General features: G+C 33.3%; 6 protein-coding genes across 12 annotated transcripts; 2 read left to right on the plus strand and 4 right to left on the minus strand.

Moving 5' to 3' along the window:
* Window positions 1–8,504: 8,504 nt before the first annotated feature.
* Window positions 8,505–25,062, minus strand: LOC128193998 (uncharacterized). 2 transcript variants are annotated; one of them, XM_052868326.1, is made up of 7 exons: window positions 24,665–25,062; window positions 23,717–23,863; window positions 23,426–23,524; window positions 16,251–16,442; window positions 16,015–16,134; window positions 14,841–14,912; window positions 8,505–8,922 (listed from the first exon to the last, which is right to left on the minus strand). In XM_052868326.1, the coding sequence occupies exons 1-7, from the start codon at window positions 24,905–24,907 to the stop codon at window positions 8,698–8,700; spliced, it is 1,098 nt and encodes a 365-aa protein (XP_052724286.1). In that variant the 5' UTR covers window positions 24,908–25,062; the 3' UTR covers window positions 8,505–8,697. The 2 variants fall into 2 exon arrangements, with proteins under 2 accessions (XP_052724286.1, XP_052724287.1); XM_052868327.1 differs by lacking the exon at window positions 8,505–8,922 and adding an exon at window positions 10,731–14,239 and having other exon boundaries at window positions 24,665–25,026.
* A 3,724-nt stretch (window positions 25,063–28,786) lies between these two features.
* LOC128193999 (uncharacterized) lies at window positions 28,787–45,341 on the minus strand. 2 transcript variants are annotated; one of them, XM_052868328.1, is made up of 7 exons: window positions 44,947–45,341; window positions 43,999–44,145; window positions 43,708–43,806; window positions 36,533–36,724; window positions 36,297–36,416; window positions 35,123–35,194; window positions 28,787–29,204 (listed from the first exon to the last, which is right to left on the minus strand). In XM_052868328.1, the coding sequence occupies exons 1-7, from the start codon at window positions 45,187–45,189 to the stop codon at window positions 28,980–28,982; spliced, it is 1,098 nt and encodes a 365-aa protein (XP_052724288.1). In that variant the 5' UTR covers window positions 45,190–45,341; the 3' UTR covers window positions 28,787–28,979. The 2 variants fall into 2 exon arrangements, with proteins under 2 accessions (XP_052724288.1, XP_052724289.1); XM_052868329.1 differs by lacking the exon at window positions 28,787–29,204 and adding an exon at window positions 34,369–34,521 and having other exon boundaries at window positions 44,947–45,308.
* Window positions 45,342–49,074: 3,733 nt separating this feature from the next.
* On the minus strand, window positions 49,075–69,433 carry LOC108346683 (uncharacterized). 3 transcript variants are annotated; one of them, XM_052868330.1, is made up of 8 exons: window positions 69,100–69,433; window positions 68,145–68,291; window positions 67,880–67,978; window positions 66,459–66,650; window positions 66,222–66,341; window positions 62,147–62,218; window positions 61,485–61,514; window positions 49,075–49,486 (listed from the first exon to the last, which is right to left on the minus strand). In XM_052868330.1, the coding sequence occupies exons 1-8, from the start codon at window positions 69,340–69,342 to the stop codon at window positions 49,262–49,264; spliced, it is 1,128 nt and encodes a 375-aa protein (XP_052724290.1). In that variant the 5' UTR covers window positions 69,343–69,433; the 3' UTR covers window positions 49,075–49,261. The 3 variants fall into 3 exon arrangements, with proteins under 3 accessions (XP_052724290.1, XP_052724291.1, XP_052724292.1); XM_052868331.1 differs by lacking the exon at window positions 61,485–61,514 and having other exon boundaries at window positions 69,100–69,432; XM_052868332.1 differs by lacking the exon at window positions 61,485–61,514 and having other exon boundaries at window positions 49,075–49,482; window positions 62,146–62,218; window positions 69,100–69,432.
* Window positions 69,434–73,021: 3,588 nt separating this feature from the next.
* LOC108346985 (uncharacterized) lies at window positions 73,022–76,793 on the plus strand. 2 transcript variants are annotated; one of them, XM_052868333.1, is made up of 8 exons: window positions 73,022–73,178; window positions 73,368–73,423; window positions 74,086–74,229; window positions 75,507–75,580; window positions 75,727–75,781; window positions 75,855–75,917; window positions 76,102–76,143; window positions 76,298–76,391. In XM_052868333.1, the coding sequence occupies exons 1-7, from the start codon at window positions 73,133–73,135 to the stop codon at window positions 76,102–76,104; spliced, it is 441 nt and encodes a 146-aa protein (XP_052724293.1). In that variant the 5' UTR covers window positions 73,022–73,132; the 3' UTR covers window positions 76,105–76,143; window positions 76,298–76,391. The 2 variants fall into 2 exon arrangements, with proteins under 2 accessions (XP_052724293.1, XP_017441552.1); XM_017586063.2 differs by having other exon boundaries at window positions 73,023–73,178; window positions 76,016–76,143; window positions 76,298–76,793.
* Window positions 76,794–78,040: 1,247 nt separating this feature from the next.
* On the plus strand, window positions 78,041–81,763 carry LOC128194000 (putative cyclin-D7-1). 2 transcript variants are annotated; one of them, XM_052868336.1, is made up of 6 exons: window positions 78,041–79,417; window positions 79,780–79,866; window positions 79,973–80,071; window positions 80,292–80,490; window positions 81,142–81,275; window positions 81,525–81,763. In XM_052868336.1, the coding sequence occupies exons 1-6, from the start codon at window positions 79,169–79,171 to the stop codon at window positions 81,651–81,653; spliced, it is 897 nt and encodes a 298-aa protein (XP_052724296.1). In that variant the 5' UTR covers window positions 78,041–79,168; the 3' UTR covers window positions 81,654–81,763. The 2 variants fall into 2 exon arrangements, with proteins under 2 accessions (XP_052724296.1, XP_052724294.1); XM_052868334.1 differs by having other exon boundaries at window positions 78,045–79,417; window positions 81,522–81,763.
* A 12,833-nt stretch (window positions 81,764–94,596) lies between these two features.
* On the minus strand, window positions 94,597–105,314 carry LOC108347704 (delta-1-pyrroline-5-carboxylate synthase). Its single transcript, XM_017587114.2, has 20 exons — window positions 105,094–105,314; window positions 100,971–101,042; window positions 100,772–100,875; window positions 100,383–100,485; window positions 100,098–100,259; window positions 99,564–99,841; window positions 98,847–98,997; window positions 98,346–98,510; window positions 98,134–98,211; window positions 97,772–97,861; window positions 97,457–97,543; window positions 97,235–97,321; window positions 97,063–97,159; window positions 96,886–96,989; window positions 96,657–96,732; window positions 96,051–96,201; window positions 95,886–95,954; window positions 95,470–95,536; window positions 95,320–95,390; window positions 94,597–95,031 (listed from the first exon to the last, which is right to left on the minus strand). Exons 1-20 carry the CDS (start codon window positions 105,253–105,255, stop codon window positions 94,950–94,952), a joined length of 2,256 nt encoding a protein of 751 aa, XP_017442603.1. The 5' UTR covers window positions 105,256–105,314; the 3' UTR covers window positions 94,597–94,949.
* Window positions 105,315–134,881: the final 29,567 nt, after the last annotated feature.

Raw genomic sequence — 134,881 nt, forward strand, 5'->3', positions numbered from 1 at the left:
CAAGTCTTGCTCCTCAACAAATCTCAGAATCCTTGATCACCACGGGCAATCTTGATTCTTGAGGTTTTTCCCTTGTTTGTAAGATCTCATAGCTTTCTGTAAAGAATATGAAAGTGTTAGAATCACAAAAGTTCTTACAGAATTCAAATCAGCGTCAATTTATAGTTAATAACACATATCAGACACATTTTAATTGACTTTGCTACTAATGTAATCAAATACACCATTCAGTTATAATAGTTTAGCAACAATCCCAACAATTAATTGAATGTACAATTAATGCAATCGACTATCATTTAATACTTGGTCAACACAATTAAAAATATGACCGTTATGTTAGTTGTGATAAGCATTTAACAGTTTTTCAAAACATCAACCAACTTAGTCGAATACAAATTACAAGCAATCGATTAAGCAACAATACTTAGCATAGTTTTGAAAACTTTTCTTCTTGAAAAATCTCACAACACACTTGAAAAGATTATGTGCAAACACATGAGTTTTAATCGATTCACCCCATAATGTAATCAACTTAAAACTGTTGTTTTGCCACATATTTAAAGTTCAACTAAAGTGCATGTGATTTTCCTTTTCCAAAAACGTATGTCATGCATACACATATAAAATCACATATAAAATCACATATTTAACACAGTGATATGTAATGAACAACACAATCATGTTCTCGTGTATGCTCATACAGATTTAACATAGTAAAGAGCAACATATAATATGTAATCACAGAACATGTAACACAGAATATACATGTGTTATTAATTATGTGTTGTCATCATAAAAAACATAGATATTTTTGAGATTGGGGTTAACAACAACTGTGATCTCCCTATCAACAATCTCAACAAGTATTATGCAAGCGTAAACTATGTTTAGACATTGTGCATGTAAGATTAGAAAATATAAACTCTTTCAGACGATGACATAAAAGACTTGACAATAGTTTAAAAAGAAGAAAGCATTAAGGCATAGTATTAATATTGTTTCATTCAAACTTGAGCTACATCCAGTTTTCTCTTAAGAACTCTTAAGAGGTTCCATTAATCTTTTCAAGATTACAATGAGTTTAACCCACTCCTGATTGAGTACTCTTAAACCACTCTTAGGCCCAAGTATAACTCACTCCTAGTTGAGTATTCTAACAAGTTCTGGAATTGAGTATAACACACTCCTGGTTGATTATTCTAGCCATTCCTGGCACTACCCACTCCTAGTGGAGTATTCTAGCCACTCTTGACACAAAGTATAACCCACTCCTAGTTGAGTATTCTAGCCATTCTTGGCACCGATTATAACCCACTTCTGGTTGGGTATTCTAGCCACTCATGGCACCGAGTATAACTCCCTCCTGGTTGAGTATTCTAGTCACTCCTAACATTGAGTATATAACTCACTCCTGATTGAGTATTCACTAGTACAAAAATCGCGTACAACGTTGAATATTTTGGGCTTTTAATGACGAAATCGTGAACGACGTCATATCAGGAGACGTTAAATTGACATCAAATTTATAAAATTTGACGTTAAATTAACGTCGAATTTTCTCAATATACGACGTTAACATTAACGTCGAATTTTGTCAATATTCGACATTAATAATTTTTTTTTATTAATTGTGATCCTTTTTTACAATTCTATGAAACCTGAAAAGTAGAAAAACAACAAATTTATGTTTTTTGTTTTTTATAAAGCATGAACTATGAACGTGTAGTATAGTATCAACAAAAAACAATAATAACCAACAACAAACAAGTTCAATCAAACAACAACAAACAAGTTTAACCAAACAACAACAACAACAAACAAGTTCAAAAAAAAACAACAAACAAGTTCAACACATAAGTTCTTCAAAACGAAAACGAAAACTAACCTTCAAAAGGTGGGTTCATCGAAATAAAGTTTCATCACTAGTGGAGAGAAAGCAGAATGCGCCTATGAAGGACAAGAGTACAAAAATAATCGGTTAAAACAAATAAAAATCATACATAAAGTAGTTAATTAACATGCGTTTGTATCAAATGAAACAAATATTATATGTGATGTTCGTCAAATTTCGTTCGAGAAAAGTTTGAGAAGAGAATAGGGTAACACGCGCTAAGATAAAGGAATGGAATTTTCAATCTCCCGCTCAAATTTTTATTGAATTCACTAACTTTTTGATGTCGAATTTAAAGGGCATTCAACGTTTTATATCATTTTACATCGAATTACAATTCTAAACTATGTTTAATAATTGCATTTATTTACAAAAATGTAACCGCTCATTTTTAACGTTGGCTATTCAGTGATTGGACGTTGAACGCGTGACGTTATACGCTGTTTTTGTACTAGTGATTCTAGCCACTCCTGACACTAAATATAACTCACTCCTGGTTGAGTATTCTAGCCACATGGAACCAAGTATAACCCAATCTTGGCACCCCTAGACAACATGTCTAGTTCGTGTTTAGCCTCTCTAGGATCTATCCCTAGACAACTATCTAGATCGAGTTTACCCACTCATGGTTTAGAAGTGCTTGTTTACAAAATGGAAATAACTCTTTAAAAGTGGATGTTTAGACAATACAAAGTATTCCTAACTTCTTGTAGTTGCTCTCTCTTTTTCTCTTAATTTGGAGTCATCAGATGCTATGAGCTTAGAGCAAAACACTTGATTTGTTGTGGCTCTCTTGTCTTCTCTCTTCTCTTCTTTGAGTATTTGCATTGAACGTTATGTGTTAAGATTTGAACTTCATAGCAGATTTTCAACAAGGTTTTCTTTTCTTTTCTTCTCTATTATTTCTTTTTAAAAAAGTTATCTCTTCATGTCTTATCTTGTTTGAGCTTGCTTTCATCACATTTATTGGATTAAAGAGTATCAAACGATATAAGCCTAGAGATTAGGTAGAGTTGATGATTGATGATCTTTCTTGACCATACTCATTCTCTCTCTCTTTTTATTCTCTTCTTTCCTTTTCCTACTTTCCATTGGTTCTATATTTCTGCTTCAATCATCCTTCTGCAGTTTTCTCAAGAGCAACAACTTCTCTTCAATTGATTTTCTTTATATATAAGCCCTTTTGGAAGATGATTGTTGGATGCTGAGTTGATTTTTAGGAGAACAAGCAGCCTTTAAGTGAGAGGTCAGACTTTAGTCTTTTCATTAGAGGTACAATGCATTATCAAAGTTTTCATTGATAAGTAGCTTGTATGGCTCTATCATAGTAGAAGTCTTAAAGAGATTTGCTCCAAAATGATCTTTTCTCCTCTTAACGTCTTTATCCAACGTGTTCAAATGTTCTGATTAATCCATTGAGTATTCTTGTTCTGCACAGATAACAGACAAGGTATACACGCAAGATAGCACTTTAGAGTACATGTATTAAATGTTTTAATCGTTTATAGTCGTTAACTTGTATTGCTTGATCAAAACATCTGGTCATACATCTTATTAGTAATTAATGCATTATTTAAGTATATCTTTCAAGAGCGGTTGGACGATGTGTAGCTCATTTGATAGTAGACGTCATAAGATATTAAACTTTTTTCAAAAGTTGCTTTAGATGTATATTTTAGCACGTTTTTCATTAGACAATGTTCTTTATAAGATACTTTCACTTGCAACACTATTGTAAGATGTTTAAGCTTTAGTGTTATTACGATTCTCAATAAAAGATATTTCAACTTGAGAGCTTGATAGCATATCCAACTATCTTGCACATATTTCTAGATTAGTTATGACATATTCTTTTCTTCGTCTCTACATGAGAATGAGTCCTTAAGTATGTTCTATATAAAGCTTTCATGTAAATTTTCCTTAATGATCAGATGCTTCCTGTAAACAATTAACTAGACGAATAGACTTCAGAGGATTGTTGTGTATGTTCTTTCTTTGGAAAGACACTGTATTAGCATTTGGACGATTTGCGTAGCTTCTTGTATAAAGCCCTAGGTTTTCATTTGACTCAAGTAAGTGCTTAGACATTATAGTTCAAGTAGGCACTTTTCTTTCTGAAAGAATATTTCGTTCAGTACTTATTGTTAAATTTCAAAACGTGGGTTGTTAAACAATCTAGTCTTCTCTAGACAATATTGACTAAACATTATGCTCTATCCAAAGTCATACACAGTATCACTACTAAAGCAATGATGCTTTCCTCAAAACGTAAAATAGTACATATCTTTATACCTAAGGTCACATACTCTCAAGGAGGTCAACTCTCTAGGTAACGGATATTTCTTGAAGATGACTATATAAAGAGGACTCGTTAAAGAGAAGAAAAAGAACAATTCTTTGAATCCTTACATTATTACTCTTCTTTTAAGCTCGCATCGTCTAAGTCTTTCATTAAAAAAGAAAAAGAACAATTATTTGAATATTTACTTAGTTAATCTTCTTTTAAGCTCACATTGTCTAAGCCTTTCATTAAAAAAGAAAAATAACAATTCTTTGATTATGTTTTTATATTCAGGAGTGAATTAAAATACTAGCTTGTTTAGCTTAAGTGAGTTAAACGGTCTAGTCAGGTTGACTAGTGTTGTAACCAAAAGTAGTTGATAATATTTGATGAATCAGAAGTGGTTGATAATACTTGTAAACCAAGAGTGATTGAATACTAGTTGTAATACTTATTAAAGATTAATGAAACCTCTTAAGGTTTTAAAGGAAAACAGAACGTAACTCAAGTTGCTATAAATCAAATCTTTGTTCTATTACCTTATTGTTTTTAAACGTTTTCTTAAATGTTATTTAAACATAGAAACTTCTAACAACTTTTGCACACTGTTTAATTCCTACCATAATCATTAAACCCTATTTTATGAAAAAGGTTTTAAGAATTATATTCAACTCCTTTTAGAGTTTTTTTCTTTTTTTCATAAACTTCAACGTTGAATGTAGAAATTAATACATATTTTTCGTTTTTTTTCTAAAAGTTTTTAGAAAAATGTTTCTCTAAATAAACCTTCAATCCTTAATTATATTGACAGATTGGTGTTACAAAACTTTAATACCATGACAATATTATTTCTTTTTTAGAAATACGTAGAACATAACTATTTGGAAAAATGTAAATATTAAGAAAAACAATTCGTTTTTCTAGAGAATAAATTCCCTTAGGTGAAGAAAAATGGCATTTATTTATTTTCTCTGCAGTCAAAGTCCAGCAATTTGTAAAAGCATAAAACAGGACTCATACACACTTGCTTTTCCAATTTGGCAATTTAACATAAATGGTAATTGCTCTATTATTCCTAAATGTATTTTCAGAAAAATTATATTTATAAATAAAAATAATATCTTAATATGAATTACACACAAACATACTTACAATTGAAAAGAATTACTTTATAAATTAAAAAAGTAAGTAACTTTTTAAATTATGAAAAAAGAATATTTTTATTTATAAATAATTGCTTTTAAGACTCAAAAACTTCAAAACTGGTAGACACCAATTATAGAAGACTTCAACTAAAGACCATTGATTTCCATCAAACCGTTTTCAAGTCAAATAAACGAAGACTTTTTTTTAAGTCCAAATTGTCGGAAAATATTCAACTTATCTTCCACTTTCAAAGGAAACAAGACTTAACAATAGAGATATTTTGGCTCATTTTTTTCTTTTATTTCTTTCCCCTTTGATCAGGTCAAGATTGCTATATTTTTATATTTTCCAAATTAAATCTCAAACTTTTTTTTAAAAAAAATATTAATTTACTTTTTATTTAAGAGATATTTTTAATTCATAAACAGATTATAATTTAGTTTTTTTTTTAATAAATTTTAATTTATTCCCTAAATATGTAAAAAAATGTGACAATTGTATTCTCTTATTAAGATTATTTTTTTATTAGTAAGTTTTAAGGTAGGTCCCAAAACAAATACAATTATAATCCTTTACTAAAAACACATTTAAATTTTAACATTAGTTTTTCAACTCGTATTAATTCAGTTACAATTTTATAAGATTAGAAATTTGGAAATGTACTTTCTTCTAGTAAGTTTTTGTTTGTTTGAAATAAATAAACTTTTTATAAAAAATTTATTTTAACAATTTATTATTATCCTTCCAAGATATTATTTTGTGAACTTTTCTCTTATTGATATCATTAACTTTATGTTTACAGTGTTTGATTTTGTAATTGTTATCATTAAGTTTTCTTATTAACTTCTCAAAATTTCTTACTTTTTAATTTACATTAAAATTAAGGTTATCTTATAAAAACAATATTTTATTTATTTATCTCTTCAAATTATTTATACCATTAATAAAAGGAATTTACCTTTCCATATTTTTTTCTAATTATATCTCTAAATAATTACCTTTTAAAATTTAAATAAATATTTTTTAATTTTACCTTTTTAATAATTAAATTTCTAAATTTAAATAATTATTCATATTTTTTATTATAGTAAAACATAAGTTGACACACATGAACCTGTTTCCACTAGTTTAGAGAAAAAGTATAATCCAAAAATCTGTACACATTATTTGCAGGCTTTTTCTTCCAGCTTTCCATTGTTTTCTTCTTACAACCCCAACATTTATTGCAATTGCCATTTTAACCCTACAAAATATATATTAAATAAATAAATTATTATTATATCTATGATATAGGGTATATAAAATCTGGGATACACACTCTCAAATCTAGTTTAGGACTTCATCACATTATGAAATCTGTTTAACAAAGACGAAAATTCATATAACTAGATTTCGAATCTAATAAAATAAATTGACATTTAATCAAATTTGGAAATCTAAGAAAGAAAAAACCTAATATTTAATCAGATTTCAAAATTTAATAAAAAAAATTATTTAATACTTAATCAAATTTTGTAATTTAATAAAAAAAATTGAAACTTAACCAAATTTTAAAATTTAGTATAAAAGAAATTCACACATAACTATATTTTGAAATTTGGTAAAAAAAATTGACACTTAACTAAATTTCAAATTTGGTAAAGAAATAAAATTAATACTTAACAGAAATTCAAAATCTAATATATATATATATATATATATATATATATATATATATATATATCATATTTTGAAATTATTATACATATTTTGAAAATCTAGATTAAGAATATATTTGATGTATGAAAGAGTTGTTCTAAAGATTATGTTCCAGAAATTGAGAAAAAAATTATTTTGAAAAACTTTAGGAAGTGCAAATGTCGAAGTCACTAATAAAAAATATGAAAATATTTCTTTTAAAAATTATGGAGTTGCAATTAGAAAGCACATGTTGCAACAGCAAAAAGCCAAAATTGCATCGATGATAAAAAGTCAAAGTTGAAAGTTCAGTTTTTCCTAATTTTTCTTTTATGATTGCACCATTGATAGCACACAACAAAGTTGTCTGACACCTTTTAATTTGATTGGTTGAAGAATTAGTAATGGCACACTTTATTGAGGAACACTTTACATAAATTATTATTGTAATTTATGTTTCTTTCAAAGATTTCAGATTTCAGTTCGGAAACCTACCAATGAGGGGAACAATTCCTTTAATCCAAATACTCTTTAATTATTTGAGTACGCAAATGGTAAAATATTCCGAGTTCTCCAATTCGTTAGAATTAAAAAAGACAAATCAATTTGTTAGAATATAGAAATCAATAAAATAACTATTCTTCCAATTTTGATTTAATGTTTCAATGTTTAAAATGTGCAATTGTTGTATTGTTTTGTGCTATACTCTCATTAAATTAACTTTGAAAAACTAATTTTCTACTAAAATGTATTTTTTAAACTAATTTAATATAAAGTAGTAAAAAAGTTTAAAAACTAATTATTCAAGACTAAATCCTACTTTTCTATTTTTCAAAACTAAATAGTTCATTTATTTACAAATTTATTCAAAACTCTTTTACATGCATGAACTCAATCTAATTTGAGGAATTGTTCTCCTTTAAAACATAAACTGCATGTAAAATTATACTATGAAACAACTTTTACCTTTTTAATCTCTATTTAAATATAGTTCTTTTAGTATTTTTACAAGCTACTTTTGTTTATTTTTCCTTTTACTATTTGACTTACAGACGACAAACTAAAAAAATTGAAATAGAATGTACAAGAAGTGAATGCTATTTGTGGAGACTAGAGTGAATTCAAAACATGCCACAGGAGTTCACTGTTTCCTCACTTACTATAATACAGAATTATGCACCACAATATTTTCCTGAAGATCTAATCACAATTAAAGCTTTGTTACAGCTTTGCAATGGTGCCACTGGAGATCATATGTGGCAAATACGAATTCAAATTCTCTGTTGATTTCTTTGAGTCTTCAAAATACATTAATATTAATGTAAGTATAATTAAAAAATTTAATATATTTTAAAGACATAACAGAAAAATAGCACAAAAAAACTCAGCAGAGCATTCAAAAATCCCTGAAAATAGTGTTTCTTTTTGCAATAGTAAGTGGACACACATTCAAAGAGAACAAAATATTTTTTATCGCTATTGCCAAGGAAAGTAGCTACACTACCAAAATACGAATAGAAGTAATATGGATTCTTAGAATTGGTTTATCGATTTCTGATGTTTCTTATGCTGTCTAAAGAGAACAAACAAGAAAATTCATAATCCTTAATAGATGATAATAACGTTAAGACCAATAACAGTAATCCATAAATTAAACATCATAAATTAATGACAATAGCCTTTGGTTCACATGATCCTTTGTCTACATCTTCAAAGCAGCCCTTGCCATGGCCAAGGCACCATCAAAGTTTTGGTTTCCACCAATAAATCCACTCATATGCACAAAAACACAGCCAGGAATGCCAGCCTCCTTTGACAGTTCTTCATCCCTTAACCCTCGCCACTGAGAGGGTAGAGCCTTTCGGCTATCAAAACTGTCAGGAGACACTGCAACTGACTGCACTCTCCATTGTTTGCTTCTTTCATCCTGTAAATGACATTAGGTGATGTACAGAAATCTATAAATGTGTAACAGAACCTACCATAATAAGGCAGATAAGAGATGATATTAAGCTCATGGTGATATAGGGACTCAAGCATTTTATCATTACTTCAATGACAGCAGTCTCAACAAACATCGCTACAAAGGATTTTAATACCATCTTTATAAGTGGTTTACACTTAACTCAATCTTACAAAATCAGTTTGTAAAGCGAAGTTTGTGCCTTAGTATAATTTCATCATATCTCTAGTTGATATGCAATCTCCAAAAAAAAGTTATTGTGTATTGCTAAACCTCAAACCTAAAATATAATGAAACATTTTATTTCTATGTACTTTTTTTTAAACTCATGCTACACATCACTATGATTTTTATTTTTGTGTACTTTGAATGTTTAAATTTTATAAAATGCATTACTTTTAATTTTTGGTATTACTAAATTATGAAATTATATTTCTAATGTTATTTTTCATATATTTTAACCACTACTATTCTTTTTTAATCAAGTGAACCTTGAACTGGTCCCTTTGACTCATTTTATGACCTGTCTGGTTTACAAAACATAGATATGAAGAACCTTTCCACACAAAAATTATAGACTCAACTTTGAAGAAAAATTCTCACGGGAATTCAAGCAATGGAAGATATAACTTATCAAGTACTAAGATTTCACCAATGATTCCATTCATTTTGAAAAAGGAAAATTGTGGAAGAACTCACATTGACTAGAAATAAAACGAAGTTATAATATAAGTTGTTACAAACTTAACTTTAGAAACTGGTTTTGTAAAGTTAAATTAGGCTTAAAAGTACACTTCTTTATATGATATAAGAGTCATTCAAAACCTATCCTAATAAGGTGTTAGGCCTCATGTCACCCATTAATAGATTCTCCCCTAGTCCCACACTTGAGATGACTAGTTCTCAACATGAATGGGTGTTGATGAGTCCATAATGCCAAATTACCTTAGAAATATTACATTTCTGTTAATTTTGACTTTTGATAACATACCAGTATTTTCCAAGGCGGGGTCCACAATAAATTTGTTACTTGCTGATTTTCACCCTATTGATGACATCCCAATAAATTTTTTACTTACTGATTTTTTGTGAAGGAAATTGTTAGCATAAAGAATCTAAACTATGCCTTTCAAGTGAATTATTTTCATCCTTACTACTTGAGCTAAACCACATCCGCAAGCAGTCATCAGAATTGTCAAGAGAAGTGTGATTTACCAAAAAAAAAATAGATGCAGACAAGTGTGTGTCAATAATGATATACACCATAGTTTTCCTATCTCCTTTTTTAACCTTTGTCTAATTTGGTGGAAATGGGGTGGAAGGAACATAAGAAGGACTAACACCTTGCTTGCTCTAGGGAATGGAAATAGAGAAACAGTATGGTAAGAAGAGAGAAAGAGGTAGGAATAAAATTGAATGTATAACTGTTTGGTAGAGTAAAAATAGATAAAATAGAGTAGAACGATATTTTAAAAGTTATGTGATTTGATATAATTGTTTGTATAAGTAAATACCCATTATATCCTCATAAGTGGCAAACCAAATGTAGAAACTTCTCAAGCATAATAGATTAAAGTTATTGATTAGTCAATTATTCAAATAAAATAATCAATCATAAAATTTTGATAATAGGCTATCATTGAACAATATTGTTTTATGAAGGTTTATTTTAAACAATTTTGCTAATAGGGAAAGATGGGTAAAACAGGTTTTTACACCCTTGGTAAACAGTAGTCATGGTCAATATAAAACACACAAATACACATATATAATGAAATCACAATGCCAAATAGCTAACAAAGTGTCATAAAATTACAAAACAATACTGTGTACATCACAAGGCCAAGAAAAGTGGCTAGCAACTCCACAAATTCAGCAAACAACTATTTTTAGATGCTGCACAATTGAGCAACATATACTCCCAAAAAACAGTGATGCTGAATAATAAGGGCTGTTTGCTGCTATATAAACTCAGCAATATACCCTACAAAAACTCCTATAAAACATCCTCCTCATTGATCAAAAGTTCTTCCCTTTCCTCAACAACGTCTTTATCCTCATCTATTGTGGATTTTCCCTACATGTTGAACTTGGCATTCAAGTTTCTTGGACCGCATTTCCTTCTAGCTCCCTCATCAACATCAAAACACGTATGTACATTCATCCATGAAGCATGCATAACTAAGCAAGGACTTTCCCTTTTTGATTATCCACTCGTCATTTAATTCAATACTGGACACGTACATGGGATAATATGTGTATGCCTTCTCTATCCTTTATCTCATCTCAAGTTTAGTATTATATTTAACATACACAACTTTTAACCTTTGTTGCTCTATTGACATTTTCTTAGTATGCACATAGTCAAATATACTCCAATTCATTTCGCATCCCGCTCACTACATGAGCCTAAAGATTCTTATGGCTACTTGTTGATTCAAAAGAAAATATAGTTAATAAGGTACAGGAGGATATTAAGTGTGTTGTTAGAAGTTGCAAGAAGATTCTAGAGACCTCTTCCTAATCTTTGCTTTAGAGCTAGGGTTCTCTATATTTAAAGGCTAATGTACTATTTTAAATCAATGAATTGAATAAAATCTACTCATTCAGATTAATCCATTCCTAAGTTGGTACCAAAGCTCACAATCTTAGAGACTCTACTTCCATATTTCTTCTTTACAATCTTAGCTACGATTCCATTTTGTGGTTGCCTAGCATGCACCCATTTCCTTCAATGATTGCACCCAGCTTGTGTTTCCTAGGAACCAACTTTATCACTACAGTTTCCACCATTGTCATCGCCACTGCCATCATCGCCAATTAGACTAACAATCTCACCAGGAAAGTAAATATGTTGTCCTCTGATATGTCCATCCCTCGAGTCTTGCCATATAATTGGAGCTATCACATGCCTCTTGTTCCACAAGTAGTGAGTTTTGCAGGCCTAAAACTTTCAGTCATCACAGCCCATCCAATCACTATTCCCACTACTGCTTGCGTTGCCAGAAACACCTAGAGGTGGTTGTTCCCAATTTATCATTGTTTTGTCCTTTTGCCTCACATGAATCCCTCATTTGAAAAGATCATTGTTCATGGCAGCATTGCTCACAAATTTTTCTTTTTCTCTTTTTTCTACTATTATCTATTTTTTTATTTAGGAGGGGGCTAAGAAATCCTTTATTCTTTGGCACGACAACTCCATTAAGCAATGCTAATCTCCCACACTTACCTCATGATAGTTGCCTTAATGAATAAAACTATCTCCAATGAGTTCAATTCATTAGACACGCGTTAAAGGGTACAGATAGCCTCAACCATATTGAAAGAGAGGTTGTATCATCAGTTAATCCTAATTTCCAAATTTGGAACAATGATGACTCATGAGTTATTGATTACATGGCTAAGGATCCATGACTATAGAAACTAATAGAAATTATGTTTTACTCCAATGCCTGTGAAATTTGGGAAGACCTCACAAATACTGGTTACATACAACACGATATCTCTACATGCTACACCTTCTTTATTCTACAATGTTCATTAAGCTTGAAATTTGCAGGGATGTTCACTCTTGCTCAGTTTGTTGAACAATCCCAAATATGTCAACTTTTACCAAGATTGAATCTTACACATGACCCTATTAGAGCACAAATTATTGGGAAGGAAAGACTTTCTACATTGTCCGAGGTGAGGAGTTGCCATGTTTGGAAAGGCTGCCACAACCTTGGACTTCAAATCTCGAAAACATAAAACTCAACTTCAAAGATAACGATGACCATTGGTGCACTCATTGTAAGAAATTTTACCACACTAATGAGACTTTCTACATTGTCCGAGGTGAGGAGTTGCCATGTTTGGAAAGGCTGCCACAACCTTGGACTTCAAATCTCGAAAACATAAAACTCAACTTCAAAGATAACGATGACCATTGGTGCACTCATTGTAAGAAATTTTACCACACTAATGAGACTTTCTTCAAGGTATAAAACCAAGAACAACTACAATTGTCTAAGCCAAGGATAATTGTTCATTTTCCTCTACAAACGAATGTGTTTATTTTCTAAGGAACACAAATGATGTGGAAATCAAATCAAAGTTTATTAGCATATCTTGTGGCAAGTTATACAAGCCCAATGTCATAAAAAAACATATTGTGGTTAGAAAGCAAGTACCAAAAGATGGCTTATTGATAGAATCCATAAGAGTATATGGACATTAAATTTCAACGCATAATGTAGTCCTTCAATTGACGAGGACAAAGGAATCATGGAAGAATTTCTAGAATCTAAAGTTGTAATAAACCTCCTTTAAGACTGACCTTTTAGTTCGGCTAGACAAATGAGAGCTTTCTCTTTTCCATGTAACTTGAACCAAGTCTCCTTGGTGTGGCCAAATATCTTACATTGAGGGCACCTACAATCCTCCTTGCCTTTTAAGTTGAATTTCATGTTCCTAGGATTTGAGATCCCAAGTTCGGAAGCCTTTCCAAAGAACATGCCAACTCTTCATTGGAAGGTTCATTTATTATGACCATTCGACGACTCTCCTCACCCTCGCCATAGAAGACTTTAGAAATAGAAGAAATTCTTTCCTTCCCAAGAATGTGTCCTAATAGGTAATATTGAGGGATCAATCTTGATAAGAACTTCAATATTTTGGGATTGTTCAACAAACAAAGCAAGAGTGACAACATCCCTACTATTATCTAGCTTCAAATTTCGATATTGGTCCAGCTAAATCCATAGACCCTTCAACATTAAATGATGTCACACAACAAAGAAAGCACCCAGCTTGGTACCAAATGACACATAGAAAAAGTATTTCCAAGTCCTTCCCCAATTTCAAGAGCACTAGAATAAAACCTATAATCTCTATTGATTCCTATAGTCATGGACCCCCGTAGCCATGTCATAATTTGCGAGTCATCATTGTCCCAAATTTGGAAATTTGGGTCATCCTTAGGAATGGCCTCTCCTGCAATATGGTTGAGCCTACTTGTACCCTTCAATGTGCTTCTAATAAATTGAGCACATTTGAGATCACTTTGATCATTAAAACTATCATTAAGCAAATATGGAAGAACAACATGGCTTAGTGCAATTGTCATGCCAAAAACACAAGATTCCTTAGACTTTAAAAAACATCAGAGAAGAAAAAACAAGAACAATGTCATGAACAATACTTCTTTCAAAGGAGAGAAGAGCAACCAGAGGCGAAAGGGTGAAACAAGGGCAAGTCTAAATCCACCCACCTTAGGGTAACTTCGACAAAGCAAGCTGCGCTGAGAAAAACACATCGAATGCACAATCACAAGTCAGAAACTTGTGTCACATGAAGCCCAATCATAGAGAAAAAAGAGGAGCATGCAGGCACATGGATACTCCGATAGCAGTGCAAGTTCAATGGTTGACAAATTAAAGGATGACAAATTTCCTAGAGTGATTGTTGATCTAATTCAAGCTATGGCAACAACAGTGATAAAGATGGTGTGGCAGTGGCACAAAGTTGGATGCACCTTGGGCAACCCTGATAATTAAAGGAAACGGGTGCGCTTCAGGCAACCCCAAAAAAGGAACATCAGCTAAGACAACAATGAAGACATGTGGAAACAGAGTCCTCAAGATGAGGAGCTCCGGTACCAACTTGGAAAAGATTAAACTATATGAGGAAAAAAAATATTGAATTAATTCCGTGAAACATATAGAGAACTCTAACCCTAATATAATATAAAAATTCCTATTGTAGCTTATAAAAGATATTTTCACCTGGAACAACATTAACCGATCAGCTTAAAAGGTAAAAAACCACCAGACGTTATTTCGAGACTTAATGGGGACTAGAAACATAGAATAGAACCTGAGAAAACGAAAATAAACAAATACCTGAAATAGAACATATTTGATTGGAGGGTCAATTTTCAACTCCCCTTCAAGCTCAAATAAGTGAAGCTTCCACTGCAGAAAACAAAACACAAGTTCACAATTTCTGATAATACAATGCTAATAGTACCATGTAGGTAATACACAGGGAGAATAAAGAATTTGAGGAATTGAGGTATTTTCAGAATACACATATAACTGTACATTAGCCAAAGATGACCATTCTAGATTATAAGCAGCAGCCTGTTGATGGTTTTTATATAATTGGATAATAAATAATTGGAGTTGCAGAAGCTGAATGTCTCCTGATACCATATCAAACCACAGAATGCAGAAAAAAAAAAAGTATTCTTATTCAAAACTGAATGAATAGAAGATTAAAGACTGGAACATTACTGACTGGAAAACAATGATACAATGCTCTGGACTATATATACACATATAGAATAATGCTTTAACAGATTTAGCTGACACAGTAATACAGCTTTATGAAATTATAATAATGAACAGAAATATAATAGGAAAGTAAGCCAAAATAGTCAGTTCCATTTACTAACACAGATGTGCCACATCAGCTATGATCGCACCGCCAGGGATTTGTTTTGCTCCAAAACTATTGTGTTGTTAGGGCACAAATCACACAATGATGCTGTATAAAACTCACACAAAACTGCTAAGGAGTAGAAAACAAGTAATGAACAGAAACTGAGAATCACATAAGTATACTATTCAATAAAAAGTTAATCATATCCTGCTTCCACTGATTATATTTACTTGCATGATAAGAAAATTAGATCATTTTTTCATCAAGAAATTACGCTGCTTCCACTGACTATATTTGCTTGCATTATAAGAAAATTAGATCCTTTTTTGCATCAAGAAATGTTGAGGTCTCAAAGATGTCCAAATAAATACACATTCAAGGGTCAAACCGTCATTTTAGGCATTAACATATTCCATAAATTAGAAATTTGTTCATGAAATGCATAATAGTTAATTTTAGCATGAAAATTACAAGATCCTCTGCGTATTTGTCAACATGTTCAAAACTGTTGAACATGCTCAAGCTTCAGATCGTTATTTCTTAATATAGCACAGCCGAATAGAAATAAGTTGAATGAATCATATTCAAATATTAAACAAAACGTTACAAGAGGGGGGAGAATTTTCAACTCACAGGACAAGATTTAGTCAAAACTAGAATTTCTCCACTAGGATCAACAGTCTGTCTAGCTGCTATGGTCTCCATTACAATTGACCTTGCTGGTAACCATGACTTTACATGAAGACGAACGCTCTACAAGAGAAGAGGGGAGCATCTCAGATAACAAACCAAAATGTAAAAAAGGCAAGAAAATTTTAAAACCACTTATTCCTGTTGAAGTTCAAAAAGAAAGTGCCTGACAGACTCACATCCAGAAATTCACTGCCAGCAAGAGCCATGGCACGTTGAAAGGCCTCATTTTCTTTCTCAGCTGACTGATGAAGATCTGTCCAGTCCAAATTTAATCTTCCTACTCTTGAGGATAAATGAGTATTATTCACATATTTCGGAGGCAGGTCTGTATCAAATTGATTGATTCCATTGTCTGTAGCATCAATTGCCTGATATAATTAAACAATAACACTAATATCATACATCCAGTTTGGATCGACTAACTAACCTCAAATGCACCATTAATCCCATATACCACCCTGCAGGCAATTATCAAACTAATCCAAGAACATAGCTGAATGTCCCAAAAACATAAGTCAGCCAATGTCCTCTTACAATCAATCATTTGGTAATGAATATCAATTACGAAAACTGATCTATAGCAATAATGTACAATTTCCAAACATATACTTATATCAATAAAACAAAATTCGTAACAGAAGCCATAGAAGTTAATAAGACACTAGACCACCCACAGGCCAATTATTTGCAAAGCCTATTCTGGGAAATATATGACCTAGAATTAATTATTACTGCACTTGTACTGGTATATGGAACATAAATGGCTCTGTGTGAGTATTGACATATTTCAACAAAGAAATGTAGAAACATGCATTCCAAAACTACACCAGAATCGTGATGTAATTGAGTTATGGTGCAAAATTGAATCCATCTACTTCTTGATATTATTTCTCATTCCCTTTTTATTGTTGAAGATCACACATCAACTAAACATATGACCAAATTATACTGCATAAGTAAATACAAATCTCATATTTCTAAACCAGTTTTGTGAGATTGAATTAGACTTACATAGTCCACTTTTTATGATACAGCATGCAAAATTCAAAACTATGTACTATACATATGAAATATAGACTATACTTGAAAATACTGACTATTGCAATGCATGAAAAAAATTGTTAGGGATTCTGAAAAGAATTCCTAACCAGCACTATCTCTATCTCAAACACCACAATCCAGAATAGGAAAAGAAAGAATAGTATGAATGGTATTCTCAGCAATGAATCAAGAATACATTGTATCTTAGGAGCTTAACCTCCTTCACCTGGTGCTAAGACCGGTCTACACATACAAACTACTTATTGAATGAACACAGAAATCATAAAAACATATTATTGAATGAGAGGGCTTACTACTCCTCATACATTAGCATTACATTTATAGGGGAAAGAAAGTAACTACCCATTTCCTTTCCAACTCACTTTGGTTGGAACACAACTCACACACAGCTCATACTGACAGCACACACACAGCTCACACTAATCATTCAATAATTCTAACACTTCCCCTCAAGCTGGAGCATACAAATTGTATGTACCAAGCTTGGAACTAATGAATTCAATTCTAGGTCCTCTTAAGGACTTAGTTAACATATCTGCAAGTTGATCCTTTGACCCAACAAACTCAGTACAAATTTCTTTGGACAACAATTTTTCCCTAACAAAATGGCAGTCAATTTCTATATGTTTGGTCCTATCGTGAAACACTGGGTTTGATGCAATGTGGAGAGCAGCTTGATTATCGCAATACATCTTCATGGTTTGAATGCTACAGAAGTTGAGCTCTTGAAGAAATTGCTTCACCCATCTAAGTTCACTTGTTAGTGATGCCATAGCCCTATATTCAGCTTCAGTTGTTGATCGGGCTACTACATTTTGTTTCTTACTCTTCCATGAATGATATTTCTCCCAAGGAGAACACAATATCCAGTAGTAGATCGTCTATCAATAGGCGAGCCTGCCCAATCTGCATCACAGTATCCAGAGACTTGAATGCTTCCTTTATCTTCATATAACAACCCTTGTCCAGGAGCCTTTTTTAGGTATCTTAGAATTCGAATGATAGCATTCCAATGGCCAAGACATGGAGCCTGCATGAATTGACTGACCACTCCAAATGCAAAAGATAGATCCGGTCTTGTAATAGTGAGATAAATCAGTTTTCCAACAAGTCTTCTGTATCTTTCTGGATCGGAGAACAATTCACCTTCGCTTGAAGCTAATTTTTGATTTGGGTCCATAGGACTGTCTATTGGTCTACAATCAATCATTCCTGTCTCTTGTAATATATTGTTGGAAGTCCCACATCGACTAGAGATAAGGCCAAATGATAATATATAATTGAGGTGCAAACCTCACCTTACAAGCCGGTTTTGTGGGGATGAGTTAGGCATAAACTCACTTTCTAATATGGTATCAGAGCCATGGTTAGAGCCTATCCTAGCGAGTTCTAAGTGGACATTCTATTCTTCTCTTCCACCCGTAATCGGGCCGCTATTGGACCACCCAATTTCTACTATCACGCACGAGATGTCTATACCTCGACGTGAAGGGGGTGTGTTGGAAGTCCCACATCGACTAGAGATAAGGCCAAATGATAATATATAATTGAGGTGCAAACCTCACCTTACAAGCCGGTTTTGTGGGGATGAGTTAGGCATAAACTCACTTTCTAATATATATCAAGAGCATATTTCCTTTGAGAGACTACAATTCCATCTTTTGATCGAGCTACTTCAATGCCCAAGAAGTATTTCAGGCTTCCAAGATCTTTGGTTTGGAAATGTTTGCATAAGTGTTTCTTCAGTTGAGATATTCCAACAACATCATTTCCTGTGATGACTATATCATCAACATATACTATTAGATAAACACATTTCCCAAGAGATGTAGTACAATAAAAAACTGAATGATCTGTTTCACTTCGTTTCAAGCCAAATTGTTGAACAATAGAGCTGAATTTTCCAAACCAAGCACGTGGTGACTGCTTGAGACCATATAGAGAGCGATGCAATTTGCATACCATTCCACACTCCCCCTGAGCAACAAACCCTGGAGGTTGCTCCATATAAACTTCGTCCTCAAGATCACCATGAAGGAAGGCATTTTTTATATCTAGTTGATGAAGTGGCCAGTGACGAATAGCTGCCATTGCAAAGAATAGACGAATAGTAGTCATCTTAGCCACAGAAGAGAAAGTCTCACAATAATCAATGCCATAAACTTGAGTGTATCCTTTAGCAACTAAACGAGCTTTGAGACGATCAATGTTGCCGTTAGAATCAACTTTAATTGTATACACCCATCGACAACCAACTGCCTTTTTACCCTGTGGAAGAGGTACCAACTCCCAAGTTTTATTTTGTTCGAGAGAGCTTGGATTTCTGCAATCATGGCCTCTCGCCAACCAGGATGAGCAAGTGCTTCTTCCATATTTTTAGGTATATCAACTGAAGACACTGAAGATATAAATGCACAATAGGATGGAGATAATCTGTGATAACTAAGAAAGTTATAGATTGGATGTGGGTTGCGAGTGGAACGAGTACCTTTCCGAAGAGCAATAGGCCAACCTGAATCATCTTCGGGAGTCGTGGGAGTAAGTGACGGTGAGGAAGAATCTGAAGGAGAGGATTCACCATTTTCTGGATGTTCTACCTGTGTAACATTGGGAGATGATGGTTCAGGGGAACTGGGACGCTGAGTTGTAGACACAGGAGGAATATTTGACTCAATCATGGGAAGAGGAAGGACCTGTTGGATAACCTCAATCTCTTGTTCAGATGAAGTGAAGTAGGGAGTTTGTTCAAAAAAGGTAACATTTGCAGACATAAAGTACTTTTTAGTTTCACGAGAGTAACACCTATAACCTTTTTGAAGCCGTGAATATCCCAAGAAGACACATTTGATTGCACGAGCAGAAAGCTTATCTAGTCCAGGAGACATGTCATGAACAAAACATACGCAACCAAAGATTCGAGGAGAGGTGTGAAAGAGAGGTTGGTTGGGAAAAAGAATGGAAAAAGGAGTTTTATGATTAAGAGAAGAAGAGGGCATCCTATTAATAAGATAACATGCAGTTAAAATGGCATCGCCCCAGTGATGAGTGGGAATATGGGCACTAAGCAAAAGAGTTCGGGCAGTTTCAATCAAGTGTCGGTTTTTTCTTTCTGCTATACCATTTTGTTGTGGTGTATGAGGACAAGTAAACTGATGTAGTATACCATGAGAGCTTACAACTTCAGAGAAATTGTAAGAGAAGTATTCTTTGGCATTGTCACTTCTTAGAATTTTGATAACTTGGCCAAATTGATTTTTGATTTCATTTAAAAAGGAGGTAAAGATGGATAATAATTCAGAACGATCTTTCATAAGATAAACCCAAGTACATCTTGAATATTCATCAATGAAAGTAACAAAATACCGAAAACCAAAGGACGAGACACGACTAGGTCCCCAAATATCAGAATGGATAATGGAAAAACTAGAATCACACGTTGTTTGTGACCTTTTAGGAAAGGAAGACCGAACGTGTTTTCCGAGATGACATGACTCACATTCTAAACTATTGACATTACCAAGTTCAGGGAACATTTTTTTTAATTTTAACAAATGAAGATGACCAAACCGATCGTGTAACAATTTAGGAGTAGGAGCTGCAACACATGATACAAGGGGATGAGATCCAAAATGGTATAATCCTCCCGCTTCATATCCTTCTCCAATCCGTTTCCTTGTCCCACGCTCCTGTATAACAAAGGAGTTGTTATCAAAGGTTATTGAACAATTTAATGAGTTGGTTAACTGACTCAAGGAAATCAAATTGAAAGGACAGTTAGGAACAAATAGAACATATTGGAGATTTAAGGATGGAGACAGAGAGACATGACCAATGCCCTTTGATGAGACTTTTGAACCATTTGCAAGGGTTATTAAATGAGATTTTTCTTGAAAAGAAAGGGTTGAGAACAAAGAGGTATTACCGGGGATATGATCAGAAGCACCCGAATCAATACCCAGGAAGTTTGATCTTTGGTAGATTGAGAAATGCACACTGTACTTGAAGATGTTTGTGCCATGCTATTGGATTTTAACCGTAGGTACTCCTGATATTCATCTTCAGTAAATTTTGAATTGAAGGGTTAGACTGAGAGATATTAGCGGTTTTTGGAGGAAAACCATGCAAGAAGTAGCAATTCTCTTGGGTATGACCCATCCTTTTGCAATGTGTGCACGGACCTCGCCCTCGACCTCCACGTCCTCCTCCTCTAGTACCACGTCCTCTTCCGCGTGCGATAATCATGGCAGATTGCTCTACTGCCCCAAAAGTTTCTTGAGGGTGTGGCATCGGAACCCGAACAAGACGTGTGGTCAAGGATTCCATGGAGGGAACTTCATGACTGGTTAGAAGTTGATCTCGGATATGAGCAAGGTCGGGATGCAGAGCTCGTAGAATCATTACCATATAATACTTGTCTAACCTTGTTTTGATATCTTCAGAAGATCCTGCTTCTAAAAACATCCGCAATTCTTCAGTAGCGGATTGGGCTTCAGCCATAAAAGATACCATATCATGATTCTCCATTTTAAGGGATGCAAGTTTATTTGTCGTGTCATACAGACGTTGAATGTCATTGGCATAAATGCTTTGAGCTTTCTTCCAAAAATAGTGACATGTCTTGAAAGCTCTAAGGGATATGAAGATTTGTGGTTCTACGGATTGCCACAACAAAGCACACAGTTGGAAATCTGCTTGTTTCCATTGATCTACTTTTTCAGCTGGTACGTGTGTTCCATCTTGCTCAAGATGATCATAACATCCGTGGCCAAGAAACCACATTTCAACAGCAGCAGACCAAGATAAATAATTTTTCCCATTCAGTTTTTCAGAAGTGATATTGGGACTTCCTGACAATGAGATAATGCTGCCAGTTGCCATTGCACGGTGTCTATAAATCTGAACTCTAAGAAAAAAAGCGGCAGTTTATTGAGGCAACAGCGACAAAATCCTTACTTAACCTGCTCAAGAGCTCACAAGATGAGACCATTCATAGAGTTGCTACAATGGCTGCTATGGAGGGACAAAACAGAGAGAGGAAGGTCCGGCGAGTCGACCGGAAGTAGCACGAAGTGATTCCGACGTCGGAACGGCGACGCGTGAACAGTACACGCCCAAGCTCAGTTGGAGAAAGGTGGCGCGTGGAGGCGCGTGGAGAGGATTCTTGGACTGATTCCGACGGGGTTATCTGTCGCTCGGAGAGGCGCTCCAGATCTGCTGGTCGCCGGACGAAACTGGGTTGACCGACGACGGCGGACGGCGGCGGACGGCGGAGTAAGGGGGATAGGCAACGACGGAAGGTGGCAATATGTGGTGATGGGTGTGCCAAACAGTGAATAAAGTTTGAAAAAAAAAAGAGGTTATATATGATTATGGTAGATGGTGAGTGATAATGGTGGAGCTATATCTGATAGCTTAACTGAGAAAGGAAAAAAAGAACCAGAGCGGGTGATCCCGCTCTGATACCATATTGAATGAGCACAGAAATCATAAAAACATATTATTGAATGAGAGAGCTTACTACTCCTCATACATTAGCATTACATTTATAGGGGAAAGAAAGTAACTACCCATTTCCTTTCCAACTCACTTTGGTTGGAACACAACTCACACACAGCTCATACTGACAGCACACACACAGCTCACACTAATCATTCAATAATTCTAACACTACTCAACAACTAACTGAAACACTAAGGGTCCTAATATATAGGCCCGTTTCCCGCCCCCTCACTTAACTGAATAGCAGTTAAGTAGTTAAGTGTTTTGTTTCGCCTTCCTCCTCTCATAGACTCTCCATGTCCTAACAAAAATAAAGAATGCTTGATTACTTGACCCGCAATTAGAAATGTTTACACCATGATAAACAAGAATGGACCCAAGGAATCAAGTGGATCAACTTGTCCCCTATCAAAGCCAGTTAACTACTTAGGTTGATAGACATATAGACAGAATGTAAAGGGAGTTAGTTGGCTATTTATTTCGGCTCTCAAATCCCTCAAGCCCTATTTCTCTCCACTGAGTTTCCCTAATCCAGTGGAGTCTGTTCAATAATTGCTCCCCTCCTGTTGGTTCCTATTCTATTAAAAAGAATCTATTAGGATGCTTGACTCCTCTCAGCATCTATTTTCTTGATAAACACTCTCCTCAATCTCCTCAACCCAGATTTTGCTCAATTATAAAAACATAATAATTAAAAATGAATAAGTACATAAAATAATTAAATCAAACAAGTTCATCCAAAGTATGCATGGAGACAGGAAGACAGGAAAAATATTCAAAAATATATTACCTCCATGAAGCTCTTGTAAACCGCCAAATATATATGATGGACGTCTTGGTGTACCTCATCTACCTTCAGTTCTTTTGCTATAATCTCCTTTCCAAAATGCTAGACAGAAAACACAATCTAAATATAATTATCAAGGAATATAGTATTCACATTTAGAATAAAATTTCCCACAAACAATTTAACATTATACAAAACAGAGGAATTCACCACTGTGCAATCGAGGTAAATGACATAAGCAAGAAGTTATAATAAAGCCATAACAAAAATAGGTGGTTTAGATGAGAATTTTACCTTATAAACAAGACCAGCACTGCTCAATTTAGTGGAGAAACCATGCCCAAAAACTTCTTCAAAACCCTTCTGATGATGATCATACCGATCTCGGGCAGGGTCATAGACTCCCCCAACATCAAGAACAGCATCAAGACCCTCCAAAACCTACAGATCCAAAGTTCAATTTATGAAAAAAAACTTAAAACAGATATTACGCCACAAACTTCCACTCCATTCATTCGCTAAAGTCTACCCTAAACACAGGGCAACGTAAAAAAACCAACGGCAGCAACAATATAAAAGCTTAAGACAACTTCCCAACAAAATTTCCACTGCCCCTCCCATTCATGATTCAATGACAATATAAAGAAAACTCCCTCAACAAACCAAAATGCCGGCAACTCAAAAGGAAACACCCTTGTCCACATTTTCTAAGCAACTAAACACGCAAACCGTTAAGGAAATCACAAAACTGAAACAAGTGAAATTACTATATGGTCTCCTGCTTCATTATTAACTTATTTTACATTCCCACATTTTCAACAATCGGTGAAAATTTTCGATTTGGCTTTACTTTTTAGTACGTAAATTTGCTTAAATCCCACAAGGTACCAGGTTCGATAGAGTATGTAAATGTTTGGTTGTTCTCCCATAATAGCTAGCTTTTGAGGGTGCGTTTCCTAATTACTATGTACTTTCCAATGCGGACATCTCAGCAACCAAACAGATAATTTTTTGGTTTTTCATTAATCAGACCCCCATCCAGAAAAACATTTTTTTTCTAATCAACCAAAAGAAAATAAAAAGTCATATTTCCCAATACCAAACCAAAAGAAATATTTTCTACCAGCCAAACCCCAAAAATATCACACTTGACCATCAACCATACAAAAATACATCATATTTCCTCAGCAATCAAGCAAAAAAAAAAACCTAAAAAAGAGAGAGATGAGAGATGAACCAAACCTGAGGGTCTCGGGTGCGAACGATTTCGGCGTTGTTAAATCTGTGAGTGAGGCGAATCATGAAGCAGCCAAGGGCCTCGTCGCAGTGAAAACTTCCATTGTGAGTGCCCACGCGCTTCAGAGGCGCGTGAACGGGTAAGCCGGAAGAGAAGGAGAGTGATGTTTGGTTTGCCATGAGAAGAAGTGGAAGGGTGTGTTTGAGAAGATGGGATTTGATAAATGGTTTTGCCGTCACAGCCCACATGCAGTTTTTATTCACTTTCTTCCAACACACGTTTTTCTTCACTTTCTTCTTCCAACACACGTTTTTCTTCACTTTCTTCCAACACACGTTTTTCTTCACTTTCTTCCAACACACGTTTTTCTTCCATTCTTATACAAAACCCTGTTTTCTGCATTCTGTAGGGTTTAACCAATGTCTTTACAAATTCTTTTTAGACTTCATTTTCTTTACCAAATTATATTAAGTTTTCTTTTTCTTTTTTTTCTTCTATTCCAATTTTGTGGGGGTGCAATTTACTACATTAGATACTAACAACATGCGATTTGTAACTTTTTCTTCTTCTAACTGTACTGCTTCTAGTTTTATTAGTTTTATTTATTAGGCTATACCTCTCTTTTTCTTCTTGCACCCCCACAAAACCATTAATCCCTAAAATACCCTTTAATCCTATCCTCTCAACCTCGTCAGCCTCTTCCTCATCCAAGGCTCCAGCATAATATTCTATCAACAACCTCAGCTCCAACCTTTATTGTCTAATAAGACAAGATTGCTTAACAATTTGTATTTTGAAGTTTAATAAATGTACCGTATGATCGGACGGTCTACATAGATCATAATCGGTGTGCATGGTCGGTCTCATAAGCGCACAACACGAATATTGATTAAAGAGATTAAGACAGATCACAAACTAAGCCTACCATATCATAATTGGGCCGAGATTGAAACATTGTTAATCCTAGACCCACACTAGAAAACTATAAATGTAAGTGAAAGGTAACATGTAGGTGGACGCATTTACTGTGCATTAATTACTGTCACTATTATATTGGATAATTGAATGGTTCAATTACTGACTTTGGCATCGGAGAATCTTTAACAGGTACACACCGACCAGGATAGTGAACCAGGAACGTATAGAGCAAGACCGGACGACGAGGAAGGACAAATTGTGAAGGAGTTTGGTGACTCAGCCCCATAACCAAAACAATAAATATTATTTAATGAAATAATATATAATAAAATGAACCATCTAGGATAAATATGCTAAACGTTATAATTATATGAATTTTATTCTAAATGTTCAACGTTATTCTAAAAATAAAACTGGCTTAAACATTAAGTATATCGTACTTTTCCTAAACAATTAATAACATCTATAGTATTAAATGTATGTACCAATAGTACTTTTTTGTCTATTGTGTTGTGTTTTCTTTATCTGCGTGGATCACAAAAGTACAAAACTTTTTTCAAATGTTTTACACTGGATCATAAGAACGTTAAGAGATAGGAAGACATTTTGAGAATGTTTCTTCAAGTGTTTTATGCTCTACTCATCCGTACAAGTTATTTCTACAAAAACACATAACATCTGACTCCATACCAAAAGGCTACCTACTTAAGGAAAAGTCAATGCATATGAGTAATGGATTTTTCGAAAGAAAGTGAATCACATGAATAGAAGATAACAAGAATAATGCTTTGAATTTTACGATGTCATTCTCTTTTAAGCTTTCATTGTCTAGAAATTTCTTTGGAAAAGAAAAGTTTTATTACAAGTCTTCAGATTTCTTTGTATTGAAAACTTATCCTCTTTACGAGAATTATAATCTATACTTGTTTTGTAAAAACACCTTTGTTGTGTCTGTATATTCAGAAGTGAATTAAAACACTTAGTTGTTTAACTCAATGAAGTTAAATGGTCTAATACTAATTAGTTGGACTAGTGAGATATTAGGACTAGTGAAACTTATATAACTAATGGGTTAGTTATAAAACCAAGAGTGGTTAAATTCCTTGTAATCTTTTGAAATATTAGTGGAATCTCTTAAGAGTGGTTAAGAAAGAACTGGATGTAGCTTAGTTTGTTGCTTAAGGGTGTTTTAAGGGGTCATCAAGTTGTTTGGTTGTCTTTCAAATAAGGGAAACCAATTGTTTTACTGTTTGTGAGTTTTATAAATCTGATGTTGTTGGTATGTTGATTGAATCTGATTAGTGTTTATGCCTGAATTGAATTGAGTTTTATTGTTATTTGGACTATTGTGACTAAGAGAACTAAAGAGTTGAACAATTGAGCAAATTAGTATAATTTTTAATATATAAAAACCGTGTTGAACCAACTCTCTAAAAAACGAATACCAACTTGAGCAATTTATCAGGTCCAAGTTCACTTTAATAAAAAATTTCAGTTTGTTGTAAACTGATATAGCATTGGGCAGTACTAGTTGGGCATTGAGCGCAAGCTTAATTGTGTAAGTTTAGAAGCAATATAGCTTTAGACGGTTGAATGCCTAATTTTACTAATGCTTTGGCGGTGAGCGGTGAGCGGTAGCAGGGCACCGTTGAGTGTCATCTCTCACTTTAGCTCTAGAGAAATTTAATTCGAGGATGCTCAACGACATATGGGTGTTGGTCAGAGTGACTTTTTGCGAGAAAAATAGTATTGACATTAAGATTGACGCTGAATGCCACCTTTTATGAGAAGTCTAGCATTGTGTGCCACCTTTGAGCGTCAATATGTATGATTGATTTATCTTTCTTGGTTTTTTGACATTGATTTATATCGTTTTTAAGTAAGTTTGAAAGCATGATAATTGAGTGTGTGGTAATGAGAATTTTGTCATGAATACATTTGAAAATGTTAAGAGGATTTCAAGGAGAAATCTCTAGGTGGTGATGATGTTTAGTGTATGCATAGTCATATGGGAGTTTAGAAAGAAAGTATTTTGATATTCTACTAACCATTCAACTCATACAAAGAAGAATGATGAGGAAGAGAATGGAAGGAGGTCCTAGTAATGACACACTTTATTGAAGAACACTTTACATAAATTATTGTTGTAATTTATGTTTCTTTCAAAGATTTCAGATTTCAGTTGGGAAACGCACCAATGAGGGGAACAATTCCTTTAATCCAAATACTCTTTAATTATTTGAGTACGCAAATGGTAAAATATTCCGAGTTCTCTAATTCGTTAGAATTAAAAAAGACAAATTAATTTGTTAGAATATAGAAATCAATAAAATAACTATTCTTCCAATTTTGATTTAATGTTTCAATGTTTAAAATGTGCAATTGTTGTATTGTTTTGTGCTATACTCTCATTAAATTAACTTTGAAAAACTAATTTTCTACTAAAATGTATTTTTTAAACTAATTTAATATAAAGTAGTAAAAAAGTTTAAAAACTAATTATTCAAGACTAAATCCTACTTTTCTATTTTTCAAAACTAAATAGTTCATTTATTTACAAATTTATTCAAAACTCTTTTACATGCATGAACTCAATCTAATTTGAGGAATTGTTCTCCTTTAAAACATAAACTGCATGTAAAATTATACTATGAAACAACTTTTACCTTTTTAATCTCTATTTAAATATAGTTCTTTTAGTATTTTTACAAGCTACTTTTGTTTATTTTTCCTTTTACTATTTGACTTACAGACGACAAACTAAAAAAATTGAAATAGAATGTACAAGAAGTGAATGCTATTTGTGGAGACTAGAGTGAATTCAAAACATGCCACAGGAGTTCACTGTTTCCTCACTTACTATAATACAGAATTATGCACCACAATATTTTCCTGAAGATCTAATCACAATTAAAGCTTTGTTACAGCTTTGCAATGGTGCCACTGGAGATCATATGTGGCAAATACGAATTCAAATTCTCTGTTGATTTCTTTGAGTCTTCAAAATACATTAATATTAATGTAAGTATAATTAAAAAATTTAATATATTTTAAAGACATAACAGAAAAATAGCACAAAAAAACTCAGCAGAGCATTCAAAAATCCCTGAAAATAGTGTTTCTTTTTGCAATAGTAAGTGGACACACATTCAAAGAGAACAAAATATTTTTTATCGCTATTGCCAAGGAAAGTAGCTACACTACCAAAATACGAATAGAAGTAATATGGATTCTTAGAATTGGTTTATCGATTTCTGATGTTTCTTATGCTGTCTAAAGAGAACAAACAAGAAAATTCATAATCCTTAATAGATGATAATAACGTTAAGACCAATAACAGTAATCCATAAATTAAACATCATAAATTAATGACAATAGCCTTTGGTTCACATGATCCTTTGTCTACATCTTCAAAGCAGCCCTTGCCATGGCCAAGGCACCATCAAAGTTTTGGTTTCCACCAATAAATCCACTCATATGCACAAAAACACAGCCAGGAATGCCAGCCTCCTTTGACAGTTCTTCATCCCTTAACCCTCGCCACTGAGAGGGTAGAGCCTTTCGGCTATCAAAACTGTCAGGAGACACTGCAACTGACTGCACTCTCCATTGTTTGCTTCTTTCATCCTGTAAATGACATTAGGTGATGTACAGAAATCTATAAATGTGTAACAGAACCTACCATAATAAGGCAGATAAGAGATGATATTAAGCTCATGGTGATATAGGGACTCAAGCATTTTATCATTACTTCAATGACAGCAGTCTCAACAAACATCGCTACAAAGGATTTTAATACCATCTTTATAAGTGGTTTACACTTAACTCAATCTTACAAAATCAGTTTGTAAAGCGAAGTTTGTGCCTTAGTATAATTTCATCATATCTCTAGTTGATATGCAATCTCCAAAAAAAAGTTATTGTGTATTGCTAAACCTCAAACCTAAAATATAATGAAACATTTTATTTCTATGTACTTTTTTTTAAACTCATGCTACACATCACTATGATTTTTATTTTTGTGTACTTTGAATGTTTAAATTTTATAAAATGCATTACTTTTAATTTTTGGTATTACTAAATTATGAAATTATATTTCTAATGTTATTTTTCATATATTTTAACCACTACTATTCTTTTTTAATCAAGTGAACCTTGAACTGGTCCCTTTGACTCATTTTATGACCTGTCTGGTTTACAAAACATAGATATGAAGAACCTTTCCACACAAAAATTATAGACTCAACTTTGAAGAAAAATTCTCACGGGAATTCAAGCAATGGAAGATATAACTTATCAAGTACTAAGATTTCACCAATGATTCCATTCATTTTGAAAAAGGAAAATTGTGGAAGAACTCACATTGACTAGAAATAAAACGAAGTTATAATATAAGTTGTTACAAACTTAACTTTAGAAACTGGTTTTGTAAAGTTAAATTAGGCTTAAAAGTACACTTCTTTATATGATATAAGAGTCATTCAAAACCTATCCTAATAAGGTGTTAGGCCTCATGTCACCCATTAATAGATTCTCCCCTAGTCCCACACTTGAGATGACTAGTTCTCAACATGAATGGGTGTTGATGAGTCCATAATGCCAAATTACCTTAGAAATATTACATTTCTGTTAATTTTGACTTTTGATAACATACCAGTATTTTCCAAGGCGGGGTCCACAATAAATTTGTTACTTGCTGATTTTCACCCTATTGATGACATCCCAATAAATTTTTTACTTACTGATTTTTTGTGAAGGAAATTGTTAGCATAAAGAATCTAAACTATGCCTTTCAAGTGAATTATTTTCATCCTTACTACTTGAGCTAAACCACATCCGCAAGCAGTCATCAGAATTGTCAAGAGAAGTGTGATTTACCAAAAAAAAAATAGATGCAGACAAGTGTGTGTCAATAATGATATACACCATAGTTTTCCTATCTCCTTTTTTAACCTTTGTCTAATTTGGTGGAAATGGGGTGGAAGGAACATAAGAAGGACTAACACCTTGCTTGCTCTAGGGAATGGAAATAGAGAAACAGTATGGTAAGAAGAGAGAAAGAGGTAGGAATAAAATTGAATGTATAACTGTTTGGTAGAGTAAAAATAGATAAAATAGAGTAGAACGATATTTTAAAAGTTATGTGATTTGATATAATTGTTTGTATAAGTAAATACCCATTATATCCTCATAAGTGGCAAACCAAATGTAGAAACTTCTCAAGCATAATAGATTAAAGTTATTGATTAGTCAATTATTCAAATAAAATAATCAATCATAAAATTTCGATAATAGGCTATCATTGAACAATATTGTTTTATGAAGGTTTATTTTAAACAATTTTGCTAATAGGGAAAGATGGGTAAAACAGGTTTTTACACCCTTGGTAAACAGTAGTCATGGTCAATATAAAACACACAAATACACATATATAATGAAATCACAGTGCCAAATAGCTAACAAAGTGTCATAAAATTACAAAACAATACTGTGTACATCACAAGGCCAAGAAAAGTGGCTAGCAACTCCACAAATTCAGCAAACAACTATTTTTAGATGCTGCACAATTGAGCAACATATACTCCCAAAAAACAGTGATGCTGAATAATAAGGGCTGTTTGCTGCTATATAAACTCAGCAATATACCCTACAAAAACTCCTATAAAACATCCTCCTCATTGATCAAAAGTTCTTCCCTTTCCTCAACAACGTCTTTATCCTCATCTATTGTGGATTTTCCCTACATGTTGAACTTGGCATTCAAGTTTCTTGGACCGCATTTCCTTCTAGCTCCCTCATCAACATCAAAACACAAATGTACATTCATCCATGAAGCATGCATAACTAAGCAAGGACTTTCCCTTTTTGATTATCCACTCGTCATTTAATTCAATACTGGACACGTACATGGGATAATATGTGTATGCCTTCTCTATCCTTTATCTCATCTCAAGTTTAGTATTATATTTAACATACACAACTTTTAACCTTTGTTGCTCTATTGACATTTTCTTAGTATGCACATAGTCAAATATACTCCAATTCATTTCGCATCCCGCTCACTACATGAGCCTAAAGATTCTTATGGCTACTTGTTGATTCAAAAGAAAATATAGTTAATAAGGTACAGGAGGATATTAAGTGTGTTGTTAGAAGTTGCAAGAAGATTCTAGAGACCTCTTCCTAATCTTTGCTTTAGAGCTAGGGTTCTCTATATTTAAAGGCTAATGTACTATTTTAAATCAATGAATTGAATAAAATCTACTCATTCAGATTAATCCATTCCTAAGTTGGTACCAAAGCTCACAATCTTAGAGACTCTACTTCCATATTTCTTCTTTACAATCTTAGCTACGATTCCATTTTGTGGTTGCCTAGCATGCACCCATTTCCTTCAATGATTGCACCCAGCTTGTGTTTCCTAGGAACCAACTTTATCACTACAGTTTCCACCATTGTCATCGCCACTGCCATCATCGCCAATTAGACTAACAATCTCACCAGGAAAGTAAATATGTTGTCCTCTGATATGTCCATCCCTCGAGTCTTGCCATATAATTGGAGCTATCACATGCCTCTTGTTCCACAAGTAGTGAGTTTTGCAGGCCTAAAACTTTCAGTCATCACAGCCCATCCAATCACTATTCCCACTACTGCTTGCGTTGCCAGAAACACCTAGAGGTGGTTGTTCCCAATTTATCATTGTTTTGTCCTTTTGCCTCACATGAATCCCTCATTTGAAAAGATCATTGTTCATGGCAGCATTGCTCACAAATTTTTCTTTTTCTCTTTTTTCTACTATTATCTATTTTTTTATTTAGGAGGGGGCTAAGAAATCCTTTATTCTTTGGCACGACAACTCCATTAAGCAATGCTAATCTCCCACACTTACCTCATGATAGTTGCCTTAATGAATAAAACTATCTCCAATGAGTTCAATTCATTAGACACGCGTTAAAGGGTACAGATAGCCTCAACCATATTGAAAGAGAGGTTGTATCATCAGTTAATCCTAATTTCCAAATTTGGAACAATGATGACTCATGAGTTATTGATTACATGGCTAAGGATCCATGACTATAGAAACTAATAGAAATTATGTTTTACTCCAATGCCTGTGAAATTTGGGAAGACCTCACAAATACTGGTTACATACAACACGATATCTCTACATGCTACACCTTCTTTATTCTACAATGTTCATTAAGCTTGAAATTTGCAGGGATGTTCACTCTTGCTCAGTTTGTTGAACAATCCCAAATATGTCAACTTTTACCAAGATTGAATCTTACACATGACCCTATTAGAGCACAAATTATTGGGAAGGAAAGACTTTCTACATTGTCCGAGGTGAGGAGTTGCCATGTTTGGAAAGGCTGCCACAACCTTGGACTTCAAATCTCGAAAACATAAAACTCAACTTCAAAGATAACGATGACCATTGGTGCACTCATTGTAAGAAATTTTACCACACTAATGAGACTTTCTACATTGTCCGAGGTGAGGAGTTGCCATGTTTGGAAAGGCTGCCACAACCTTGGACTTCAAATCTCGAAAACATAAAACTCAACTTCAAAGATAACGATGACCATTGGTGCACTCATTGTAAGAAATTTTACCACACTAATGAGACTTTCTTCAAGGTATAAAACCAAGAACAACTACAATTGTCTAAGCCAAGGATAATTGTTCATTTTCCTCTACAAACGAATGTGTTTATTTTCTAAGGAACACAAATGATGTGGAAATCAAATCAAAGTTTATTAGCATATCTTGTGGCAAGTTATACAAGCCCAATGTCATAAAAAAACATATTGTGGTTAGAAAGCAAGTACCAAAAGATGGCTTATTGATAGAATCCATAAGAGTATATGGACATTAAATTTCAACGCATAATGTAGTCCTTCAATTGACGAGGACAAAGGAATCATGGAAGAATTTCTAGAATCTAAAGTTGTAATAAACCTCCTTTAAGACTGACCTTTTAGTTCGGCTAGACAAATGAGAGCTTTCTCTTTTCCATGTAACTTGAACCAAGTCTCCTTGGTGTGGCCAAATATCTTACATTGAGGGCACCTACAATCCTCCTTGCCTTTTAAGTTGAATTTCATGTTCCTAGGATTTGAGATCCCAAGTTCGGAAGCCTTTCCAAAGAACATGCCAACTCTTCATTGGAAGGTTCATTTATTATGACCATTCGACGACTCTCCTCACCCTCGCCATAGAAGACTTTAGAAATAGAAGAAATTCTTTCCTTCCCAAGAATGTGTCCTAATAGGTAATATTGAGGGATCAATCTTGATAAGAACTTCAATATTTTGGGATTGTTCAACAAACAAAGCAAGAGTGACAACATCCCTACTATTATCTAGCTTCAAATTTCGATATTGGTCCAGCTAAATCCATAGACCCTTCAACATTAAATGATGTCACACAACAAAGAAAGCACCCAGCTTGGTACCAAATGACACATAGAAAAAGTATTTCCAAGTCCTTCCCCAATTTCAAGAGCACTAGAATAAAACCTATAATCTCTATTGATTCCTATAGTCATGGACCCCCGTAGCCATGTCATAATTTGCGAGTCATCATTGTCCCAAATTTGGAAATTTGGGTCATCCTTAGGAATGGCCTCTCCTGCAATATGGTTGAGCCTACTTGTACCCTTCAATGTGCTTCTAATAAATTGAGCACATTTGAGATCACTTTGATCATTAAAACTATCATTAAGCAAATATGGAAGAACAACATGGCTTAGTGCAATTGTCATGCCAAAAACACAAGATTCCTTAGACTTTAAAAAACATCAGAGAAGAAAAAACAAGAACAATGTCATGAACAATACTTCTTTCAAAGGAGAGAAGAGCAACCAGAGGCGAAAGGGTGAAACAAGGGCAAGTCTAAATCCACCCACCTTAGGGTAACTTCGACAAAGCAAGCTGCGCTGAGAAAAACACATCGAATGCACAATCACAAGTCAGAAACTTGTGTCACATGAAGCCCAATCATAGAGAAAAAAGAGGAGCATGCAGGCACATGGATACTCCGATAGCAGTGCAAGTTCAATGGTTGACAAATTAAAGGATGACAAATTTCCTAGAGTGATTGTTGATCTAATTCAAGCTATGGCAACAACAGTGATAAAGATGGTGTGGCAGTGGCACAAAGTTGGATGCACCTTGGGCAACCCTGATAATTAAAGGAAACGGGTGCGCTTCAGGCAACCCCAAAAAAGGAACATCAGCTAAGACAACAATGAAGACATGTGGAAACAGAGTCCTCAAGATGAGGAGCTCCGGTACCAACTTGGAAAAGATTAAACTATATGAGGAAAAAAAATATTGAATTAATTCCGTGAAACATATAGAGAACTCTAACCCTAATATAATATAAAAATTCCTATTGTAGCTTATAAAAGATATTTTCACCTGGAACAACATTAACCGATCAGCTTAAAAGGTAAAAAACCACCAGACGTTATTTCGAGACTTAATGGGGACTAGAAACATAGAATAGAACCTGAGAAAACGAAAATAAACAAATACCTGAAATAGAACATATTTGATTGGAGGGTCAATTTTCAACTCCCCTTCAAGCTCAAATAAGTGAAGCTTCCACTGCAGAAAACAAAACACAAGTTCACAATTTCTGATAATACAATGCTAATAGTACCATGTAGGTAATACACAGGGAGAATAAAGAATTTGAGGAATTGAGGTATTTTCAGAATACACATATAACTGTACATTAGCCAAAGATGACCATTCTAGATTATAAGCAGCAGCCTGTTGATGGTTTTTATATAATTGGATAATAAATAATTGGAGTTGCAGAAGCTGAATGTCTCCTGATACCATATCAAACCACAGAATGCAGAAAAAAAAAAAGTATTCTTATTCAAAACTGAATGAATAGAAGATTAAAGACTGGAACATTACTGACTGGAAAACAATGATACAATGCTCTGGACTATATATACACATATAGAATAATGCTTTAACAGATTTAGCTGACACAGTAATACAGCTTTATGAAATTATAATAATGAACAGAAATATAATAGGAAAGTAAGCCAAAATAGTCAGTTCCATTTACTAACACAGATGTGCCACATCAGCTATGATCGCACCGCCAGGGATTTGTTTTGCTCCAAAACTATTGTGTTGTTAGGGCACAAATCACACAATGATGCTGTATAAAACTCACACAAAACTGCTAAGGAGTAGAAAACAAGTAATGAACAGAAACTGAGAATCACATAAGTATACTATTCAATAAAAAGTTAATCATATCCTGCTTCCACTGATTATATTTACTTGCATGATAAGAAAATTAGATCATTTTTTCATCAAGAAATTACGCTGCTTCCACTGACTATATTTGCTTGCATTATAAGAAAATTAGATCCTTTTTTGCATCAAGAAATGTTGAGGTCTCAAAGATGTCCAAATAAATACACATTCAAGGGTCAAACCGTCATTTTAGGCATTAACATATTCCATAAATTAGAAATTTGTTCATGAAATGCATAATAGTTAATTTTAGCATGAAAATTACAAGATCCTCTGCGTATTTGTCAACATGTTCAAAACTGTTGAACATGCTCAAGCTTCAGATCGTTATTTCTTAATATAGCACAGCCGAATAGAAATAAGTTGAATGAATCATATTCAAATATTAAACAAAACGTTACAAGAGGGGGGAGAATTTTCAACTCACAGGACAAGATTTAGTCAAAACTAGAATTTCTCCACTAGGATCAACAGTCTGTCTAGCTGCTATGGTCTCCATTACAATTGACCTTGCTGGTAACCATGACTTTACATGAAGACGAACGCTCTACAAGAGAAGAGGGGAGCATCTCAGATAACAAACCAAAATGTAAAAAAGGCAAGAAAATTTTAAAACCACTTATTCCTGTTGAAGTTCAAAAAGAAAGTGCCTGACAGACTCACATCCAGAAATTCACTGCCAGCAAGAGCCATGGCACGTTGAAAGGCCTCATTTTCTTTCTCAGCTGACTGATGAAGATCTGTCCAGTCCAAATTTAATCTTCCTACTCTTGAGGATAAATGAGTATTATTCACATATTTCGGAGGCAGGTCTGTATCAAATTGATTGATTCCATTGTCTGTAGCATCAATTGCCTGATATAATTAAACAATAACACTAATATCATACATCCAGTTTGGATCGACTAACTAACCTCAAATGCACCATTAATCCCATATACCACCCTGCAGGCAATTATCAAACTAATCCAAGAACATAGCTGAATGTCCCAAAAACATAAGTCAGCCAATGTCCTCTTACAATCAATCATTTGGTAATGAATATCAATTACGAAAACTGATCTATAGCAATAATGTACAATTTCCAAACATATACTTATATCAATAAAACAAAATTCGTAACAGAAGCCATAGAAGTTAATAAGACACTAGACCACCCACAGGCCAATTATTTGCAAAGCCTATTCTGGGAAATATATGACCTAGAATTAATTATTACTGCACTTGTACTGGTATATGGAACATAAATGGCTCTGTGTGAGTATTGACATATTTCAACAAAGAAATGTAGAAACATGCATTCCAAAACTACACCAGAATCGTGATGTAATTGAGTTATGGTGCAAAATTGAATCCATCTACTTCTTGATATTATTTCTCATTCCCTTTTTATTGTTGAAGATCACACATCAACTAAACATATGACCAAATTATACTGCATAAGTAAATACAAATCTCATATTTCTAAACCAGTTTTGTGAGATTGAATTAGACTTACATAGTCCACTTTTTATGATACAGCATGCAAAATTCAAAACTATGTACTATACATATGAAATATAGACTATACTTGAAAATACTGACTATTGCAATGCATGAAAAAAATTGTTAGGGATTCTGAAAAGAATTCCTAACCAGCACTATCTCTATCTCAAACACCACAATCCAGAATAGGAAAAGAAAGAATAGTATGAATGGTATTCTCAGCAATGAATCAAGAATACATTGTATCTTAGGAGCTTAACCTCCTTCACCTGGTGCTAAGACCGGTCTACACATACAAACTACTTATTGAATGAACACAAAAATCATAAAAACATATTATTGAATGAGAGGGCTTACTACTCCTCATACATTAGCATTACATTTATAGGGGAAAGAAAGTAACTACCCATTTCCTTTCCAACTCACTTTGGTTGGAACACAACTCACACACAGCTCATACTGACAGCACACACACAGCTCACACTAATCATTCAATAATTCTAACACTTCCCCTCAAGCTGGAGCATACAAATTGTATGTACCAAGCTTGGAACTAATGAATTCAATTCTAGGTCCTCTTAAGGACTTAGTTAACATATCTGCAAGTTGATCCTTTGACCCAACAAACTCAGTACAAATTTCTTTGGACAACAATTTTTCCCTAACAAAATGGCAGTCAATTTCTATATGTTTGGTCCTATCGTGAAACACTGGGTTTGATGCAATGTGGAGAGCAGCTTGATTATCGCAATACATCTTCATGGTTTGAATGCTACAGAAGTTGAGCTCTTGAAGAAATTGCTTCACCCATCTAAGTTCACTTGTTAGTGATGCCATAGCCCTATATTCAGCTTCAGTTGTTGATCGGGCTACTACATTTTGTTTCTTACTCTTCCATGAATGATATTTCTCCCAAGGAGAACACAATATCCAGTAGTAGATCGTCTATCAATAGGCGAGCCTGCCCAATCTGCATCACAGTATCCAGAGACTTGAATGCTTCCTTTATCTTCATATAACAACCCTTGTCCAGGAGCCTTTTTTAGGTATCTTAGAATTCGAATGATAGCATTCCAATGGCCAAGACATGGAGCCTGCATGAATTGACTGACCACTCCAAATGCAAAAGATAGATCCGGTCTTGTAATAGTGAGATAAATCAGTTTTCCAACAAGTCTTCTGTATCTTTCTGGATCGGAGAACAATTCACCTTCGCTTGAAGCTAATTTTTGATTTGGGTCCATAGGACTGTCTATTGGTCTACAATCAATCATTCCTGTCTCTTGTAATATATTGTTGGAAGTCCCACATCGACTAGAGATAAGGCCAAATGATAATATATAATTGAGGTGCAAACCTCACCTTACAAGCCGGTTTTGTGGGGATGAGTTAGGCATAAACTCACTTTCTAATATGGTATCAGAGCCATGGTTAGAGCCTATCCTAGCGAGTTCTAAGTGGACATTCTATTCTTCTCTTCCACCCGTAATCGGGCCGCTATTGGACCACCCAATTTCTACTATCACGCACGAGATGTCTATACCTCGACGTGAAGGGGGTGTGTTGGAAGTCCCACATCGACTAGAGATAAGGCCAAATGATAATATATAATTGAGGTGCAAACCTCACCTTACAAGCCGGTTTTGTGGGGATGAGTTAGGCATAAACTCACTTTCTAATATATATCAAGAGCATATTTCCTTTGAGAGACTACAATTCCATCTTTTGATCGAGCTACTTCAATGCCCAAGAAGTATTTCAGGCTTCCAAGATCTTTGGTTTGGAAATGTTTGCATAAGTGTTTCTTCAGTTGAGATATTCCAACAACATCATTTCCTGTGATGACTATATCATCAACATATACTATTAGATAAACACATTTCCCAAGAGATGTAGTACAATAAAAAACTGAATGATCTGTTTCACTTCGTTTCAAGCCAAATTGTTGAACAATAGAGCTGAATTTTCCAAACCAAGCACGTGGTGACTGCTTGAGACCATATAGAGAGCGATGCAATTTGCATACCATTCCACACTCCCCCTGAGCAACAAACCCTGGAGGTTGCTCCATATAAACTTCGTCCTCAAGATCACCATGAAGGAAGGCATTTTTTATATCTAGTTGATGAAGTGGCCAGTGACGAATAGCTGCCATTGCAAAGAATAGACGAATAGTAGTCATCTTAGCCACAGAAGAGAAAGTCTCACAATAATCAATGCCATAAACTTGAGTGTATCCTTTAGCAACTAAACGAGCTTTGAGACGATCAATGTTGCCGTTAGAATCAACTTTAATTGTATACACCCATCGACAACCAACTGCCTTTTTACCCTGTGGAAGAGGTACCAACTCCCAAGTTTTATTTTGTTCGAGAGAGCTTGGATTTCTGCAATCATGGCCTCTCGCCAACCAGGATGAGCAAGTGCTTCTTCCATATTTTTAGGTATATCAACTGAAGACACTGAAGATATAAATGCACAATAGGATGGAGATAATCTGTGATAACTAAGAAAGTTATAGATTGGATGTGGGTTGCGAGTGGAACGAGTACCTTTCCGAAGAGCAATAGGCCAACCTGAATCATCTTCGGGAGTCGTGGGAGTAAGTGACGGTGAGGAAGAATCTGAAGGAGAGGATTCACCATTTTCTGGATGTTCTACCTGTGTAACATTGGGAGATGATGGTTCAGGGGAACTGGGACGCTGAGTTGTAGACACAGGAGGAATATTTGACTCAATCATGGGAAGAGGAAGGACCTGTTGGATAACCTCAATCTCTTGTTCAGATGAAGTGAAGTAGGGAGTTTGTTCAAAAAAGGTAACATTTGCAGACATAAAGTACTTTTTAGTTTCACGAGAGTAACACCTATAACCTTTTTGAAGCCGTGAATATCCCAAGAAGACACATTTGATTGCACGAGCAGAAAGCTTATCTAGTCCAGGAGACATGTCATGAACAAAACATACGCAACCAAAGATTCGAGGAGAGGTGTGAAAGAGAGGTTGGTTGGGAAAAAGAATGGAAAAAGGAGTTTTATGATTAAGAGAAGAAGAGGGCATCCTATTAATAAGATAACATGCAGTTAAAATGGCATCACCCCAGTGATGAGTGGGAATATGGGCACTAAGCAAAAGAGTTCGGGCAGTTTCAATCAAGTGTCGGTTTTTTCTTTCTGCTATACCATTTTGTTGTGGTGTATGAGGACAAGTAGACTGATGTAGTATACCATGAGAGCTTACAACTTCAGAGAAATTGTAAGAGAAGTATTCTTTGGCATTGTCACTTCTTAGAATTTTGATAACTTGGCCAAATTGATTTTTGATTTCATTTAAAAAGGAGGTAAAGATGGATAATAATTCAGAACGATCTTTCATAAGATAAACCCAAGTACATCTTGAATATTCATCAATGAAAGTAACAAAATACCGAAAACCAAAGGACGAGACACGACTAGGTCCCCAAATATCAGAATGGATAATGGAAAAACTAGAATCACACGTTGTTTGTGACCTTTTAGGAAAGGAAGACCGAACGTGTTTTCCGAGATGACATGACTCACATTCTAAACTATTGACATTACCAAGTTCAGGGAACATTTTTTTTAATTTTAACAAATGAAGATGACCAAACCGATCGTGTAACAATTTAGGAGTAGGAGCTGCAACACATGATACAAGGGGATGAGATCCAAAATGGTATAATCCTCCCGCTTCATATCCTTCTCCAATCCGTTTCCTTGTCCCACGCTCCTGTATAACAAAGGAGTTGTTATCAAAGGTTATTGAACAATTTAATGAGTTGGTTAACTGACTCAAGGAAATCAAATTGAAAGGACAGTTAGGAACAAATAGAACATATTGGAGATTTAAGGATGGAGACAGAGAGACATGACCAATGCCCTTTGATGAGACTTTTGAACCATTTGCAAGGGTTATTAAATGAGATTTTTCTTGAAAAGAAAGGGTTGAGAACAAAGAGGTATTACCGGAGATATGATCAGAAGCACCCGAATCAATACCCAGGAAGTTTGATCTTTGGGAGATTGAGAAATGCACACTGTACTTGAAGATGTTTGTGCCATGCTATTGGATTTTAACCGTAGGTACTCCTGATATTCATCTTCAGTAAATTTTGAATTGAAGGGTTAGACTGAGAGATATTAGCGGTTTTTGGAGGAAAACCATGCAAGAAGTAGCAATTCTCTTGGGTATGACCCATCCTTTTGCAATGTGTGCACGGACCTCGCCCTCGACCTCCACGTCCTCCTCCTCTAGTACCACGTCCTCTTCCGCGTGCGATAATCATGGCAGATTGCTCTACTGCCCCAAAAGTTTCTTGAGGGTGTGGCATCGGAACCCGAACAAGACGTGTGGTCAAGGATTCCATGGAGGGAACTTCATGACTGGTTAGAAGTTGATCTCGGATATGAGCAAGGTCGGGATGCAGAGCTCGTAGAATCATTACCATATAATACTTGTCTAACCTTGTTTTGATATCTTCAGAAGATCCTGCTTCTAAAAACATCCGCAATTCTTCAGTAGCGGATTGGGCTTCAGCCATAAAAGATACCATATCATGATTCTCCATTTTAAGGGATGCAAGTTTATTTGTCGTGTCATACAGACGTTGAATGTCATTGGCATAAATGCTTTGAGCTTTCTTCCAAAAATAGTGACATGTCTTGAAAGCTCTAAGGGATATGAAGATTTGTGGTTCTACGGATTGCCACAACAAAGCACACAGTTGGAAATCTGCTTGTTTCCATTGATCTACTTTTTCAGCTGGTACGTGTGTTCCATCTTGCTCAAGATGATCATAACATCCGTGGCCAAGAAACCACATTTCAACAGCAGCAGACCAAGATAAATAATTTTTCCCATTCAGTTTTTCAGAAGTGATATTGGGACTTCCTGACAATGAGATAATGCTGCCAGTTGCCATTGCACGGTGTCTATAAATCTGAACTCTAAGAAAAAAAGCGGCAGTTTATTGAGGCAACAGCGACAAAATCCTTACTTAACCTGCTCAAGAGCTCACAAGATGAGACCATTCATAGAGTTGCTACAATGGCTGCTATGGAGGGACAAAACAGAGAGAGGAAGGTCCGGCGAGTCGACCGGAAGTAGCACGAAGTGATTCCGACGTCGGAACGGCGACGCGTGAACAGTACACGCCCAAGCTCAGTTGGAGAAAGGTGGCGCGTGGAGGCGCGTGGAGAGGATTCTTGGACTGATTCCGACGGGGTTATCTGTCGCTCGGAGAGGCGCTCCAGATCTGCTGGTCGCCGGACGAAACTGGGTTGACCGACGACGGCGGACGGCGGCGGACGGCGGAGTAAGGGGGATAGGCAGCGACGGAAGGTGGCAATATGTGGTGATGGGTGTGCCAAACAGTGAATAAAGTTTGAAAAAAAAAAGAGGTTATATATGATTATGGTAGATGGTGAGTGATAATGGTGGAGCTATATCTGATAGCTTAACTGAGAAAGGAAAAAAAGAACCAGAGCGGGTGATCCCGCTCTGATACCATATTGAATGAGCACAGAAATCATAAAAACATATTATTGAATGAGAGAGCTTACTACTCCTCATACATTAGCATTACATTTATAGGGGAAAGAAAGTAACTACCCATTTCCTTTCCAACTCACTTTGGTTGGAACACAACTCACACACAGCTCATACTGACAGCACACACACAGCTCACACTAATCATTCAATAATTCTAACACTACTCAACAACTAACTGAAACACTAAGGGTCCTAATATATAGGCCCGTTTCCCGCCCCCTCACTTAACTGAATAGCAGTTAAGTAGTTAAGTGTTTTGTTTCGCCTTCCTCCTCTCATAGACTCTCCATGTCCTAACAAAAATAAAGAATGCTTGATTACTTGACCCGCAATTAGAAATGTTTACACCATGATAAACAAGAATGGACCCAAGGAATCAAGTGGATCAACTTGTCCCCTATCAAAGCCAGTTAACTACTTAGGTTGATAGACATATAGACAGAATGTAAAGGGAGTTAGTTGGCTATTTATTTCGGCTCTCAAATCCCTCAAGCCCTATTTCTCTCCACTGAGTTTCCCTAATCCAGTGGAGTCTGTTCAATAATTGCTCCCCTCCTGTTGGTTCCTATTCTATTAAAAAGAATCTATTAGGATGCTTGACTCCTCTCAGCATCTATTTTCTTGATAAACACTCTCCTCAATCTCCTCAACCCAGATTTTGCTCAATTATAAAAACATAATAATTAAAAATGAATAAGTACATAAAATAATTAAATCAAACAAGTTCATCCAAAGTATGCATGGAGACAGGAAGACAGGAAAAATATTCAAAAATATATTACCTCCATGAAGCTCTTGTAAACCGCCAAATATATATGATGGACGTCTTGGTGTACCTCATCTACCTTCAGTTCTTTTGCTATAATCTCCTTTCCAAAATGCTAGACAGAAAACACAATCTAAATATAATTATCAAGGAATATAGTATTCACATTTAGAATAAAATTTCCCACAAACAATTTAACATTATACAAAACAGAGGAATTCACCACTGTGCAATCGAGGTAAATGACATAAGCAAGAAGTTATAATAAAGCCATAACAAAAATAGGTGGTTTAGATGAGAATTTTACCTTATAAACAAGACCAGCACTGCTCAATTTAGTGGAGAAACCATGCCCAAAAACTTCTTCAAAACCCTTCTGATGATGATCATACCGATCTCGGGCAGGGTCATAGACTCCCCCAACATCAAGAACAGCATCAAGACCCTCCAAAACCTACAGATCCAAAGTTCAATTTATGAAAAAAAACTTAAAACAGATATTACGCCACAAACTTCCACTCCATTCATTCGCTAAAGTCTACCCTAAACACAGGGCAACGTAAAAAAACCAACGGCAGCAACAATATAAAAGCTTAAGACAACTTCCCAACAAAATTTCCACTGCCCCTCCCATTCATGATTCAATGACAATATAAAGAAAACTCCCTCAACAAACCAAAATGCCGGCAACTCAAAAGGAAACACCCTTGTCCACATTTTCTAAGCAACTAAACACGCAAACCGTTAAGGAAATCACAAAACTGAAACAAGTGAAATTACTATATGGTCTCCTGCTTCATTATTAACTTATTTTACATTCCCACATTTTCAACAATCGGTGAAAATTTTCGATTTGGCTTTACTTTTTAGTACGTAAATTTGCTTAAATCCCACAAGGTACCAGGTTCGATAGAGTATGTAAATGTTTGGTTGTTCTCCCATAATAGCTAGCTTTTGAGGGTGCGTTTCCTAATTACTATGTACTTTCCAATGCGGACATCTCAGCAACCAAACAGATAATTTTTTGGTTTTTCATTAATCAGACCCCCATCCAGAAAAACATTTTTTTTCTAATCAACCAAAAGAAAATAAAAAGTCATATTTCCCAATACCAAACCAAAAGAAATATTTTCTACCAGCCAAACCCCAAAAATATCACACTTGACCATCAACCATACAAAAATACATCATATTTCCTCAGCAATCAAGCAAAAAAAAAAACCTAAAAAAGAGAGAGATGAGAGATGAACCAAACCTGAGGGTCTCGGGTGCGAACGATTTCGGCGTTGTTAAATCTGTGAGTGAGGCGAATCATGAAGCAGCCAAGGGCCTCGTCGCAGTGAAAACTTCCATTGTGAGTGCCCACGCGCTTCAGAGGCGCGTGAACGGGTAAGCCGGAAGAGAAGGAGAGTGATGTTTGGTTTGCCATGAGAAGAAGTGGAAGGGTGTGTTTGAGAAGATGGGATTTGATAAATGGTTTTGCCGTCACAGCCCACATGCAGTTTTTATTCACTTTCTTCCAACACACGTTTTTCTTCACTTTCTTCTTCCAACACACGTTTTTCTTCACTTTCTTCCAACACACGTTTTTCTTCACTTTCTTCCAACACACGTTTTTCTTCCATTCTTATACAAAACCCTGTTTTCTGCATTCTGTAGGGTTTAACCAATGTCTTTACAAATTCTTTTTAGACTTCATTTTCTTTACCAAATTATATTAAGTTTTCTTTTTCTTTTTTTTCTTCTATTCCAATTTTGTGGGGGTGCAATTTACTACATTAGATACTAACAACATGCGATTTGTAACTTTTTCTTCTTCTAACTGTACTGCTTCTAGTTTTATTAGTTTTATTTATTAGGCTATACCTCTCTTTTTCTTCTTGCACCCCCACAAAACCATTAATCCCTAAAATACCCTTTAATCATATCCTCTCAACCTCGTCAGCCTCTTCCTCATCCAAGGCTCCAGCATAATATTCTATCAACAACCTCAGCTCCAACCTTTATTGTCTAATAAGACAAGATTGCTTAACAATTTGTATTTTGAAGTTTAATAAATGTACCGTATGATCGGACGGTCTACATAGATCATAATCGGTGTGCATGGTCGGTCTCATAAGCGCACAACACGAATATTGATTAAAGAGATTAAGACAGATCACAAACTAAGCCTACCATATCATAATTGGGCCGAGATTGAAACATTGTTAATCCTAGACCCACACTAGAAAACTATAAATGTAAGTGAAAGGTAACATGTAGGTGGACGCATTTACTGTGCATTAATTACTGTCACTATTATATTGGATAATTGAATGGTTCAATTACTGACTTTGGCATCGGAGAATCTTTAACAGGTACACACCGACCAGGATAGTGAACCAGGAACGTATAGAGCAAGACCGGACGACGAGGAAGGACAAATTGTGAAGGAGTTTGGTGACTCAGCCCCATAACCAAAACAATAAATATTATTTAATGAAATAATATATAATAAAATGAACCATCTAGGATAAATATGCTAAACGTTATAATTATATGAATTTTATTCTAAATGTTCAACGTTATTCTAAAAATAAAACTGGCTTAAACATTAAGTATATCGTACTTTTCCTAAACAATTAATAACATCTATAGTATTAAATGTATGTACCAATAGTACTTTTTTGTCTATTGTGTTGTGTTTTCTTTATCTGCGTGGATCACAAAAGTACAAAACTTTTTTCAAATGTTTTACACTGGATCATAAGAACGTTAAGAGATAGGAAGACATTTTGAGAATGTTTCTTCAAGTGTTTTATGCTCTACTCATCCGTACAAGTTATTTCTACAAAAACACATAACATCTGACTCCATACCAAAAGGCTACCTACTTAAGGAAAAGTCAATGCATATGAGTAATGGATTTTTCGAAAGAAAGTGAATCACATGAATAGAAGATAACAAGAATAATGCTTTGAATTTTACGATGTCATTCTCTTTTAAGCTTTCATTGTCTAGAAATTTCTTTGGAAAAGAAAAGTTTTATTACAAGTCTTCAGATTTCTTTGTATTGAAAACTTATCCTCTTTACGAGAATTATAATCTATACTTGTTTTGTAAAAACACCTTTGTTGTGTCTGTATATTCAGAAGTGAATTAAAACACTTAGTTGTTTAACTCAATGAAGTTAAATGGTCTAATACTAATTAGTTGGACTAGTGAGATATTAGGACTAGTGAAACTTATATAACTAATGGGTTAGTTATAAAACCAAGAGTGGTTAAATTCCTTGTAATCTTTTGAAATATTAGTGGAATCTCTTAAGAGTGGTTAAGAAAGAACTGGATGTAGCTTAGTTTGTTGCTTAAGGGTGTTTTAAGGGGTCATCAAGTTGTTTGGTTGTCTTTCAAATAAGGGAAACCAATTGTTTTACTGTTTGTGAGTTTTATAAATCTGATGTTGTTGGTATGTTGATTGAATCTGATTAGTGTTTATGCCTGAATTGAATTGAGTTTTATTGTTATTTGGACTATTGTGACTAAGAGAACTAAAGAGTTGAACAATTGAGCAAATTAGTATAATTTTTAATATATAAAAACCGTGTTGAACCAACTCTCTAAAAAACGAATACCAACTTGAGCAATTTATCAGGTCCAAGTTCACTTTAATAAAAAATTTCAGTTTGTTGTAAACTGATATAGCATTGGGCAGTACTAGTTGGGCATTGAGCGCAAGCTTAATTGTGTAAGTTTAGAAGCAATATAGCTTTAGACGGTTGAATGCCTAATTTTACTAATGCTTTGGCGGTGAGCGGTGAGCGGTAGCAGGGCACCGTTGAGTGTCATCTCTCACTTTAGCTCTAGAGAAATTTAATTCGAGGATGCTCAACGACATATGGGTGTTGGTCAGAGTGACTTTTTGCGAGAAAAATAGTATTGACATTAAGATTGACGCTGAATGCCACCTTTTATGAGAAGTCTAGCATTGTGTGCCACCTTTGAGCGTCAATATGTATGATTGATTTATCTTTCTTGGTTTTTTGACATTGATTTATATCGTTTTTAAGTAAGTTTGAAAGCATGATAATTGAGTGTGTGGTAATGAGAATTTTGTCATGAATACATTTGAAAATGTTAAGAGGATTTCAAGGAGAAATCTCTAGGTGGTGATGATGTTTAGTGTATGCATAGTCATATGGGAGTTTAGAAAGAAAGTATTTTGATATTCTACTAACCATTCAACTCATACAAAGAAGAATGATGAGGAAGAGAATGGAAGGAGGTCCTAGTAATGACACACTTTATTGAAGAACACTTTACATAAATTATTGTTGTAATTTATATTTCTTTCAAAGATTTCAGATTTCAGTTGGGAAACGCACCAATGAGGGGAACAATTCCTTTAATCCAAATACTCTTTAATTATTTGAGTACGCAAATGGTAAAATATTCCGAGTTCTCTAATTCGTTAGAATTAAAAAAGACAAATTAATTTGTTAGAATATAGAAATCAATAAAATAACTATTCTTCCAATTTTGATTTAATGTTTCAATGTTTAAAATGTGCAATTGTTGTATTGTTTTGTGCTATACTCTCATTAAATTAACTTTGAAAAACTAATTTTCTACTAAAATGTATTTTTTAAACTAATTTAATATAAAGTAGTAAAAAAGTTTAAAAACTAATTATTCAAGACTAAATCCTACTTTTCTATTTTTCAAAACTAAATAGTTCATTTATTTACAAATTTATTCAAAACTCTTTTACATGCATGAACTCAATCTAATTTGAGGAATTGTTCTCCTTTAAAACATAAACTGCATGTAAAATTATACTATGAAACAACTTTTACCTTTTTAATCTCTATTTAAATATAGTTCTTTTAGTATTTTTACAAGCTACTTTTGTTTATTTTTCCTTTTACTATTTGACTTACAGACGACAAACTAAAAAAATTGAAATAGAATGTACAAGAAGTGAATGCTATTTGTGGAGACTAGAGTGAATTCAAAACATGCCACAGGAGTTCACTGTTTCCTCACTTACTATAATACAGAATTATGCACCACAATATTTTCCTGAAGATCTAATCACAATTAAAGCTTTGTTACAGCTTTGCAATGGTGCCACTGGAGATCATATGTGGCAAATACGAATTCAAATTCTCTGTTGATTTCTTTGAGTCTTCAAAATACATTAATATTAATGTAAGTATAATTAAAAAATTTAATATATTTTAAAGACATAACAGAAAAATAGCACAAAAAAACTCAGCAGAGCATTCAAAAATCCCTGAAAATAGTGTTTCTTTTTGCAATAGTAAGTGGACACACATTCAAAGAGAACAAAATATTTTTTATCGCTATTGCCAAGGAAAGTAGCTACACTACCAAAATACGAATAGAAGTAATATGGATTCTTAGAATTGGTTTATCGATTTCTGATGTTTCTTATGCTGTCTAAAGAGAACAAACAAGAAAATTCATAATCCTTAATAGATGATAATAACGTTAAGACCAATAACAGTAATCCATAAATTAAACATCATAAATTAATGACAATAGCCTTTGGTTCACATGATCCTTTGTCTACATCTTCAAAGCAGCCCTTGCCATGGCCAAGGCACCATCAAAGTTTTGGTTTCCACCAATAAATCCACTCATATGCACAAAAACACAGCCAGGAATGCCAGCCTCCTTTGACAGTTCTTCATCCCTTAACCCTCGCCACTGAGAGGGTAGAGCCTTTCGGCTATCAAAACTGTCAGGAGACACTGCAACTGACTGCACTCTCCATTGTTTGCTTCTTTCATCCTGTAAATGACATTAGGTGATGTACAGAAATCTATAAATGTGTAACAGAACCTACCATAATAAGGCAGATAAGAGATGATATTAAGCTCATGGTGATATAGGGACTCAAGCATTTTATCATTACTTCAATGACAGCAGTCTCAACAAACATCGCTACAAAGGATTTTAATACCATCTTTATAAGTGGTTTACACTTAACTCAATCTTACAAAATCAGTTTGTAAAGCGAAGTTTGTGCCTTAGTATAATTTCATCATATCTCTAGTTGATATGCAATCTCCAAAAAAAAGTTATTGTGTATTGCTAAACCTCAAACCTAAAATATAATGAAACATTTTATTTCTATGTACTTTTTTTTAAACTCATGCTACACATCACTATGATTTTTATTTTTGTGTACTTTGAATGTTTAAATTTTATAAAATGCATTACTTTTAATTTTTGGTATTACTAAATTATGAAATTATATTTCTAATGTTATTTTTCATATATTTTAACCACTACTATTCTTTTTTAATCAAGTGAACCTTGAACTGGTCCCTTTGACTCATTTTATGACCTGTCTGGTTTACAAAACATAGATATGAAGAACCTTTCCACACAAAAATTATAGACTCAACTTTGAAGAAAAATTCTCACGGGAATTCAAGCAATGGAAGATATAACTTATCAAGTACTAAGATTTCACCAATGATTCCATTCATTTTGAAAAAGGAAAATTGTGGAAGAACTCACATTGACTAGAAATAAAACGAAGTTATAATATAAGTTGTTACAAACTTAACTTTAGAAACTGGTTTTGTAAAGTTAAATTAGGCTTAAAAGTACACTTCTTTATATGATATAAGAGTCATTCAAAACCTATCCTAATAAGGTGTTAGGCCTCATGTCACCCATTAATAGATTCTCCCCTAGTCCCACACTTGAGATGACTAGTTCTCAACATGAATGGGTGTTGATGAGTCCATAATGCCAAATTACCTTAGAAATATTACATTTCTGTTAATTTTGACTTTTGATAACATACCAGTATTTTCCAAGGCGGGGTCCACAATAAATTTGTTACTTGCTGATTTTCACCCTATTGATGACATCCCAATAAATTTTTTACTTACTGATTTTTTGTGAAGGAAATTGTTAGCATAAAGAATCTAAACTATGCCTTTCAAGTGAATTATTTTCATCCTTACTACTTGAGCTAAACCACATCCGCAAGCAGTCATCAGAATTGTCAAGAGAAGTGTGATTTACCAAAAAAAAAATAGATGCAGACAAGTGTGTGTCAATAATGATATACACCATAGTTTTCCTATCTCCTTTTTTAACCTTTGTCTAATTTGGTGGAAATGGGGTGGAAGGAACATAAGAAGGACTAACACCTTGCTTGCTCTAGGGAATGGAAATAGAGAAACAGTATGGTAAGAAGAGAGAAAGAGGTAGGAATAAAATTGAATGTATAACTGTTTGGTAGAGTAAAAATAGATAAAATAGAGTAGAACGATATTTTAAAAGTTATGTGATTTGATATAATTGTTTGTATAAGTAAATACCCATTATATCCTCATAAGTGGCAAACCAAATGTAGAAACTTCTCAAGCATAATAGATTAAAGTTATTGATTAGTCAATTATTCAAATAAAATAATCAATCATAAAATTTCGATAATAGGCTATCATTGAACAATATTGTTTTATGAAGGTTTATTTTAAACAATTTTGCTAATAGGGAAAGATGGGTAAAACAGGTTTTTACACCCTTGGTAAACAGTAGTCATGGTCAATATAAAACACACAAATACACATATATAATGAAATCACAGTGCCAAATAGCTAACAAAGTGTCATAAAATTACAAAACAATACTGTGTACATCACAAGGCCAAGAAAAGTGGCTAGCAACTCCACAAATTCAGCAAACAACTATTTTTAGATGCTGCACAATTGAGCAACATATACTCCCAAAAAACAGTGATGCTGAATAATAAGGGCTGTTTGCTGCTATATAAACTCAGCAATATACCCTACAAAAACTCCTATAAAACATCCTCCTCATTGATCAAAAGTTCTTCCCTTTCCTCAACAACGTCTTTATCCTCATCTATTGTGGATTTTCCCTACATGTTGAACTTGGCATTCAAGTTTCTTGGACCGCATTTCCTTCTAGCTCCCTCATCAACATCAAAACACGTATGTACATTCATCCATGAAGCATGCATAACTAAGCAAGGACTTTCCCTTTTTGATTATCCACTCGTCATTTAATTCAATACTGGACACGTACATGGGATAATATGTGTATGCCTTCTCTATCCTTTATCTCATCTCAAGTTTAGTATTATATTTAAGGCTTAAATGCTTATTTCGTCCCCAAGTTAGGGACTGAATTTCTGTTTTGTACCCGGTTTTAAAAATGAAGCTATTTTGTTCCCATATTACGAATTTTGTAAGAATTCGGTCCCTTCCGTTAAATAGGTAGGAACGGTGTTAAATTCACACTTACCTGACTACACTTTTCTTCTCTCTCCTCTGCTTTTCCTGACATTTTTTCTCTCTCTTCTCTATTTCTCTCACCGTTAACTGCCTCCACATTTTTCTCTCTCTTCCACCATTATCTTCCTGCGACCATTAATTACCATATCAGCTCTCTCCTGCTGCTACTAGAAACAGCTAAATCTACGATATATAGTTACTGTGTTGAGAAATTGTGAAGCACAAACGCAATAACAACCTTGTCCAAGAGAGTCTTTGGGTTCAAGTTTGTTGTCTCACTCACCTGAAGAACCATCGCCAGGGCGGAACTTGACAGCTGAGAAAGACGAACATTGGGATTTGGCGAGAAAATGGGTTTTGGACTCGCCTGAAACGGTGTCGATCAAGCACCGCACAACGTGCTTATTCACACCTAATCTCATTATCTCTGCCCAACGCCACACACTCAAACGCGCTTCTTTCTTTCATTCCCCTCTCACTTATTTCTTTTACGCTTTCATTGTTCTGATATCAAAATTACCATTACATTAATCTGCTGTAGATGATCTCTCTTTTTTTACTTTTTATAAAAAAAAATCTCAGCAATATGTTTTAAAATTAAAAAAAATTATTAATTATTATTATCATATTTTTATATTTACAGATCAGTTCTTCTCCTTTACGAATAATAATAAACTTTAAATTTATGTTTTTTACCATTCATTCTGTTGCACCCATTTATATTTATGTTTTATTTTTATTTATATAGATAGATACACAGTGGGACGACGAAGCTGCATAAAATTTTAAATACTTACATTATATTTGTTTTCTAAATATAAAAGTTTCCCAGAATAATAGAATATTTTTAAAATAAACCGTGGTAGAAAAAAACAGAAGAATATTTTCTAAATAGGAAATAGAAACATTTACCATTTTAAAGGCCACACTGTGCTGTGACGGAAAAGGGACGATTTTTTTTATTTGTAAAAGAATTTGATGACTAGATAAGATGAAGTTTAGTACTTTGATTGTCTTTTTTTTTTAAGTATTGTTTTACAGTTTGGGATTAAAACTTAAATGGATTTTGAAAACTAAGTTATAGGCTATGACGGAGATGATCGAAAAGTTATAAATGTATAAAGGATGAAAAAGAGATAGAGGGTGATTATGAGTAAGTATTTTTTATATTACAAAATTTGAGGAAGTTGAAGAAAATGTACAAGAGGTGGAGGTAAACCAGAATGGCTCTGGTGCATTAGATAGTAATATACTGAAGAACAAAAGAGAGAAAAAAGATGGAGGAAGGAAGTGTTATCTAGGCCCAGAAAGAGAGAAAAAAAAGTGTCAGAAAGAGCAGAGGAGTAAGTATTTTTTATATTACAAAATTTGAGGAAGTTGAAGAAAATGTACAAGAGGTGGAGGTAAACCAGAATGGCTCTGGTGCATTAGATACTAATATACTGAAGAACAAAAGAGAGCAAAAAGATGGAGGAAGGAAGTGTTATCTAGGCCCAGAAAGAGAGAAAATAAAGTGTCAGGAAGAGCAGAGGAGATAGAAGAAAAGTGGAGCCACATCAGCGTGAAATTAACGCCGTTCCTACCTACTTAACGGAAGGGACCGAATTCTTACAAAATTCGTAATATGGGAACAAAATAGCTTCATTTTTAAAACCGGTTACAAAACAAAAATTCAGCCACTAACTTGGGGACGAAATAAGCATTTAAGCCTATATTTAACATACACAACTTTTAACCTTTGTTGCTCTAATTGACATTTTCTTAGAATGCACATAGTCAAATATACTCCAATTCATTTCGCATCTCGCTCACTACATGAGCCTAAAGATTCTTATGGCTACTTGTTGATTCAAAAGAAAATATAGTTAATAAGGTACAGGAGGATATTAAGTGTGTTGTTAGAAGTTGCAAGAAGATTCTAGAGACCTCTTCCTAATCTTTACTTTAGAGCTAGTGTTCTCTATATTTAAAGGCTAATGTACTATTTTAAATCAATGAATTGAATAAAATCTCCTCATTCAGATTAATCCATTCCTTAGTTGGTACCAAAGCTCACAATCTTAGAGACTCTGCTTCCATATTTCTTCTTTACAATCTTAGCTACGATTCCATTTTGGGGTTGCCTAGCATGCACCCATTTCCTTCAATGATTGCACCCAGCTTGTGTTTCCTAGGAACCAACTTTATCACTACAGTTTCCACCATTGTCATCATCGCCAATTAGACTAACAATCTCACCAGGAAAGTAAATATGTTGTCCTCTGATATGTCCATCCCTCGAGTCTTGCCATATAATTGGAGCTATCACATGCCTCTTGTTCTACAACGCCTAAAAATTTCGGTCATCACAGCCCATCCAATCGCTATTCCCACTACTGCTTGCGTTGCCAGAAACACCTGGAGGTGGTTGTTCCCAATTTATCATTGTTTTGTCCTTTTGCCTCACATGAATCCCTCATTTGAAAAGATCATTGTTCATGGCAACATTGCTCACAAATTTTTCTTTTTCTCTTTTTTCTACTATTATCTATTTTTTTATTTAGGAGGGGGCTAAGAAATCCTTTATTCTTGGGCACGACAACTCCATTAAGCAATGCTAATCTTCCACACTTACCTCATGATAGTTGCCTTAATGAATAAAACTATCTCCAATGAGTACAATTCATTAGACACGCGTTAAAGGGTACAAATAGGCTCAACCATATTGAAGGAGAGGTTGTTGTTAGCAAAATGATGAAGATGAAGTTTTGATGATATCTAAATCAAGTCAAGAACAACCAAGACTCATGAAGACTTGTAACTTTTGATAATAATCTGTATTTAAAACACAACTTAAGGAAGAAACAAATGTTAGTGTACTTAGAAATAAGTTTAAGGCTTTAAATATTTCTCCCCCTTTTTGATCATTATTAAAAAGTGATGTATAATTGATCCCCCTAAATTTATTAGAAATTATACTCCCCTTAATAAAAGGATATATGCATAGAAATATTAAGGAAAAACAACATACATTTTACAAAGAAGTTAAATATATAGCACATACACTACAAAAAGCATAGAAGCATAAAGTGCCTAAGACTCATCATCACTATCGGGAACATATAGTTTGGCTAGTTTGTCATCAATTTCCTTGAGGTGAGTATTAATTTCATCATAGCGAAGAGTGTGATAAGCCATCATGTCATCCATCCTAGTTTGTTGCATATAGGTCATTGCTTCAATTTGTCTAGATATACTTTCTAGACTATATTCTTGTGGAGGATGGGATGGTCCAGCAACATCTGTTGGATCTGGCATAGGAATAGCTTCATCTGATTCGTCAGCATCTTGTGCATTATCACCTTCAGCACGGACAAACATATTGCCTTGTCGAATAAAACCCATTTGATGCAGTGCTGATTCCTCAATTTGATGAGTTGGTAAGACGTTGAGAAATTTTTCTCTTGTAACATCAACTCCTTTATAGACACAGATTAAGGAAATAAGGAGAGGATACGGAAGATGAGTTCGGTCATACCTCTTTGCACGTACCATAGTATCGGAGATTAGACTTGCCCAATTGATTTTTAAATTTTGAGTTATAGCAGACATGAGCATCAAATCTGTTTCAAAGCATTGTGCCAAGTTTGAACCTCTTGGACAAAGCAACCACACAATAAGATAATGAACCACTCTTTCCTCCATTCTAAGATGTCCTACTAGAAGATATCTCCTATTAGGTAGAGGTTGTTGAGGATTACGCATGAAAGAGCGATAGGCCAAAATTTTGTTGAAATCATCAAAGTCATTTGGCACATGCAGATTATTTTCTAGGATTGGAAGATGAGCGACATTTGTCCAAATGTCATGATCAAGAACAATATCTACACCCTTAACACGAGTGTAAACAATACCATTGTGGGCCTTCAGATTATAGTAAAAGACTCTTACCAAATCTGGATAGTAACGCCCTTGAAGTTGCAAGAGATGCTGGACGCCTTGCTCAACCAATTGCCGAGAAAACTGAAATTGATTTGCAGTAAACCAATTTAGATCAACAAATTTTTGACGAAGAACCTTCCGTTCTTTCCACATTTGCAGATATTCCTCATGCCTTCCATCATCTGAAATCCACCCATGAATATTTGGACCACGTGCGCGAGGAGTGATTTCCGATGCATAGCTTCTTCTTCTCCTTCTTGAGGGTTCAGCCATGAGAAGTAAAAAAAAAAAAAAAATTTGCACAGATGATTTTATCCTGGTTCGGATCTTACCAATCCTACGTCCAGTCGCTTATCTCAAACAAGATAAACCTTTTTCACTAACACAAAACAATTACAATCACAAAGAAACACAATTTGTAAAAGTTTAGAAACCACCTCTCTTGATACCACAAAAGATGAACCTACACCTCCTTTGAGTCTTCACAAAGGATGAACACCTCCTCCGAATACTTCACGAAGGATGATTCTCTTCCAAACACCTCCTTAGACACACCAAGGATGAACCGACTATTTCCTCTGTCACCGTAGCAGCACTTCACCAGCTCCACAGATAAGAGTTTCACAAGCCGAATAAGAGCACACAAGTCTCAATGATTTCTGAGTACTAGAGTACAAGGGAAGAGTTTCTCTAATTAATCTTGAGAGGAAATGAGAGTCTATTTATAGACTCATCCAAAGGCTCTTCCAATATGTTTATTCATTAAAACCACTATGGAAAACCATTCGTCCTTGGATGAGTCTATAAATAGACTCTCATTTCCTCTCAAGAAGACAAGAGAAACTCTTCCCTTGTGCTCTAGTACTTAGAAATCATTGAGACTTGTGTGCTCTTATTCGGCTTGTGAAACTCTTGTCTGTGGAGCTGGTGAAATGCTGCTACGGTGACAGAGGAAATAGCCGGTTCATCCTTGGTGTGTCTAAGGAGGTGTTCGGAAGAGAATCATCCTTCGTGAAGTATTCGGAGGAGGTGTTCATCCTTTGTGAAGACTCAAAGGAGGTGTAGGTTCATCTCTTGTGGTATCAAGAGAGGTGGTTTCTAAACTTTTACAAATTGTGTTTCTTTGTGATTGTAATTTGTAATTGTTTTGTGTTAGTGAAAAAGGTTTATCTTGTTTGAGATAAGCGACTGGACGTAGGATTGGAAAGATCCGAACCAGGATAAAATCATCTGTGCAAATTTTTTTTTTTTTTTTTACTTCTCATGGCTGAACCCTCAAGAAGGAGAAGAAGAAGAAGCTATGCATCGGAAAGCACTCCTCCCGCACGTGGTCCAAATATTCATGGGTGGATTTCAGATGATGGAAGGCATGAGGAATATCTGCAAATGTGGAAAGAACGGAAGGTTCTTCGTCAAAAATTTGTTGATCTAAATTGGTTTACTGCAAATCAATTTCAGTTTTCTCGGCAATTGGTTGAGCAAGGCGTCCAGCATCTCTTGCAACTTCAAGGGCGTTATTATCCAGATTTGGTAAGAATCTTTTACTATAATCTGAAGGCCCACAATGGTATTGTTTACACTCGTGTTAAGGGTGTAGATATTGTTCTTGATCATGACATTTGGACAAATGTCGCTCATCTTCCAATCCTAGAAAATAATCTGCATGTGCCAAATGACTTTGGTGATTTCAACAATCTTTCATGCGTAATCCTCAACAACCTCTACCTAATAGGAGATATCTTCTAGTAGGACATCTTAGAATGGAGGAAAGAGTGCTTCATTATCTTATTGTGTGGTTGCTTTGTCCAAGAGGTTCAAACTTGGCACAATGCTTTGAAACAGATTTGATGCTCATGTCTGCTATCACTCAAAATTTAAAAATCAATTGGGCAAGTCTAATCTCCGATACTATGGTACGTGCAAAGAGGTATGACCGACCTCATCTTCCGTATCCTCTCCTTATTTCCTTAATCTGTGTCTATAAAGGAGTTGATGTTACAAGAGAAAAATTTCTCAACGTCTTACCAACTCATCAAATTCAGGAATCAGCACTGCATCAAATGGGTTTTATTCGACAAGGCAATATGTTTGTCCGTGCTGAAGGTGATAATGCACAAGATGCTGACGAATCAGATGAAGCTATTCCTATGCCAGATCCAACAAATGTTGTTGGACCATCCCATCCTCCACAAGAATATAGTCTAGAAAGTATATCTAGACAAATTGAAGCAATGGCCTCTATGCAACAAACTAGGATGGATGACATGATGGCTTATCACACTCTTCGCTATGATGAAATTAATACTCACCTCAAGGAAATTGATGACAAACTAGCCAAACTATATGTTCCCGATAGTGATGATGAGTCTTAGGCACTTTATGCTTCTATGCTTTTTGTAGTGTGTGTGCTATATATTTAACTTCTTTGTAAAATGTATGTTGTTTTTCCTTAATATTTCTATGCATATATCCTTTTATTAAGGGGAGTATAATTTCTAATAAATTTAGGGGGAGCAATTATACATCACTTTTTAATAATGATCAAAAAGGGGGAGAAATATTTAAAGCCTTACACTTATTTCTAAGTACACTAACAATTGTTTCTTCCTTAAGTTGTGTTTTAAATACAGATTATTATCAAAAGCTTTAAACATCAAGAAGGTTTTGATCATCATCAAAAAGGGGGAGATTGTTAGCAAAATGATGAAGATGAAGTTTTGATGATATCTAAATCAAGACAAGAACAACCAAGACTCATGAAGAATGATTTTTGAAGACTTGTAACTTTTGTAATAACTGTATGAACATAGGAAATTAGTGGTTTTATGTATGCATTCAAAAGTGATGTAAAAATGAACCAAGAGCAAAAACTGTGCAGTGCTAATCGATTAACCAGGGAAGGTAATCGATTAGCCGTAATCGATTAACAAAGGTCAATAATCGATTGTTCCAGAGACGAATGGAGAAGCACAGCAATGCATGCTAATCGATTAACAAGGGTATCTAATCGATTAGCGTTAATCGATTAACGAAGGCTGTTAATCGATTAACCAAGTGACCGTTTGAAAAACTAGTCGTTTTTTAGCCGTTGGACTATCCGTTGTTTTGTCTTTTAGTGACTAATCAATTACCCACTTAAGTTAATCGATTAACACAGTCAGAAAGGCTGAAAACGAAAAATGGAAGAGCCTTTGGATGAGTCTATAAATAGACTCTCATTTCCTCTCAAGATTATCTAGAGAAACTCTTCCCTTGTGCTCTAGTACTCAGAAATCATTGAGACTTGTGTGCTCTTATTCGGCTTGTGAAACTCTTGTTTGTGGAGCTGGTGAAATGCTGCTACAGTGACAGAGGAAATAGCCGGTTCATCCTTGGTGTGTCTAAGGAGGTGTTCGGAAGAGAATCATCCTTCGTGAAGTATTCAGAGGAGGTGTTCATCCTTTGTGAAGACTCAAAGGAGGTGTAGGTTCATCTCTTGTGGTATCAAGAGAGGTGGTTTCTAAACTTTTACAAATTGTGTTTCTTTGTGATTGTAATTTGTAATTGTTTTGTGTTAGTGAAAAAGGTTTATCTTGTTTGAGATAACCGACTGGACGTAGGATTGGAAAGATCTGAACCAGGATCAAATCATCTGTGCAAATCTCTCTCAACCTTACTCTCTTTATTTGTCTTTATTATTTGCTTGGTAAGTTTAATTGAGTAGAAATTAAAAGGCACACCTTCGTATTAAAAACCCTCTTGGTTTGTTATTCCACGCTAACCATTCCGCTGCAGCCGCTCCTGACAGTTGTATCATCAGTTAATCCTAATTTCCAAATTTGGAACAATGATGACTCATGAATTATTTATTACATGGCTAAGGATCCATGACTATAGAAACTAATAGAAATTATGTTTTACTCCAATGCCTGTGAAATTTGGGAAGACCTCACAAATACTGGTTACATACAACACGATATCTCTACATGCTACACCCTCTCTATTCTACAATGTTCATTAAGCTTGAAATTTGCAGGGATGTTCACTCTTGCTCAGTTTGTTGAACAATCCCAAATATGTCAACTTTTACCAAGATTGAATCTTACACATGACCCTATTAGAGCACAAATTATTGGGAAGGAAAGACTTTCTACATTGTCCGAGGTGAGGAAACTCATTGAATTGAAATGATAGATAAACCCTCCCCTGAAGGAGTTGCCATGTTTGGAAAGGCTGCCACAACCTTGGACTTCAAATCTCGAAAACATAAAACTCAACTTCAAAGATAAGGATGACCATTGGTGCACTCATTGTAAGAAATTTTACCACACTAATGAGACTTTCTTCAAGGTATAAAACCAAGAACAACTACAATTGTCTAAGCCAAGGATAATTGTTCACTTTCCTCTACAAACGAATGTGTTTATTTTCTAAGGAACACAAATGATGTGGAAATCAAATCAAGGTTTATTAGCATATCTTGTGGCAAGTTATACAAGCCCAATGTCATAAAAAACATATTGTGGTTAGAAAGCAAGTACCAAAAGATGGCTTATTGATAGAATCCATAAGAGTATATGGACATTAAATTTCAACGCATAATGTAGAAACTCTTTCAATTGACGAGGACAAAGGAATCCTGGAAGAATTTCTAGAATCTAAAGTTGTAATAAACCTCCTTTAAGACTGACCTTTTAGTTCGGCTAGACAAATGAGAGCTTTCTCTTTTCCATGTAACTTGAACCAAGTCTCCTTGGTGTGGCCAAATATCTTACATTGAGGGCACCTACAATCCTCCTTGCCTTTTAAGTTGAATTTCATGTTCCTAGGATTTGAGATCCCAAGTTTGGAAGCCTTTCCAAAGAACATGCCAACTCTTCATTGGAAGGTTCATTTATTATGACCATTCGACGACTCTCCTCACCCTCGCCATAGAAGACTTTAGAAATAGAAGAAATTCTTTCCTTCCCAAGAATGTGTCCTAATAGGTCATATTGAGGGATCAATCTTGATAAGAACTTCAATATTTTGGGATTGTTCAACAAACAAAGCAAGAGTGACAACATCCCTACTATTATCTAGCTTCAAATTTCGAAATTGGTCCAGCTAAATCCATAGACCCTTCAACATTAAATGATGTCACACAACAAAGAAAGCACCCAGCTTGGTACCAAATGACACATGGAAAAAGTATTTCCAAGACCTTCCCCAATTTCAAGAGCACTAGAATAAAACCTATAATCTCTATTGATTCCTATAGTCATGGATCCCCGTAGCCATGTCATAATTTGCGAGTCATCATTGTCCCAAATTTGGAAATTTGGGTCATCCTAAGGAATGGCCTCTCCTGCAATATGGTTGAGCCTACTTGTACCCTTCAATGTGCTTCTAATAAATTGAGCACATTTGAGATCACTTTGATCATTAAAACTATCATTAAGCAAATATGGAAGAACAACATGGCTTAGTGCAATTGTCATGCCAAAAACACAAGATTCCTTAGACTTTAAAAAATATTAGAGAAGAAAAAACAACAATGTCATGAACAATACTTCTTTCAAAGGAGAGAAGAGCAACCAGAGGCGAAAGGGTAAAACAAGGGTACCCACCTTAGGGTAACTTCGACAAAGCAAGCTGCGCTGAGAAAAACACATCGAATGCACAATCACAAGTCCGAAACTTGTGTCACATGAAGCCCAATCATAGAGAAAAAAGAGGAGCATACAGGCACATGGATACTCCGATAGCAGTGCAAGTTCAATGGTTGACAAATTAAAGGATGACAAATTTCCTAGAGTGATTGTTGATCTAATTCAAGCTATGGCAACAACAACGGTGGCAACAAAAATGACAGCAACAACAGTGATAAAGATGGTGTGGCAGTGGCACAAAGTTGGATGCACCTTGGGCAACCCTGATAATTAAAGGAAACGGGTGCACTTCAGGCAACCCTAAAAAATGGAACATCAGCTAAGACAACAATGAAGACATGTGGAAACAGAGTCCTCAAGATCAGGAGCTCCAGTACCAACTTGGAAAAGATTAAACTATATGAGGAAAAAAAATATTGAATTAATTCCGTGAAACATATAGAGAACTCTAACCCTAATATAATATAAAAATTCCTATTGTAGCTTATAAAAGATATTTTCACCTGGAACAACATTAACCGATCAGCTTAAAAGGTAAAAAACCACCAGACGTTATTTTGAGACTTAATGGGGACTAGAAACATAGAATAGAACCTGAGAAAACGAAAATATACAAATACCTGATATAGAACATATTTGATTGGAGGGTCAATTTTCAACTCCCCTTCAAGCTCAAATAAGTGAAGCTTCCACTGCAGAAAACAAAACACAAGTTCACAATTTCTGATAATACAATGCTAACAGTACCATGTAGGTAATACACAGGGAGAATAAAGAACTCGAGGAATTGAGGTATTTTCAGAATACACATATAACTGTACATTAGCCAAAGATGACCATTCTAGATTATAAGCAGCAGCCTGTTGATGGTTTTTATATAATTGGATAATAAATAATTGGAGTTGCAGAAGCTGAATGTCTCCTGATACCATATCAAACCACAGAATGCAGAAAAAAAAAAGTATGCTTATTCAAAACTGAATGAATAGAAGATTAAAGACTGGAACATTACTGACTGGAAAACAATGATACAATGCTCTGGACTATATATAGACATATAGAATAATGCTTTAACATATTTAGCTGATACAGTAATACAGCTTTATGAAATTATAATAACGAACAGAAATATAATAGGAAAGTAAGCCAAAATAGTCAGTTCCATTTACTAACACAGATGTGCCACATCAGCTATGATCACACCGCCAGGGATTTGTTTTGGTCCAAAACTACTAGTGTTGTTAGGGCACAAATCACACAATGATGCTGTATAAAACTCACAGAAAACTGCTAAGGAGTAGAAAACAAGTATAGCCATGAACAGAAACTGAGAATCACAAGCTCATAAGTAAACTATTCAATAAAAAGTTAATCATATCCTGCTTCCTCTGATTATATTTACTTGCATGGTAAGAAAATTAGATCATTTTTTCATCAAGAAATTACGCTGCTTCCACTGACTATTTTTGCTTGCATTATAAGAAAATTAGATCCTTTTTTGCATCAAGAAATGTTGAGGTCTCGAAGATGTCTAAATAAATACACATTCAAGGGTCAAACCAGCATTTTCAGCATTAACATATTCCATGAATTAGAAATTTGTTCATGAAATGCATTGTTAGGAATCCAATAATAGGATCCTAATCGTATCTCTCGGTCACTGTAACGCACACTCACTCAACCGAAAGAATCAAATAATGGATATTTTATTCTGTGAAATGAATAAGGAGAAACACGTGTAAGATGAGGGCCTAACCCCTCTCACCAGGTGTTGCCACCGGTCTATACAAAGTATATGATTTTTCTCTGTCTAATCACAGTATAAAGTTTTATTCCTTATATACCCATACTACCCGCCCTATTTCTCACCGCTTCACCGCTAAGGCAGTTAGGCCTTCTTTTTCTTCCTTCTTTCATAAACTATCCAACCCCTAACATTACCCCATCCTGAAGAGGAACCTTGTCCCCAAGGTTAAATTCTGGGAATTGCTCTTGGATAGTAATTTTGTCTTCCCATGTCGCTCCATCCACCCCTCCTTCATTCCATTCAATTAGCAATTGCTCTCTGGTCTCTTCTTCTAGCTGCTGTTGTCTTCTATTCAGAAAACGTATTGGCCAAATAGTTGGGCCCTCCATATGCAGATCAGCTGGCAGCTCCCGCTCTACCCTCTTCGCTCCAATTGCCAGTTTCAATTGTGATGCATGGAATACAGGATGTATTCGAGCAGTGTCTGGCAACAATAATCTGAAGGCCACCTTCCCCACCTTTTTTTCTATTTCCCCCTTCCATAACTGTGGATATCTATAAGGGCACACATTAATGGGGCCTGTTCCTTCTTTCAAAATTATCTTGTGCTCACTCTCTCTCTCTGGCGGTAAATCTTGATGCTCATGAAGCACTTGCTGAAACTTTTCTAGCAGTTTTTCCAACTCACTCCCCTGTTTTTCTATCATATCTTGCTTCTCCCCTTCTCCTATAGGTACTTCCATTTGTCTTAATCCCCATATTACTGCTACCGCCTCTGCCTCAGTAATTTTGAGCAGCGCTTCGAGTGCTATTATCTCCCTAGCCAAAGTCGGATCTCCTCGGATCATCACTTCTTGTCCTCCTTGTTGGAACTTCATGGTTAAATTACCCCAATTATTCACTACTTCCCCCAACTTAGCCAACCATTCCACCCCTAGAATCAGGTCTACACCTCCTAAATCGAAAACATAATATTGCTCCGTAACTTCAATATCCCCCATATGTATTACTACCCCTTTGCAACAACCCTGGGTTTGTTTCCTCTGTCCGTCCCCCAAACAGACCGAATGAATCTGGCCTTTATCTACCTCCATTTGCAGCTCCTCAACCAACGTTTGGGATATAAAATTGTGGCTAGCACCACTGTCAACCATGATCATCACCACCCTATCACCCAAACTTCCTTGAAGTTTCATGGTTCTCGGTTGAGTCAATCCTCCTGCAGATAAGAAAGATAATTCTAACCTCTCATTTTCCACCTTCACTTCGGTTTCTCCAGGTTCTTCCTCCTCATCCTCGCCCAAAATCAACACCCTCAAGCCGCGTTCCGGACAACGATGTCCAGGGGTAAATTGCCCCCCACACCGGAAACAACGTCCCTCTTCCCTTCTCTTGAGATATTCGTGATAAGGGAGGTTTCGCACTCCTCTTCCCATTGTGTTGTTCCCCGTAGCACTCGCACCCCTTCCAGTCGTATGACCCGAGTTTCCTTCTCTTCCCCCAGACCCTACGCTCTCCATACTAGCCGTCCGCCCTTCCTGGTTTCGCATTGGTTCCACTCGAGTTATCGTCCCCGTCGTTCGTCCCCCCGACCCTTGTGGTCGATTCGCACCACCACCCCAAGTCTTAGTTCCTCCCGGTAGGACCTCCACATCTCTTGCAATTCGCATCGCCGTCATTAGTTCTTGGGGATCATGCGGTCGCACTCTATTCCTCACGTCCTCCTGTAAGCCTCCGAGGAAATAGCCTAGAAGTTGTGCGTCAGTTACTCCGTTCGTTTGTCCTACCAGAATCTTGAAGTCTCGAATGTACTCCTCGACTGTTCCGGTCTGACGGTTAGTCATGAGCCTCTCAAAAATCGAACCCCTGTTCCTGTCCCCAAATCGTCCGATCATCGCGCATTTCAGCCCTTCCCAGGTGCGGTTCGTCGCTTTCTCCCGCCAGAACCGATACCAATAACCAGCGCTCCCTTCCATGCTGACATATGCGACTCTGACCTTCTCCTCCTCCGTCACTCCCTGTAGCTCAAAGAAACGCTCCGCTCGGTTGATCCAGTTCAGAGGATCCACTCCCTCAAATACGGGAAGCTCCACCTTCTTCCTCCAATAAAATTGTCCCTCAGTTCGTTCCGCATTGCGCGAACCTACATTCTCATCCTCTCGCCTCGTCCTCCGCATGCCGTTCACTGAAGCCTGACTCCCATCCGATCTACCTTCGTGTTCGTGGTTGCGATTTCCCAGCATTTGCATGATTTCTTGAAGATCCTGTCGAATAGCCACCGAGTCTTGTCTTATCGCCACGTTTTCTGCCTTCAATCCATCTACTGCAATCTCTATAGCTTCGAGCTGGCTCTCCACCACGTTTAAGCGTCCTTCGTTTCTTCCCTCCATTACTCCGATCTCTCCTCCTCAGATCCGGCAGGTCGGACCACTCTGTTAGGAATCCGATAATAGGATCCTAATCGTATCTCTCGGTCACTGTAACGCACACTCACTCAACCGAAAGAATCAAATAATGGATATTTTATTCTGTGAAATGAATAAGGAGAAACACGTGTAAGATGAGGGCCTAACCCCTCTCACCAGGTGTTGCCACCGGTCTATACAAAGTATATGATTTTTCTCTGTCTAATCACAGTATAAAGTGTTATTCCTTATATACCCATACTACCCGCCCTATTTCTCACCGCTTCACTGCTAAGGCAGTTAGGCCTTCTTTTTCTTCCTTCTTTCATAAACTATCCAACCCCTAACATGCATAATAGTTAATTTTAGCATGAAAATTACAAGATCCTCTGCGTATTTGTCAACATGTTCAAAACTGTTGAACATCCTCAAGCTTCAGATCGTTATTTCTTAATATAGCACAGCCGAATAGAAATAAGTTGAATGAATCATATTCAAATATTAAACAAAACGTTACAAGAGGGGGGAGAATTTTCAACTCACAGGACAAAATTTAGTCAAAACTAGAATTTCTCCACTAGGATCAACAGTCTGTCTAGCTGCTATGTTCTCCATTACAATTGACCTTGCTGGTAACCATGACTTTACATGAAAACGAACGCTCTACAAGTGAAGAGGGGAGCATCTCAGATAACAAACCAAAATGTAAAAAAGGCAAGAAAATTTTTAAAACCACTTATTCCTGTTGAAGTTCAAAAAGAAAGTGCCTGACAGACTCACATCCAGAAATTCACTGCCAGCAAGAGCCATGGCACGTTGAAAGGCCTCATTTTCTTTCTCAGCTGACTGATCAGGATCTGTCCAGTCCAAATTTAATCTTCCTACTCTTGAGGATAAATGAGTATTATTCAAATATTTCGGAGGCAGGTCTGTATCATATCGATTAATTCCATTGTCTATAGCATCAATTGCCTGATATAATTAAACAATAACACTAATATCATACATCCAGTTTGGATCGACTAACTAACCTCAAATGCACCATTAATCCCATATACCACCCTGCAGGCAATTATCAAACTAATCCAAGATCATAGTTGAATGTCCCAAAAACATAAGTCAGCCAATGTCCTCTTACAATCAATCATTTGGTAATGAATATCAATTACGAAAACTGATCTATAGCAATAATGTACAATTTCCAAACATATACATATATCAATAAAACAAAATTCGTAACAGAAGCCATAGAAGTTAATAAGACACTAGACCACCCACAGGCCAATTATTTGAAAAGCCTATTCTGGGAAATATATGACCTAGAATTAATTATTACTGCACTTGTACTGGTATATGGAACATAAATGGTTCTGTGTGAGTATTGACATATTTCAACAAAGAAATGTAGAAACATGCATTCCAAAACTACACCAGAATCGTGATGTAATTGAGTTATGGTGCAAAATTGAATCCATCTACTTCTTGATATTATTTCTCATTCCCTTTTTATTGTTGAAGATCACACATCAACTAAACATATGACCAAATTATACTACATAAGTAAATACAAATCTCATCTTTCTAAACCAGTTTTGTGAGATTGAATTAGACTTACATAGTCCACTTTTTATGATACAGCATGCAAAATTCAAAACTATGTACCATACATATGAAATATAGACTATACTTGAAAATAGTGACTATTGCAATGCATTAAAAAAATAAAGAATGCTTGATTACTTGACCCGCAATTAGAAATGTTTACACCAGGATAAACAAGAATGGACCCAAGGAATCAAGTGGATCAGCTTGTCCCCTATCAAAGCCAGTTAACTACTTAGGTTGATAGACATATAGACAGAATGTAAAGGGAGTTAGTTGGCTATTTATTTCGGCTCTCAAATCCCTCAAGCCCTATTTCTCTCCACTGAGTTTCCCTAATCCAGTGGAGTCTGTTCAATAATTGTTCCCCTCCTGTTAGTTCCTATTCTATTAAAAAGAATCTATTAGGATGCTTGACTCCTCTCAGCATCTATTTTCTTGATAAACACTCTCCTCAATCTCCTCAACCCAGATTTTGCTCAATTATAAAAACATAATAATTAAATATGAATAAGTACATAAAATAATTAAATCAAACAAGTTCATCCAAAGTATGCATGGAGACAGGAAGACAGGAAAAATATTCAAAAATATATTACCTCCATGAAGCTCTTGTAAACCGCCAAATATATATGATGGACGTCTTGCTGTACGTCATCTACCTTCAGTTCTTTTGCTATAATCTCCTTTCCAAAATGCTATATCAAGGAATATAGTATTCACATTTAGAATAAAATTTCCCACAAACAATTTAACATTATACAGAACAGAGGACTTCACCACTGTGCAATCGAGGTAAATGACATAAGCAAGAAGTTATAATAAAGCCATAACAAAAATAGGTGGTTTAGATGAGAATTTTACCTTATAAACAAGACCAGCACTGCTCAATTTAGTGGAGAAACCATGCCCAAAAACTTCTTCAAAACCCTTCTGATGATGATCATACCGATCTCGGGCAGGGTCATAGACTCCCCCAACATCAAGAACAGCATCAAGACCCTCCAAAACCTATAGATCCAAAGTTCAATTTATGAAAAAAAAACTTAAAACAGATATTACGCCACAAACTTCCACTCCATTCATTCGCTAAAGTCTACCCTAAACACAGGGCAACATAAAAAAACCAACGGCAGCAACAATATAAAAGCTTAAGACAACTTCCCAACAAAATTTCCACTGCCCCTCCCATTCATGATTCAATGACAATATAAAGAAAACTCCCTCAACAAACCAAAATGCCGGCAACTCAAAAGGAAACACCCTCGTCCACATTTTCTAAGCAACTAAACACGCAAACCGTTAAGGAAATCACAAAACTGAAACAAGTGAAATTACTATATGGTCTCCTGCTTCATTATTAACTTATTTTACATTCCCACATTTTCAACAATCGGTGAAAATTTTCGATTTGGCTTTACTTTTTAGTACGTAAATTTGCTTAAATCCCACATGGTACCAGGTTCGATAGAGTATGTAAATGTTTGGTTGTTCTCCCATAATAGCTAGCTTTTGAGGGTGCGTTTCCTAATTACTATGTACTTTCCAATGCGGATATCTCAGCAACCAAACAGATAAATTTTTTGGTTTTTCATTAATCAGACCCCCATCCAGAAAAACAATTTTTTTTCTAATCAACCAAAAGAAAATAAAAAGTCATATTTCCCAATACCAAACCAAAAGAAATATTTTCTACCAGCCAAACCCCAAAAATATCACACTTGACCATCAACCATACAAAAATACATCATATTTCCTCAGCAATCAAGCAAAAAAAAAAATAAAACTAAAAAAGAGAGAGATGAGAGATGAACCAAACCTGAGGGTCTCGGGTGCGAACGATTTCGGCGTTGTTAAATTTGTGAGTGAGGCGAATCATGAAGCAGCCAAGGGCCTCGTCGCAGTGAAAACTTCCATTGTGAGTGCCCACGCGCTTCAGAGGCGCGTGAACGGGAGAGCCAGAAGAGAAGGAGAGTGATGTTTGGTTTGCCATGAGAAGAAGTGGAAGGGTGTGTTTGAGAAAATGGGATTTGATAAATGGTTTTGCCGTCACAGCCCACATGCCAGTTTTTCTTCACTTTCTTCCAACACTCATTTTTCTTCCATTCTTATACAAAACCCTGTTTTCTGCATTCTGTAGGGTTTAACCAATGTCTTTACAAATTCTTTTTAGACTTCATTTTCTTTACCAAATTATATTAAGTTTTCTTTTTCTTTTTTTTATTCTATTCCAATTTTGTGGGGTGCAATTTACTACATTAGATACTAACAACATGCGATTTGTAACTTTTTCTTCTTCTAACTGTACTGCTTCTAGTTTTATTAGTTTTATTTACTAGGCTATACCTCTCTTTTTCTTCTTGCACCCCCACAAAACCCTTAATCCCTAAAATACCCTTTAATCCTATCCTCTCAACCTCGTCAGCCTCTTCCTCATCCAAGGCTCCAGCATAATAGCTTCTTCTATCAACAACCTCAGCTCCAACCTTTATTGTCTAATAAGACAAGATTGCTTAACAATTTGTATTTTGAAGTTTAATAAATGTACCGTATGACCGGACGGTCTACATAGATCACGATCAGTATGGATGGCCAGTCTCATAAGCGCACACGAATATTGATTAAGGAGATTAAGACAGATCACGAATTAAGCCTACCAGATCATAATTGGGCCGAGATTAAAACATTGTTAATCCTAGGCCCACGCTAGAAAATTATAAATGTAAGTGAAAGGTAACAGGTAGGTGGACGCATTTACTGTGCATTAATTACTGTCACTGTTATATTGGATAATCGGACGGTTCAATTACTGACTTTGGCATCGGAGTATCTTTAACAGGTACACACCGACCGGGATAGTGAACCAGGAACGTATAGAGCAAGACCGGACGGCGAGGAAGGACAAATTGTGAAGGAGTTTGGTGACTCAGCTCCATAACCAAAACAATAAATATTATTTAATGAAATAATATATAATAAAATGAACCGTCTAGGATAAATATGGTAAAGGTTATAATTATATGAATTTTATTCTAAATGTTAAACGTTATTCTAAAAATAAAACTGGTTTAAACATTAAGTATACCGTACTTTTCCTAAACGTTTAATAACATCTATAGTATTAAATGTATGTACAAATAGTAGTTTTTTATCTATTGTGTTGTGTTTTCTTTATCTGCCTGGATCACAAAAGTACAAAGCTTTTATCAAATGTTTTACATTGGATCATAAGAACGTTAAGAGATAGGAAGACATTCTGAGAATGTTTCTTCAAGTGTTTTATGCTCTACTCATCCGTACAAGTTATCTCTACAAAAACACATAACATCTGACTTCATACCAAAAGGCTACCTACTTAAGGAAAAGTCAATGCATATGAGTAATGGATCTTTTCGGAAGAAAGTGAATCACATGAATAGAAGACAACTAGAATAATGCTTTGAATTTTACGATGTCATTCTCTTTTAAGCTTTCATTGTCTAGAAATTTCTTTGAAAAAGAAAAGTTTTATTACAAGTCTTGAGATTTCTTTGTATTGAAAACTTATCCTCTCTACGAGAATTATAATCTATACTTGTTTTGTAAAAACACGTTTGTTGTGTCTGTATATTCAGAAGTGAATTAAAACACTTAGTTGTTTAACTCAATGAAGTTAAATGGTCTAATTAGTTGGACTAGTGAGATATTGGGACTAGTGAAACTTATATAACTAATGGGTTAGTTGTAAAACCAAGAGTGGTTAAACTCCTTGTAATCTTTTGAAATATTAGTGGAATCTCTTAAGAGTGTTTAAGGAAGAACTGGAGGTAACTTAGTTTGTTGCTTAAGGGTGTTTTAAGGGGTCATCAAGTTGTTTGGTTGTCTTTCAAATAAGGGAAACCAATTGTTTTAGTGTTTGTGAGTTTTATAAATCTGATGTTGTTGGTATGTTGATTGAATCTGATTAGTGTTTATGCCTTAATTGAATTGAGTTTTATTGTTATTTGGACTATTGTGACTAAGAGAACTAAAGAGCTGAACAATTGAGCAAATTAGTATAATTTTTAATATATAAAAACTGTGTTGAACCAACTCTCTAAAAAAAGAATACCAACTCGAGCAATTTATCAGATCCAAGTTCACTTTAATAAAAATTTTGAGTTTGTTGTAAAATGATATAGCATTGGGCGGTACTAGTTGGGCATTGAGCGCAAGCTTAATTGTGTAAGTTTAGAAGCAATATAGCTTTAGACGGTTGAATGCCTAATTTTACTAATGCTTTGGCGGTGAGCGGTAGCAGGACACCGTTGAGCGTCATCTCTCACTTTAGCTCTAGAGAAATTTAATTCGAGGATGCTCAACGACATATGGGTGTTGTTGAGGGTGACTTTTTGCGAGAAAAATAGTGTTGATCATTAAGATTGGCGCTGAATGCCACCTTTTATGAGAAGTCTAGCATCGTGTGCCACCTTTGAGCGTCAATATATATGATTGATTTATCTTTCTTCTTGGTTTTTTGACATTGATTTATATCGTTTTTAAGTAAGTCTGAAAGCATGATAATTGAGTGTGTGGTAATGAGAATTTTGTCATGAATACATTTGAAAATGTTAAGAGGATTTCAAGGAGAAATCTCTGGGTGGTGATGATGTTTAGTGTATGCATAGTCATATGGAAGTTTAGAAAGAAAGTATCTTGATATTCTACTAACCATTCAACTCATACAAAGAAGAATGACGGGAAAGAGAATGGAAGGAGGTCCTAGCCGTTGGTCTATTTGGTCACAAACGTAAAGGGGACTAACCTTGTGAGTAATAGGTTGATAACTCTAAGTTTATAGCTTTATAGAGCATAAATACTACTTCAAGTGTACGTCTACAGTGAAACTTTATGTTAAAGATATGTATAGGATAGTTGAGTCTAATGTTAACTTTTTACGAGTGTTTATATAATTTATTGTATTTCATAAATATTTAGCTGATATATGATGTGATTTAATTGTCTTAGGTTTTTTTTGCACACTAGCTTACTTTGTTTTCTTTTTTTTTTATGTTTTATTGTTCTTTTGCAATGATCACCTTTTAGTGTGAGTGAATAATGAGTTAGGTATTGATATAACTTTGGTGGAAGGGGAGTTCCTTAACCACTCTTATAGTTTTTAATTGATATATATATATATATATATATATATATATATATATATATTATGTTATTACAGCACAATGTGTCTTATATTATCAAATTTTATAATATTTTATTTAGTGATTTTATTAGGAGTTACATTTTGTAATTAATTTAATTTAATCTTTTTTAAAAACTATATCATCATTAATACTTTTATTTTTTAAATATAATTTATGTATAAAATAATACGTATAACTAATATTTTTTAAAATTAATATTTTATTATGATAACTTTGGTAAGAGAAAGTTATATCCTCTCTTTAAAATAAAACTTGTAAAACCAAATGCACATGTGTTTATTTTTTTTATAACAAAAAATAATAAAATTATAATTATAAAAATAAATATACATAATTTTTATAATTTAATTATAAATATTTTTTATTTATTTTGTAAATAATTTTTCTTTATTTAATAAATAATTTTTATTTATTTAATTAAAAATAATAACTTGAGAAAAAAAACTGTAATCACAGAAGAAGAGAATTTCCTTGTATACAAGTATAAATGTCATATCTATCTCCTTTTAAAATAAAGATACATATTTTTTATGTTTTAAAAACAAATAACCCCATAGACGATTCAATGTTAACATGGGCCTAACATTTTCTTACTTCATTCTAGATGAGAAAAAAAATAAACAAAGTTGATCGCATTCGCACACTCAGCAATCTCTCCATCCAACAAACATGCCTGTCAGAGTACTGGAGAACACCGCGCCTTCTCAGGTTTCAGGTAACACAATAACCACAAATTTTCTTATCTTGCTGTAATCTGTTTTTTGTCATGTGAATTTATAATTTTTTTTTTATTTTTTGGGGCAAAAAAATGTTCTTTGTTGTATTATTAGTGTAGTTTTTGTTGCTGCGGTAATGATGATGTTGACTATATGATCTCAGTTTTGGTTTGATTATGTTGTGTTAGGTGCAAATTCGGGAAGGAGTTCAAGCCAATCTTGTAGTCTCCTAGGCGTAGGACAGGTAGTCATACTTGCCTTTAAAAATTTGGTTGAAAAATAGTTCTTAGGTTTGGGATTTGGAAATTGCGACTCTTTGTCTGAAAGAATATAGAATATTTGGAGACTAAGACAAAAAAAATTTGAATTCTTTTTTATATATAATTTATTTGTTGGAATAATCATTTGGGTATTGGTGCTAATCATAGAGTTAATTTGAATGTAGCAACTACCATACCAGATGGAATTTATCTGTAAATCTGGTTGAAATTGAATTGAATGTCAATGGTAATGGTATATGTTTGTTTGTGCATTTGGTTATTCTACCTATCTGAATCTATTAGGTAAGGACTCAACATTTGCATAAATGAAAAAGATCATATAATTTTTGTTCTCATATCCAAATTCTTATAAACTCAAAATATAAAAGATGAAAATGTTTTATGCGTTATTATACTTCATTAACCTTTTTGCAGTTATATAGATAAATATTTTTTCAATGAATCTCAAACCAACTCTATAAAAAGAACATTTACTGTCCGTGACTGGAACAAAGGAAATCATAGAAAACACAGCTTCAACTTTCAGCTCAATTAGTTTTCGCATCTCTGTCTTTCAGCCAGTATATCTTACTATAAGTTCAGACTTCACAGTTATAGCATATACTCAAGGTGTTTTTATTTACAGGCCTTTTCTGGCACCCAGAATGTTTCGAGTGTACAAAAGGATGAAGCATGGAGAGTAAATGTCCGTATACAAGGATGTGACCTAGAGCATGGGTATTTGTGTGGCACCATGGAAGCCCTTAATGTTCCTATGGCAGATACACCAGTAAGCAATTTCTTTATTGTCTCTCTTAGAAATGAAACAGAAAAGCAACCATTTTTCTCCTTTTCGAAAATATGCATGTTTTAAATTTTGGTACCTTAATTTGAATTATTCATTGTGTTAAACGTTAATCACTGTTTTGGTAACTAATTTTGCTAGCTCAACATTCCATTTTGCTATTTCTGATCTTTGGGCTTTCTGGTTGCCTCTTGGACTATTGTTTCTTCTGGCACAATACTACCTTCTTGATCCCCATCATTTTTGTGAAGTTAACTTAGACTTAAATATGCTATATATTTGACCATATGTCTAGTCAATATAGAAACTCCAAAATATGTGGATCAAGAAATGATTTTCATACCCATTTTAGAACAATGCATGTTTTGGCCATTTGATAAAAGAAACCCTGGATATGATGTTTAAATCTTGTGAAAATGAAACAAAATAATAAGGAATTAAAGAAAGGAAATGTAAAAGATGAAATGAAGAACACACTATTTGAAACAGGTTTCAGGATAAGTGCAATGGAGAATCACCACTTGAATGTAAAAAAACCAAGATAAGATTTGAATGAGATAGATCTGTAACCTCTCCAAAATACTCTAGATTTTCACATAATGTATAAATGAATTGTACAAAGGTGTAAGCCTCCTTTTATAATAGGAGACAACATGAATTAAAGTGTAATATGTGGTCTACACGAGAAATTACTTGTGTTTGATTGCTAAGCTATGCTATGTTTGCAACCAAACACTCTAAAAGAGTTATTCTTATTAATACTCTCTTACCCTAAGATAACTCTCTGCCAATCCTTAAAACCAAACAATGTGCTTATTTTATAAAGATACTAAACATTGAATGTCACATTTTTAGAAGACAAAGTAGAATTTTCCATTCTAGTCATTTAACCAGGTTTCATGAGCTCATACTAAGCGCTCTAGGGGTTCTTTGTATTTGTAGTATCTCTTTTGACCTTTCCATTGCATGTGTCATTTTTTCCTAGAATTTATTTTCTTCTCGGGAACTTTGGCTCTGGCACTTGTGGTGACTCTCCTTTGAATGACTTCTTCCTCATCAATGTTCTCGTCAAGAATACTTTAGCTATATACTTTTTCCTTTTCTAAAATACTCTTGAATGGTATCTATATTATGTTAATCAACCAATTTTTCACTTTTCAGCTTTTTCATTACATATCTATGTTGCCTTTTCTTAGAGGCATTTTTTAGAAAGAAAGAAAAATCATCTGGCATTCACTTTATCTTTTAATGATTTATATCAGGTAGTAACATTTTGGGAAGGGGAGATTGTTGACACAAAGAATTATACTTTCTTCACTGGCAAATGGGAGGCAACGTATGTTATTGTGCAATCAATTCTTAAACCAAGCATGGAGCTTAATTTTGACAGTACTAATGCTGTCCATGCATTAGTGTGGACATATACTCTGTTTTGGTTAACTTGTGTTTGTTCTTTTTTTTATTTTGTTATATTTTTTTCAGACCGGAAGATGATATAAGACACTGGTCTAAATTTCCATCGTTTTCTCCTTTACTGGTAACAATTTAGGTTTTGGAAAACCTATAAGATGCATCACATGCATTGTTTCTTATGCACTTTAACTTTCTAGGGCCAAGTGGAGGCTGATGGTGGCAAGTCTTTGGATCTGAGCAACTACCCTTACATATTCATGGTAGATTGATTTTCACCAACAGAACATGATAATGTTGAGAAAGTTATTTATCTGAAATGAGAACCTTTACATATTGCACACTAAATTATTTGTTGCAGAGATGGAAGGAACAGTACTTTGTGAATGTTGGAACTGATTGTGGATTAACTATAGCCGGATTTTACTACATTTGTTTCTCTTGCAGTGATGGCTCTATCAGTGGATTCTATTATGATCCCAATAGCAGGTGCTTTTCTCTTAGTTTTTCAACCTGAACTTAAACAAACTTGTTAGTCTTATGCATGTGCCTGTCATATATCAATTACAATTTTTTATCACCTCTCATATTTTTATTCTATCCTTAGATAGTTTTTGACATGAAACTCTCGGACCCTTTGCAGTCCTTACCAGAAGCTCGAGTTGAAATCCACGAATGATGGAAGATCAGGTTTCAGTTTTTCATCATACGAGTTACAATAGATTGTGAGTTTATGTTATGTCAAGATTCATCATCTAATTGTTAGTATTGTATGAGTGGCAACCTGTCGATAATTTGAAACCCCATTTTATGTTGTGATCACACCAGTGACTTCAGGGTTGATTACATGACTAACTGGAATTTTGGAGTTTGAAACCATTGTACAATATGTGTGGTATGCTTGTTTTACACAAATTGTGCTTTCTGATGCATGTTGAATGTGAATCTTACATTGAATTCATGTTCAACATGTGTTGAATGGTATTGAACGAGAATGCAAGCACACCTTATAGATAATGCTTTGCAGATGTTGTTATGATGATGAGTTTACTGAAATATGTGTGTACTGAGGTAAATCAGCAACTTGGAACCCTCAACTTGATTATCCAGTGGGCAAGGTTACTCTAGGTTGGAAAATACCATCAAGGCTCTTTTGAATACTTTATCTTCTATTGGAAATTACAAATTTTGGTTGGTTATCTTCTATAGGTTTCTCTTTCGATGTTATAGTTTTGAATAAATTGTAATCAATGATAGAATGTATTAGCAAGAGCATGTTAAGAAAGGGTTTGGCTGAGTTTGATTGTAAAAAGATGGTCCAAAATGAAGGTTCTTCCTTCCTTCACCCATAATATTTCTTCATGCATTTTCACGGAAATGTTGGAAAAGCTAAAGTTGAGAGTGTATAATTTGAGAGCGTATTCTGAATTATAGAATTTAAAATATATTTTTGGATCTGAAAATAATACATTTTATAATAAAAAAATATATAGTTGGATCTGAAAAGGTATTAAATGTATAATTTATAAATTTATTTTAGAGTGTAAAATTTAAAATATATGTTCAGATCTGAAAATTAATTTATGATTATATAATTAATTTTTTTTTGGATTGCACAAATTTAAATATATTTTCTAATTTTTAATAGTACAATTCAAAATATATTTCTAAATTTAGGTGGAAAAAGAAATAATAAGGTGCCGAAAGAAAGCATGAGAAAAGATTTATATTGACTTTTGCACAAATTGGTGAGTCACAAGAGAATTAATGAATTTTAGTGATATGAAAAATCAAAATAAACTGAAAATTATGCAAACAGTTGTAAACATTGAACTTCATTGTGAATAATATATTTGTATTTAATGGACATAGACATCCTAAATCCTTGCTTACTCAAGTATTTTTTAAATTGTAAAGAAAAATACTATTTGATGCAAAACATTGTTCTTAAAAACTCCAACTCTTTCGTATTTCATCAAATATTTTTTTGCATTTATTTTTTTAAAATAAAATTGATGTAAAATAAGGTCATTTCTACACATTTTCAATTAGTGTTATTTTCATAAATAAAAGTTTTTCTAAAACTATAAGAAAACTATGTTTACTCATAAAAATAAACTTTGTCTGATAATGTCTTTTAGTAGTAAATTAAGAAATTGTCGGTAGTGTCTTTTAATTGTAAATTCATAAAGAAACATCAAAGGATCTCATCACTTGTATATTTATGGCATCGTAAATATTTTTTTCAAAAAAACCATATATTTTTTTCAAAAAAACCATATATTTTTTTCAATATACTTACAAATAAATAATACAATATCAAAAAGTATAAAAATCCAAAAAATAATTTAAGGTTTAGTACGTATAAGGCATATATAATAACTAAACACATTTTAAGTATTAAAGTGAAATAAAGACAGTAGCAATACCTATATATATGTACACCCACAAACTAATAACATATTGCTTTTCATTTTTTCATAGGACCCATTGAATGTTGTCCATAGGAATCAATTAGTTACTTGATATAATTATTCATTTAGTCCTTGCCATTTTTATATTTAAAATAATTTATTCTAGTGCTTACTCATACTATTTTAATATGTTTTAATTTTTATACATTATTATTGTTTTATAGTCGAGCCTCAATGAACAAAAAGAGATTAAAAACATTATAAATATAAATTAAAATAAACTATTTTCAAGAATGAGAACCCAAAAAAAAAATCAAGTATGTCTGTTTGTTTATTCAGTGAGATTAAATGAAATCTAATAATTCACAAAACAAACCTCAATCCTGTAAATGAAGATTTTCATAAAAAATATATATTTATAGAAATTAAACAAAAACAAAATCAGAGTACTTAGCAGTAATTCATTTACTGTATATAGAGTATGCAGGAGAGAGAAATGAACATTTATGCTCACATGCACATGCATAAGGACAACATCATCCTCGTGCAATCAATCACGCACGCTATTAGGGTTAGGGTGACAAATTGACAAGAAACTCACTCTTGCATTTACCCCATTTCATAAGGGATGTGTCCTTCTTTTTATTTCCCTCTTTAACTTCTCCTTGCCATTTGGTACCATCCCTAACTACCCCATCATCATCTTCAATCTTCATATATATAAATAGCAATGTATTATACTGTAACTTCAATCCCACCACCATTCATATATAGTAATATTATCTATCACACAACTTCACTTTCACTTTCCAAGTACCATGTTTTACCCTTTGAGAGAACCTTCATGTTGTTACACTCCAATCATAAATCACAACAAAAACAACCCTTCTTGTGTTCTTTTTACTCTTTCATCACAAAACAACATCTAACATCTTTTGTCAAGATCAACTTAGATTTACAACATAGGTGCTTTAAATTTTTCATTGTTTTACTGTGATTTTGGATCCTTCTAGCTCTCATTCAAGCACTAGCTTAGAGTTATCTGTGCTGCCAAAAGGGTGATCACACACACTACTGTCAGTGTTCTTAGCTTTCAGTTCATGGTTTGTGAATGCATGGATAATTTGCTCTGTGATGAGGTGTGGCTTTCAAATTCTGAAAACACCTTTGAAGAAGAAGTTGGTGACTTTGTTTCACTCAAGAGTTATGAAAACAAAGAGTTTGAAGAGGCTTTTGCACTGTATCTAGAGAAGGAGGCTTCTTCTTTGCCAGAACAAGATTATGCAAAGTACTTGCACTCCAACAGTTTGTTTGTTTCTAGGTGTAGAGTTATTCAATGGCTTGTCAAGGTCAGTATTTTTCCTTTTGGGGTGCTTTTGTGGAGTTATTTTATATTCGTGAGATGAAATTTCCCTTATAAAAACAGAAAAAAATAAGAAGAAAAATTGAAAACTTACAGAAAAACTATCTCAGAAACGTGTTTATGCAGAAATAATGAATGTCAGTTTATCTTTGTTTTTTTACAATAAACCTAAAATATGACATTTTTAATCATTTGTGTGTAGGTAGGAAATGGAAATGATTTCTGAGACTATTAAACATCCTTATGCTATACTCTGTACTTTTCTCTTTCCATTTATGTTGGACACAGTGTGAAAGTACATCACTACTTATCAATTGTCTTTAACTTTTTTCCTTCATGTGTATGCAGTGTGGAAGTCACTTTAATCTTTCTTTTGGAACAGTTTTCTTGGCTGTTAATTATCTTGATCGCTTTGTATCCATTTGTCAAAGCAATGTAAGGATTTCTAGCTTATATGATGTGTTTATCACTTTTCTGCAAAATTTTGTCAGAATTTGAATATATCTGAGAAAAGTTAATGAACATTGATTACTTGTAACAGGATTGGAAATACTGGATGCTTGAATTGCTTTCTGTTTCTTGCTTATCAGTTGCCATAAAGTTCAATGAGAAGTCAGAACTTTCCATGAATGAAATTCAGGTGATCGATTGCCATACTGCATCAATCATTTTAGGTTGTTGCTTTCAAAATATATTAATTATAGTTCTTTTACAGTGGAAATGGTGATATTTAATATTAGATATCTAGAATCTAATTTATAAATTAATTATAATTTTTTATTCATAAAATATACTAATTATTGTTATTTTTTAAAATTAATTATTATTTAAATAATTTTCTTTGTGGCTTTATGTTGAAGGTGGAAGGCTTGAATTACTCATTCCAATCAAGTGTAATTTTGAAGATGGAGTTGATCCTATTGAAGGCATTGGGGTGGCACCTTAACTCTGTGACCAGTTATTCTTTTGTGGAAATTGTGGATAACGATTTCTTGGAATCTCATCTTTATCAGAAGCTTATTTCACCTGCCACTCAACTCCTTCTCCAAGCTACTTTAGGTATCTGTGAAAACTATCATATTTTTACTTTTTTTTTTTAATTTTAAGGTTAATTTTATAAAATAGTGAAAATAAGATGAAGTTATTTTCACTGTTTTTTATAAACACTTGAAGATAAATGTAAGGTATTCAATTTTTAAATTATACTTGAAATATATACTCTAAATAAAAAAAGGTCCTTAATTAGTTTCGTTTTTTTTTTTTCACATTAATTTTGTTCACTTATGTATACTTTTTAAGTAAAATGCCATGAGCGGAGAATAGAAAAAAAATAAATTAAAGATGGGTATGGTTTTATGATATAGAGTGTAGTTTATATATGTATATACACGCAACTAATATGAAAATATATTGTAACTGGAACTTAATCAGATAAGATGGGTGCAATGCTGATAATTAATAAGATTGCAATTTTACAATTCATGTAAAATTTTGAGGATTGAAAATAAATGGAACCAATTACAACATAATACAAAACTTTTGATAATTGACTAATTTGATTATTTAGTGTTTTTTATATTTAAATTAACTATAAACCAACCAACCCAACTATAGTTGAAAATTAATTCAAAACTTGAGTCATTGTATTCACCACAAAGTGATGTGAACATTTTACAAACTAGTAATAAAAACTGCATATATGTATTGCAGATCAGAAAATGCTGGAATTCAGGCCAAGCATTATTGGCATATCTGCATTGTGGTGCACTCTTCAACACTTATTTCCACAAACATCAGATACTTACATTGCTTATATTATGAGACTCTTGAACCAAAGTCAGAAGGTAATAATCAACAGGGATTCATATATATATATATATATATATATATATATATATATATATATATATATATATATATATATATATATGCTTCAATTTGTTTTTTTTATAGAATATTGAAGTTATTTAAAACCTATTTTAGTCAATGTAAATCTCATTTTTAAATCTATTTTGGAAGGTTAAGTAACGTTGAAAGACTATCTTTAACATTGCAGATTCTTATTTCATTTAGGTGTTTCTCTTTTTTAGCAGGATGATATCATAAAGTGTCATGAGTTGATGCAAAGACAGACTTCATTCTGGTGTGAAAATCAGCGCCATTGCCCTTTAAGCCCAACAACAGTACTGTTGAACACATCAACTCGCATTTATGATGGCTAAATCAATCAATGACTTCGTCTTTATTTCTCATCTTCAAACGCATCCTTAACCTATTCAATTTTCTGAAAGATTTTAATGGTCATAACCAGTGTAGTGAATTAACCATCACATTTATGACTTGTAAGCCATTTTAAATCAATAAATTTCTTATATGTAACCATTTCCGATTGGATGTTTAAAGTTTATATGTCCATGCACAATTTCTTCTTTTTTTATCTTTTCCATAACATGTTTCTAAGTTCATGTTTGATTCAGAAAAAAAGAGAGCATGTTTCTAGGTTTATGCTTGATTCAGAAAATTCATGTTAGAGTTACGTTCGACAAAAGATCAAACGTGTAATTAATTTGTATACGAAATTAATTAAAATATATATTGAGTTCAAATTTTAATTATATCAACCGAAGAAATAAAATAAAAAATAATTTATGATAGTTTTTAATATAATTTGAAATTAAATTTGTAACATCTTATTTTATTTTATTCTTAGCGGCTTACAACTTATAAAAATAAAATAGAACATTATAAGATTGGTAAAACACAACAAATTTTCTCTAATAGAAGTATCACATCGAATAAAGATAAGGTAAATTTAAAGTATATAAGTGGATACAAACCTCACTATACAAGCATGTTTTGTGTGGTTGAGTTAGACTTAAAGTTCATTTCTTAAAATGGTATTAAAGCTAGGTTAGAGCCTATTCTAGTGAAATTAGTTGGGTATATCATTCTTTTCACTATCGGGCCACTATTGGACCACCAATTAGTGTCTAGTCCCACGCTTGAGTATATATATCTTAGCGTAATGGGAGTGTATTGGAAATCTCACATCTATTAGTGATAAGACCAATTTAAAGTATATAAATAAATGTAAACCTCACCTTACAAGCCTATTTTCTGGGGTTGAATTAGACTTAAAGTTTACTTAACTGTCTCAATATATATATATATATATATATATATATATATAATATTGCTTATACAAAAAAGTGTCTAAAAGGTCAACACGTTACAAAAAGGGTTTTACAAAGTGAAGTGTTTCTCTAAAGCTAAAATTATGTTTTACTTAAACAACGTTTTATCAAACAAACATCTTGCAATTGTATGTTCTAACACTAAAATTATGTTTTACTTAAACAACGTTTTATCAAACAAACATCTTGCAATTGTATGTTCTAACGAAAGACGTTAAACGATATTGAAAAACATATATAAACGTCTAATCAATAGGATGTCTAAAAGGAAAACAAGGATAAAAGATAAACATCTAATCAAGAGAAATATTAATCAAACTAGCACTAAATGATAGAAAACTCCTAACAGAGTATCCAAACATCTTTGCGTCTGAACTAAAATGACATATGCATGATCAAAAGATAAAGCGTTTTAAATAATACATATAGCCTTTGAAGAAGTATCTAATATTTTATATCATCTAATGATTATACATGTTGTATGTTTTACCATTAAACGATGCATTAATTAAATGAAGTTGACATATGCAAGAATGCTTTGAACACATAATGTACTTTACAATCCTTAACGAATAAAACATTTAATATTATATGAAAAAGTGCTTTTGTGCTTGCATGCTTTATTCTCTTTATCTACGAAGGAAATGACAATACCAAGCTTTATCTGAAAGCTCTAAACAAAGAGACACTGAGAAATAAGAATGTCTCTTCAAATCCTTTAGCCTAAAAGGACTACACAAGCTATTTACGTGAAAAAGCACTACTGACGTAGACCCGAGTATGATCAAGCTATCGAAAAAGGCTATGAAGCTTATCTTAAAATTAACTAAATGTCAAACAATCACCTCTCAAGAAAGACTATATAAAGAAGGTTATCTAAAGAGAAGTTGAAGTTGAAGCAAAAGAAATAAGAGGTGAAAAATAGAAGAGAGAAAATAAGAGACAAAAGAGAGAGAGAGAGAGTATACACAATAAAGATCATTAAATATCAAATCTACTTTATCTCAATGCTTATATCATCTAATGCTCTTCATTCTAAGAGAAATGATGAAAGCAAGCTTAAGCAAGAGAAAATGTGAAGAAAAAACTATCATCACATCTAGCCTTTTACTTTATCTCCAAGCCTACAACGTCTGGTGCTTCTAGAATGAAAGGAAGAGAAGAATAAAAGAGAAGAAGAAAAAGAACAAAAGAAAGGAGAAAAGAAAAGAAGAAAAGAGAATATGAAAGAGAAGAACAAAGAGCTGTTAATGAATATCTTCTCTAAAGTTTATCACCAAGCTTACAATGCCTAATGCTCATTTAAAAGATGAGAAGAGAAGAGAAGAAAAGAGAGAAAGAACTTCATGAGCTTATATTATCTAATGCTTTTCAACATATGAGAAAGAACCTCATGAGTTCACAAAGTGTTTTATATTGTGTTAATCCTCTCCATGAGAGTTTATTCAATATGTATTTGTAATCAAACACTAATTGTGTTTGTATTGAAACACTCCTATTAATATTGTACTAGTTAGGTTATAGTAGGGAACTGAGAGTGATTGATAATACTTGGGGACTAGGAATGGTAATACTTAATAACTAGGAGTGGATAAACTTGGACTAGTTAGGATTGACTAGGGGAACCATAAATGATTTATAATACTTGGACTAGTCATATTGACTAGGGACTAGGAGTAGTAATAATACTTGCAACCAAGAGTGGGTTAAAGTCGTTGTCATCTTTGATAAGATTCGAGAAACCCCTTAAAAGTTCTTATGGAGGAAATGAATGTAGTTTAGGTTGAGTGAATCAATATAAAAGTTGTGCTTTAGTGTCTTCCTTCTTTAAAACATTTTTATAAAGCCTTTTTGATAAATCTTCGTCTGAACATATCATTGTTTGTTAGTCTTTTGAAAACCCATCGATGCCATATATGAAAAGTTTTGAAAAAACTATTTACTCCTTTCTAGTGTTTTCTTGTGTATTTCATCTTCCACCAGAGACATATCAACATCAATCCCTCATCTGCTCATATCGTGAAGTGATACTCGTAAAAGAGAGAAACAAACACAAGAAAACATAAAAGACACGACAAGGTAGACTAGTTTGTATAAAAGGTTATTCTAAAACAATTATATCATATAAAAAATATGTTAAACATGGATTAAATACAATAAATCATATAAATACACACAAACAGTTGACACTAGGCTTAATTATCCGAATACATGCCTTTAACGTTGGACTTCATTGTAGGCATGCACTTGTAACAATATTTATGTTATGCAGAGTCATAAACTAATGGATTATCACCCTACTACTTATAAGGTTAGTCCCCTTCACACCTAGGACCTAATTGTCCAATGGCTAGGACCTCTTACGACTCTTACCACATAACTCATTCTCCTTCATTTGAATATAAATAGTTATTAGAGTTTATGATTCCTCCTTACTAACCCCCAAAATGTCAATCCATGCATTAAGATCATCACCACAAATAATTTCTTGTTGAAATTCTCTCAACACCATCATCATACATCTCTACAACCATAATCATCAACTTAATTAATAATAAACAATATTATAAACATACATCATTTTCATCACAGATCTATTTCAAACAACCAAAGAAGAAAAACAGATCCAACATACAAATTGGCGCTCAGAAGTGGCACACAATGTCAAACCTTTCGCAAAATGTGGAATTCAACAACATTTTTGGCACTTAGTGCCATTCTTCTCACAAAAGTTCGCTTAATGATGACCTATTGTTGCCTAACATTAATTAAGACATTTGCAAAATACGATTCTCAATGACACAAACTTGCAGTCAGTAGCTTGTAGCTAAAATGATTTCATACCTGCACAACAAAGTTGGTGCTCAACACCAATTTATCACCATTCAAAGCTATACCAGACACCAACAAATGAAATTATGTGATTTGGGAAAATGTCAATGCATACATAAGATCATCATCACAAAGAATTTCTCTTTGAAATTCTCTCAACACCATCACCATATATACATATCCACAACAATAATCATGAACTCAAATAATCATAAACAAAATTATAAACATACATCAGTTTCATCACAAATCTATTTCAAATAACTAAAGAAGAAAAGTATGTCCAACATACAAATTGAGACTTAGAAGGGGCACTCAGTGCCAAACCTTTAGCAAAAAGTGGCATTTAGCAACAATTCTGGCACTCAACACCATTATTCTCACAAAAGTTGCGCTCAATAATGACCTACTACCGCCCAACAACAAGGCATTTGTAAAATATGATTCTCAACGGTACAAACTTGTGCTCAACAGCCTGAAGCTAAAATGCTCCGAGACCTACATAATGAGGCTAGTGTTCAACACTAGTTTGTCACCATTTAACGCTATACCAGACACCAACAAATGAAATTATGTGATTTGAAGAAATGGGACCTACTCAATTGATCAATTTGGTATCCCTTTCTTAGTACTTTGGTCAAAAACAATTTTCAATATTAGGAAACTTACCAATTAGCTCAATTGCTCATATTCTAATTGCCTCACTCAACACAAAATCGAGCACAAAGAAGAAACAAAAATCATGAACCAATAATTCAATCATGCCAGCCAAATCAATCATACTACCACAATTCAAATTCATAAAAAAGCAAGTAAAGTTCATTCTCAACATAACAATCAACCATCAACATGCATTCATCAATTTGGCAAAAACACTACTACAAAGGAATTAAAGACTAGTTTCCCTTACCTTGACAAAGTTGCTCAACAAACCCAAAGAGCCAAAAGGCCTCCTAACTCACAAATTATTCCTTTTCCTCACCTAGAGACAACATCAAAATGATTCAACTATGCCAACAAAGACATTAATCAATAGAGATTCAAGAAACACAACTTAAGAAACACAACATAAGAACACATGCCAGCAAAAAAAATCTCGTATGCAACTAGATGAAATAGAGGAAAAGAAATTGAAAACTAACTTACACGAATGAAGAAACTAATCAATCCAAATTAAGTAGCTTCTGGCAAGAATCAATCCTATGGTCTCAATTCTTCAATAAGACGAGTAAAGAGAAAGAAATCTTAGAGAGAAATCAGATAATTCTAGAAAAGTGATTTCTAGAGAGAAAATGCATTTTAAAGTAATAAAACTATTTATATTAAAACATTTTAATATTAAAATAATCGAGTTTTACTATTTTTAAACCCATGTTACTTCTAAAATGTCATTTTTTTAGATCTTTACAAAATATATTAATGTTGATTTTTTTTAAAAGTAAAAATATTATTATAGGAAATATATGTGATTAATAATAATAAAAACAATGATAATAATATTTTAAAATTTTAAACTTATCTTCTATTTCTCAATATTTTTCCACAAACAATTCTAATAAGTTTATTCCAAATTATATTATAAAATTAATGTTATAAAATTAAAATTTATTTAACCTTAAATTATTTTTTAGTTTTTTTTCACAAAGAAATTAAAATTTAATTTCAGTATTTTCAAGTAATTATTTTTATCTTATTCTAATTTTTACTAACTATTTAGAGAAATAATGTTCTAATAAGTCTATGTAAAGATTTTTTCTTTAAAAAGTATATTATTTTGGAAAAAATTGGTCAAAACTTCTAAAAAAAATGAATTCGTAAGTTAAAATATAAATTTTTTGTACAAGTTTTTTAAAAAATTATTTTAATTTGTATATCTGTTAATTTTAAGTTATAAAAAAATTTATTAGTTGTCAAAAAGTGAATTCTGGGAGCAATTGAGGTGTTTGCAAGGGGTGATTTCTCTTATGGTTCAATGCAACAATGAGTTATTTTGGAGGGAACAACATTACCTTTGGAGCAAAAACTATTGACTTTTGGATTTGGTCTAACACTTAATGCTCACACTATATATTTCACGAGAGCAAAGCATAAAGGTGTTGAGCCACACAAGAAAACCTTTTACAAAAGGAAATGTGAAACACTAAAGAAAGGGGTTAAACTATTTAGGAAATTCAAGTGTTCATCACCAGAACAAAGGATTGAGTTAAAAGAAAACTCACCATGAAACTGTTGTTGCTGATCACTACAAAATGAAGCTAAGCAAGTGGTTTAGTGAAAAATCTTCAACAAGTGATACATACTCTATTGCACAATATCCTTTTAACATAAGAAGTTTTTCTTCTTTTGGAACGTATACTAAGATTAATAGTGCTAATAAGAGATCAAAACATTTGTTTAAGTGTTATTAAGTAAACTTCTCATGGACCAACTTGAAAACAGGAATATATAAATGCATTGAACATAATATTTTGTTGATGTTGTAAGGTATATCATGGAGGTAATCATCTCTGTAATAAGACAATGGAGGATGATTTCGTAAATTGTGCGACTCATGGTAGCATGAAGAAGACGAACCTAGTTGTGTAAGAAAGCACTCATGGTGGCCGGTGGAGGCAAGCAGCGACGCGATTCTAGGTTTCTTTGATTTGGGATTTTTCTTGATTTCATTGTCGTTCTTTGCAGGTTGGAGAAGATGGTGGCCTTGAAGCTTTGCGCGACAGCGGCAAGGATTGTCGCGCTGACGATGAAGCTCTCGATTTGGATGATTCATGGCTGATGCGCGAGAATGAAGATTCAAATGGAGTTCGAGATTAAGGTAGCTTACGGCATTATTGACGGTGAAGACTTAGCGATTTGGGTGGTGTGATTGAAATTTCTCTGTTTTTGGGTGCTTGTGTTTGATTTGCAGGTACGAGATTGATAGGACTCGTAATAAGGATCATAAGGTGGGAAGTGCACATGGGCCTGTTACTTAACAAGGAACACTTATAGAGGGAACAATTAGGCCCAAAATATGGAAGGTTTATGTCAGAAGAAAGAAAATGGGGTTAGAAAAGGAAAGAGAAGTTAGTTAGGATGGGGAATGACGTGTCTAGAATCGAGGGAAGGGAGAATTCTGTTATAGGAGAGAGAAGGGAGAGTGTGGAGAAGGAGGGGAGGTTGTGAGTTGGTTAGGAGGAGAATAATCCTCTGGAGGAGTCTAGGACTTTGGGTTTTTCCTTGTGGCTGTAGAGCTTTTCAGCTCAATCATCTTTTTATTGCATAACACTCTAAATAATACAACTTTGATATTTAGTAATTGTTTGGTTTCTATCATTGGTCCGACCTGCCGGATATCGAGAAGAGCTAGCATTGTTGTCCATGCCACCCAAAATGTGTGACCGAATTGAAGCATTGGAGGAGAGATTGTTAGCGATGGAAGTGTCAGCACGAGAGACGTTGGAGGAATTTCTCCAATTAATGTTGGAAGAGTTTACTAAGTTGCGTAATGAGCAAGTGGGAGATCATCGAGAATCTCCATTTTCAGATAGGGATTCAGGGGCAGAGTATAGAATGGTAGCAAAGAGGGTGGAATTGCCATCATTTGATGGTACTGACCTAATGGGATGGATTTCGAGGGCAGAGACATATTTTGAAGTGCAAGGATCAACAGAGGAGGTGAAGGTCCGATTAGACAAATTAAGTATGGAAGGTGCAACCATTCATTGGTTCAATCTTCTACAAGAAGCAGAAGTTGGGTTGTCGTGGACCAAGTTAAAAAGGGAGTTGATTGGTCGTTATGGTGGTCGTACTAGCGATAATCCTTTCGAGGAGTTGAAAGATTTTTCGCAGACTGGTAGCGTAGATGAGTATCTGGCGGAGTTTGAGTATATCTCCTCTCAAGTATCTCGTTTACCAGATGAGCAATATTTGGGCTATTTTATTGGAGGATTGCGATCGGAGATTCAACGGAGGGTTCCCACCTTCAACCCTATGAATCATCTCTAAGCCATGTGCTTGGCTTGAGATGTGGAAGCAGAATATCAAGGAGAGGGATTTCAGCGTGGAGGAGGAGTACGAGGTTGGAAAAGCAATCGAGATTGGGGTACGGGTCAGGGAGAGAAGTTTTGATCCGGGTCGGGTCAAGGCCCAAATTTGGGGAAATTAGGAGTTGGGTTAGGCCCAACCCAGAGCATACAAACTAAACCTTTATCGGCAGTGGGATCAAGCCCTCACGAGTCGCGCTCTACGACACAAGGCAGTTGCTTCGGTGATCGTTTTCCGACCGCCAACTGAAATCGTGGCATGAAACATTTGCCTTACTCTGAACTGATGAACATGAAAGCTCATGGGCTTTGTTTTAGATGCGGTGAAAAATATCACCCCTTGCACCGATGCACGGAGCGACAATTAAGAATGGTGGTGTAAGCGGACGACGAAACAGTAAACAAAACGGGGGAGGTTATCGCGAGTGAGATGCGAGAAGAGGAAGATGACCATACCTTGGAGTGTGGTTCTATGGGGCTGTTCGCAGAAGTTGAAGTACCGTGGGGTGGTCGACATAGCCCTTCAACTTTGCACATAGAGGGTCATCTCAATGGAGTAACCTTGGGAGTGCTGATTGATAGTAGGGCCAGTCACAATTTCATCTCTCCTCATGTAGTGGCTGCTATGGAGATGAAAGTGGACAAAAGAAAGTAGATTGGGGTGCGTTTAGGAGATGGGCACAGGGTGTCTACGGTGGGGAAATGTGAGAAATTGGATGTTCAACTAAGAGAATTCTCTACTATGGTAGAGCCATATGTGTTGGAGTTGGGAGACATGGACATGATTTTGGGAGTTTCTTGGTTGCGAAGGTTTGGGAAGGTTACTTTTGATTGGGGGGAGATGACTCTGAGTTTTTTTTGGCAGGAAAAATATATAGAACTACAAGGTCAGAAACTGAGAAAACATGGGCAACAGATATTGTCAATAACATCTTTACAGAGTTTGGTGAAGGAGAATAATTTGGAAGAAAAGTTCACTTTGAAGCAAGGTTTATCTAAGAAACAAGTTGGAGATATTCAATAGATTTTATTAGCCATTTCGGCTGTATTCCAAGAGCCACAGGGGCTGCCACCTTGCAGAGATGTGGTGCACTTCATTACATTGCAGTCAGAAGCGAAAGCAGTGAGTGTACGACCATATCGATACCCATATCATCATAAAGAGGATATTGAAAAACAGGTTGGAGAGATGTTGAAACAAGGAATAATTAGACCCAGCTCTAGCGCTTTTTCCAGCCCGGTAATTCTTGTTAAGAAGAAAGACGGTTCATGGCGCATGTGTGTGGATTATAGAGAGCTGAATAAAGTCACAATTCCCAATAAGTACCCAATTCCGATGGTAGAGGAGTTATTGGATGAGTTACACGACGCTACTTATTTTTCTAAACTAGACTTGAAATCCAGATATCATCAAATACGCATGGCGGAGGAAGATGTTCATAAAACAGCTTTCAGGACACATGAGGGTCACTATGAATTTTTAGTGATGCCATTTGGTTTGACAAATGCCCCTGTGACTTTTCAGTCTACTATGAATCAGATTTTTAAGCCTTACTTGCGGAAGTTTGTACTAGTATTCTTTGATGACATACTAGTTTACAGTAAAGGATGGGAAGAGCATTTGAAGCACTTAATTATAGTATTTGAGTTGTTATGTGAACAATCTTTCATGGTTAATAGAAAAAAAGTGTGTTTTGGGGAGTAGAAAAGTAGAATACTTGGGTCATCTAATTTCTGAGCAGAGGGAGTGGCAGTGGATCGAGAAAAAAATAAAAGTGTGGTAAATTGGCCCATTCCTTATAATGTTAAGGGAGTGAGGGGTTTTCTAGGACTAACTGGGTATTACCGGAAGTTTATTGCGGGGTATGGCAAGATTGCTAGGCCCCTTACTGAATTGACAAAGAAGGATGGATTCCATTGGGGCCCCACAGCATTATTGGCTTTTGAGGAATTAAAAAAGGTGATGACTCAAGCTCCCCTATTGGCTTTACTTAACTTTTCTAAGCCGTTTGAAATTGAGTGTAATGCTTCAGGAGCAGGGATAGGAGCAGTATTGATGCAAGACCGACAACTGGTAGCTTATTTTAGTAGAGCTTTGTCATCGACTAATTTAAACAAGTCAGCCTATGAGAAAGAACTACTAGCATTAGTGTTGGCGGTCCAACATTGGAGACCATACCTGATTGGAAGGAGTTTTAAGGTGTATTCAGACTAGAAGAGTTTGAGACACCTTTTACATCAAAGAATCACCACAGAAGCTCAACAAAATTGGCTGGCAAAGTTGTTAGGATATCAGTTTGAGGTGATTTACAAACCTGGCCTAAATAATAAAGTTGCTGACCCATTGTCAAGAATGTTCGAAGTGGGTGAATTAAGGGAGATTCAGTCTTTTCCCTTATGGTTGCAGGAACAGCACATCCAAAAGAAAGTGGAAGTAGATCCCTTTTTGCAGCAAGTGGTGCAGAAGTTACAACAGGAAGACTCATCTATTGCAGATTTCAGTTTGCAACGAGGAGTATTATTTTACAAAGGTCGCTTAGTATTGTCAGCTAAGTCAGATTTAATTCCCATCATTTTAACTGAGTTTCATTCTTCGCCAGTAGGGGGTTACTCGGGTTTTTTAAGAACCTACAAACGCATCACAGGAAACTTGTACTGGACTGGTATGAAGAAGATGGTTCAAGAATTTGTTAAAGCGTGTGATGTGTGCCAACGACAAAAATATGAAGCAACGTCTCCAGCAGGATTACTTCAGCCTTTGCCTATTCCGGATAGGATTTGGGAAGATATTTCCCTAGACTTCATTACGGGTTTACCAAACTCGAAGGGGGCTTCAAGCTATATTTGTAGTGGTGGATTGGTTGTCTAAATATGGCCACTTTATTTTGCTGAAACATCCTTACACTGCCAGGAAGGTTGCTGAATTATTTGCTAAGGAAATTGTAAGACTTCATGGCATTTCGCAGTCGATTGTTAGTGATCGAGACCCTCTGTTTATGAGTCTTTTTTGGCAGGAATTATTTCGGTTACAGGGAACAACTTTGAAAATGAGTTCTTCTTATCATCCGGAGACCGATGGACAAACGGAAGTGGTAAACCGTTGTTTAGAAGCTTACTTACGATGTTTTGTGTCGGAACAACCCAAGAATTGGTCATATTGGGTACCTTGGGCAAAGTTATGGTATAATACTACTTTTCATGGATCTACAGGAAAGACCCCTTTTGAAATTGTTTATGGGAGAACACCACCTGCATTAGTGTGCTTTACACAAGGAGAAACGCGTGTGGAAGCTGTAGCCGTTGACTTGGTGGATAAAGATGAAGCTATTCGACAATTGAAATATCACTTGTTGCGAGCTCAACAACAAATGAAGAAATTTGCAGACAAAAAACGTAGATTCGTGCAGTTGGAGGTCAGAGAGTAGGTGTTTATTAAACTGGACCCACATAGATAGCTCACCATAGCTCGACGTATTAATCAAAAGCTGGCACGTCGGCATTACGGGCCTTTCTTAGTAGTGGAAAAAATTGGAGAAGTGTCTTATAAGGTGCAGTTGCCGGAATCAGCAAAAGTACACCTAGTTTTTCACATTTCCTAACTGAAAAAGGCTATTGGAAATCATGCAGCAGAACCAAGTCTACCAACAGAGTTGAGTCTTGGGGAGGAAGATCAGGAAGAGCCTAAGGCAGTGTTAGCAACCAGGGAGATTCCAGAGGGTGGTAACATCATCAAACAATGGTTTGATATTCAGTAATTGTTGTGGTTCTTTGTAGGTTGGAGAAGATGATGGCTTTAAAGCTTTGCGCGACGGCGGCAAGGATTGTCGCGTTGACGATGAAGCTCTCGATTTGGATGATTCATGGTTGATGCGCGAAAATGAAGATTCAACTGGAGTTCGAGATTAGGGTGGCTTGCGACATTATTGACGGTGAAGACTTAGCGATTTGGGTGGTGTGATTCAACTTTCTCTATTTTTGGGTGCTTGTGTTTGATTTGCAGGTACGAGATGCTGGTAGTGGCGGCTTGAGAAAATCCTGCGATGGCGGAGGCACAGAGGTGATCTGGGTAGTGTGACAGCTTGAGGAGAGTTTCGTGATTTGGGGGAGATCGCGACTTTGATGGTGGTGGCCATGGAGGTTGCACGTGATAATTGCCATGGTTCTCTACAGGCGCGACTTCACGACGGCATGTTGACTTTGGACGATTTCTGCGGCGACAGTGGCATTAGGATTCGGTGGCAGCGCTAAGGTTAGGTGACTGGAGAGAAAGTAGGGTTTCAATTTCTGTTTGGGCTGAAAGTTGAAGAAAATGATGATGTGGCAAAAGTTAAATGTCATCTCATTTGAGGTTTGCACAGTTGGAGCAATGGCCGTTAACTGACAAACAAAAATAGGACTGGTATTAAGCCTAAAATTAACATTGATTGACATTTAAGTATTAAAAAAGATTATTAATTTTATTCTGTTTTTTGTTTCCTACTTAATATTATTGTGCTAAAATACTTAATAATAATGTATTTATAGAGAGGAGAGTAATTACAAATATTTTAGTAAATTTGACCCTAATAAATAATATCATATTTAAATAACAGTGTTTTATTAACAATGGATATAGATGGTCAAATCTTTGGTTGCAAACTGAGTCTATATATTAGTAATCAAGGTTTCTGTGAATCACAATATTATTCCTTGAAGAATAAAAAACATATGAAGATGTCTAAAAAGAATTAGACACATACACATTAAGATTACTCACATACTTAGAGAAAAAAAAACATCTATGCTGACAAACTAGTCAATAAATGTTCTGTTAGACATTAACTACGAATTGGTTTGATATGCCAGAATTTATATTTTCATAATTTGGTTGTTTGTTTTGTGACTACATACAGCTTGATTTAATTTTCTCATATTGTACTTATTTTTCCTTTATTTATGTCTCTTAACCATCTCTTGATGTAGATGCTTAATTGATGTACTAAAGTATACAAATATTTAGTTTCACTAACCATAAGAAACCTAATAAATCAAAATAATAAATAAATAAATTAAACACAAAAAATGTATATAAGAATTAACCACATTTAGCATAATCAACAGTATACTGACAACAATTCTATATAAAACAAATTAGAATTTCTATAATAAAAACTTCTCCATAATTATTCAAGTTCACTAGTATGCAGTGAATATAACTGTAACAACGTTGCTGTTATGCTAACTCTGAAATATCAGATAAAAGAGCACTAAAGAGCAATATAATTTAATACAAACATTCATATTATTATTTCCTCTCATGAACTTGCTCCAGGTAAGAAAAATGCCCTGGAAAAAGGATCAAGTGATAGTTACCAATACATGGCCAACATCTCAGCCACTTCTGCATATCATAACACCACAGAACAGAGATGTTGCTTGCTTGAGGGAGCATATTAGCTTGCAACTGAACTAAGTTCTAAATACAAAGTTATGCTTCTAGTGGCAATTCCTTGTAAGTGTAATTGATTCCTTGATCTCCATTAACCACATGCCCACTCCCTCTCAATATCCTGCATTATATCCATGAAATATGAAAATGGGAACAAAAAAAGTTGGATGATCTAACTATAAGCCTAGATTGGTGTTTGATTGCAAGTTTAAGAGTAGTTGGTTGCTTCTTGAACATCCTTTTTATATCATTCATGGCACTTTATTTGCAAAGGTGGTGGGGGAAGTATGTATGTTTAGTACAATAGTTGCCAAAATAGACCCACAGAAAAAAAAAAATTAAATTGAATCTTTCCTATTTCTATTTTCATCAATGAAACTAGAAATGAAAAGAACTCAGAATTGCATACCATCTGTTTGTCAACAAACCCTCTACTCCTACAGGACCTCGTGCATGAATTCGACTTGTGCTAATTCCAACCTATCAATAATTAATGGAATCAAATGAGAAAATAAAGTTACTGTTACTAACAGCAATGAGTTTTGTAGAAGATCATTACCTCTGCACCAAGGCCAAAGCGTGCTCCATCACAAAATCGTGTACTTGCATTGTGGAAAACAGCAGCACTATTTGTAGACAAGGTAAATTTCCATATGTTCCACAACAAGTATGAGGAAGAAACAAGAGTTATTCATAGTCAAGTTATCAGAGTTGTCATGGCACCATGTATGAAGAAAGTGAGATGAAAGAAAATATTTTTTGTGCACAAAAATAGATGATTCTATGAAATTTACAGATTGCACAGACTTTTAGATCTATGGATTGGTTTGGGTGGAATGGGAAAGTAATGTTTATGAAATGGTATAATTTGTTAAAGATAAACTAATGCTAAATAATACTTAATAACTCAAATCTTGCGACCTAGAAGAATGTAAATAGCAATTGGAAAGAGACATTATTAATTTGTAGACATACCTGTCAACTTGACTTAAGAAAGCCTCAGCAACTTCACAATCTTCTGTAACAATGCATTCAGTATGAGCACTGCATAAACAACAAAGAAAGTAAGAACAATTTTAAACACAATTGTGCTGATGACAAGAGAATGGAATGAAAATTATTTGGAGGATCCTAACATACCTTCCATGTTCATGTATGTGGTTAATGGCATCCAATACATCTTCTACAATTTCAACTGTGCAAGCAAGTGAACTATACTCATGATGAAAATCGCTTGTTCCAACAATGTTTATTAAGCCACTAGCTCTTGGCCCACCGTACAGTTTAACACCTGCAAAACATTTCCTCCTTGTTCATAACAAGTCTTTTCTGATTGTACAGCAAAATACGCTGCATGTTGCTTTTTCTACTAGAGTTTTATTTCTAGACTTAAATAACCCACAATATGTATTACACATGATTTTTCTTTGAAAAATCTGTTTCAACATAAACAATTTCTCTGTTTTTTTGAACGCACTTGAATTCCCTAGACTAATATCATTCGCTGCATTGTGATTATTTTTTCTTCCCTTAACAGGCACATTTTACTTCTGATTCATTGTACAAGTATATCATGATATGATCTAATGATAACATATACGTGTATGTGTGTGTGTGTGTATTATAAAACTAAAACAAAATCTCTTCTCATCCCATGAAGGGAATTGTTAAAATTCTAAATAAAACAAAATCTTCAAGTTAAATCAATGTTGTTTGTCATAAATCCATTTGCAATTGAAGTCATACCTTCACGTTGGAGTTCAAGGACAAGCTCATTAAGTCCACCATTATTTGATAGATCCTTGTGTACAAGAAGAGTTTCCTAAGAATACCAGAACAGTAATATATTTTGATGAGCATAATCTATAAATTCCAATCACACCGTACATACCGATTTAGTAAAACCCCAAAGGAGGGGAATGTTACATATGAACATATTTTACTTAGTGAATTGTAAAGGATGTGCAAATGTTACCATTGCATTGCAGGCTGCAGGATAATCAGTCTTTGCATCTCTAATAATCTGTTTTGCCATATCAATATTAGCTGATTTGTCGACATATACATGACAAATTCCATCTGCATTACAAAAATAATAAATTCAACAAAAGATTTATATAAGAAATAGGAAACTTATATACAAGAATACTACCAGCATGTCCAAGAACAGGAATTTTTGTTGACTCCTTGATTTGAGAAACAAGTTTATTACTGCCTCTAGGGACCACAAGATCTATCACATCATCAAGCTGAGGAAGAGTATAGTTAGTGGCAAATCCTTGAAGAGAAATAATATTTTTAGGGATTTAGTAGAAGTATCCAACCTTAAGTAGGTATGGAATTTCATCTCTTGAATTCACAAGCCCAATAAGATTGTCACCTACAGTATTTGGAATCACCGAAGTAATGACCTACAGTAAACAAAAATATGAAAGATAGAAACATATGCATGATTAAAATGATGACAAAGAAACAACAAGCAATTTTGATCCAGATTAATCTTATCAAAGAAATGTCTCAATCAAAAATCAATAAACAGTATAAACCTTGTGTAAGATTGCATTTGATCGTTGGGCTTCTTTTCCCCCTTTAAGCAGTAAACCATTCCCACTTCTAATTGCCAATGCAGCTATCTGTTAATCCATTTAGCCATACCACTAAAAGATCAACACCCAAAACTAAACTTTCAAAAGAGCATACTCACAGTCAAAAGATTGAACAAAAACATTACATGTTATAGTGAAACAACAATCAACTTATACTAAATTGATAATTTGTAATCATGTTCAGATCATTTCTCCTTCAACATAATTTATTGAAGATGGAAGGAAGATAGGAAGGAATAACAAACTTAAAATAACCTGAACAAGGGCATCAGGTCGAGACTCGAATATAACCAGAAGGACTCCCAAAGGACATGAAATTTTCTCCAGGATGAGTTTATCTGCTATCTGAGAAAAGAGAACAATAATCCTCTTGTCACAATGAGTTTTGAACAATAGAACATTTAAAAACATATGGTACATTTTTCAGTCAAAGCAATGGTTATAATGTGTTATCAAATCAAGACTAGTGAACATATATCCCATGATCCATTCTAGAATTTGTTACTTTACCAAATACTAAAAACATGTAAAATGAGTTTCATATTTCAACATGGTGTCACAAATATGAAATATACACTATAACTCATTGGTGGCTTAAAAGAAAAATAATTTTTGACCTCTGTTCTTTTTAAAATTTGACCAATTGGTTCTTCCATAGATGCCAACATTCGCACAGACTTTGCAAGCTTAGAGATCTGTAAAGTACAAAGATAGAGGTCAGATTAAAACAAACGTAGAAAAAAAAAATCATAAGAGATGCTTTGGAGCATGAGAGATCTGTGTTTCACAATAACAACAAAGAAAATCATGCATCTTATCCTTCTCATGCCTTCTCATGCTTCAGGGTTAAACGTGATATCAACGAAATTTCATATCCAGCAGCCACCGCATCAGCAACATCAGCTTCATTCTCAAGACTTATTGCACTTGCATTTTTCTCCAATGCATCAGCAATTGCCAATAATATTTTACTCCTATCTTCAGATTTGAGGATCTGATACAAAAAACATCAATATAATTCTAAAGCTACCCTAATTCAATTCATTGCGTTGAGAAGTAATAAGTGCAGTAGTAGCAATAATAGAAGAAATACTCCGGAGTTTATATTGACAATATGGTAGAAATAGTAGCAGAAATCACTATGTAAAACATTTATAATGGTGAAAGTAAGGTAATCATATAAGACAGATGATTTTTCTGTTTATTATTTAATAAGCCTTAAATTGGTCCTTCAAAGAATCTAGCAACAATTTATTAGATGGAATAGAATTTTGATATGGTATCATTGGAAGACCAATTTGGGAATTACTCAACATGCAACTGTATTCACCTGAAGTCTTCTAGAACTCACACGTGCTGAAACTGCCATTTCACGTGCACTCTCTTCCTTTATATTGCTCCATAAATGAGCATCTTTATGAAAGACAGTACCTATTCTTTCCCCTTGAAGTACTCGTATGATGTTGTTTGTAGCATAGCCACTTCAAGAGAAGTTAAAATATAATACGAAGTTAGTCAAATCCAAAATCCAAATTATTAGTCACAACAAAAATTAGAATCCTTTTCATCCTTTTCTCAACTTTTTTCTTTCTAACATGATCCGCGAGCTGCCATAAATAGCATGATAGAAACAAGCATTTTATTTATTTTAAGCTCATGAAGACTATTGGATATAATTTATACTCTAACATAGTGGAATATATATCTACATTCCCTTATCTTCTCATATGATATCCATAAATTAGATGTTATATCAAAAGGGGGCAAAGGAACATATCAATTGATGCATCTTCACAACAAAGAAAAAGGAAGAATCCTTTGCAAACCAGTTCACAAGAGAATCTAATTCAAACCATTCTTTTTGGCTGTTGAATTCATGGTTTAAAATTTAGTATAAGTAGGTTACTCCCCAATGCTCAACAAAAACAATGAATCAACCAAAACAGTTTATGTAATGGTGTATTAAAAACTGTGAAACTAAAAGTAATTATTTTGGTGAAAGAATTTTCCTATATGACGAAAAGAACTAAACAAAAATGAAAGGTACCTAGTTATAATGACAGGGATACCAGCATGAGCAGCACAAACAGCAGCATTAACTTTAGCAGTCATGCCCCCTCTGCCCAATCTTGACTTGTCTCCAAAAGTAATTTCCCCTTGATGTTTCTCCTTTACATACGTGTGGATCAACTTTGAGTTTGGGTCACTTGGAGGACCACTGTAAAGGCCCTCAACATCACTCAATAAAACAAGGAGATCAGCTTTAAGTTCTAAGGCTAAAAGTCCAGCCAAACTGTCATTGTCCCAGAAAATACCAGAAGAATCCTGCACACAGTACTTGCAATTTAAGATGATCACATCAGATTTTACAAATTCATCAATGATATAGCCAAACCCACCTGGTGAGACATGGCTTGTTTTGCTTTTGTTAATCAAATTAACATATTGTTGCAACAGACATATTTTTTTTGTCATACCATCTCAACAAACTAAGATACTAATCCAAAGAAAAAATTTAAAAAAATTTAAAATAAAAAATAGAGATAATTCAAATGAAACAGAGGAGGAAAAATCAGCCTACCTCATATGGTGCTTTCCTAGTACTAACAGCATCATTTTCATTGAAAATGGGGATAACCCTTAAATCTAACAATGCGTTCACTGTGTCTGAAAGTTGTTTTCTGAAGCCAGCATCCCTAAAAAATCCATCATTCACAAGAAGTTGGGAAGAAGTCACATCAAGCTGCACCGAGAAAAATCTCATATCAGCATCAATATTATGCAGAAAACAACAAAATCATCTGAAAAGGCAATAACTCAAGAAAAGAAAACACTTATATTTCAAGCAACTCAGTTTTGTCGCAACCTGGCTGAACATGGTATCATAGAGAGCCATGAGACTACTTTGTCCAACAGCAGCACATGCTTTTCCATCAAGCTCACCTTGTGGCTTTTGAAGATCAGAAAAACTGTATCACAAGCAAACAATTTCTTTCAGGTTAACCAGTCTCACCTTCAATTAACAGAAAGTGAACAAGTTTTCATTAGCAACTTCATTCCTACCCGGATTCACTCTTAATCACACAAATGGGTCTAAAACTTCCAGTGATAAACATGCTTGTAGGGGTTTAAAACATCAAAGTATACTTTAACTATGAAGACAAAAATGTGTGAAATCCATTATTGATTAACAAAATTTTCATGTCATAGGAAATGGAAAAATATAAATCATCACAAAAGATGACTTATAGGAACCTGCTATTGGCCAATTTGCGATATCTAAGTCTTTGCCTGCCAAGGCCAACAGCACCTGAAGTTACCAGTATGACTTCAAATCCTTGAGAGCTAAGTTCTTTAAGCTGCCACAATTTCATTGGAAACACAAATTTAAGTCACATATATACAAAATACAATACAATTAAGATATGTAACCCTAAAATTTTCTTTTCAATACCTGCTCACAAAGAGCTCCAATTCTACCCAGTGCTAATCTTCCATCACTTCGAGTAACAACAGCTGTCCCAACCTTCATTGAAGATGATGCACCAAACAAATGTGTTAATAACATAAATAATGCAAGAAGAACATAAAACAAGTAAATCTGCAGAAAAGTGAAAAAGAATCATGCAGAATGGCTAAGCAAAAGTTAGTAACTTAAAGAAAAACGAACTAACATCTCAACATACATAAGAAGATTCAAGGATTAAACATCAAGCACAGGTTTTCAATAAGAAAATAGATTATGTCATGTTGATTTTACTATAATCTGTTCGAAAATAAAGATTGTTTATTAAATTTTACCTATTAAAAATATTTAATAATATTGTTTAAGGGATGACAACATGAAATTTAAAACACTCTAAGAATATATATATTTTTTATATTACCAAGGTTTAGATTTAAATACATTGTTCTAAACTTAAGACAGACAAACTAAATATCTTCAACATAATTTAGTTTGATATAGTTAATTTTTTTTAACATAATTAATATAGTTTTTGTATTAATAAATTATGACTATTATTTATACTATAATTACAGAGATACTCATAATATAATGAAACTGATAACTAATATTTGTATTCTTATTTAACAAAATAGTTTTTAATTTATGTTTCAATCATATGCGCTTTTTCTTGTGATAAAAAATAAAATATCAATTTTTATAATTATTAAATAAAAAATATTATTGAATTTTGATAAGTTATGTTTATAAAATGAATAATTTTTGTAATTTTATCACAATGTAATTTTTTTATTAGAAACAGTTAATTAAGTTTAAAAATATTTACGTAAAACAATAAAGTAATGAGATATATAGATAAATAGTAAAACTGACAGATAGTTATATAACGGTTACAAAATTATTATAAAAATGAATCCTTAATTATAAATATAGATTAATTAGTATAAACATAATTATTTTTATTATATATATATATATATATATATTAAGATAATTATATAATAATACTTTTCTGTGGTTGCTTCTCTGTTGGAAAGTTCGATATTGGTGATGTCAGTGCAATTGCCGAGTCAAGAGAGCGAGTTAGGCGACTCGGCGAGTCAGTTCGTCGAGTGTGAAAATGCAGTCGGAAGGATTCTTTATATTATTCCTTTTACGTACCTTCATATACACTAATTTTTATATATTATGCTTTTAATATATTTTAAAATATCTAACTAATATATATTCTAAAAATGAAAATAACATTAATAAACTAATATATTTTAAAAACAGAAATAACTACAAGAATTAATATAAAGTCAAAACCTATTATAATATAAGAAAAATATACTAAAAAATTTATATTATTGTCCATATTTATTTTACAAGTGTTGTAAATATTATTTTCTTTGTCATCTATTATAATATAAAAAATCATCGTATTATTTATATTTAACTTACTAACAAGTGTCTTAAAGATTCATATTTTTAATTGTTTGATGTTGTTAATTTATTATTTTACTTATATTTATTTTATTACTTTAAATCACCAAAGAATTAATTTAATCTTTTATCTACTTATTCTAACTTTAAATTTTAATTTTTTTAATATAATATATATTCATTAATATAAAAAAAGACACACCAACAAATACATATGTATACAACTACGTATTTACAGGTTCAAGAATAATTTTCACAGAAAAAAAAAGATACATACATAGATGTCAGAGTTCAGATTTTCAAGAGCCTGCTACGTGTAAAACTAGGCTTTGTGGGCCACACAAATAACGATATCGTTGTGTTTAATATCTCACACCACTAACAATTACGCGTCATCATCATATGAGAGTTCGAATTGAAAAAATGGAAAATTATATCAATTCATCAGGTTTGCAAAACAATATATGGATAACCTTTCAAAAATATATAAGCAAACAATATAATTTTCTTCACAAAAATATTTCAAAATAAATAACCTTTTAAATTTTTATCCAAACATACTATGAAATAAAAGTATATGTGTAACAAAGTTTTCATATTACTTTATAGTATTTAATTTTAAAAATCATTTGAAGTAGGGTTTAAAATTAAATTATAGCAATGATTTATAATATTTTTTATTTCAATACTTTAATTTAAATATTTTTCTCTTTTTAAAATTAAGTAATTTATTTTAATAAAACTGCTCCTTGATTACCACTCATTTACTTTTAATTATAACACTGTATGGCTATTTTATGTTACTTTTAATTTTAATTAAATATATAATGTTTAAACAAAAAGTTAAAAATACTATAAAGTTTAACACTGTATGACTATATAACACTGAAGGACTATTTTATGTTACAGTTTAACATATACTTTTATTTATAAAATATAAATATAATCATGTAAAAACATTTTTATATACCATCTTAAAGTAAGTAATTGTATTAAATATTTTGAGTTCACTAGATTGGCTTAATAACATTCATCTAAAAATTAGTTTTCAACTTTCAATAGAGTTTTCAACAACCAACTATCTTATATATCAGCCAGTTTTCTTAGACATGACCTAACCAAGCTAAGTACTTCAAAATTTAAATTATTTTATTAAATAAATTTAAAAAATTGTTTATCTTAAAGAATGTGAGGTGGAGGGAACCTCTAAACCTAGTAATTTTGGCTAACAGTATTATGAAAAGATTGACAAAAGTCCATCACCTACCTAAACATTCAATAATTTTATGAAATGATTTCTAATGTCTACAAAATCTAAAATATTCTAAGTATTTCATTGATAAAATATGGACCTCATTTTTTTAAAAATATACTTAACCATTTTAGCAACAAAATAATCTGTGTTCATCTTTTTATTTTTGAATTATTTGATGTTTATCATATTGAGACTTTGCTTTTGTTTTTCAAAATGCACTAGTAACCATGTCAATAATAGTCCTTTTCATCTTAGTTTTTGTTTGTATGCAATAAAAAGAAAAGAAACAAAGAAAGTAAAGACTCGTAACATTATGTATATAGTCTTCTTGAAAAGAGTAAAAAAAAACTATATGATAAAATAAACATACATTTTCTCTCTTAAAATAGACTACTAACTCAAAAATATTTTATCAATTTAAAACAAAAATAAATATAAAGAGAGAAACGAAATAAATATATACATATATATCCTTATACCTAAATATAATTTAAAATAATGAATGTAATTTATATTGAAGTTTATCAATGCAAGTATTATCAGCTTATATGAAAATAAATTTAAAGAAAAAAAATACTTAGAGTTTATTTGCTTTTTTTTTATTTTAACTCAAATAAAAACAAAGTCCTAAAAAATAGAGTCGATCGTAAGATACATCGTAAGAGACAAATAACATGTGCGGCTGAATATTTAATAGAAATTAAAAGAAAAGTTCTAAACTAAAATTTCAACTTTACAATTGAATAAATTAATAATAACCACCTTATTTCTAACCCTGTTTTTAAAATTTAATAAATAAGTTATATCACTCCATACACAAATAATAAATTCATAAAGAACATTTCTCAGCTTTCTAAAAATGTCATATTTATAACAAAAAACCTCGAAAATAAAGTAAAACAAAATCACTATACCCAGTGATGCTAAAATCATAGCATTTCTATTGTTGAAAAAAAAATTCCAGATATTGAAGTTTGAACAAAGGAACATAAAATTATAGAAAGGTTTCACTTTTTATGAAAAGAAAACCGGAAATTTAAAAATTCTGGGATTCTTTATTTGTTTTCTTTTACATATTATTTTCACTTTTTTCCCAATATTAAAAAAATTGCACACAAAACAGAGAAAACAAAAGAAAATAATTTTCGATGTTTCTGAATAAATATATACTGAAAACCATTGTCTCAACTAAAACCCTTTTTAAACTTTTTTTTCTCTCTCTCCTAACTGCTGTTTGAAGAATGAGATCAATGAACGCATGAAAGAAACAGAGATGGCATAACCAGAAGGAAAAATAACAAAAACTAAACCCTTTTTTTTCATTAGAAGAAAATATAAAAAGAAAAGAAAACAAATTCTCTGAGAATTTGTCATAGAAAATAATATGGCGAAAACAATGAAGAAAGAAAGTGAAAAATGGAAAAACTGCACCTTTACAATGAGACGCTTGACCTTAGAGACGAAAGTTCTGGAAGGATCGATGTTGGCGGAGAACTGAGTTTGGAAGAGCGAGTTGAGGTGAGTTAACGCGGTACCGTTGACGAGAGGTATTTCAGGGGGTTTGGTTTTGGTGCCATTTTGGTGAAATTCCATTGTTAGAGTTATTGATATGAGAGTGAAAAAGAAGAAGAAGAACCACAGAGATGTGAAGTTCTGTTCAAATGATAAGGGCTTTTAAAGGCATGCACAGGGTTTTCGTGATTTTTTATTTATTTTTTTTGTTAATAATTTGCAATATTTTTCTGAATTTGATAACCACCAAAATTTCCGACTAGTACGGCATCTTCATTGACTTGGGATTTTTTTTCAATGGAAGGGGGGGGGGGGGGGGGGGGGTGTTAATTAGGAATTTGACAGAGGAGATTTTTTTTCTTTTTAATTTTCAGCTTAAAAAAATTAGCACTGAATGAGATAACGAAGCTGTTGCATTGTGAAATTGTGATACTATAATATTATTGTAAAATTATAAAGAATATGAAAGTGACTCCCATGCAAATATTTCTTGATGCAAGACGTTGTAACGCTTTGGGAATACAAAAAATAGAAATGGAATTAATGATTGGCATTAGTTGAGAAATAAAGGGAAAATAAAAAGTGCTTGATGGAAAATAAATAGAAACAAAAATAAAGGGACATATACATATATATTAGTCAAATATGCAGAAATTAGTTAAAAATTGAATAAGAAATTTTGTAAATACATTTGAATTTTATTTGAGTTCATCTCAACATTGTTTTACTTTTTAAATGTTTTAATTGGATAATACAATTTAAATTCGGTGAGTTTTAATTTTCTTATTTAAATAAAATAATTTAATAACCATAAAAATTGAAAAAATTTAAATTATAATATTTTGTAATCAATCTTGATTTATGTTAATTTTTAGTTAAAACTTCTTAAATATTTTATTTTATATTTGTAAAACTCTTTCTCTATTTACATTAAATGAGATTATTTTCAAGTAATGAAATGCTAAATCAAATTAAAATCCAAGTAAAATACATATGATCATATTCATGTAAGGTTGAGTCGAGTCAAACCTAATCGACTTGAGTGCAGCTCAAGTCAAGTCATTCTAGGCCCAACTTAAGCTATGTAGGCCTAGGTCCTAATTTGAAACATTGGCTTAGACTCCTATCAAATCAAGTTGCTCCATACCTAGGTTAAACCAAATTTTTGGGGCCTATGTTGAGCTGAATTGACTTGGGACCAATTCCAACTAAGTTGCTCTAGGTTTAGGTCCTATTGAGTTGGCTTAGATCTAAGTCGAGCCAAGTAAGTCCATGTCTAAGTTGAGTCGAGTCGGGGAACCCAAAGAAAGTTAAGATGGGTGGATTCATGTTCATTTGAGTCAACACTAACCCATGTTCAATTAAGTTGAGCAAGGCCTAAGTATATTATAGTTGGATTAAAACTAGGCTAGACCTAGCTTGATAAAGGTTAGGTCAAGCCAGGCAAATGTCGATATGAGTTAGCTTGGGTTAGATCGAGTTGGGTTGACCTAGGTTCAATCAAGTAGAGTCAGCTCAGGTCAATTAAGCCAAGCTAACCAAGACCTAGGTCGAGTTGAGTCGACTTGTGTCCAAGCCATATTAATTCGTAGAAGGATCATATTTAGTTACGTTAGGAAGCATACACTGTGCAAAACTTCATAAATTTCCCATAAAGTACATAAACCCTAAACACATAAATTTTCATAATACAATAATAACAACAATTTCTGAAGTAATAAAAACATCGCAATAAACTATACTTAATTTATTCTAAATCATACAAAACAAAAACTACAATCTATTCACAACTATAAATAGCCAGAAAGACTATGTATATATTGACATCATGCAAACAACAAGCTACAAAGATACACAACAAAAACTAGATGAGTTAACTCTTTAAGGACCCAACAGATTTTCGAAAACCAAGCTCTAATACCAAAAAAAATGTAACAATCCATTTTAGGATGCATGGTGTAATTAATTAAGTTAAGAAAAAACGACTTCTGATACCATCACGAAATAGTGAAAAATTAAAAAACTTTATTTCATTATCGTGAAAATAATTAAAATCACATCGAAATAACAATTAATTCAATTACAGCCTATAATGTTAAAAAAAATTAAACATAAACTCTTTTACTTTCTCAAAAAATATTTCAAAAATTTTCATACTATTTTCCCATGTGTATCCTCGCTCTACATAACACTAGCATCATTTGTAACATCATCTAATCTCATATAAAACGATCATCGTGGGTGGAAACCACAACCATAAATGTAAGGATGAGCTAATAAAAAACAATACAAGATAACACATAATAACTGTACCCATCCACACTATTCAAATATTCATCCTCAATCCATAAAGTCAACCACTACGACACGAGTTATACGATCATCGTACAAAAAAAATACATAGGAGTGAGTTAACATAATCCAAAATAAAAGAACTCACAAATGTCAAACATTCATCACAATAGTAAACACTCAAAATTACTCAAGCACGGATGACAACATTAGCATTATTCAATCAGAGAATATTTTCGTTTACGTTTATTATTCAAATATTCAATTAACTTTGATATTTTCTTCAATTAGATCTTCAATCAAAATATCTTCTAATAATGTTGAGCCTTGTTTTGCTATCTTCATAGCTTGATAATATGATAATATCTTGATTGATTACATAATCAATTTCAATATTTAGATTTCTTTGATCAATTTAGACTTGATCCTTAAATCACATTGTGATTTGATATTTCTCTTTCACATAATCTAAAATTGACTCTTCCAACACTTTCCTTTGCTTCACTCGTTTAATCATTCTTCCATTGGAGTCATCTAATGGAAGTACTCCTCTAATAAGGATATTTATCATTCGACTTAGTGAGTTGACTTTGACTTATTTAGTATTGATACTTTGTCTAGTATTAATACTTGTTTAGTACTTTTCTGTGTTTACGTTGACTAATCTAATACTTTACTTTTACTTGTCTGTTCTTTGTACAAGTCTAATGGCTTGCCTTAATATGTCGACTCGTATGGTTTGTCAACTAAGTTCTATATTGAAATTATTTGACATTGAACACCTTAGGCCTCTTGGTTCGTCTGACGCCTTGAGTCGTCTAATCTAACTTGTGACTCATGCATTTTAAATAGAGCTTGTATAAGCTTCACTTTTTTTTGTTATTTGCTTCAGACTTCAATCATTTACTTTGTGCTACTTGTGTCTTTTTTTCTATAATCAGCTTGCACTCATTGAAAAAACATAAGTTGAACAAAGACATATATTTACAATAAAAAAACATGGTCATCTAATGATCATATTGCGTGACCTAGCTACTTCTTTCTTATGTCCAGTGTTTATCTAAGAATATAGTTTAATCATCTTTAGCTATCCTGGAACAATATATCTACTTGGTATGTTTAACTTGTGTCATTATAGATTATTTTATGATCAAAACCTACTTACTCTTGTACTCGTTCTAGCGGAGATTTCCAATGCCTAATGCTGACAATATCCCGATTTTGATGAAACATGCTAACTTTCTTGAAAGAATTATTGCTTTCAAGTGCCAAGAAAATTAATTTTTGTACTTCTCTATTAATCATATCGTTTGTTGGGATACTATTGACTACGTTGATACCACTGGCTGATTAATTTGTATTGATATCACTTGTTGATTAATCTACTTATTGACACAATTCTTGATAGAATGGATCACTGACAGAGAAAAATATATCAAAGCATATCAGATAAGCAATAAATATCGTATCAGAGCAAACACAAATATAGCAACACGGTGAAAGTTAGATGAATCATGTTTTCTCCAATATTTTCTTTGTGCTTTTGATTCCACTTGTTATTTTATTGCTCTTATGTATTCTCCTCTTTATTGTTACATCTTAATTACCAATTTCTCCCCGTTTTTCTTATGTTTTATCTCTTTCATGTTTCATTTTCATTTCTCCCTTTTTCGTCAATCAGCAAATAGGTCGCGACTTAAGAATAGAAGATGAGAGAAAGATTCTGAAAGAAGAGAATTTTCATTGATAATTACGAATGTACAATGGTGGGAATTACAGATAAAGAATAGAACAAGCTTAAGAGTTTAGAGGGTTTTTCATTTCTGCGCTTTTTGTACTTTCCTTCTTCTTTTGTTTTTGTACTTGTTCCACAGTATATTGAATTGTTAAGAGTTTAGAGGGAATATCTGAAAGTTGTTTGTAGTTATTTTGTAGAAACTTCTCTTGCTTTCCTTGAGGAACATTACGACGACATCATCAGGCGAGAATTTATAAGTAAGGGTGAGGATGGAAACTGCTACTTTGGTGCAGTGGCCTCCTTCTACTCTTGGATTAGCAGAATCATGTGATGAGGATGCCTCATCAAGATGCCTCTAGAGCAGCTCATTCCATGCGTCCTAAGCATCTTCCTGAGTTAGTTCCCTCAAAAACTCCTTTTCCAGACAAAATACTGAAGATGAGTTCCTGTTAGATGGTATGGACACTTCAGCTCGATGGGAGAAGGAAGGTGGTGGCATCTTCTTTTTATTCTTCCTAAGTTCAATGACTTATTCTTGGACAAATAAAATCTGGTGCAATATGTTCACCTTGGGTTATTGGGTACCTTGGATCTTCAAAGTTATAGTTAGGGTATTTTGTATGCATAGGCCACATTTATGATGGGCTACCAACTGTTGGTTCAATTACGATTAGTAGTTTAGGGCGAGCTGAAAGAGATTTAGAAGACCGAATAAGATTAGTATATACAGATCTTTTACTAATAGGAGGTGGTTTGTAAGGTATACTTTTTATACTTGTATCCATTGGTTTGTATGGTGGATTTTGATGTAATAAAGGACAGGTTCTTGGTTTAATTTTAATAGGAGTTTGTTTGAGTTTGGCCATGCTCTACCTTGCATTGCATTGTCTTTGACCAGGAAATATTATGAAAATTTGTTACAGTATTATCATGTAAAGTAGCTGTTTGGTTAAAGTATCTACCAAGATTAGCTTCGGTTAAAGCCGTATCAATGAATGTAGGTTCCAAATGTAGGTTATAAGGTTCTAAATGTAGGTTATAAGGTTTGGGTTCAATCTTAAAGAAAATCTAAAGGTATAAGGATATATTTACAAGGGACACACATACTTTAGTAGTACTTTCTTCATTACTATAGAATAAGCTTTCTATGACGGTTAAAACAATCTTCCGATGACAATTTTTGAATTATTGTAGATGTTGAAAAAAGTGACGACATTTAAAATAACTATTGTTAAAATTCTCAAATGACAACGGTTGTTCTTGAACCATCATTAAATGTCATCCAGAAAAAAAGAAAAAATGATAATGTGTTACATATCATGATGAGATTAACAAAGACAAACATACCGAAGTAGAATAGAAAAGCATTTCTATCTGAGTATTAATAGGTACATAAGTTTTCTATAAATTCACCATTTGCTTGCTTATGAAGTGATATGAAAATATTTGCCTAGATAGCAAGGAAACACCACTTGGAAGGATCCAAGATAAGTGCAAGAAAGATCGCAATTTATTATTCACAGTCCAAAATCAGACTAAGAGAAAGATTTCATCTCAAAGAAGAAATGTAATTTAATGCAAATCACTCTTATTTTCATTCAATGAAAGGTGTATGTTACAAAGGAGACCTTAGGCTGCTTATATAGGTGTAGGAGAGGAAGTAGGTTGAGTAAACTAAGGGATGTGAGACTTGGAGACCTTAAATTTGAAAAGTAACATCCAAGACAGGTTTTAAGTCTTACATCTCTTAATTTTTCATTATCCTAAAGGTATATAACACTAGTACAGAAAAGGCTTTAACATCACCCTTTAAACGTCCGACCCTCGAATATCTAACATAAAAAATGACCGGTGGCATTTTCTGTAAATAAAACAACTATTTAGACTCTGTTATGGGGGCCTCCGACTTCTAAAGCCATTTAGATGTCTGTTATGGAGAAAACCGACTTCTAAATACTCAGTCCAAAAATTTAAAAAGTCACTTTTTGATTCCATTTAAACGTCTGATCCCGCCACTCCGACTTCTAAAGTCATTTAGACGTCTGTTATGGGGGAACCGACTTCTAAATACTCAGCCCATAAATTTAAAAAGTCACATTTTGACTCTATTTAGACGTCTGATTTCGCCACTCCGACTTCTAAAGCCATTTAGACGTCTGTTATGGGAGGAACCGACTTCTAAATACTCAGCCCAGAAATTTAAAAAGTCACTTGTGGACTCCATTCAAACGTTTGGGGGGAACCGACTTCTAAATACTCAGCCCAAAAATTTAAAAAGTCACTTTTTGACTTCATTTAGACGTCTGATCCCACCACTCCGACTTCTAAAGTCATTTAGACGTCTGTTATGGGGGAACCGACTTCTAAATGTCTGCATTAGAACACCGCGAACGCAAGACAGTCGTTATGCGCACTCGCTGTTCATTATCTTCCTCGCATTTACTCCGATTACATTACTCTTTGATGAATTATCTTTCATTTGAACTGATTAAAATTTGTTTTCGTTGGGTTTTGGTGCAGTTTTGCTCTTGTCCTTGGGCGACGTTCTTGGGCATCGATTTCTTGCGTTTTGCACTCCTCCAATTCCCTCCACTATGTTTTTAAAACCATCCAATACAAAATAAAACATACAATCCATTCTCTTCAACTAAAATATAAAGTTGTAAACTCGAATCACCATGAGCCAGGAGCAACTGGAGAGGCCTCAAGCAGAGAAAGATCCAATCAAATACGGCGATGTTTTAGACGTCTGATCTGTTCAGGTCAGACATTTATATAGACGTCTGATATGTACAGGCCAGACATCTATATAGACGTCTGACTAGGGTTCGACGTCCCATCAACGTCACCCGAATAGACGTCAGGTCGGGATCAGACGTAAAATGCCCAAAATAACATACGTCTAAAGCCTTTTCTGCACTAGTGTAAGCTACCTAACTAGCATAAAGATCAAAACTAAAGTTATACAAGAGGTAACTTGCATTACAAACAATTAAAGGAGAAAGACTTATTTATTCTTCTTTCTTAAGTCCAAACTATTTGAAGCCCCACATTACTTCCACTTTAAAGAGAAGAAGGACATATAAGCTTCTCTATAACTAAACTAAGAGAAAGAAACTAGAAAGGAAAAATACAAGCCTATGAAAACCAATGTTACTCAAGGCCAAAATACAAGTTATAAAACTTATTCTAATCTTTTTATTTCTTCAGGTCTTAACCCATTTATGAGCACATCATGAAGGCATAAAGATAAATTAGATACAATTAAACAAATCCTTGAATAAATATAAAGTATCAACCATTGGTGAGGAGGAAACTCATGGTAAGGGTTTTGCGACGTGGTCCAAACAACTTCATAGAGGAGCTTCGCAATTCGGTATGGAAAACTTGACAGAGAAACTTTGTAACATGGGTTTTACAGTACGATGCAATGAAAACTTGAAGTGTGCAATGAGATCGATAATACTTTGTGATTGGCAAAGAATCAGGTAGAGCAATTTATGATTGATGGAGGCTTACGGAGGTTCACACAAGTGATAGTTCTTTCATCCTGGTTAGTGCACATTTGCCTATGAATTTGGTTTCTACTTATGTCTTTAGCTTGTTCTTTGGTTTTTGCACTTGCTGAATATATTTTAGATTAGTTTAGCTTAGGTAATAATTTCTTATTTTCTTTTCATTTGAATTTATTCTTTTACGTAACAATTCTTGCTTTGTAATAATTTTGATTAGGTTCTGCTATTATTTTCCTTAGTTTAGATTCTTTAGTCCATGTTGTAACATCCCATAATCTCACACTTGATAATTCATAATTGATATATTGTAGCATTACATTTAAGGTAACATCCCATAATCTCACACTTGATAATTCATAGTTGATATGTTTATATGTTTTAAACTCATATTTCAACTACAAACTCATAAATATAAATCAAATTCTTCTAATTTATTCTTCTATCTCTTTCTTCATTGGCACTGAATCAGACGACATTCCTTCATCTGCTCCCGTATAACGAATTATACGATCATCGCACATACACGAACACAAACAAGTAGGGTGAGCTAACATGCAATAAATCATCTATAAAACATGCATAATTACTTTGATACACTCAACAAACATCATATAATAATTATGTCAGACACCCTCATACCATCATACAACAATCGCACCATAGATACTCATCCCATCATACCACAATTCCTAATAGACACTCATCCCACAATACCCCATAAACACTCATCCCACAATACTCAATATACACTCATTCCACAATATCCAATAGACATTCATCCCACAATACCCAATAGGCACTCATTCCACAATACCCAATAGACACTCATCCCACAATACCCAATAGACACTCATTCGGATGATATGTTGATGAGCGGTCACGGGAGGTTATGCACTTGTGATGACTTCTACTTCTTCTTACAAATACACTTCCAAAATACTCCATACCGTCCACAAGGTTAGTCCTCAACACTATGTCCAAAACCGGCACATAGACCAGGACCTCCTGCCCCTCTTACCATATAATTCATCCTTCTCTACTTGAGACTGGATGATTATTAGAGTATCAGGATAACCTCCAACAACAGGACCCTCAACATTACAATATACACTAATACCATATCATTACAGAATCTCTCCACGAGATTCATACCATGCTCATATTCCTCAACTCATATTATACCATTACAAAATCTCCCCATAATACTCATATCATGTTCAGATGCATAAATTCAAATCCAATATAATAAAATACAATCATCACAGAAATCATACAAAATGAATATATCACAAAATAAATTAACAATACTAAAATATCACTATAAATGGTCACCGGAGAAGAATCAAATGTTTGACGAATCAAACTCACCATAAACGCCAGTACATATGACTAGTCACAACTTACTGGATTTGACCAGGGCTGCTCTATGATCAGGGATGTACCAACTCCGGTTTTTAAGATTCCTCTATCCTACCATCACAATTATAACCTTAATATAAACGTTCTGGGGAACTAAGGAGTTAAATCTGGCATAGCCAGTTAGACATCTTCTTATCCTTCCAGAAAGATGAATACATCACATATTTTATATCAATTGAGCATATTGCATAATAGTTTAACAGTACTTAATCTGTTCAATAGGATTTAAGTTAAAAACCTATCGAGTAGACTTCCAAGAAAGAAAGGTGTGTCACCATGGACAACTTAAGTACCAAGTCTTTCCTTAGCCAAAGTGTTCCTCAACTAGTTTTTAACAAATTTCTCATTTACAGATTCAAAAAAACAACATATAATATTAACATAGAAATTAAATATAGATAGATATACACCAAGCACATATGTTTTTCATTAACAGTATTCACACATAATTTCAAGACATGAATAGTAATAAAACAATATTAAATCATAATATAAAAGCTTAGAAAGGTTAGCTCCCCTACCTCTATTCCAGATTTAATCTCTTGCTCAGAATTTGTTTCCCCGAAAACCCTCCAGAACTTCTACTCTTCTTGCAACTAAAAATTTCTTCCTAACTCTTTCTTCTCTATTTCTCAAGATTTCTCACTTGATTCTTCCTCTCTTTGTGCAGAATAACCTCTCCTCTCATGACTATTTATAGTCCAAAAATTTTACTATTTAACAATTTTTTAATATTATTTATTATTTTAATATTATTTTGTTATATTAATATTTTAATCACCACTTGACATATCTGATCCTTCAATAATGACTTCAAACATGGAGTGCTTATCCACTATCACTATTTAAACTTTTTTTTTTAACAAAAAAGTAGAAAAGAGTTTGAACCCATGTTCTTGAAATCACCACAATTTTCTACCATTTAAGCTACCAAAATTTCTTATTTATCTTTCCACATTTTATTTTTACATAAACTTATTAATTATATTTTCCATTCACAAAGAAATTTATTACTACTAGTAATAAAATTGTTACTATTAAGGTAAATATTTTTCATGAGTCTTACATTCTCCCTAACAACAAAAATTTTCGACCTCGAAAATTTTATACTTCAAGAAAAATATATGATAGTACGATATATATATATATATATATATGTATATATATATATATGTATATATATATATATATGTGTGTGTGTGTGTGTATATATATATATATATTAATTTATTTATTTAGTTTCAAGTCAATTACAACTTCTAATAGTTAAGTGTTAGTACATAATGATTATGGTAATATATTTTGATTCCTCAAATAATTATTCACAACTAATTTAAATAAGATTTTAATAAATATGTAATTACCTCTTCTACATTGTGCATTTCAACATCATAATTAAAATTTAGAAATACAACACTTTTATGCAGATGAGAGTAGTTCCCGTTGGGTAACACATCACTACTTATTAGATTCTATTAAATTAAAGACGGAGCATTTGTATTGGTGCAAGGTACAATTGTATAATCTGATCCGAATAACATTATACTTTCCCTAAACAGTTATATTACATATTCCGTATTATTCAAACCACAACCCTTTCAAAGCCCATACCTACTATGTATGAATGATGTTTACATGAATTTAATACCAACCATCTCACGTCAGCAAATTAATTAAGGCGTTTAGACTTCACAGGACAACATTCAATCCTTACATGAATGTTTACGATATTATACTAGGCATAAACAATTTAGTACTCAGTTCATTTTTTTTTACATTTCAACCAATTAAATTCTGAATTGAAGATTAATATGCACTAATAGTACTTTCATACACATGATTTTAGCGTATAACATTTCCCATACCAATTCACAAGATTATCATCAATCATGACCTAGTCATATTCATTATTAATTTCCTCCTTCATACCAACAAAGTATATATATAATTAACCTTGCACCTTAAAAGAGCGTAACACTATTAAACAGAGTATGCATTTCAGACAACATCTATTATTGAGATAAATGTGTTCACATAAGTCATACTATGAGTTATATATATCAGATGTACTGTATATCACTGTTAACTTCCTTTATGAGTTACCTAGTCAATTCAATTTATACTAATTACTCTACATATGATAATTCACAAATATCAGAGCATTTTTTTTTTATTTTTTTTTATTTTTATTTTTCAAAAAAAAAAATATAACAAACATCTAGCCTTTTCACAAATCAAAATACCATACACAAGAAATTTATCCAATAATTTCTCATACTTTTCACGTATACCAATATTATTATTATTATTATTTAAATAACCGACACTGTGAAACAACCGGTAGAAACAACCAAAATTGTTGCTACAGTGAAAATGTTTGGCTATAACTAGAGTATTCCTCCGCGTTGAGCGACACTTGAGTCTCATAATGGAGCGTGAGTTTGCTCTCCTTGAGTGTCCTTCGAGAGTGTCCTAAATTGTTGAGGAGCCTCTCTCTCTAAGTGTGCCTTTTGTTTTCGCATTCTTGTATGTGTTTCATCCTCTCAATCTTTCGTTTTGTTCCTTCTTTCCTTTAAGCTTTCTTTTAATCCATGTTCTTTTGCATTTACGTTCGTTCCTTGTTCTTGTTATACTTGTTTATTTCACCACTCTTCATTTTTTTATACTAATAAACTAATAATGGGGTATATAAGCTGGAAAACCGTTGTTAACCTCCCTTCGTTTGAAGGTATGATAGAGGAATTCGGTTAGTACAATGTTACGTACCCTCAAAATTATTTTAACTTAAAAAAAATCATGAATATAAACTTGTTGGACTTAGATCTAGTAAGATCCTTTGCGAGGACCGGAGGATAAATCTAGACTGGACTTCAAACTAGACTATGGACAAAATTGAGTTAAAAGAAAACTAATTGTATCAACCCTCTTTGACACAAACATAATATTCCTTCACTTTTGTCTCTTAGAAAAATGAACAAAAATTTAAAAAATTTGGAAGTTCAAGACAAGCTGGGATATAAACGATGGAGTCCTACTAAAGAACAAGTTGCTCTACTAGAGGCCCTTTTTGCATTTGGGATACGAAATCCAAATAAAAAGCAAGTGCACGAGATTGCAACGAAACTTAAAATTTATGGGGAAATTGGAGAGTATAGCGTTTATTTTTGGTTTCAAAATTATGGGTATCGTGAAAAGCAACGATGCTTGAAGCAAAGCACCACCACCACATCTTACTCTCCACTACCCCTCTTGCCACCTTTTATGAATGGTAAGATATGTTGTATTTTTTTTTTTACTTTTATTTATTTATTATTTTTATTATTATTATTTTAACATTTCCAATTTTATTTATTTGGAGATCTTTCATGGATAGTGTTGTCGGTTTCAGATCAGGTGACGTTGGATCTTTTTCCAATCCCTCCCATTCCTGGTAAAAGAGAGATTTCTCCTCCCCTACTGTTCCAGGTGAAAGCTCCTTCCATTGAGCTTTCCTTACGATTGCCTTCCGCCAAAGAATAGTCTCCTCGAGGAGACTACAATTGTCTTTATTTATTTCTATTACTATGGACTGTAATCTTTAACGACCACTTGTGATCGACTTTTGAAAATCTTTATTATTATTATTATTATTAGTATTATTATATATTTATTTATAGACTTAAATCTAACGTAAACTAGCTAACCATCATTTTTTTAAAACATGGTTTAAAGTTGATTCCTTGATTCACGGTAAAGTAACTTTGCGTCCTTACTGTCAGATCTGTCGGTTTGTTTTTATCTAGGAGCATTAATTTGTTTATTTATTTTGTTTAAGTAGTGTAAGATAGATTTTATTTATCACAAGGGTAAGACCATCTTCGGTGTAATGGTTAAGACATTTGGTTTTTCAATAACTCTACTCATATTGGTGTTTCTTCCTCAATAATTCTATAGATGTTCAATCTTCCTTCCTCGGTCTATACTAAGGTAAAATTGGACACTTGAAGAGTTGTATTGATTTTGGGTATTCACAAGACTTAAGCCAAAAGTGAAATTTTCAAAGGCTTGGGAAGGAAAATCTATTATTGTAAATTTTTACTCTGATGATGAAATTAATTAAATCTTATGTTTTTCCTTGATTCATTCATTTGAAAGCGTTTAAACACATCCTACTTACCTATATATATGTGTCTAGCCGGTTTAACGTGCAATGCTAGTTATTAATTAATTCACTTAATTAGTATCTACACTTAATATTAAGACCTATTCTAATATAATTTAGTACATTATCCAGTAGTACCTTACGTTTATAACTCCTAATCCTATCATGTATCCACACCATAAAAATTATAAATTCAACAAATCAATGACAAGTAATAGTTGAGACTGTATCAAACATGTTTATAGAATTGAAGTTCACTCAAAACAACCATGAATCGCTACACTGATACCATAAAACAATGACAAGTAGTATTTGTTCATCATGTAAATTATGAAATCATGATCAGCCCTATACTAGACATAATGTATGTAAATTTCACATAGACTAATAACCAAAGATAATATCATGTGGAAATCAATAGCAAAAGATTGACTTCATTTACCTGATTAATTTATAATTCATTTCAATAAACAGTCAAACATATACGCATCGTAATGCCAAAGTAATTAATTTCCACTTGCTCATTCGATACACGTACTAGAAACTAGATGAGCTCACTCCCCAAAGCCCCAAAATCATTGCTCTGATACCATTAATGTAACATCCCTTAATCTCACACTTGATAATTCATAATTGATATATTGTAGCATTACATTTAAGGTAACATCCCATAATCTCACACTTGATAATTCATAGTTGATATGTATATATGTTTTAAACTCAGATTTCAACTACAAACTCATAAATATAACTCGAATTCTTCTAATTTATTCTTCTATCTCTTTCTTCATTGACACTGAATCAGACGACATTTCTTCATCTGCTCCCGTATAACGAATTATACGATCATCTCACATACACAAACACAAATAAGTAGGGTGAGCTAACATGCAACAAATCATTTATAAAACATGCATAATTACTTTGATACACTCAACAAACATCATATAATAATTATGTTAGACACCCTCATACCATCATACAACAATCGCACCATAGATACTCATCCCATCATACCACAATTCCTAATAGACACTCATCCCACAATACCCCATAAACACTCATCCCACAATACTCAATAGACACTCATTCCACAATACCCAATAGACACTCATCCCACAATACCCAATAGACACTCATTCCACAATACCCAATAGACACTCATCCCACAATACCCAATAGACACTCATTCGGATGATACGTTGATGAGCGGTCACGGGAGGTTATGCACTTGTAATGACTTCTACTTCTTCTTACAAATACACTTCCAAAATACCATATCAGGATAACCTCCAACAATAGGACCCTCAACATCAACATATACACTAATACAATATCATTACAGAATCTCTCCACAAGATTTGTACCATGCTCATATTCCTCAACTCATATTATACCATTACAAAATCTCCCCATAATACTCATATCATGTTCAGATGCATAAATTCAAATCCAATATAATAAAATACAATCATCACAGAAATCATACAAAATGAATATATCACAAAATAAATTAACAATACTAAAATATCACTATAAATGGTCACCAGAGAAGAATCAAATGTTTGACGAATCAAACTCACCATAAACGCCAGTACATATGACTAGTCACAACTTACTGGATTTGACCAAGGCTGCTCTATGATCAGGGATGTACCAACTCCGGATTTTAAGATTCCTCTATCCTACCATCACAATTATAACCTTAATATAAACGTTCTGGGGAACTAAGGAGTTAAATCTGGCATAGCCGGTTAGACATCTTCTTATCCTTCCAGAAAGATGAATCCATCACATATTTTATATCAATTGAGCATATTGCATAATAGTTTAACAGTACTTAATCTGTTCAATAGGATTTAAGTTAAAAACCTATCGAGTAGACTTCCAGGAAAGAGAGGTGTGTCACCATGGACAACTTAAGTACTAAGTCTTTCCTTAGCCAAAGTGTTCCTCAACTAGTTTTTAACAAATTTCTTATTTACAGATTCAAAACAACAACATATAATATTAACACAGAAATTAAATATAGATAGATATACACCAAGCACATATGTTTTTCATTAACAGTATTCACACATAATTTCAAGACATGAATAGTAATAAAATAATACTAAATCATAATTTAAAAGCTTAGAAAGGTTAGCTCCCCTGCCTCTATTCCAGACTTAATCTCTAACATTTAGATTCTTTCCTTTTAAATTTTATTTTCTGTCATTAATTTCCCCACATTGCAGTAATAATAGTAAGTAAATAAATAATATAAAGGACCAAATTCTATACTCTAAAATTTAAAAAGTCAAGTCCACGATTTGACCTAGGTTGTCCCTATATTATATTGGTGAGGAATCTAGTTTGTTGACTTTTTGGGCGGCCAAAAAACGTTTCAACACGCGTCTCGTCTCCCCTCGGGCAGTGATTCAGAGCGTCAAGTTTTCCCTCTTTCAGTTCTCTACAGTGTCTTTTTTGTTGTCCATTTTCCGCTGCCTCTGTCCACCATTCCTCATCTTGCGAGTTTGTTTCTAGATGCTTTGATGAATAAAGGAGATCATTCCTTTGAAGAGTCAAATATTCCACCTTCATTGTTTATCATTGGTGCATCGTCATTTCTGTCGTTCATCGTGAGGGGGAGTTTGTTTCAATTTGGCAATCTAGTCCTTGCAGTCTATCGTTGTCCGTCACTACAGGCAATTATTCGCTGTTGATGGCAACCTAGTAGGTAGTTTTTTTTTAGTCATTGTTGGTCATCGTCCACTACTAATGTTTATAGGATTTCTCTCTCCTAGTCATTCATGGTTTCTTTCGTTGATGCCTCTTCTGACCTCTTTTTTGTCATCGGTGTGTTTGACCCGTCTATATATGTTTTTTTCTCTAATGACAAATATGTCTTTTGTTAGTTTATTTATAGTCATGATGGCTCTTCAATAATGACATCTTTATCCATTATGTCAACAATGCATTTCTCAATGAAGATTTACAAGAAAAAATTTATATGAAGCATCTCCCTGATTTGTTGCTCAGGGGAGTCTTCGTAAATCATTAACAATTTGGTGTCGCTCATTGATTACATTAATAACGAGTTAGGTATATACGATTTGTATGGACCAACTTCAGGAGGAGTGTTATGTATATTATATTTATCTTATATTTATCTTTTAGTTTTAGTTAGTTCCTTAATATTTCTTATTTGTATTTTGGGTTTAATCCATATTTTTTTGTTATAAATAAAGCAATTTATGTGTATATTCAATACAAGAAAGATTAACCTCATACATAGTTTTCATTATATTCAATAATAATGATTATTTTAAGCAATCATCTTTCGAAAGCAAAATTTTTCCAAGTATTGTTTAGAGATATTTAAATATAGTGTACAATCATTCATTGCATTTTGAAAACTAAACAAACACTTAATTAAAAGAATGTTTGACTTTGAAAAGAGTAGGTTAAGACTTATCTTAATTGAAAAAAGAAACACAAATGCTAAAAGAGCTAGTGTAGAGAAGGCTTTTAACGTCTGTTATTTTGGACTTTTGACGTCTGATCCCGACCCAATGTCTTTCTGGTAGATGTTAATGGGACGTCGGACAACAAGGTCAGACGTCTATATAGATGTCTGACTTCTAGCAGGACAGACGTTTATACAGACGTTAGACTGGAACGAATTCTGACATTGTAATCCATTATACGTCTGTGTGTACTGACAGACGTCTATAGATGTCAGACTGGACACTAACAAACGTCTACTGGATGTTTTTTTTTAATTAACTTATTTTTATAATAAAATCACACCAGAAAAATAGATTAATTTATTTTGTCATTTTCAACTTATTGCAAAGGTTTCAAATTACACTCAATTATAACAATATTAATATCATTTGTAGAGACTCAAATTAACAACATAAGATATCACCCTTAATAAATTACTCCTTCATTTTCTCTACACGATTCTCTTTCCACACTCATAAAAATTTGTTTTTTGAAAAGAATTAGTAATAGGTGGCTTTTGTCTTCTTTCACTTCGAAAAAAAATATTAAGCAAGTTTTGACTATTCATTGAAAATAGTAATGTTGATGCAAAGAGTCGAAATGTTCTTACTCGTCTCCTCTATTTCGATGCTCAAGTTAACTATTTGTTAAACAGAATAATAATAATAATAATAATAATAATAATAATAATAATAATAATAATAATAATAATAATAAATAAATAAATAAATAAATAAATAAATGAACAATTTTACTATTTTATATTATATTTGTTTTATGAAGCTTTGTCTCAGTAACTCTACGTTAGATAGGGCAGACTTAATCTAAAACTGGTGTTATCTTGATTTAGATGTTAATCGTCTGATTATCTTAACGACGTTTTTATCTAGAATCAAGATGCTGTCCATCCAAAATGATATCATTTCGGGCCTATCATGTACAAGTAAGATTGAAAATGAATAAAAAATCAAATTTGATCAATTTTCATTTTTTTTAAGTTTTTGAAAACGAAAAACAAAGACATTTTTTAAAACTTTTTTTTTTGGACAAAACCATTACCTAATAAATTTAATAAACTAAAAACCTTAAAACTGTTTTCAAAATCATGTATAATATTTAACTTTAGGAAAATAAGCTGGCAGTAATGAGCGACATTTGTAATGCACGAAAGACGTTACTGTGGCAGCTAAAACGATAAAAGTAATGATGAGCCTTTTAACATCAAGGTGAGGATTTGCCACGTCTCGTATAGTTTCTGAGCAAAACGACAAAGCCCAGAGCGCATCATTGGTTGGTATAAAATCCGTTGCTATCAACGGCAAAGACACACTCCGTTGGATTCCCACCACGTCACCGACGAATCCGTGATGTGTACGTTGCTTTTGGCATGTTGCTGGCGTTGGATGCGGCCACGTGGTGGAGGATGTCGCTGTCGTTGTCGTGATTGTGTGTGAGGCGTGTGTCGTTTTCGGCTTTCCCAAAAAACAGAGCATCTTTGGAGAACTCGAAGAGAAGGTGATTTGAAGACATTGTTTGAATGATTGGGTTTGTGTCTGCAATTGACCGTTTTGGAAGCGAAGGATTTCACGGCTCTTCTTGGCATGTGAGAGAAATGCACAGATTAAGATCTTTATTTAAATTAACTAACATCATCATCTTCACATGGATTTTCTTTGACTTTCCCCAGTTTACCTAATTAAACCCGTTTAAAATCTTTAATTTAAAGGTGTTTTAGTGATATCAACTTCTACCTAATAAACACTTTTGATAAAAAAAAAAAGATATCATCATCAAAAATAATAAATTAAAGAATAGGTTCGATTCAATGTATATTTAAATATTTTATTTTTACCAAAATAAAGAAATTATACAATTTTAATATATTAATTTAATTTTGTTAATTATTTTTAACTTCGTTAGTGATTGAAATAATTGAAAAGTGTTTAATATTTAGTAATTATCCCGAATGTTTATTAAAAAAATTTAATATTAATGAAGAAGCCTTTTATCATCTTTTTGTTTTGTAAATTAAAAATTATTAATGATCTTTTAAAATTATTTATGCATTAATATTAACTTTTCTTTTCATAATTCTATAAAATAATTATTAGATATCAAACACATATTCAATCGCATTAATCTTAATGAAATTTCAAATATTATTTATTCCAAATAATAATACAAAAAAGTTATATGAAAAACTTTTGCGTTTTAGCCTGTGTATGAGTTAATTTAAATTTATGAAACTTGATTTATTTATTTATATGTGTTTATAAAAAAACTTGTTTAAATGTAATTTGAATTATTTGACTTAATATATATTTAGCTTACATGTATCTTAGTTAGTTTAATTTCAGATAAGTTTCATTTTTAATAATTGAAAAGTATATATGAATAATAATTACTAATAATTTATATTACAATAGACTCCGATTTTGCATTTTTATCATAAAATTGTTAGCTATGTCTTTATTTTTCCTTTTCTTTCAAAGTGTTCATTTAACACTTGAGTCAAGAGAATGAAACAATTTGTTTTTCAAATTTCAGAAACTATAAAATGATAAATTTTAATTTTAAAGAGCAAAAAAACTTAACACAAATTTAATGAACTAAAACTAATATTTGGAAACAATGCATTTGAAAAAAAAATGATCGGGAAGAATGTTTAATATTTTTATGGAAATCAATTAGATCTATAAGATATAGTTTATAATTTTATTTGAATTGATAATATTTAAACAATTGATCTCTCGGAAGATATATATAATGTAAGAATCATGACATTTTTTTAATAATTGAGATTTTAATCTTTATTTCATTATACTTAATTTAGTGATTGTGTCTGTCATGATGAAGACTGACACTTGTAGAAAGTCAAAACAAAAAAGAGGATTGAATCGATGGGTTTAGTTTAATGATCATTTTAATAATCTTAATCAAAGAGAAGATGAATTTGGATTCTAACAACTAAAAAATTTGCTTAAGAAATCGTGTAATCCCATTAATTATTTAAAATTTAAAATGAAATGAATACGTAAAACCATTTTGTTGTCTCCCAAAAAAGTTAACAAATGATTTCCATTTCTTTTGAAAAATGTTTACCTTGTTCTTAAATATTATGAAAAACACATAAAAAACAAAAATTTCTCAAAATGTCACAAACGTGTTATGTTTGTCAACTTTTAATGAATTCATATATATGCATGTCATGTTTTGTTATAATAAACACATTCTTTATCGATACGAAATTATCAAATTAAAGAAACAATTTATATTTGAAAAAAATTATATTTAAAATATAATAACTTTTATTGTTATCATTTAGGAAGAATATTTTTTATACATAATATAAAATATAAAAAGTAAATGAAATATAAACTATTTAAATAATAACATTCTTTAAAGAAAGCTATTTACATAAATCACAAAGAGAACTACATATGCTATTTGAATGATTCAGAAACAGATTATAATAAAATAAATATATTAATGCATACAATTGTGTACAAGCATACTTTAAATTGACATTACTTATAATTTTTTTTATTAGTACAATAAAATCGCAAATAAATGAAAACATGCAAATGAAAAAATAATACTGCATTACGCTTAAAGTTTTGAAATTAGCCTAGTCTAACTTATCTTAACATAATGCTTAAAACATCTATTAGACGACAACAAAACCCATATTTTTTAATAAACTACATATTTTTATCTAACCCTTAGAATATTTTGCTAGTTTTAAAGTCAACTTAAAAATAAAAATCAACTAAGTTAAATAAAAAATATATTTTTAAAATTGCAATTATATTATTGAATACAAATTTAAATTTTAGCATCATAATTTAATTTACAAATAAATATAAATAAAATTAGTTTTTATTGAACATGATCACTATTTTATAAAATAGTTGGCTTATAAAATATTTGGATTCTCTTGTTGAATTTTTGGTGATGTGAGTAATTTGTTTTCAAAATATAATAACATTGATTTTGATTTTTAAAATACATTAAAAACTTTTTTAATACGCCGATATCAGTATACTTTGAAAACTTAAAAACAGTAAAAATAACCAACAGAAAATGTGGATTTGTTTATTGACTTGTGAAGTAATTTCATTTAAATCTCTTTAAATTGCAAGCTAAACATATAAAAAAAAGTGATCTGATTTAATTTAATTTGTAATCTTTTAATTTGACATAATCTATCTATGAACTTTCTAAATGGATAAGGACCAATCTAACTTTTTTTCTAGTACAATTATGCTTCTCTTAAAGTTTGATGATAGTACTTAATTTGCAAAGTGGTTTTAACATTGTCAATTCAAACAGATATTCCCAAATAATGAGTTCTTATATGTAGATATAAAAGATTTTGCAAATCATGAACCAACAAAAGAAAAATCAAGGCAGAGAAATTACGCAACTATGTTCAATTGTAACCACTAATTTTCTATGAATTTTTTTTAACTTCCATGATAGTTCATAAACTCATTTTCAATAACTTCCATAATTTTTTTTTCATTCTATATAATCTGTAGTCCACGTTAGTTAACGACGAGCTAGTCAACATTTAGTATGCATAGTCCCCATTAACTTAATTTTCTAAAATCAAGCATTACAAATATAAAAAAATTATATTTCTTCTAAGAAACTTACTCATTCTGTTTCTTTTTCTAGTCTATCCAAAAGTAATTCTTTCATTTAAGTTGTCTATTCAAAAGTAATTCATTCATTTATACGTTTTTTTCTTGTTTTAGTTTAGTTCAAAATCAATAAGCCTACCTAAATATTATAAATTATAAAATTGTAAATATTACTTATTTTAATTAATGAGTTTATAGAAATTATTATTTCTACTAACTTAAGCAAATAAATATAAAGTTAGAATTAATTAGTCATTTGACCATGTTTTGGTCCAAAAATGTCAATTGGTCCTTTAGTTTATTTTAGTATCTATTTAGTCTCAATTTGTGAAAAATTGATACAATTAGGTTCTTTCAGTTAATACCATAAAAATGGTGTCAAAGACAATGTGACATGTCAATTTGTAACTTTTTTATTTTTTTATATATGTGAGATCAAAGTTGTATCACGTGACACTATTAGTGTAACATAACATTAGTAGTATGACATGACAATGTCATGTGATAGACTCTCATTTTACTTCTTATAATTTTTTATTATTCAATTTAGTCTCATTTCTTGTTAAAATGAAACAATGTTGTCATTTTCCAAATTGAGACAAAATTTATCTTTTGTAAGAATCTTATAATGCTATTTTTATTAAATATGTTTAAAAATATCTTTAAACTAACTTTAACTATATTAGTGGATTGCATTTAAATTAATTAATTTTAATTTTTTTTTTTCATTAAGGTTCAAGTATATGAAAACTATTATATAAAACTAATTTGGTGAAAATAGATCAAGTATAAAAAACCATTAAATTTATTAGTATATTTTAGACATATAAAAGTTTACATGTATATAATTATTAATTAAATAAGTTTAGATGAGTAATTTTTTTATTAAATAATATAAATATCTGTAAAAATGTTAAAGTTGATTTAAATATAATTTTAGAAATATTTAACACAAATATAAATTTTAATAACAACATTTTTCCATTTTAACAAAAATTGGAACTAAGTTGAACAAAAAAATATAGAGACTAAATTAAGATTGTGTGATGGAAGAGTGACTTGCTCTAAATAACAAATGATGGAAGAGGGCCAAGACACTCTTTACTAAACTTCAAAATTGTTGCTAATGGTGGAACATGACCCAAATGAAGAAAAGAACTTTGGTGTGAAATGATGGAAGACTCAAAGCTCTTGTGGCAAATGATGGAAACCCACTTCAAAAAGTTTAAGAAGACTTTGTGAAGATTATACCCCTGGATGCAGAAGTATGAAATGATGAAGGAAATGGAGTTTGAAGAGTGGTTAGGATGTGCTTATTGAAGGAGATTGGGCCAACACTACAATAATTTTGCGTATTACCGGCAGACTTTGGGCAGTCGATAAAAGTGAGTTATCGACGACCAAAAAGAGCATCATTGACGGCCATGGTGAAAGAGCATTACCGACGTCCAAAAAGAGCATTGGCGAAGGGTGTATGGCCTTCGGTTAGAGGCTCGATCCATTAACCTAAGTGATTGGGGGTATTCGTAGAGGTCGTCCTCAATTTCGTCAAACAGAAAACCCTATCCTACCTCTCTCTCGTCCCATCGTGCTTGTCATTCTCTCTCTTTCCCTTTTGTTTCTCTCCCTCTCATCCCATCATGCTTCGTATTCTTCCTCTCGTCCTATCGTGCTTCTCATTCTCTCCCTCTCCGTTCTATTTCGGGTTTCTCTCCCTCTACCTCTCCCCCTCCCTGTCCCTTCGGTCTAGTGGCATTGTGTGGCTTGGGTTCTTCGTGTTGTTGTGGGTGTTGTGTAAGACACGGGGAAAATGGGTCTTAGAAATAAAGTAGTTTTGATACTTTGGGTTTTTGTTTGGAAATTAGTGTTTTTAAGTGTACATTTTTGTTAGAACATAATTATTATGTTATTTGCCTAGGCGCAAAATGGTTTTTTTACCTTTTATTAATTAGGTGCAAGAAATTAAAATAGGGAGGTGTGGAAAGGAAAAACATGAAAATTAAATAATATAGAAAATTTGTTATACACTAATTCATTTCATTTGTAACAGCTCGTTCCTTGTGGCTGAGCAAGTCGCAAAAGAAAATGCTTATGCTCGAATACACTCAAAGTTTCCTAACTGGTTTAGATATCATGTATGTTTTTTCCTATGTTTAGAGCAAGGTTAATTTTTACTCTTGTTGTAAAATTTGTTTTTGGCATCTTCGTAGGTTTTTAACCAGACATTAACTCCCATGATTCAAGAGTTAAGAGATCTCTCCAATTGACCAATGAGATGTGTGAAAGAATGACACACTTACTTCATCAATGGTTACAAATTCCATACACATGAATGGTCTAAAGGAAAGAAAACAACAAATTGTGGTGTGTACGTCAACGACCTTACAGAAGGTTCTTATGATGATTTACAGAGGGTTCTTATGATGATTTCTACGGCATCATTCATAAAATCTACAGCATCATTCACAAAATATATGAGCTAGAATACAAAACAAAGGCTTTTTATGATGATTTCTAGGGCATCATTCATTAAATCTACGACATCATTCACTTTATTTTATCCTAACCCTTCCTTATTTTAAACTCTATTGTTTTACTTTATTTTAAACTATTTCAATGCAGTAATAACAAGAGAAGGTTCAGAACGTCGTGATAAAGGATAACGGGTACTAAGGCCTAAAAAGAGGCAACAGTTGGAACCACAGTATATAATTAGGGTGCCTACTACACTACCTACCATTGTTGCCCCTAGTCCTTCCTTTTTGGGGATATCAATGCAGCAGATCCTCCTCTTTTAACTTTAGCAAACATTCATCCTCTCTTTGCAGCAGACCCTCCTCCTCCTCCTATAGCAGACACTCTTCCTCCATCTGTTATTATTACCCACACTCCTCCCCTGACCCTACTTGTATACCTTCCTCATCTTCTATACTAGTTTGTGAGACTGTCACACCATATGTTGACCATGGATTGACCCTTATGGTTGAGGGTAAGACATTAATCTCTTTCTTAATAATTTTGATGTTTTAAGTTTGTCTTAATTCAAATGACTTTTATTTCTTTATATGCAGGTTTCTTCCATCCAGGGTTGCTTCCCAGGCCATCACACGATCAATTAAGCAACAATATTTGAGTTTGTGGCCTACTTGGGAAGCAATACCTATATAGGACAGACAGTCATTCTAATAGCGTTTTAAGGTGAACAACCCATTAAATTGTCATTCTTATTTTAGTATGTTAATTAATCAATGTTTGTATTGTTTATTGTTACAGATAAAGGTGTAGTGGAAACCTGAACATGAAACTGAAATACAAAGAAATTTCCACATTAAAGCATCGCATCGGTTGTCAGAGATGTTTAAAGATGTCCGCAATGCAGGGGAGTGCCCTTATTGGCTGGGTAAGCACATATGGAACTCTTTATTCGCTCATTGGAATTCAGTAGAGTTTCGAAATAAGTGTGCTACTGCCTAGAGGAACAGAGCTTCTGAAAAGGATGAGATCATGCATACTGGTGGATCGATCACGATTCATGAACATGACATTCGCATGGTAAACATTGATTACTTTTCTATCTTTTTCATATATAACTTATGTATTTTCTATTTTATGTACACTTCTAACTCCAAATTTGGTTACAAGAAAAAGAGTTGAATTGGACGGTCCAAGTTGATGAGGTTTTTGCAGACTCATGTTCGGAAGGGAACTAGTCAATTTGTTGACGATAGGTCTCAAAAGACTCATGTAAGCATACGACATGTTACTACTAGTAATTTTTTCTTATGTTATTGTATCATTCCCTAACATTGCTTTTAATGTTTGAACAGGAAGATTTTTCTACGAAACTTTCACAAGTTAGATCAGAACATGGGTCAACTCCTACACCGGATAACACGATTAATGAAGACGACGACATCCATAGGACACAATGTTGGGTCGATGTCGTTGGTGGGAAAAAAACATATGAGTGTACGGTGTAGAACAGTTTGCTGCAAACTACACGGCAGCAAGAGGAGGTACTCTAAAGCACCGACCTTCTTCTTCCACCACCACTGCTGACGAGGTCGTTGTCCACCTCACACAGGCACTAGAGCAACGTGATGAGGAATACTCTGATTTGAGGCACGAGTTTACAAACTTTAAACAACTGGTCATGAGATTGTTGCTTGAAGCTTCAGAGCTTCAGTCCATTATCCATCCGACCTAGCTACGACCCTCCCCATCACCTGCCGTCTCAGAGCAGCCCACATCAGTCCAACCCACATCAGTCCAACCCACTTTAGTCTAGTCCAGATCAGTCCAGTCCACACCAGTTCAGCCACCTGCACACTAGCAGGATGATGAAGACCATTTTGGTGATGACTATGTAGATTATTAGTCTTCTTATTATTATTCAACATAGTTGTTAGAACATTATGATTCTGCTATATTACATTTCCTCATGTGTTTCAAACATATACTTTGATTGTGTAGATCATATTGTTTTATGTTTTATGTTTTATGTTTTATGTTTTATGTTTCATGTTTACTTTTACAAATACAAGTTCTTAAATTTGAACAATACAAATCATGTCATATTGTTTATTCCATTAATGATTGGACTATTCTGGGATGTACAAGTCTGTTTGTGATTTGAAAATGTTATGCAGGTTTGTCTATGTTGTAAACATTTTATGCAAGTTTGGGTAGTTGGATAACAAATACAAATTGAACTCAATTTTGCTTGTCTGTTTTCGACGGAACTACCGACAACTTTTTCTGTAGGGAATTACCGACGGTCTTTTCCTTCAGTAATTACTGACAACCTCTCCCTTCGATAATAATCAACAGCCTCTGACCTTTGTTAATTACCGATAGAAAATATATTCATCTGATGAACTACATCAAGGAGCTGCTGAAAATTTTCAAAATGGATGAAGCAATGGAGATGAGAACTCTAATGCATCCAATAACTAGCCTAGGGTTAGACGAAAGCTCAACAAAAAGGGGACAACACTATATATTGACAAATGTAGGTTCACTTTTGTATCTCACTATGTCTAGACCTGACATAATGTTCAATGTCTGCCTATGTTCAACGTCAGCCTATGTTCAACGTCAAGATTTTCCTCATATCTTTCCAATATCTCTCGCGTGACAATCAAGCCATTACTCCTAACATCAATTCTCTCGTCTCTCTCTCTTCCTCGAAAAGACAAATTGTTGTTGTTCATCATGTTGTTGTATGAGCATCTGCACCTGCTAGTGAAGGGTCGCCACCTAGTTGACCTTTATCACGTGTGAGTGTTGTGTGGATCTTTGGATGGTGCCCGTAGAAAGGTGGGGCCAGGAAAATGTTTTATCAGGGCCCATGGTGGACGCCACATGATCTTACTTGGTCTTGAGTGTGGACTTGCGGATAAGTGGCAAGATTCTAACGGTAGTTTGATTGCTCCTTTTGTCTGAAAATGGCCTTTTTTGGTTGTTGAGAGGGGAGAGATTCACCTGCAAAAGATTCTCTGATGCTTAAGTCGGTAAGAAAGTTAGAATCTTTGTAAATATCATGGATATCGATATTTATAAGAGGGTGTGTATTCATCGAAGAATACTAATTATATTTATATAATTAATATGGATCGTGGGTCTATGTTCCTATTGCAATAATACTTACCTTAAAAATATAATAAAAATATGATAAATAATAGCTAACACACAAAACTACAAAGATTTAATTATAATATATAAATATAATAAGTATAAAGGTAGATCATTATATAGGGAAAATGCTTAAAGAAGCTGATTGGATTGTACTCTTTAACATTTTATTAGACTGGATAGAAACAATATATATATATAAGTATTTAATATTATAAATTTAATCATATTTGTACAATTATTTAGGAATTGTCACTGCTGGTCAGAATTGCTACTGGTGTCATTTTCACCCTCATCTTTTTCTTTCTTCCTAGCATTGTCAACACTGCACTGAAAACTCCACAGTTATATGGACGTTGATTGATTTCATCGCCACACACATACTAATAAAAATTGTGGTGACACACCATTTTGTTAAAAGTTGTTTGGTATTATCTCAATGGTTAAAAATAACTCATATATATATATATATATATATATATATATATATATATATATATATATATATATATATATATATATATTATAATACAACCAAATTTTATGAAAAATAATTATTTTAAACATTATTTTAGATTATGCTAAATTTATATGGTTATATAATAATATTTATTAGTCACTGATAATTTCTTTAAAATATTAAAATTCAAGTTAACACTAAAACTATTGTGATTAATAAACTAAAATGGATAAAATATTTTTAAAAAAATATTTTCAAACACTCTCATGAAAAAAACTATTGAAATTTATTCTGGTTAATAATGACAAAAGTTACACAAAGACATGGATAGCTATGAAAGGCACAAGTATCATCAACATCAAAATTGCTGGACCCCTGCAAGTATTACCTATAATTGTCACACCGTATTTTTCTTAATTAAATATGTTTATATTATATTTTATATAATAATAAGATTAATAAAAGTTAGCGATGCAATATGAAATAAAATGGAAATTTAATTAATGTATTTAGAAAAAATAATTTGTTAGTCCTTATCCATCTTTTTAAGTTTTGAATTTTCGTTTAATACAATGAGTTCCTAATATGTTAACTTTCCGTCGATAAGAATATTTAAGCTACTTTTTAATGGTTTACATCACGTTCATTTTCCTTAGGACATCAATTAAAAAAGCCTGTTTACCAATCTTGGCTTGAGTTTTTAGATCATTGAAAAATGAACAATGGAAGAGATATAATTAACAACAATGTAGCATTGAATGGATTTGCTAAATCAAGCCCAAAGACATTTTGCAAAGGTTGCGTTAAAAAAAGCGTTTGATGTGTAGTTTCAACAAGACAAAGATGACGAAAAAAAACAATGACCATTTGGTTGATCGTGTCATTTTTCGGCAATCTATTATGAAAAAAATTCCAAATAAGAAAAGAGATAAAAAAAAGAAATAAATTTACTCGAAACCTATGATGAACCATTTATTGTGTCACCCACATGCAAAAGAAAATTACAAGTAATATTAAGACTAAGTAGCATCCATTATGAAATAACAAGTTAAATATAGATGACGGGAGATTCAATAAGACTTTTAAAAATGTATTGAAAACTTTTTGCAACAGGAAGATGATTAGACGATATGAGATGATCATCTGATGTTTGAAATATGTTCTACAAAAATTTGCAAAAAAACTTGAAAATTATATTCAATGATTGTTAGGAGAGTAATCACTAATATATTAAGAGAAACGATAACGATTATTTTTAACTATCTACAATAGTTTCCGTACACGTGAAACAAGAAATAGTATATTGATTCACCTTAACACTACGTCCATTTCTACCTCTACAATTTGATGGAGTAGTCATTGTACTCTTGTCATGAGTGTCTAGTGTTTCTTTATTCTTGTTTGTCTGATCTTTATGTCATATGTATAAAACTTGGAGCATATGTGTTTGATGTTACTGGTTCATGCATCTTGTGATATGTTAGGTTGCATATAGAGTTACCATTTGTAACACATTTTATCATAAAATTAGACAATTAAATTTTGATATTGTATGTTATTATCAAAATCATGGGTAACTTCTAAGTATAATATTCATATGTAGACTCATGCAACCTTGTAGGAGGAAGATTTGAGTGGTCATTGGTTGTTGTTGAGGTTGTGTTTGTCTCATCGTTTGATGAAACTCATTTAGTAATGAAACTTGACACATGGATCTAGGACACATGAGTAGTAGAGATGAATAAAATTATGTTTTGTAAGAAGGAAGTACTTAAGATATAATGTTGGAATGAAATTTGAATTCACAAGCAGGAAATATTTAGAATATTACTCTAGTAATAATATAATATTTAAACGATCAAACAGAACACTTACACAAACATAAAACATAATTGGCAAATTAGATGTTTCTTATTGGAATTAAGTTTCTTAAACATTCTACCAATTACTTAAATTATTCGTCATCTTAATTTTACAATTATAATAAAAATATTGCATATGTATTTAAATACTTTATACAAATATTTTTCTAATACTCGAGTTTGTACTTAATTTAATTAGACTTATCATTAGTTTTAGATTAATATTCAAATATTTCTTTTTCAATTTGTTTTCAAAATAAATAAATTTTTTAAATAATGTTATTTCTATAAACATAGTTTTTATACAAGTAATTAACTGTTACATTATCTACCTGTGTCGTGATTTTTATTAAATAATGTTATTTAATTTGAAGTGATATGTGGCTTATGGTTGAATTGCAGAGATGTATGGATGATATGACAGAGACAGTGACCAAGATCATGACAAGCATAGAGGTCACAGCAAAGGAATATCTGCAATTTTATCAGTTTGCATGCCAAAATATTTATC

This window comes from Vigna angularis, chromosome 9 (assembly GCF_016808095.1).
Source record: "Vigna angularis cultivar LongXiaoDou No.4 chromosome 9, ASM1680809v1, whole genome shotgun sequence".
Lineage (NCBI taxonomy): Eukaryota > Viridiplantae > Streptophyta > Magnoliopsida > Fabales > Fabaceae > Vigna > Vigna angularis.

Excerpts from the sequence above, each read along its gene's own strand:
- LOC128194000 (XM_052868334.1), top strand. The coding sequence starts at position 79,169 with ATGGTTTGTGAATGCATGGATAATTTGCTCTGTGATGAGGTGTGGCTT. Across the intron at positions 79,418-79,779 it reads TTATTCAATGGCTTGTCAAG|TGTGGAAGTCACTTTAATCT; the intron begins GTCAGTATTTTT and ends ATGTGTATGCAG. Across the intron at positions 81,276-81,521 it reads TCTTGAACCAAAGTCAGAAG|CAGGATGATATCATAAAGTG; the intron begins GTAATAATCAAC and ends TCTCTTTTTTAG.
- LOC128193998 (XM_052868326.1), bottom strand. The coding sequence starts at position 24,907 with ATGTGGGCTGTGACGGCAAAACCATTTATCAAATCCCATCTTCTCAAA. Across the intron at positions 23,525-23,716 it reads GTGCTGGTCTTGTTTATAAG|CATTTTGGAAAGGAGATTAT; the intron begins GTAAAATTCTCA and ends TTTTCTGTCTAG. Across the intron at positions 8,923-14,840 it reads TCAAATATGTTCTATTTCAG|GATGAAAGAAGCAAACAATG; the intron begins GTATTTGTTTAT and ends TGTCATTTACAG.
- LOC108346683 (XM_052868330.1), bottom strand. The coding sequence starts at position 69,342 with ATGTGGGCTGTGACGGCAAAACCATTTATCAAATCCCATTTTCTCAAA. Across the intron at positions 66,342-66,458 it reads CTGGCAGTGAATTTCTGGAT|AGCGTTCGTTTTCATGTAAA; the intron begins GTGAGTCTGTCA and ends CTTCACTTGTAG. Across the intron at positions 62,219-66,221 it reads TTTTGACTAAATTTTGTCCT|TGGAAGCTTCACTTATTTGA; the intron begins GTGAGTTGAAAA and ends TGTTTTCTGCAG.
- LOC128193999 (XM_052868328.1), bottom strand. The coding sequence starts at position 45,189 with ATGTGGGCTGTGACGGCAAAACCATTTATCAAATCCCATCTTCTCAAA. Across the intron at positions 36,725-43,707 it reads TTTACAAGAGCTTCATGGAG|GCAATTGATGCTACAGACAA; the intron begins GTAATATATTTT and ends TAATTATATCAG. Across the intron at positions 29,205-35,122 it reads TCAAATATGTTCTATTTCAG|GATGAAAGAAGCAAACAATG; the intron begins GTATTTGTTTAT and ends TGTCATTTACAG.
- LOC108347704 (XM_017587114.2), bottom strand. The coding sequence starts at position 105,255 with ATGGAATTTCACCAAAATGGCACCAAAACCAAACCCCCTGAAATACCT. Across the intron at positions 96,733-96,885 it reads CTGCAGCCTGCAATGCAATG|GAAACTCTTCTTGTACACAA; the intron begins GTAACATTTGCA and ends TGGTATTCTTAG. Across the intron at positions 95,391-95,469 it reads GCTTTGGCCTTGGTGCAGAG|GTTGGAATTAGCACAAGTCG; the intron begins GTAATGATCTTC and ends AATTATTGATAG.
- LOC108346985 (XM_017586063.2), top strand. The coding sequence starts at position 73,133 with ATGCCTGTCAGAGTACTGGAGAACACCGCGCCTTCTCAGGTTTCAG. Across the intron at positions 75,581-75,726 it reads ACTGGCAAATGGGAGGCAAC|ACCGGAAGATGATATAAGAC; the intron begins GTATGTTATTGT and ends TATTTTTTTCAG. Across the intron at positions 75,782-75,854 it reads CATCGTTTTCTCCTTTACTG|GGCCAAGTGGAGGCTGATGG; the intron begins GTAACAATTTAG and ends TTAACTTTCTAG.